General features: G+C 35.4%; 1 protein-coding gene and 1 pseudogene across 1 annotated transcript; both read left to right on the forward strand.

Moving 5' to 3' along the window:
- The first annotated feature begins 54,455 nt into the window (after positions 1-54,455).
- Positions 54,456-96,233, forward strand: LOC120118445 (annotated as a pseudogene).
- Positions 96,234-122,825: 26,592 nt separating this feature from the next.
- Positions 122,826-124,668, forward strand: LOC120118823. The gene is made up of 3 exons (XM_039138786.1): positions 122,826-123,716; positions 123,830-124,168; positions 124,354-124,668. The coding sequence occupies exons 1-3, from the start codon at positions 122,826-122,828 to the stop codon at positions 124,666-124,668; spliced, it is 1,545 nt and encodes a 514-aa protein (XP_038994717.1).
- Positions 124,669-144,179: the final 19,511 nt, after the last annotated feature.

Consider the following 144,179-nt stretch of genomic DNA (forward strand, 5'->3'; position numbering starts at 1 on the left):
TAAAACTAATATGAGATTAATTATCATGCATGTCATGCAAAACTATCCTAAATGATGAATATACTTAAGTGCTCGATATGCTTAGTCTAAATCCATGACTAGTATTCTTAACATGAGATGAATTGTAACAACACATATTAATAAATAGCATGAGATAAACACAACATAAGAATGTTCAATAACACTCCCTTTGTAGTTGAAAACGTGCGCGTGTCATCATCCCTTCTTTGAAGCGATTTGTCCTCAAATCAAATCCTTGCATAGCTTCTCGCTCCTTTTGAAGATTAAGACCCTTGATGAAGAGTTTTGATTCATCAACAATGTTCATATGGGACCTATCATTTTGCAGTAATGATTTCTTTATGAAGAAGTTTGATTTTACATTTCGTCCATCTTCTTCCTTTATTGGTGGTTTGACCTTGTGCCAAGATTTCACACTCTTTTGCATATATAATTGATCTTGTTGTACTTTGTTAGGTGTCAAAGGTACCATAATTACCTTGTGACCTTCATGCTCAAAGGAATATTTATTGTGATAACAGTCATGAATGGCCCTTTTGTCATATTGCCATGGTCTGCCAAGTAGAATGTGGCTAGCATGCATTGGGACAACGTCACAAAGTACCTCATCCTTGTACCTACCAACAGAAAAAGAAATTAGAACCTGTTTAGTGTCTTTTAACTCACCTCATTCGTTGATTTGAATTTTTTATGGCGTGGGATGCTTTGATGTAGTCAAACCAAGTTTTTCAACCATAAGAGTGATGGCTACGTTTGTGCAACATCCTCCATCTATGATCACTGTGTAAACCTTGTCAATGACATGACACCTGGTATGGAAAATATTGTTTCTTTGCGAATCCTCTTGAGATGTCTGTGATTGTAGCCATCTTTTTGAAACAAGCATCTCCCCATGGTATACAATTTCTCCTGATTCCTCATCATGGATTGCTTCGGGTTCCTCATAATATATGGGTTCTTCAGAATCTGAGACAACATCTCCATTGTCAAGTATTATCATTGTATTCTCGGTTGGGACATTGACTGGCCACGTGTCCTTTTCCAAAACACTCGAAGCATTTGATATCACTGGACCTCTTTAAAGAGTCAGTTTGCTTTCCTTTTCCCCGGCTGGATTCACCCACCGGTATGGTTTTGGTTGCCTCCACTCGCTCCTTTGTTTGTACTGGAGTTGGCTTCCGGAAAGTATTAGGCTCTTGTTTCTATTTGGGGATTGATTTACACTACTCCGATTGAGGGCTTTCCTTTTAATCCGACGTTCAATCTTCATGGCCACATATACCATTTCTTCAATATCTACATAATATTGCCGTTCAATAAGGTTAACAATATCAAGATTTAGGCCAGCTAAAAACCTTGCCATGGTTGCTTCTCGGTCTTCATCGACATTGGCTCGAATTATGGCTATCTCCATCTCTTTGAAATAATCTTCAACGTTGTGGCTGCCTTGTTTAAGATTTTGTAGCTTATGATAAAGATCTCGGTGATAGTGAGTAGGCACGAATCTTTTCCTCATAATGGCCTTCATTTCTTCCCACGTAGTGATAGGGCGTTCACCATTTTGTCTCCTCGAACTCACCAATTGATCCCACTAAACTAGGGCATAGTCCATGAATTCCATGGAAGCAAGCCGGACTTTCTTTTGCTCCGTATAGTTTTGACATTAAAAAATGTGTTCAATTTTGATTACCCAGTCAAGATAGGCATCAGGATCAGTTCGTCCTTAAAATGGAGGAATGGTTACCTTAATGTTGCTGAAGTTATTATTCTGAACATCTCTTCTTCTTGACTCTGATGTTGCGTCAACCTCCTCCTCAATTTCTTCTTCCCTTCTAGGGTGATTTACTCTCTGGTTGCCTAAAGAGGCTTCAAATTGATCGATCCATACGTTCATGCACGGGTTCCAATTCTAATCTTATCATCCTTGCCATTTCACACAAGATTGCTTGATTTTGCAAGTTAGGGGCTCCTCTTTCAGGGGTTTGTATTGGACTCCTAGACATGATTAGTGAAATAAGAAAAGAAAAGATGTGTAAAAAACCTTACCAAATAATGCTCTCACAAAGCTTCACGAGTCACTCCAAGAAACTTGAATGTCACTCAATCCACTTGTGTTTACACTCTAGGACTTTAAGGCTTTTACTTGTCCTCTTCTGATCTCACACACTCGAGCCTTTTTCCACTTATTCCTCTTTGTAAAGTTCTAAGTGACTTTACTCAAAACCATCTCAAGTAAATGTAACTTGTTGTGCGTCGGCTGCAAAGAGTTAGTATGAATGGAAAACAAAAGATAGGGTGGATAATAAAAGAAAGAACAAAAAGGTTACTTACACACATTACTTCACAATCTTTCTATCACCACAATCAATCAAATGCTTACTTGGATGTTTTGGTGATGAACTTGTTGTTGAGTGCTTTAACCTTCTTTTTCTGGTTTTTGATTGCTTGCACTTGTACTTTCGAATTATTCTCTTGCAATCCACGTGAACTTCTTTTTTTTTTGTATATTTTTTTATTGCTCGTTGCTTCTTCCACCAAAAGCTCTGATTATCGCTTGATGTAAGGCTATTCCACCTTATCGATTGATTGTGGATCTAGGAAGAAAGCAAAATAACATGCATAAGAAAACGGTAAGAAATGGATAGTTTTAATGTTGTCATCAACATCAGCACGCCTGGGTCCTTGTAACGTTGCTTGTTCTCCTTCATCATAATTATCTAAATGTCATCTTATTACAGAGGTTGTTGTCTTCTAGGAGCACCAGTGTTTTTGAGCTTGTTGTAGATCTTGACATTGATCCATCTTTTCATGAAGTGCATTAAAATCTTCACGAAACATTCGCAACATTTCACCAATTAATGCTTGCATTTGTATGTTTGGTTTACCTGCATTTTCTCTGGAAGGACTATGAGAAATTGTTAGTAATAATAATAAATAAAATCCTTACTAACACGCTCACAAAGCCTCACAATCTTCATTCCAAAGAAAAGATAAGAGATCACTCCACTCAAATCTCGTGTTTACACTTGGGAATATATCTTGCTTTTATCAATTCCCCTTCTGATCTCACTCGCTCAAATTGACTTTTACCACTCAATCTCTTTTGTTAAGTTCTTTGAAGAACTAACTCAAGATTATGGCATGCAAACCTTCAACTTGTATGTCACTGCAGTCACTTGATTACTAGATAAATGAAATTGAAGACAAAGGTAAATAAAAGAAATAATAAATGATTAGAAATGAACAAAAATGTTAGAATAATAAAGAAAAGAAAAGAGAAAGAGACTTAGAAACCAAGAACAATAGTTACAACCTTTCCCTTCTGAGACACAATAAGGTTATCTCTTTTGTAAGGTTGATAATAAGCCTCCACCATTCTTATTTTGACTTTGTAATTGATGTAAGGCTATCCAAGCTTCTTCAATGATGGAGAAGTTGGCAGCCTTGTTGTTTCCTGATCTAGGAGAGACCCAAATGCTACACTTGAATTAATAAGTAATTTGCACAATATAAAGAAAAAATTGATTAAGTAGATTTATAATTAAGAAAGGAAATGGAAATGTAAAGAAATGAAAGGGATAGAAATGTTATCAAAGATAGGTTGTGGAAGTGTTGTTGAATTGTCCTTCAAATGTAATAGGATTCGACCTCCAATGGTGATGATGGACGTGAACATTGATGATAGATGAAGGATGATTCAATGATGAAGAAATGGTAATGGAATGGTGATGATATAGGCGTGAAGGTTATGGAAGATAGTGATGATCAGATAATATCTTAAATAAGCCAAAGAGAAAACAAACCTATAGAAAGTTTAACCCTGTTCTTAATAAACTTAAATAAAGGATTGTATGAAAGGACTTGAACCCACTAGTTATAAGAACTAGGAACTCAAAGTATCAATGGAAGAGGTTGACACCACAAACTTAGAAAGTTTGCTTAATCGATATAGTTCTAAAAAGAACTTGAAGAGAGAATAATCTCACAAAGAGTTTACATTATCAAAAGGTTTGATTACAATAGAAATAGGTTGAATAGACACATTGATGTAGGTTGAATCTACATGCTTTGATTGAAGTGAGTAGATAGCCTTATTGTGTCCCGATATAGGATTGACAAGTACTGATGTCCTTGAATTATAAGTTTGGGCTGCAATAAAAATAAGAAAGAAATAATATTAATGATGGACTTAAAAAATGGATAATAATAAAAGTAATGAAAATATAAAGAAATAAAAGAGATGGTTGTGGAATTAAGTGGATAATGATGGTCTTAATGGAGGATGTTGATGGTGTTGATGTTGAAATGGAGATGATGGTGATGTTGTATCTCAAGCACGCCAAAGAGGAAACTATACTAGAAAGCACAATCCTGATCTTCACAAACTTACTTGAGGGGTGGTGATAGGGTCTTCAACCCACTAGATATAAATCTAGGAATTTAAGAATCAATATGGAAGGCATGACGCCACAAGTATATGAATTATAATTGCTTAATCGATAAAGTTCACAAAGAATTTTGAAGAGAAATTAACTCACACGATTTTGTTTAATATATGAGATGAAATGATTACAAATGAAGGAAATCCTCTCAATTTACAGGAAATGAGAGGGCTTGTCCGAATAGTCTCCTAATGATTCGGCTAGATACATGACTTTAGGAAAGTACATATTGCTTTAAAATGAAAGGAGAAGTCCCTTGGCTTGGTGATGGTTCAGTTAACCCTTCATGAAGGGCCTTGATGTTTTGGCAAAAGATGGGGAGACATCTCCATTGGCCAAATATGCATGTTGGTTCAACTTGGCGCCAAAGTCATCTCCTTGGCCGAATGATCATGTGTCTCCTCATGCTTGGCACCAAAGCTCTCATGTGCAAGGCATGTAGTGTGGCTAAATAGTCATGTAGCTTTGTATCATGTCCTTTGATGTTTTAGGCCTCCAATTGGTGTGATCTCTTCACCAACGTGCTCCTTGGTGAAAGGGCATCTTCATAGGCATCATCATTCATGAAAGGTCACAATGTTTGGAAAGGTAACATTTCATGTTTAAGCTAGTTCAGAGGTGAATGAGTTGGAGGTGAGCTAGACATAGGTGAGTTATAGCATGGTGAACATTATGACAACACTTTGTGAAAAGGTACCTCTTGAGGTGGCAACTATTCGCGAAAAGGTACGATTTCACAAATTTTGACTTATGACATATTTGAAGTGTCCTAAGTGGTGTAGCTCCCCAATTGAATTGAAGTCATCTTGTAGCTCAAATGTTCAGCTCAATCCAGTTATGAGCTCACGGTCTCCGGATAACTTTTCATCAATGGTTCCTTATGCTCTACTAAACATCACCATGTAAGTTTCCTTGTTGTTGCATGCTCCATTTAGCTCAAATTTAGCTCCCAAGTTGTGGCTGAATGTACCTACACACATAGCATAAACAATTAAGTATGTGAACTTATATAATGTGTATAAGATAGAAATGTGTACTATAGTATATAATAATAACTTATGCCTCACATAGTAATGAATAAGTTATTATCATTATAGTTATATATGTAATATATGTATATGAATATAACTATGTTATGGCATATTAAATAAACATCATTATGTATAAAGATAGAAAGTTTCTTTCCTTGAAAGGTTGGAATAACCAATTTAAACATAATGTTGAATTGGATGACATCATCCTCCCCTTCTTTTAATCAATTTGTCCTCAAATCGAAAGGCTTTCTTTTTTTAAGGTTCTTCCATCCATTAGAATCAACAAATACCTTTATAAAAAGGTTCATGTTCTTGGAATGAATGCTTGAAAAATCCATGGCCTGAAAAGAAAGAAGACTTTCATAAATAAAAATGTGATCAAACATAATTAAAGTAAATTTGTACTCCCTGTTAGATGAATGTTCAAAGTTCATGTCCATACATTTTGCCTTGAACGTTTATGTCTTTTATCATTCCAAAAGTCATGTCCCTTGGTTCCTCAAGAGATAAATGTATCGCATCATGAATGATGATGACTCTTGGAATAGTGATGTCCTTATAATCTTCATAAGTCACGCCCTTTGGATGAAGAATCACCTCCCTTTGGCTTTCATTAGACGCAACTATTGATTTATGCAAGGTTACATCCTTTAGCCTCCTAAGTTGATAAGTTGTGTTGCTTGGGACATCCTGCAAGTCAAAGGAAATTTATACATTTTCAATGTTAAAAGATCATCAATCTTGCGTCTCGACAAAAAGCATTTATATAACAAGCACTTAGATGTATAAACACTAGTTTCCTCATTGCTTGATGTCGATTTTCCTTTCCTCATGGTTTCAACACTTTGTTTCATCTTCATTTGATCAACTTGGACTTGCTTAGGCTTCAAAGGTGTAAGGAAAATGTTCTTCCCTCCATGATTGAACGAATATTGATTGGTAAAACAATCATGGATGGTCCTCTTATCATATTGCCATGGTCTTCCAAGGAGTAAATGACTAGCATGCATTGGAACAACATCGCACATATCCTCGTCCTTGTACTTTTCAATTGAAAAAAGAACCATCACCTGTTTATTGATGTTAAGTTCTCCTCGTTCATTGAGCCATTGTAGTTTGTAGGGATTAGGATACTTCAACGTTTTCAATCCCAATATCTCTACCATGATGGTACTTGCCACATTGGTACACCTTCCACCGTCTATGATCATGAAACACACCTTTTCATTCACATGTCATCGGGTATGAAAGATGTTTTCACGTTGTGCATTGTCTTCTACCACTTGTGTACTTGATGTAAGGCTATTCAAGCTTCGTCAATGATGGAGAAGTTGGCAGCCTTGTTGTTACCCGATCTATGAGAGACACCAAATACTACATTTGAATCAATAAGTAATCTGTACAAAATAAGAAAGAAATGATTAAGTAAATGGATCATTAAGAAAGGAAATGCAAATGAAAATGGAAAGAAATGAAATAGATAGAAATGTTATCAAAGATAGGCTGTGAAAGTCTTGTTGAATTGTCCTTCAATTATAAAAGAATTCGGCCACCAATGGTGATGATGCACGTGATCCTTGATGATAGATGATGGATAATTCAATGATGGAGAAATTGTAATGGAATGATGATGATATAGGGGTGAATGGTAATGAAAGATGGTGATGGTTAAATAGTATCATATAGGACTAAGAATGAACCAATTTTATAGATGAGCAAAGACCCGATTATTATAAGTCGTAATAAGGGATAGTAGTAAGGACTTGAACCCACTAGTTATAGGAACTAGAAACTCTAAGTATCAATGGAAGGAGTTTGACGCCACAAACTTAGAATAAGCTTGCTTAATCGACATAGTTCTAAAAAGAACTTAAAGAGAGAATAATCTCTTAAGAGTTTAATTTATTAAAAGGGTTGAGTTTACAAATGAATGCCAAAGCCTATTTATAGGCTTGCAAGGAGTTTGGCCGAATAGATACAAGGCTTTTCGGCAAAATACATGACTTAAAATGAAAATAAATGATGCTTGGATGAGGAGAGATGTCCTTGGTTGAATGTGATGTAAGGCATTTGTAACGATTTGTGAATCCATCATGGACAGCCCGTTTGTCAAATTGCCATGGCTTCCCCCAAATTAAATGACTCGTACTTATAGGCACCACATCACATAGAATCTCGTCTTTGTATCTTCCAATTGAGGATGGCACAAGTACTTGTTCAGCGACCTTCAATTCTTCCTCGTCATTCAACCATTGCAATTTATATGGGCTGGAATGTTTAATCATTGAAATCCCCAATTTGTTTACCATGTATGTGCTTGCAATGTTTGTACAACATCCTTCGTCAATAGCTACAAGACACACTTTACCATTTACATGGCAACGAGTTTGAAATGCATTCTCCCTTTGCTGAATGTTTTCAATTGCTTGCGAAGAGGAAAGATCAAGTAACATTGTTAGTAAAAAAATTGAAATGTGAAAAATAGGACCTTACCAAATTTCACACAACAAAATCTCACGGTAACACTCCAAAGAAATTAAAATGTCACTCAAGTTACACTCTTGTTTACACTCGGGGATATGTTCTTTGCTTTTTTTCTTATCCCCCTTCTGATCTCACCTTCTCGTTTTCCTTTTATCGCTCAATTTTCTCTTATGGGCCCTTTAAAGAACTAACTCAAGATTGAGCAAGTTTCTTAGTTTGTGCGTCGGTTTAAAAGAAATGGTTAGGGTATAGGAATAGTTATAGTAGAGGTAGGATAGAAAAGGTTAAAAAAATGATAATGCAATGGAATAAGAATATATGAAATAATAAGGAAATGAAATAGTAAGAAAGTGAAGATAGCTTACCATCTTCCTTCACAAGAAACAACAAGGATACCTCCTTCAAGTTTGATGTTGGGGCACATAATAATGTGCTTCTTTTTTAGTGTCATTTGCAACTTACTTCTTTCTTTGAATTTCTGTTTCTTTTTCTTTTTCTTTCTTTTGCACTCTGAATTTGTTATAGGAGTCTTTTTCTTTTTGTTTTTCTTCTTTCATTTTCTTTTTGTTGCTTTTGTTGCAGCACTTGATTGTCAATCTGACAAAGCTCTGATTACCGCTGGATGTAAGGCTAACCAGGCTTCTTCAATAATGGAGAAGTTGGCAACCTTGTTATTTCCTGATCTAGGAGAGACACCAAAATTCTACACTTTGAATTGATAAGTAATCTAAAAAATTAAAGAAAGAAATGATTAAGATGGAAATATAAATAAGAAATAGAAGAAGAAAGGAAATGATAAGAATTGAAATGGATAAAAATGTTATCAAAGATGGGTTACGGAAGTGTTGTTGAATTGTCCTTCAAATTTAAATGAATTTGGCCACCATTGGTGATGATGCACGTGATTCTTGATTAATGTTGATGGATAATTCAATGGTTAAGGAATTGATGATGAATATGGTAATGAGATGGTGATAGAGTTGGCGTGAAAGTGATGGATAATGGTGAATGAAATAGTATCTTATAAAACTAAGAAGGAACCAATGCTATAAAGGAGAAAAGACCCGTTTCTTATAAGTCTTATAAGGGATGGTATGAAAGGACTTTGACCCACTAGTTATAGGAACTAGAAACCAGAAGTATCAAGGAAGGGTTTGCCACAAACTTTAGAAAAACTTGCTTAATCGATATAGTTCTAAAAAGAACTTGAAGAGAGAATAATCTCACAAGAATTTTAATTTATCAAAGGGTTGTTTTTACAATGGAAATACAATAGCCTGTTTATAGTTTTCAAAGGGTTTAGACCAAATAGACACATGATGGTTCAGCCAAGGTTGAAACCCCTTTGAGAACACATGATTTTTAATGAAAATACATAATTTTAATGAAGATAAATGCTCTTGGCCGAATGGTTATGTATTGGTTCGGCCCTAAGGATGTTTGGAATGCATTTGGAAGTTATTTGGGCGCCAAAATGAAGAGGAAGGAGTCTTTGGCCAAATGCGAAGCATCCATTGGTGTTTTGGCACCTATTTGATGTCACATGGAGTGCACATGCTTGAATGATGCACATGACAGCCTACTCGAACGCACATGGGTCTTCTTGCAAGGCTTTGGTGTGGTTGCAACCATAAGATGATGTCTTGAAGTCCATGGAATGAAGATAGGTAGCAACTAGGCGTGACTTAGCTTCCAGCGTGCATCTAGGTGTCATGGTCTTCAATGAGCATCAACTTGTCATGAAAGGTCACATTTGTGAAAGGTAACCTTTCATCATTTGATCTTATTTCCATGTGTTTGAGCTGAAGATGAACTGGCCATAGATGAATTACATGAAGATGAGTCATAGGATAACTCATTGTGAAAAGGTACCTCTTGGAATGACAACTATTCACGAAAAGGTAGAAATCCGTAAAAATTGACATAGACCATATTTGAAGTACTCTGTGTTGTGGTGATGATGGTGCAACTCTCCAGCTGAAATGAAACCTCTAGCTAGCTCAAAAGTCCAGCTAAAGTCAGCTATGAGCTCAGGGGTCAGCTGGCAACTTTGTCCCAAAATGTTCTTGAGTTGGTCTGGAGTTGTCCTAATCAAGTTTCCATAGCTCTTGGACTCCAATGCTAGCTTTAAGTCATCTCCCATCATGTGGCCGAACATGCACCTACAAAAGAAAGCATAATATAAGCTAGGTATATGAATTATTATAAAGTAATAAGAATGTGCATATTATAAAGATGTTAACTATAGGTTATAATAATAACTCATGCATCATATGATAATGAATGAATATTATTATTACAACTATAGATTATATGCATGAATATCAATCAATGACGCAAACCATAGGACATAATGAATGAATGCTCATGTTATGATAATTTAAGCATAGTCTAATATGAAAATGTATGCTCATAATAATATATAGTGCATAAATGAGTAAATATAATATAAAGTAAGGTAGAACTCCCTTATATTGAGCTTGATGGATTTTCAATGATGTGAGTATGTCATGCAGAAAGTTGGTGCTAGATAGGATCACATCATCCTCCTATTCTTTTGGTCGATTTGTCCTCAAATCAAAAGGTGGCTTCTCCAAATTGTACGCCCATTCGTAGTTCATCTTTATGAAATGAATCTTATTAAAAATCACATCCTTTGAATAAGTTCCTTGAGTGTCCATGACCTGAAAAGAGAAAGGAATTTTATAAGTAAGAGAATGATTAATGATAAATAAGTGAAAGAAGTACTCCCTGTCTATGTTTGTTGGATGGTCAAGAGTCATGTCTTTTGAAGACATATTGTCTTTAATGATCATATCTCTTGGTACCCCAAAAGACATATTGTTTGGTTCTTTAAAAGTCATGTCCATTGAATGAAAAGTTATAGTTTTTGACACTTGAAAAGATAATTCTCTTAAGCTTCCATGGATCATGCCTCTTGGTTCCTCCATTTGACAAGTTATGTTCTTTGAATCATCCTTCATGCTTGATGCATCAACGTTGGGTAGGATAATCCCATGTATATGAATTGATTTCTTGCAAATTAAATCAAAGGTAAAATATGAGAAATTATAAACAAAATGAATGTAAATATCAAACCAAGGTGGATGTTTAATGGGAGTTGGTTGCTTAATGATGGAGAACTCCATTGGTTGTGGAATTCCCTTCAATATGTGCAGTGTATTTGTATTGTCAACAACTGCTACTCTTGGTAATTTAACTGACACTTCCTTTGAAATATCAAGAGACATGTTTTGTGGATCACCAAAAGTCACATATTTTAGTCATTCAAAAGCCATGATTCTAGATTCATCTCATTGAAAAGATACGTCCCTTGAATGGTCCTGCAAAACAAAAGGAAGGATAGGAGAAGAAAGGTTAGATAAAATTTGTTCTTCACTCTCCTCTCCAAATTCATTCTTCTCATTTTCAACTCCAACGTTTTCTATATCTACTCTCTTTTATTTAACTTCAAAAAGCTTTTCTTCATTTGAATCTTCCTCCAAACGTTCTCCATCAGTTGCATTGCCTTTAAGTTGTTTTTTCATTGCTTCAATTCTCATTTTCAAATGAGTTTGATCTCACTTACTCGGCTAGGAGATAATGGAGTCAAAATGAATTTTCTTTCATTTTGGATGATTGAGTACCGATTTGTGAATCCATCATGGACAGCCTATTTGTCAAATTGCCATGGCCTTCCCCAAATTAAATGACTTGTACTCATGGCACCACATCACATAAAATCTCGTATTTGTATCTTCCGATTGAGAATAGCACAAGTACTTGTTCAGCGACCTTCAATTCTTCCTCGTCGTTCAACCATTGCAATTTATATGGGATGGAATGTTTAATCGTTGAAAGCCCCAATTTTTTCACCATGTATGTGCTTGCAATGTTTGTACAACATCATCTGCCAATAGCTACAAGACACACTTTACCATTTACATGGCAACGAGTATGAAATGCATTCTCCCTTTGCTGAATGTTCTCCATTGCTTGCGAAGAGGAAAGATCAAGTAACATTGTTAGTGAAAAAAATTGAAATGTGAAAAATAGGACCTTATCAAATTTCACACAACAAAACCTCATGGTAACACTCCAAAGAAATTAAAATGTCACTCCACTCACACTTGTGTTTGCACTCGGGGATATGTTCTTGGCTTTTTTTCTGATCCCCCTTCTGATCTCACCCTCTCGTTTGCCTTTTACCGCTCAATTCTCTCTTATGGGTCCTTTAAAGAACTAACTCAAGATTGAGTAAGTTTCTTAGTTTGTACGTCGGTTTAAAAGAAATGGTTAGGGTATAGGAATGGTTATGGTAGAGGTAGGATAGAAAAGGTTAAAAAAATAATAAGGCAATGGAATAAGAATAGATGAAAGAATAAGGAAATGAAATAGTAAGAAAGTGAAGATAACTTACAACTCAAGTTGCAACACTTACTATCTTCCTTCACAAGAAACAAGAAGGATACCTCCTTCAAGTTTGTTGTTGGGGCAGATTGTAATGTGCTTCTTTTTTAGTGTAATTTGCAACTTACTTCTTTCTTTGAATTTATGTTTTTCTTTTCTTTTTCTTTCTTTTGCACTCCAAATTTGTTGTAGGAGTCTTTTTCTTTCTCTTTTTGTTTTTCTTCTTTCTTCTTTCTTTTTAATGCTTTTATTGCATCACTTGATTGTCAATCCAATAAAGCTCTGATTACCGCTTGATGTAAGGCTAACCAGGCTTCTTCAATAATGGAGAAGTTGGCAACCTTGTTGTTTCCAGATCTAGGAGAAACAAAAAAATTCTACACTTTGAATTGAAAAGTAATCTGCAAAAATTAAAGAAAGAAATGATTAAGATGGAAATATAAATAAGAAATGGAAGAAGAAAGGAAATGATAAGAATTGAAATGGATAGAAATATTATCAAAGATGAGCTGCGGAAGTGTTGTTGAATTGTCCTTCAAATGTTGATGAATTCAACCACCATTGGTGATGATGCACGTGATTCTTGATCAATGTTGATGGATAATTCAATGGTTAAGGAATTGGTGATGAATATGGTAATGGGACGGTGATAGAGTTGGCTTGAAAGTGATGGATAATGGATAAGGAAATAGTATCTTATAAAACTAAGAAGGAACCAATGCTATAAAGGAGAAAAGACTCATTTCTTATAAGTCTTATAAGGGATGGTATAAAACGAATTTGACCCACTAGTTATAGGAACTAGAAGTATCAAGGAAGGGTTTGACGCCACAAACTTTAGAAAAGCTTGCTTAATCGATATAGTTCTAAAAAGAACTTGAAGAGAGAATAGTCTCACAAGAGTTTTAATTTATCAAAGGGTTGTCTTTACAATGGAAATACAATAGCCTGTTTATAGTTTTCAAAGGGTTTAGACCGAATAGACACATGATGGTTCGGCCAAGGTTGAAACCCCTTCGAGAACACATGATTTTTAATGAAAATACATAATTTTAATGAAGATAAATGCTCTTGGCCGAATGGTTATGTGTTGGTTAGGCCCTAAGGATGTTTTGAATGCATTTGGAAGTTATTTGGGTGCCAAAATAAAGAGGAAAGAGTCTTTGGCTTAATAGGAAGCATCCCTTGGTGTTTTGGCGCCTATTTGATGTCACATGGAGTACACATGCTTGAATGATGCACATAGCAGCCTACTTGAATGCACATGGGTCTTCTTGAAAGGATTTGGTGAGGTTGCAACCATAAGATGATGTCTTGAATTCCATGGAATGAAGATAGGTAGCAACTAGGCGTGACTTAGCTTCCAACGTGCATCTAGGAGTCATGGTCTTCAGTGAGCATCAACTTGTCATGAAAGGTCACATTGTGGAAGGTAACCTTTCATCATTTGAGCTACTTTCCATGTGTTTGAGCTGAAGATGAGCTAGCCATAGATGAATTACATGAAGATGAGTCATAGGACAACTCATTGTGAAAAGGCACCTCTTGGAATGGCAACTATTCGCGAAAAAGTACGAATCCACAAAAATTGACATAGACCATATTTGAAGTACTCTGTGTGATGGTGATGATGGTGCAACTCTCCAGCTGAAATTAAACCTCTAGCTAGCTCAAAAGTCCAGTTGAAGTCAGCTATGAGCTCGGGGGTCAGCTGGAAACTTTGTCCCAAAAATGTTCTTGAGCTGGTCCGGAGTTATCCTAGTCAAGTTTCCATAGCTCTTGGACTCCAATGCTAGCTTTAAGTTAGCTCCCATCATATGGCCGAACATGCACCTACAAAAGAAAGCATAATATAAGCTAAGTATATGAATTATTATAAAGTAATAAGAATGTGCATATTATAAAGATGTGAACTAAAAGTTATAATAATAACTCATGCATCATATGATAATAAATGAATATTATTATTACAACTAAAGATTATATGCATGAATATCAATCAATGATGCAAACCATAGGACATAATGAATGAATGCTCATGTTATGATAATTCAAGCATAGTCTAATATGAAAATGTATGCTCATAATAATATATAGTGAATAAATTAGTAAATATAATATAAAGTAAGGTAGAACTCCCTTATATTGATCTTGATGGATTTTCAATGATGTGAGTATGTCACGTAAAAAGTTGGTGCTAGACAGGATCACATCAAAAGGGTTACTTACACAAGTCACTTCACAACCTTGTATCACCAAAATAAATTTTAAAGGCTTACTTGAATGGCTTGGTGATGAGAATTGTTGATGAGTGCTTCAACTTTCTTTCTTTTATTTTCTTTTATTTTCTTCTTTTTGAGTGCTGAAAATTTCTTCTTTTGGAGTGCTTCAATTTGTTTTCTAAATTTTCTTGATTTCTTTGATTTTTCACTTCACTTGCACTTCTTTTTTTGTATTTTCTTTTTGTTGTTGTTGTATGTTACTTTCTTCCACCAAAGCTCTGATTACCGCTTGATGTAAGGCATTTGTACCTTAGCAAATTGATTGTGGATCTAGGAAGGAAGCAAACAACTTGCATAAGTGAATGGCTCAAAAGAGAGGGTTAAGGTGGTAAACGTATGGGTGAAATAGGTAGGCAATTTAAATAATAAATGATGGAAGAGGAAGATGGTTGATATGGCTATGGTTATGGCGATGAAACAAAGGGATGGTAGTGAAGATAGTATCTTGAAGAAGTCTCAAAGAAGAACCAATGCTATAGAGAGCAAAGACCCAGACTTTATATTACTTCTTCAAGGGGTGGTGTTAAGGACTTTGACCCACTAGTTATAAGAACTAGGAACCATAAGTATCAAGTTGAAAATGGATTGACGCCACAAGTACAAAATACTTGATAAGTCGATAAAAGTCACCAGGACTTAAGGAAGAGAATAATCTCACTTATATTAATAAAAAAGGTCTGAATACAAATGATATATGCTTTCCTATTTATAAGAAATGGAGAGGCATGGCCGAAAGATTACAAGGGGATTCAGCCAGCCTTGTGTCTTCCTATAGAGTCATAATTTAATTACAAAATAGAGATGATGGTTCAGTTTAAATGACTAAGGGTAATAACCCTTGGTCGAATATCTCTTTTGTCCCTTCTTGTTGGCGCTAAATTGGATGAGAGATGTTGATTGGCCGAATAGGGAGAGGGCTCTTCATCTTGGCGCCTAAATGAGACCACATGCAAGGCACGTAGGGGCTGGTCATATGGCACGCACATGGGTGTTCAAGGGAACCTTGTGGTGCAACCTTGTGCATGGAATGATGGTTGTTCATGTGCTCTATCTTGGGCGTGCATGTGTTTCCTTCCAAGCTAGCTTGAATGTGGAGCTAGCTAGCAAGCATGGGCTGTTTGTGAACAAGCTTCTTAGCCGAGTCCTTGTGAGCTCTATAGTAACATTTTCAGCTACATTCAGCTACCATTGATATTAATTTTGGCAACTCAGCTCCAAATAGTCCAACTAGCTGAGTTTAGCTAGCCTTAAGCTCCTCCAGCTGAATCGAGCTTTCCTTAGTGTTCAATGAGCTACCATGTACTTTGTGAGCTATTTGTGACCTGTATATGACGTCCAAATCCTCCACCAAGCTACCTCAACGTGCATCACACTCCAATGTACCTACATGTGCAAGGAAACAAGGTAAGTCCATGATATTGAGCTGATATGAGCTAAATACTTTACTGCTATGTATGATTATGGTAATGTGAGCTATATTTGAAGGTCATGAGCTATTTATATCATCTCAAGATATGTGTAAGATAATGCAAGAAGCTTAAGAGCTAATGAATGCATATGAACTAATGAATGATTATAATGACTGCCTTGATGTATATGTGATAACCATGCTTAATATGATTATAAGGCTATCCTAACATGCTTAAATATCAATGTGCTTGCTGTGTTCATAATAATTATTGTTTAACTACATAACAAGTGTTCTTATCATGAAATGTATTATATAAGCATATAATATATAAACAATATAAATAAGATTCAGTATAAAGATGTTCAAGAGTACTCCCTTTGTAGATGAAAACGTGCTTGCATCAAAAGGGGGATTTTCTTTAACTTAATCTTTCTTTATACCATAGTTATGATAATAGCTAAGTCCATGATATTGAGTTGATATGAGCTAAATACTTTACTTCCATGTATGATTATGGTAATGTAAACTATGTTTGAAGGTCATGAGTTATTTATATCATCTCAAGATATGTGTAAGATAATGCATGAAGCTTAAGAGCTAATATGAATGCATATGAACTAATAAAATGATTATAATGATGTTGTTGATGTATATGTGATAAACCATGTTTAATATGATAAGACTATCCTAACATGCTTAAATATCAATGTGGATATGTTGTATGCATGAATATCATTTAACATGATATTCATAATAAATGATAAATGGAAACATGTAATAATATCCTAAGAAATTATATGTAATCATAGAATATATTTGAATGATATGAAGGACATGATCAACTAGGCATAGGATGGAATTATTATGATAATTTATAATAACATGTGAATGCATGGTTATGATAGAATAAAATGTATGAATGATATAATATAAGAGAGGGTAAGGAAGAACTCCCTTAGAAACAACAATGAAACACATCCATGGTGTGATCAAGTCATTAAGAAAGTTAGAGCTTGATTGGATAGTATTAAGAAGGGAAGTCTTCTTGGAGATTAGTTAAAAGTAGTATCTCCTTGTACATTAATACCATTAAAGCCTTGTGTGACAGCAAGTGTTTTCGAATCTCTTTTCTTCCAGCATATATGTTTAATGCTTTAGTTGTCTCTTTTTCATCTTTTTTGTATGACTCCATGCTTTTCTTCAAATAAATCTGGTCTTCATTCACTTGACTAGGAGAAAGTGGCGTCAAAGTGAATTTCTTACCATTATGGGTGATAGTATACCTGTTGGTAAACCCATCATGGATTGCTCGTCTGTCGAATTTCCATGGTCTTCCCAAAAGTATATGTCCATCATCCATTGATACAACATCACAAAGGACTTCATCTTGATATTTTCCAATTGAAAATAGAATGACAACTTGCTTTGTGATCCTTACTTCTCCACCGTCATTTAACCATTGAAGTTTATATGGATTCAGATGCTTAGAAGTCTTCAAGCCAATCTTTTCCACCATAAGAGTGCTTACAACGTTCGTACAACTTCCTCCATCGATGATCATGAAACAAAATTTGTTGTTTACATGACAATGAGTATGGAAGATGTTTTCTCTTTGATCATCCTCTATGATTTGAGTGCTTAAAGCCTTTTTAATGACAAGAACTTGTCTTGAAGCTGTATGGAAATCAAACAATTCTTGTGACTTGGTTAGTGAAATAAAATAAATTAAAACCTTACCAGTACACTCACAAAGCCTCACTTGATCACTCCAAAGAAAGTTCAGATTGCACTCCACTCACACTCGTGTTTACAGTCGGGGATAGGTTCTTGGCTTTTTCTTGATCTCCCTTCTGATCTCACCCTCTTGTTTTCCTTTTACCACTTAATTCTCTCTTGTGGGTCCTTTATAGAACTAACTCAAGATTGAGCAAGTTTCTTAGTTTGCGTCGGCTTTCAAAGGAAAAGGTTATGGTATAGAAATGATAAAGGTAAGATAGAATGGTAAGAAAGGATAAGGTAGTAAATGAGAAAGATGAAAGAAAAGGAAATGAAATAATAGAAACTGAAGATAACTTACAACTCAAGTTGCAACACTTACTATCTTCCTTCACAAGAAACCACAAGGATACCTCCTTCAAGTTTGATGTTGGGGCAGATTGTAATGTTCTTCTCTTTGAGTGTACTTTGCAACTTTTTCTTCTCTTACTTTTGCTTTGAGTTTTCTTCTTTTCTTTTCTTTCTTTTGCACTCCAAATTTGTTGTAAGAGTATTTTCTTTTTTTCTTTTTATTTTCTTCTTTCTTGTTGTTTTTGTTGCAACACTTGATTGTTAATCCTACTAAGCTCTAAATACCACTTGTAAGGCTATTCAAGCTTTCAATGATGAGTTGGTAGCCTGTTGTTTTCGATCTAGGAGAGACACCAAATGCTACACTTGAATCAATAATTAATCTGCCCAAAATAAGAAAGAAATGATTAAGTAAATGGATCATTAAGAAAGGAAATGGAAATTAAAAGAAAGGAAATGGATAGAAATGTTATCAAAGATAGGCTACGGAAGTCTTGTTGAATTGTCCTTCAAATATAAAAAAATTCGACCACCAATGGTGATGATGCACGTGATCCTTGATGTTAGATGGATAATTCAATGATGGAGGAATGGTAATTGAAGGATGATGATATAGGCGTGAATGGTGATGGAAGATGGTGATGGTTAAATAGTATCTTATAGGACTAAGAATGAACCATGCTATAGATGATCAAAGACCTGATTTATAATCGTTAAGGGATGGTAGCAAGGACTTGAACCCACTAGTTATAAGAACTAGGAACTCTAAGTATCAATGGAAGGGGTTTGACGCCACAAACTTGGAATAAGCTTGCTTAATCGATATAGTTCTAAAAAGAACTTAAAGAGAGAATAATCTCACAAGAGTTTAATTTATCAAAAGGGTTGAGTTTACAAATGAATACCAAATCCTATTTATAGGTTTACAAGGGGTTTGGACGAATATATACAAGGGTTTTTGGAAAAATACATGACTTAAAATGAAAATAAATGATGCTATGAGCTCGGGGGTCAGCTGGCAACATTGTCCCAAAATGTTATTGAGCTATCCCGGATCCTAGTCAAGTTTCCATAGCTCTTGGAGTCTAATGCTAGCTTTAAGTCACCTCCCATCATGTGGTCGAACATGTACCTACAAAAGAAAGCATATTATAAGCTAAGTAATATAAGATATAATCATATAAATATATGTTTCATAATAACTTCATTACATAATATCATCATCATAGCTATAAATGTAATGTATATAAAATATGATCATAACTATGGTATAAAGAAGAATAAGTTAAAGAAAATCACCCTTTGATTATTGTGAAGGTTGGAGATGCAGTCCATTTATGTTGCTGATTTGGATCACATTACTCAGGCTTTTTAACCACTAAAGCTTCATCTTCGATGGGAGCCCCAATTTCTACTTCTTCCTCGACATCAGTGGGTGCTAATTCTTCTTCTTCATGGTCAGACTCAATGTCACCATTTCCAAGTAATAACATAGTGTTTCGGTTAGGACATTGTGTAGAAACATGCCCTCTCCCAAGACATTTAAAGCACCAAATGTCCCTTGATTGTTCAGGGGTCTCTTTTCCTAGGTTATCCTTGTTGAGTTGTGGAGCACTGGATGATTCAACCTTCTCTTTGGTAGGACTACGGGTAGATTTCTTCAAGTTGTTTGGACTCCATCTTGAAGGTATAGGCATGGTAGTGCGAGATATAGATCTTCTCCGTAATTGTCTTTCTATCTTCATAGCCATTTGTACCATTTAATCGATCTCTATGTAATGGTATAACTCCAAAGTATTGGCAATTTATAGATTGAGTCCGGCAAGAAATATAGCCATAGTTGCTTCATGATCCTCCTCAATATTGACTCAGATCATTGCCACTTCCTTCTTATAATAATCCTCCACACTTCGTTGGCTTTGTTTAAGGTTCTGCAATTTCTGAAACAAGTCTCAGTGATAATGAACAGGAATGAAACGTTTACGTATGATACCTTTCATTTCAAGCCATGTTGAGATTGGTCTTTATCCATTCCTCCTTCTAGTAATAGTAAGTTGATCCTGCTATATCAAAGCATAGTCGACAAAATCCATGGCTGCCAATCTCACTTTCTTGAGTTCAGAATAGTTGTGGCAACTAAAAACATGTTCCACCTTGCTTTCCCATTCAAGATATGCTTCAGGATCAGTTTTCCCATGGAATTGAGGAATCTTGATTTTTATGTTGCTCATGTTATCATCAACATTGGCACGCCTAGGTCCTTGTAACAATACTGGTTCTTCTTCATCAAAATGGTCTAGGGCATTATTTTCTGGAAGAGGTTGTTACCTCCGAGGAGTATCATTGTTCCGAGTGTGAGGTTGATCTTGTCTTTGGTCTATCTTATCATGAAGAGCATAAAACTCTACACGAAACATTCTCATCATTTCTCTAATCAAAGCTTGCATTTGCAAGTTTGGTTGACCTGCATTTTCTTTAGGACTTTGAGACATGGTTAGTAAACAAAATTAAATAAAATTAAACCATACCAGCACACTCACAAAACCTATCAAATGCACTCAAAAGAAATGATAAGATCACTCCAATGAACAATTGTGTTTACTCTCGAGAATATATCTTGGCTTTTAACAATTCCCCTTCTGATCTCATTCTCAATTAGCCTTTTTCCACTCAATTTCTCTTGCAATGTCCTTTGAAGAACTTACTCAAAAACAAGTTAATTCTCTACTTGTGCGTCGGCTACAAAAAGGTTAGGGTAGAAAGGAATAGAAGAAATGGAAATATAGAAGAAGGATTCAAGGTATTTAAAATGAGGAAATGGTTGAAGACAAGGAAATGAAAGTATATAAAAGGAAGGTGACTTACAATTCAAGAAACAACACTTACTGTAACCTTTCTCAAAAACAATAAGGTTATCTTCTCTTAGTGTATATATGCCTCTTTGATGTACTTGCATGATAAGCACTTTCTTTGGCTTTACTTTTTTTTTTGAAATTATTTTCTTCTTTTTGTATTTGAACTCCTTTGATTGTTGTAGGATTCTTTCTTTTCTTTTTGATTTCTTTTTTTCTTTTTGATTTGCACACCAATGACACTTTTGTACTCAATCCAACTATGCTCTGAATAACGCTTGATGTAGGTTGAATCTACACGCTTTGATTGAAGTGAGTAGATAGCCTTATTGTGTCCCGATCTAGGATTGACAGGTACTGATGTCCTTGAATTATAAGTTTGGGTTGTAATAAAATAAGAAAGAATATATTAATGATGGACTTAAGAAATGGATAATAAAAAAGTAATAAAATAGAAAGAAATGACAGAGATGACTGCGGAATTAAGTGGATGATGATGGTCTTGATGGAGGAAGTTGATGGTGTTGATGTTGAAATGGAGATGGTGGTGATGTTGTATCTCAAACACTCTAAAGAGGAAACTTACTTGAAGAGAGAATAATCTGACAAAGAGTTTATATTATCAAAAGGGTTGAGTTACAATGGAAATAGCCTAGCCTATTTATAGTTTTCAAAGGGTTTAGGACGAATAGACACATGATGGATCAGCTAAGGTTGAAACCCCTTTGAAAATACATGATTTTTAATGAAAATACATGATTTTAATGAAGATACATGATTTTAATGAAGATTCATGCTCTTGCTCGAATGGTAAGATGTTAATTTGGCCCTAAGGATGTTTTGAATGCATTTGGAAGTTATTTGGGCGCCAAAATGAAGAGGAATGAGTCTTTGGCCGAATATGAAGATCCCTTGGTGTTTTGGCACCTATTTGATGTCACATGGAGTGCACATGGAAGCCTACTTGAATGCACATGGGTCTTCTTGCAATGCTTTGGTCAGGTTACAACCATAAGATGATATCTTGAAGTCCATGGACAACCTAGAGATGAACTAGCTTCAAAGGTAAGCTAGTGATGTCTTGGTAGCTAACTAGGTAAGCTATAGCTTGATGAACTCAAGCTAGCTTTGGTCTTCTCAGCTGCTCACTACTCTCCCAGCTACTTCCAGCTACCTTTAGTCCACTTTTTAACAATTTGGTCCAAAGCTCTCTTCGAGCTAAGTTCAGCTATATGCTAGCTCCTCCAGCTAAGTTGAAGCTCCTTAAGTGATGAAATGAGCTGCCATAACGTACATGTAGCTAACCAAGCTACCATAATAACCAATTTAAACATAATGTTGAATTGGATCACATCATCCTCCCCTTCTTTTAATCGATTTTTCCTCAAATCGAAAGGCTTTCTTTTTCTAAGGTCCTTCTATCCATTAGAATCAACAAGTACCTTTATAAAAAGGTTCATGTTCTTGGAATGAATGCTTGAAAAATCCATGGCTTGAAAAGAAAGAAGACTTTCATAAATAAAAATGTGATCAAACATAATTAAAGTTAATTTGTACTCCCTGTTAGATGAATGTTCAAAGTTCATGTCTATACATTTTGCCTTGAACGTTTACCTTTTATCATTCCAAAAGTCATGTCCCTTGGTTCCTCAAGAGATGTATGTATCGAATCATGAATGGTGATGTCCTTATAATATTCATATGTCACACCTTTTGGATGAAGAATCGCCTCCTTTTGCCTTTCATTAGAAACAACTATTGATTCATGCAAGGTTACATCCTTTAGCCTCCTAAGTTGATAAGTTGTGTTGCTTGGGACATCCTGCAAGTAAAAGGAAATTTATGCATTTTCAATGTTAAAAAATCATCAATCTTGCATCTCGACAATAAGCATTTATGTAACAAGCACTTATATGTATAAGCACTTGTTTTTGGACTAGTTTCCTCATTGCTTGATGTCGATTTTCCTTTTCTCATGGCCTCAACACTTTGTTTCATCTTCATTTGATCAATTTGGACTTGCTTAGGCTTCAAAGATGTAAGGATAATTATCTTCCCTCCATGCTTGAACGAATATTGATTGGTAAAATAATCATAGATGGTCCTCTTATCATATTGCCATGGTCTTCCAATGAGTAAATGGCTAGCATGCATTAGAAAATCATCGCACATAACCTCGTCCTTGTACTTTTCAATTGAAAAAAGAACAATCACCTGTTTATTGATGTTAAGTTCTCCTCGTTCATTGAGCCATTGTAGTTTGTAGAGAAGTTGACAACCTTGTTGTTTTCTGATCTAGGAGAGACGCCAAATGCTACATTTGAATCAATAAGTAATCTGCACAAAATAAGAAAGAAATGATGAAGTAAATGGATCATTAAGAAAGAAAATGGAAATGGAAATGGAAAAAAATGAAATGGATACAAATGTTATCAAAGATAGGCATGTGAAAGTCTTGTTGAATTGTCCTTCAAATATAAAAGAATTCGGCCACCAATGGTGATGATCACGTGATCCTTGATGATAGATGATGGACAATTCTATGATGGAGGAATTGTAATGGAAGGATGATGATATAGGCATGAATGGTGATGGTTAACTAGTATCTTATAGGACTAAGAATGAACCAATTCTATAGATGAGCAAAGACCTGATTATTATAAGTCGTTATAAGGGATGGTAGCAAGGACTTGAACCCACTAATTATAGGAACTAAGAACTCTAAGTATCAATGGAAGGGGTTTAATGCCATAAACTTAGAATAAGCTTGCTTAATCGATATAATTCTAAAAAGAACTTAAAGAGAGAATAATCTCTCAAGAGTTTAATTTATCAAAAGGGTTGAGTTTACAAATGAATGCCAAAGCCTATTTATAGTCTTGCAAGGGGCTTGGCCGAATAGATACAAGGCTTTTCGACAAAATACATGACTTAAAATAAAAATAAATGATGCTTGGATGAGGAGAGATATCCTAGGACGAATGTGATGTAAGGCATTTGTACCTTTATGAAAAGGTTCATATCTTTTGAAAGAATGTTTTAAAAGTTATTGATCTGAAAAGAAAGAAAACTTTCATTAGTAAAAATATGATTGAACAAAATTTAGTTTAAGAGATACTTCCTGAAAAATGTAGGTTCAAAGTTCATGTCTATTGAAGACATTTGGCTTTGAACGTTGGTTCCCTTTTGTATTCCAAAAATCATGCCCCTTTGTTCTTCCATAGATAGATGCAGTAATTCATGAAAGGTGATGACTCTTGAAATGGTGATGTCCTCATAAGTCACGCCCTTTGGATGAAAAATCATTTCCCTTTGGTTTACAATAGGCATGACTCTTGATTCTTGATGGATCACGTCATTTGGATGAAGAGTTACCATTCTTTTCTCTTCAATAGTCACACTTCTTGGCTCTTGAAAAGTCATATCTTTTAGTTCACCAAATTAATGGATTGTGTTGCTTAGATCATCCTGTAAATCAAAGGAAACTCCTGCATCGTTAAGGTTAGAAAAAGCATCATCATCTTTGCGTCTTGCCAATAGACATCTTTGTAACAAGCACTTAGATGTATAAGCACTTGTTTTTGGAATGTTTTCTTCCTGTCTTAACTTCGATTTTCCTTTCCACATGGCCTCAACACTTTGTTTCATCTTGATTTGATCAATTTGGACTTGTTTAGGCATCAAGGGTGTTAGGATGATCTTCTTTCCTCCATGGTTGAACGAATGCTGATTGGTAAAACAATCATGAATGGTTCTCCTATCATATTGCCATGGTCTTCCAAGGAGTAAATGGCTAGCATGCATAGGAACAACATCGCACATAACCTCATGCTTGTACTTACCAATTGAGAAAGGAACCATCACCTGTTTGTTGACATTAAGTTCTCCTCGTTCATTTAACAATTGTAATTTGTAGGGATTTGGATGCTTCAACGTTTTTAATCCCAATTTCTCCACCATAATAGTACTTGCCACATTGGTACAACTTCCACCGTCAATGATCATGAAACACTTTTTCATTCACATGGCAGCGTGTATGAAATATGTTTTCCCATTGTGCATTATCTTCTACCACTTGAGCACTTAGACTTCTTTTGACCACTAAGGCTTCACCTTCCACTGGGGCACCAATTTCAGCTTCTTCCTCAACTTCTATTGGTGGCGGTGGCACTTTGTCCTCTTCATGGTCTGATTCAATCTCACCATTTCTAAGTAGTAGCATGGTTTTTTGGTTGGGACATTCTATGGATACATGCCCCCCTCCCAAGACATTTAAAACAACGGATGTCTCTTGATTGTTCAGGGATTTCTTATCCTCGATTATCTTTACCGAGTTGGGAAGTATTTGATGATTCGACCTTTCCCTTGCTAGGAGTAGGAATAAACTTCTTCAAATTGTTACGACTCCATCTCGAAGGCATGATAGTGCGAGATATAGATCTTCTCCGTAATTGCCTCTCTATTTTCATAACCATTTGCACCATTTCATCAAGTTCTATGTAATGGTACAACTCTAGTGTGTTGGCAATCTCTGGATTGAGTCCGTCAAGAAATCTGGCCATGGTTGCTTCACGATCCTCCTCAATATTGACTCAGATCATTACCACTTCCATTTCCTTATAGTAATCCTCTACACTCCTTTGGCATTGCTTTAAGTTCTGTAATTTCTGAAACATGTCCCGGTGATAATGAGTAGGAATGAAACGTTTACGCATGATACCTTTCATTTCGAGCCATGTTGAGATTGGTCTCTCTCCATTTCTCCTTCGGGTACTAGTAAATTGATCCTACCATTTTAAAGCATAATCAACAAACTCCATGGCTGCCAATCTCACTTTCTTGAGTTTGGAATAGTTGTGGCAACTGATAACATGTTCCACCTTACTTTCCCATTCAAGATATGCTTCCGGATCAGTTTTTCCTTGAAATAGAGGAATCTTGATTTTTATGCTGCTCATGTTATCATCAACATTGGCACGCCTAGGTCCATGTATCATTGCTGGTTCTTTTTCATCATAATTATTTAGGACATCATCTTCTGGAAGAGGTTGTTACCTCCGAGGAGTATCATTGTTCCGAGTATATGGTTGATCTTGTCTTTGGTCTAGTTTCTCATAGAGAGCATCAAATTCTGTTCGAAACATTCTCATAATTTCTCCAATCAGTGCTTGCATTTGCAAATTGGGTTGACATGCATTTCCTTTAGGACTTTGAGACATGGTTAGTAGATAAAAAAAGTAAACCTTACCAGCACACTCACAAAGCCTTTCAAATTTCACTCCAAAGAAATGATAAGATCACTCCACTCAACACTCGTGTTTACTCTCGGGAATATAATTATGGCTTTTAACAATTCCCCTTCTGATCTCACTCTCTCAATAGCCTTTTTCCACTTAATTTCTCTTGCTAAGTCCTTTGAGGAACTTACTCAAGATTATAACAAGTTAATTCTTTCCTTGTATGCGTCGACTGCAAATAGGTTAGTGTAGAAGAAATAGAAGATATGGATAGGTAGAAGAAATCATTAAAAGGAATTAAAAGAAAGAAATGGTTGAAGACAAGGAAAATGAAAGGATAAAAAAGGAAGAGGTGACTTACAATTCAAGAAACAACACTTACTGCAACCTTTCTCAAGAAACAATAAGGTTATCTTCTCTTAGTGTAGATGGCCTCTTTGATGTACTTTGCAATAGTATAGGACTTTCCTTGGCTTGCTTTCTCTTTTTGAATTTTCTTTTTCTTTTCTTTTCTACTTTTCTTTCTTTTTGTCTTTTCTTTTCTTTTTGCACTCCAATTTTGTTGAAGGAGTCTTTTCTCTTTTGAACTTCTTTTTTTGCTTTGCACGCCAATGACACTTTTGTTGTCAATCTAACTATGCTCTGATTACCGCTTGATGTAAGGATGATCTACACGCTTTGGTGAAAAGAATAGATAGCCTTATTGTGTCCCGATTTAGGATTGACAAGTACTGATGCCCTTGAATTATAACCTTGGCTACAACATTGATATGAAAATGAATATGATTAGTAAAGGGAAAATAAATGAAATAATAGAGATAAGAAATGATAAAGATGGTTGCGGAATTGATGGTTTTGATGGATGAAGATGATGGTGTTGCTGATGAAATGGAGATGGTGTTGTTATTGTATCTCAAACACACCAAAGATGAAATAATGCTAAGGAGCACAATCCCGGTCTTCACAAACTTGTTTGAGGGGTGGTGATAGTGTCTTCAACCCACTAGATATTAATATAGGAATTTATGAATCAATATGGAAGGAATGACGCCACAAGTATAGGAATTATACTTGTTTAATCGATAAAGTTCATAAAGAACTTTGAAGAGAAATAACTCACAAGAGTAATTTTTATATAAGAGATGAGATGAGTACAAATGATGGCAAGACACTCTATTTATAGGAAATGAGAGGGCTTGGCTGAATGGTTACATGATGTTTCAGCTAGATACATGACTTTATGAAGATACATAATGCTTTAAAATGAAAGAACATGTCTATAGGCTTGGTGTTGGTTTGGCTATCCCTTTATAAAGAGACTTGATGATTCGGCTAAGGATGGAAAGGTATCTCCCTTGTTTGAATGGGCATGCTTGTTCATCTTGGCGCCATTTGCTTCTCTTTGGCTGAATGGTGATGTGCCTCCTCATGTTGGCGCCAAATGCTCTCATGTGCATAGCATGTGTTTCGGCCGAATATGTATGAAGCTTTATATCATGTCCCATGGTGATTTAAGCCTCCAATGATTACAAGGTCTTCACCAGCATGCTCTTAGATGTAAAGGCATCTTCATGGGTAGTAACATTCATGAAAGGTCACAATGTTTGAGAAAGGTAACCCTTCATGTTTGAGCTACTTATGGTGTGAATGAGCTAAAGGTGAGATGGCCATAGGTGACTTGTAGCTTGGTGAACATTATGACAACTCCTTGTGAAAAGGTACCTCTTGAGGGGGCAACTATTCGCGAAAAGGTACGATTTCACAAATTTTGACTTAGGACATATTTGAAGTGTCCTAAGTGGTGATGATGATGGTGCAGATCCCCAGCTGAAATGAGGTCATCTTGTTGCTCAAATCTTTAGCTCAATCCAGCTATGAGCTCACGGCCTCTAGACCGCTTTTCACCAATTTGCTCCTTATGCTCTCTTAATCGTTCCCATGTAAGTATCCTTGTTGTTGCATGCTTCATTTAGCTCCAATGTAGCTCCCAAGTATTAGTCGAATGTACCTACATGCATAACATAAAGAAATAAACTAAGTATATAAACTTATATAATGTATAATATAAGAATGTGAACTATAGTATATAATAACTTATATCTCATATAGTAATGATTAAGTTATTATAATAACCATAGATAATATATATATATAAATAACTATATTATAACATTTGAAATAAACATATATATGTGTAAAGTTAGAAAGTTTCTTCCCTTGTAAGGGTGGAATAGCCATGGTAAACATGATGCTGAATTGGATCATATCAGCACCTGTTTCACATAACTTATACCTTTCTCCAAAATCCAAATCAGTAGCATAATGTTCCTTAAGAAATGAAAAACCAAGGAGTTTAGAATCCAAAGTGTTAAGTAATACATATCTGCGTGAAAGAGCATCTGCTACAATATTATCTTTCCCTTTCTTGTAGCGGATAACATAGGGAAATACTTCAAGGAACTCGACCCATTTGGCATGTCTCTTGTTGAGTTTGTTTTGTCCCTTGATGTGTTTTAACGCTTCAAGATCAGTGTGTATAACAAATTCCCTTGGCAATAAGTAGTGCTTCCACGTCTCCAATGTTCGAATGAGTGCGTACATCTCCTTATCATAGATTAGATAGTTCAAGGTCGCACCATTTAGCTTTTCACTAAAGTAAGCGATTGGTTTTCCCTCTTGACTCAGAACAGCTCCAATCTCAATTTCGGAGGCGTCACATTCGACTTTAAATGTTTTCTCAAAGTTTTGCTAGGCTAATATGGGAGCCTTAGTCAAGCAATCCTTGAGTTCCTTGAATGCTTCATCTTGCTCTTTGCCCCAATAGAAGTTTGAATTCTTCTTAATAATCCCTGTTAATGGGGCGGCAATAGAATTGAAGTTTGGTACAAACCTCCTGTAAAAACTGGTTAATCCATGGAAGCTCTGAACTTGATTGATGTTAATTGGTTCTGGCCATTCTTGAATTGCCTTAATCTTTTCTATATCCACTGCTAGTCCCTGTTGTTGAAACATTTTAATATTTCGATATAACAAATTAAGTTAAATGGATTTTAAGATTTTCCAAATGATTTTCTAAGTATATTCGATATAACTATTCGAATATCAAAACATTACTCCAAATATTTCAAAAATCATTTTTAATCCTTACTTAAGTGTAAAATTAAGTTTGAATCATAAAACAATTTCAAAATAATTTTACAAAGTATTTCGAACCAATTCAAAGCCAAAAATTACAGATTGCTCAGAGGGAACCGATTCCCCCCCATAGGAGGAACCGATTCCCCCCTGAATGGTTTGGCTCTGAGATTTCCAGAATGCTCGGAGGGAACCGATTCCCCCCAAGGGGGTACCGATTCCCCCCTTGTACAACGGTCGAAATATTTGAATTTTACACTTAGGGAACCGATTCCCTATGAGGGGAACCGATTCCCCCCACGCTCCAAGCTATTTTATAAAATGTTTTCACACTAAAACGGCTATAATATCTTCTCTAATCATCCCCAACGTTCAGAAGTGATCCAAGGTGTATTTAAGCAAGCTTAGAAGCCATTGATCAAAAACAAGAAACATCAAGCAACTAGAATCAAGAGAGAATCAAAGAGAAAGCATCAAACCTCAAGTTTGAGCATTTCAAGCCTATTTTCATTCAATATTCATTTTGCTTTCAAGAACACTTTTTGTGCTCAATTGTATTCATCTTTGAGTGTTCTTTTCTTTGTTCTAGAATTGTGCAAACATCTTACCTTGTGAGGTTTTCTTGTAAGTTTGCAAATTTGTAATCTTCTCTTTGAGAAAAGAGTGTTCTCAAGAGTTGGGGTATACTCTTGAGGGAATTGTAAGGTTATCTCTTTGGCCTCAAAAGAAAGAAGGGAGCTAACTTCGACTCCGGTCTCGATTCGATGCCCGTCAACAAGCCTCCTTTCTTCAATGGAGCTAACTACGCCTATTGGAAGAATAGAATGATGTCTTCATTCAAGCAAGTGACATGGGAGCATGGAATGCCGTAGAAGAAGGATACATTAAGCCTATCACTCATCCAAGGTTGTGGAGTGAAGGAGATAAAAAATGTTCCAGCTCACTCCAAGCCATCCATATTATCTTTTGTGCTCTTGGACCAGATGAATACGGAAGAGTTTCATCGTGTACAACCGCCAAAGAAATATGGGACAAGCTCAAGTCACACATGAAGGTACCGATGAGGTAAAGAAATCAAAAATTAGTATTCTAACGCATAGCTATGAAAATTTCAGGATGAAACCAATGAAGACATCAAAGCTATGACGGATAGATTTTCAACGATTGTCAATGGTCTCAAATCATATGGAGAGATCATCTCAAATGAAAAGCTTGTGAGGAAGTTAGTCTACTCCCTCCCAAAATCATGGCAATCAAAGAAGACGGCAATCATCGAGTCTAAGGACCTATCGTCCTTAACTCTTGAAGAACTTATCGGTTCACTCCTCACTCATGAGATGATGCTTGAAGATGAGGTGGACCTTGATAAAGTTGAAGAGACACCAAAGGAGAAGGAGAAAGAAAAACATTGGAGTTGCTCTCAAATCCACAAAAGATGAGAGTGATTCTAATAATGATGATGACGAGAAATGGCATTGTTTGCCAAACGGTTCAGAAAAATGATGAGACCTTACCGAAAGAAATTCAAACGAAATGAAGGCCTCAAAGATGAACCAAAAGAGAAGGACCCGATCATTTGCTATGAATGCAAAAAGCCAGGGCATGTCAAATATGATGCCCACAATTGAAGAAGAATGGTCAATCAAAGAATAAGCACAAGGCTCATGTGGCTACATGGAGCGATGAAGAAGGTTCCGATGAAGAAGAACAAGAAAGCAAACTTGTGCTTAATGGCATTTGGGGAAGATTCTAAGGTAACCTCTAACTCATCTGATTTTGATGTTTTATCTATGATGAGCTATTAGAGGAATATAATGGGTTGGCTTCGGATTATGAGAAATATTTTTAAAATATAAAAATGATGTTTCAAAGTTGAAAAATGAAAATAAACTCATATCCAAAACCAACATGATCTTGAAAGTAAAATCAAAGATTTGCAAATCAAACTAGAAGAGTTTGAAAAGAAAATTTAGATTTGCAAAATTTACTTTCAAGGTCAATGATGATCATCAAAAGAAAATTGATGATCTTAAAACTTCTTTTGATAAAGTTGGAACAAAACGTTTTGAAAAAGGAGAAAATTCAAAATCCAACTTTGTTAGAAAAGATTTAGAAACTACAATCATAGATATCCTCAACGAACCTTAAATGGTAAAATCTTTAGAAGTATATGGGTTCCTAAAGGACTCTTACTACTAAAGATAAGATATCCTACACAATGGATACCTAAGGGAACTAGATTTTGGAAACTAATGAATATGGACCCAAAAGAATTTGGGTACCAAAATCAAAATTAATCTATGTTTGTAGGGAAGGAGCATTGCTACAAGGCATGGGAAACAAATTCAAATTCATGGTACCTTGATAGTGGATGCTCAAGAACATGACCGGAGACAAAAGCCGGTTCATAAGCTTAACGTCAAAAATGGAGGAGAAGTGACTTTTGGTGATATTCAAAGGTCACATTGAAGGTATTGGTACAATAGGTAATACCTCTTCCATACAAATTAAGAATGTTTTATATGTGAATGGATTAAAGCATAATCTATGATATTAGTCAATTATGCGATAAAGGATTCAATGTCTTATTTGAAATTAATGGTTGTAAAGTCATTGACATTGCATCTAATCGGATTATGCTTGTTGGTCATAGAATAGGAAACATTACATGGTGCATTTAGATTCTATTGATAGACTAATTTATGCCTAGTTGCTAAGGATGAACATGATAGTTGGTTATGGCATAGGAGACTAGGACATGCTAGTATGAGTGTTTTGCAACGGCTAATTCAAGGAATTTAGTTCGAGGTTGCCTAAGCTTAAATTTGTAATGATAAAATCTGTGATGCTTGTGCTAAAGGAAAACAAAACGAGTTTCTTTTAAATCTATTAATGATGTATCAACTGTAGAGTATTACAATTGATCCATTTAGATCTTTTTGGGCCAACTAGAACTACTAGCTTGGGAGAAAACAATATGCATTTGTCTTGGTAAGACTATTCTAGATACACTTGGGTTCTATTCTTAAGTACTAAGATGAAGCTTAGAAAATTTCATCACTTTTCAAATAATCCAAATGAAAAAGGTTACTCTATCACTAGTGTTAGAAGTGATCATGGAACTGAATTTGAAAATCTTGGATTTATTGAGTTTTGTAATTCTAATGGTATTAGCCACAATTTTTCAGCACCTAGAACCCCTCAACAAAATGGAGTTGTTGAGAGGAAAAATCGAACTTTAGAAGAAATGGCTAGAACCATGCTTGTGAAATAATTTGCCAAAATATTTTGGGCGGAAGCCACAAATACCTCTTGTTATGTTGTAAATCGAGTAATGATTAGGCCAATTTTAAAGAAACTCCATATGAAATTCTCAAAATAAAAGCCTAACATTAGTTATTTTCATCCTTTTGGATGTAAATGTTTTGTTTTAAACAACGGTAAAGAAAATCTTGGTAATTTGATGCTAAAAGTGATGAAGGAATTTTTCTGGGTATTCCTTAAATTCTAAAGCTTATCGTGTATTAATAAAAGAACTTTAGTTGTAGAAGAGTCTATACATGTTGTTTTCGATGATAATCCCTTTCCGAGGAAGGATTCTTTTGTTAATGATGATGTAGGTATTGTACAAGCAATGACGTTAGACATGCGTTGGAGAATCATCATCAAAGGAAGAAACAAAAGATGAGGAAACTCATGATCCCCTCGAGAATCCAACCATTGAAGAAAGGGAAGTATCTTTTCCAAGAGAGTACAACTATGTCAGGATGGTGAAATTATAGGTGATCCATTAAAGGGTAACTACTCGATCTTCTCTTAGAATATCTGTAATTATGTTGCATTTTATTTCATGCATAGAGCCTAAGAACATCAAAGAAGCATTAAAAGATGAACATTGGATTATGGCTATGCAAGAAGAATTAATCAATTTGAGAGAAGTAAAGTATGGACATTAGTTGAAAGGCCTAGTAATAAATCTACTGTAGGTACTAGATGGGTTTTAGAAATAAACTTGATGAAAGTGGTATAGTGAGGAACAAGCTAGACTTGTTGCTCAAGGCTATACTCAAGAAGAAGGCATAGACTACGATGAAACATATGCTCCCGTAGCTAGGATGGAAGCAATTAGAATGTTATTAGCATTTGTATGTTTTCATGAATTTAAATTATATCAAATGGATGTTAAAAGTGCATTTTAAATGGTTTTATAAAAGAAGAAGTGTACGTGGAACAACCTCCAGGTTTTGAAGATTCAAATTTCCGGATCATGTTTTAAAATTGACAAAAGCTCTTTATGGTTTAAAACAAGCTCCTAGAGCTTGGTATGAAGATTGTCAAATTTTTAATTGAAAAAGGTTTTTTTAAAAGGAAAGGTTGACACTACATTGTTTTTAAAGAGAAAAGGTAAAGATTTATTAGTAGTTCAAATTTATGTTGATGATATAATATTTGGTTCTACTAATGATGTTCTTTGTCAAGAATTTTCTAAGCTAATGCAAAGTGAGTTTGAGATGAGCATGATGGGGGAGCTCTCATTTTTCTTGGGACTCCAAATCAAGCAAAGAAAAGATGGCATCTTCATTAATCAAGCTAAGTACGTCAAAGATATGCTCAAGAAGTTTGGACTGGAAAATGGAAACCTCATAACACTCCAATGAGCTCTTCAACAAAGCTTGACTTAGATGAAGGAGGTAAATGTGTGGATGTTAAATTATATAGATCCATGATTGGCTCATTGCTTTATCTGACCGCAAGTAGATATTATGTTTAGTGTTTGCTTGTGTGCTAGGTTTCAATCATGTCCTAAAGAATCACATTTACTAGCTGTTAAGAGAACTTTAGATACCTTAAGGACACTCCTAGTTTAGGACTTTGGTATCCTAGAGACTCTAGCTTTAGCTTGCATGCTTTTTTCTGATGCGGATTATGGAGGATGCAAATTAGATAGGAAAAGCATCTCCGGTACTTGTCAATTCCTTGGAAATATGTTGATTTCTTGGTTTTCAAAGAAACAAAATTGTGTTGCATTATCTACCCACTGAAGCGGAATACATTTCAGCCGGTAGTTGCTGTGCACAAGTTTTTATGGATGAAACAACAACTTTTTGATCATGGAATGAAGTAGGTACCATTCCTATCAAGTGGACAATACTAGTGCTATTTGCTCACTAAAAATCCCATCCAACACTCTAGAACTAAACACATTGAAATAAGACATCACTTCATTAGAGACCATGTCACTAAGGAAGATGTAGTTCTAGAATTTGTTGATACTTTGCCCAATTAGCGGATATCTTTACAAACCCTTAGACAAGGAAGATTTTGGACACTTAGGAGAGAATTAGGTTTGACCAACCTATCTTCACTTAGTGTTTAAATAATTTTAGCACTTTTAATAAATCTTGAAAAATGCTTATAATAATAATTTTGATGCATTTGCTATTAGTTAGGGGGAGTTTGTGATTCTTAGTGAAAATTATTTTATGTTCAAAATCGATTAAAGATTCATTAATTGTTTGAAACATAATTAATTTTGATATATGAGTTGCCAATACCACTAGAAAAGATTAATTTAGCATTTTGTGCTTAAAAAAATCGGATTTAGCATTTTGGTGCAGAGGAATCGATCCCCCCTGAGGGCACCGATTCCCCTTTGAAGAGGAACCGATTCCCCCACAGGGGAATCGATACCCCCCTGGGGTTCTGTTAAAATCGAACAGAATACCCCAAAACCCCAAAACCCTCATTTTCTTTCTCTTCCGCCGTTCTTCATCTCCTACACCCTCAAATCTCCATTTTGTCTCAAATCGACGATATTAATCGGAATTTACTTCAAATATCATCTTCTAAACCTGTTGAAATCATTAAAGTCGTGCAAACACATCTAAATCCCTCATCTTCATCTTTCAAGGTAAATTTTTCTAAACTCTTTATTTCATTATTTTTGAACATAAGATTAGTTTCAATTAGTTCTAGGTTGAAATAGTGATCGGGCATTGATTATTTAGTGATTAGAAACTAGATGTTACAACTAATTTCATCAAAAACACAAGAATTTTCAAATTTTTTAATTTTCGAAATAAAAAAAATGTATTTCAAATTATTATGTTTTGATTAAATTATGTTGTTATTATGAAAACTACATATATTGTTTCTCAAACCATTTTTTTTAAAAAAGTTTCTCAAAAACTTTGCCCATTAGGATTGATTTAGAGAACCTTGAAATATTGAGGACTCAATTGAGTTTTGGGATTAATTGAGTTGCATACATTTGTTTTAAAATTGCAGGTTATTCTATCTATTCCGATTTCCTTCACCATGTCAATCCTAAACGTCCTAGGTCTTATCTAGTCGTTCTAGTATCAACCAAATCCACCTCCAAATCCTCCTTCTTTCCAATTTCTAATCCAATCTCACTGATCCTAACTTGATTCAAAATTCGTGTTTTAATCATCCTGGTCTAGAAATCACCGATTTTGGTATTATCAATATTTCGATTCTTACAAAATCCGGGAAGAACGTATTCCTTCTCGTCAAGCTATGTTAGCTATCGATTTTAAATATCTTCCCATTTTACAAGAATGGAAATTTGATAACTATTTGATCGAACCCATCGTTTACCATCAACTTGTTCGTATATTCTACTCTATGCAGTATGTGTTAAAAAAACCAAGCTGAACCGAAACCATAGGAATTGTTCCTACCTCCTAGGACAATTCTTTATATTGACCCTGCATATAGCCAAACATTTGGATTAGATAATGATGGTATTTCGAATGAAAACAAATTTAGGTTCTCGTTATAAAAGAAGAGATAGTGCGAGTGTCTTACACCTACATGAGCGTTTTCTTCATCTAATGATTTCTGGTGGTTCGACCATCCGGAGGTCGTTATTCTACTTTTAGAACTTTGGATCTTTGGTGGTTACATTGTTTCGAAAACCGTATAAAATTAACCTACCTCAGATTATTTTGCTGAAATTGTTGAAACGTAATCTTGTTCCTAACAAGAAACACTGTTCGTCTCTAGTTTACGGTTGCTTTTTTGAGTAATCTGTTTTCCAAAGCTGGGGCTTAGAGTCGGTCTAGATGTCGTTTTCATCTTAAGAAACAAATAAATCTTCTTTCCTTAACGAGAGCGGGATGGTAAAGAACAAAGAAACCGGTGAATGGGTTCGATCTTCTACTCCGGGAGCTAGTTCTTCACAAGCTCCACCCGAAGCTGACGAAGATCCCGAGCTTGAGCAATTAATGCAAGATATTGATGAAGCCGAAGATGAGCCTGATCAGCCCGAAGAGCAGCCCGAGGAGCAAGCACAACAAACGCATCAAATGCCTCTATATTTTCAATCCTTTATGGAGACATTCGATTTCCGATACGCTACCATGGACTCGCACTTTTCCTCTATAGAGTCTCATTTATCCACAATGGGAGCTCAACAATTAGAGATTCTTCGGGAGATGCGTGCAAACAATGAATCTACCAACGCTCGTATCAATGAACTAACTCATGAAATGGTGCTATGCGAGCCCGTTTTCCTCCTACCGATCCGGATGCTTGATTTTATGTTTAGCTTTAAAACTTTGAACAAAATGATATTGTTTCAACATTTTGAATTGTTTGATTTTGTGGATTGTTGGATTTGGATTTAGGGATAGTGTGAACTTATATGTTTGGTGTGTTTTATTCGTTTTGCATCATTTACATCATCAATAGCAATATGACCAATTTTACCATATCACATTATTATGAATATTGATTTATTAACTAATGGCTAACCTCTCTTTTGATTGTGAGAGCAGCTTAGTTAATTAATAAATCAATTGGCTAAATAATTTCAAAACCTTGTTTTCCAATGTCTTTTGATTTAACAAAAAGGGGGAGAAGAATATGTGTTAAATATTTTACATGATAAATTGAAGAAGTGTTAAAGTAAGGGGGAGTAATTTCAAAACTTGATTTCAAAAATCTTAAAATTTAAGTAAGGGGAATTTCAACTTGATTTCAAAAATCTTAAATTACTAAAATGTTTTGTTATATCAAAAGGGGGAGATTGTTGAAACATTTTAATATTTCGATATAACAATTAAGTTAAATGGATTTTAAGATTTTCAAATGATTTTCTAAGTATTTCGATATAACTATTCGAATATCAAAACATTACTCCAAATATTTCAAAAATCATTTTAATCCTTACTTAGTGTAAAATTAAGTTTTAATCATAAAACAATTTAAAAATAATTTTACAAAGTATTTCGAACAATTCAAAGCCAAAAATTACAGATTGCTCAGAGGGAACCGATTCCCCCCATAGGAGGAACCGATCCCCCCTGAATGGTTTGGCTCCGAGATTTCCAGAATGCTCGGAGGGAACCGATTCCCCCCAAGGGGGTACCGATTCCCCCCTTGTACAACGGTCGAAATATTTGAATTTTACACTTAGGGAACCGATTCCCTATGAGGGGAACCGATTCCCCCCACGCTCCAAGCTGTTTATTAAATGTTTTCACACTAAAACGACTATAATATCTCTAATCATCCCCAACGTTCAGAAGTGATCCAAGGTGTATTTAAGCAAGCTTAGAAGCCATTGATCAAAAACAAGAAAATCAAGCAACTAGAATCAAGAGAGAATCAAAGAGAAAGCATCAAACCTCAAGTTTGACATTTCAAGCCTATTTTCATTCAATTCATTTTGCTTTCAAGAACACTTTTTGTGCTCAATTGTATTCATCTTTGAGTGTTCTTTTCTTGTTCTAGAATTGTGCAAAACATCTTACTTGTGAGGTTTTCTTGTAAGTTTGCAAATTTGTAATCTTCTCTTTGAGAAAAGAGTGTTCTCAAGAGTTGGGTATACTCTTGAGGGAATTGTAAGGTTACTCTTGGCCTCAAAAGAAAAGAACAAATTAGTGAATTGTTGGAAAATCCTTAGTGGATAGCTAAGGTAGTGGACGTAGACTTGTTTGAGAAAGTCGAACCACTGTAAATCGCGTGCAAATACTTCAATTTCTGCAAAAGCTTCCACAAAATTTTTATTGCCAATTCACCCCCCTCTTGGCCAATTTCGTCATTCGATTAACTCAACACCTGTGAACTTACAATGAAGCCTAATAAAGTAACATGGTTAGTACAAAAGCATACTTTTTGAGGTTAGCATATAAGTGTTCTTCTCTCAAAGTGCTTAGGATAGCCCTTAAATGTTCAAAATGTTCGCTCAAGGATTTACTGTAAATCAGGATGTCATCAAAATAAACAACACAAAACTTACCGATGTAAGGTCGAAGGACATGATTCATTAGATGCATAAAGGTACTAGGAGCATTAGTTAAGCCAAAAGGAATGACTAACCACTCATACAAACCTTGTTTTATCTTGAACACAATTTTCCACTCATCTCATTCCTTCATTCTAATCTGATGGTAGCCACTCTTCAAATCGATTTTGGAGAAGATACTGGCTCCACTAAGTTTATCAAGCATATCATCCAACCGAGGTATAGGATAAATATATTTGATAGTGATCTGGTTTACAGCTCTGCAATCCCTACACATCCTCCAAGTTCCGTCTTTTTTTGGTACCAACAAAACTGGAACATCACAAGGACTTAAACTTTCTCGAATGTATCCTTTGTCTAGTAGTTCTCTGACTTGTCTTTGTAATTCCTTCGTTTCCTCAGGATTAATCCAGTAGGCTGGTCTATTAGGAATGGTAGCCCCATGAATCCATCTAGAATTTCTTCAGGAAACATATCTTCAAATTCCTGCAAAAGTTTAGAAACAAAAGAAGGCAAACCTTCAGGAGGGTTAGTAAGTAGAAAACTTTCCTTATACATAAGTATAAGTATAGCCTTCTTGGTCGATAAATGTTTCCGAACATCTCCTCTACTTGCATGGTCTCATGGTGCTTGTTGATGTGGCACGTAATCAATCTTAATTTGAGCACATTTTCATCCATGACTTTGATCATATGTGGGAGATATTCTCTTTGGTCGGATCCTTCTAGTGATGGCTGGTGGAAACAAAGTTAAGTGGAGACAAAACCAAGTGGAGACAAGCAATCATCCATGCACATGGGCTGTTTGTAGTGTATTGTTTTCTAATGCACATGGGATGTTTCATAGTGCAATGGTTTGTATGATTTGCAACAGCAAACACACGTGGATTGTCTTTATCTTAGGCTCAAGTAAGTGGGAAAAATAGTTTAATCCAAGACAAAGGCTGGTGGGGCATTTCCAGCCGAATCCACTCTATTCAAATGCACATATTCTGCCGTGAATTACTGAATGGTTGGTGAATCATTATTGTTCCCTTAAGTGCTTGAACATGCTGTCAAACGTTTGCCATATTTTAATAGCCCTTGTACTGTGTTTTGTGAGCTGGAAAAGTCTTGAAAATGCTCCATTAAACAGTCCAGCATGGTGGCAGCTTCTACATGTTCCAAAACGTGCAATAAGCAAGTTAATTAAATGATATGGTTCTGATATGAATAAGTACTTATTGTCGTGCGAAATGATTGTGAACTTTGACATACATTTTTATTATCTTCAAACAATATTAACTACACGTGAAAATACTAGATGCAAGGATAAATGCAAAACATGAACAACACGTGACTATTTATAGGTATTAAAATGGATGCATTGAGTCACACGAATGCATATGCTAATATATAAAATATGCTCAGATGAATGCAAATGCAAATATACCTAATTCATAGGCGTGAATGGTGATGGAAGATGGTGATGGTTAAATAGTATCTTATAGGACTAAGAATGAACCAATGCTATAGATGATCAAAGACCCGATTCTTATAAGTCGTTATAAGGGATGGTAGCAAGGACTCGAACCCACTAGTTATAGGAACTAGGAACTCTAAGTATCAATGGAAGGGGTTTGACGCCACAAACTTAGAATAAGCTTTCTTAATCGATATAGTTCTAAAAAGAACTTAAAGAGAGAATAATCTCACAAGAGTTTAATTTATCAAAAGGGTTGAGTTTACAAATGAATGCCAAAGCCTATTTATAGGTTTGCAAGGGCTTTGGTGTAACATCCTCAATATCAGGTTAGTGACTAGATTGAAAAATTTTAGAAATTTGTGATTAAAGTATGATAATTGAATAGTTTAATGATTTATTGGAAATATATGATGAAGGTTATTTAGTAATTATGGAATAAATTAAAGGGTAAAATAGTAAATTGACAAGTAAGATTTTTATCCTTCCTTTATAAGAAAAGGGAACCACGTGGAAAGTGAGAGATTTCTCCAGAGTTCTCTTCTTCTCCTTTCTTCTCCTTTCTTCTTCTTCACGTGGAAGCCAAGAGCGAAGGTAAGTTTAATGTTGATTTCTTGAATTTTTAAGTTGGATTTGAGTATTTGGGGGTTCTATAAGCTTAAGGAAAGCTTATATAAGTTTTAAACACCAATAAGAGAGAAATACAAAGGAATTTCTATTAAGAGTTTATAAATGAACTTTTATTATAAAAAGGTTTTTGAAGTTCTAAGGATGAATTTGACTTGTCAAGGGTCTAATTAAGAAGTTAGAAGCAATAGAATTGAATTTGAAACATGTTGAAAATTTAGTGTAATTCTTGAATTACATATGGAGAATAGGATTTTGATGTTAAAGAGGTGATTAATGAATAGAAATGAGTTTGAATATGAGTATGTAAATTAAGAATAAGAAAGGGGATGATATATGAAGTAATTAAGCTGAAAAGAGTGGATTTTCGGGCATAAATTAGAATTCTAGGCTAGTGTGCATCGATACACATTCATCATGTACCGATGCATCAAGGGTAAATTTCCAGAAATTGTTCAGTGTGTATCAATGCACAGGAAGTGCATCAATGCACCCCTTAAAAATGGAAACATCGAAGGTGATTAGTGCATCGATCTTATGCATCGATGCACATGTTAAGGGATGCATCGATACACAATAGAATGCATCGATGCACTTCAAGGGGAAATAGAAATAAACCTTTCTTTTGGTCTAAGAAATGATAGATTAGAGTATATTAATTGGATACTAATATGTATCAATGTATGATTATGTAGATATCAAACACGAACAAGTTTCGGTATGATCATCAAGTTAAGATTCGATAGAAAGAAAGAAAATCATAAAAGTGGATCGAAACTTAGTGAGGCCAAGGTGAGTGCATACTCGATAATATATGATGGTTGATGAAAATAAGACTTGCTACAAGTCTATTTCCTATAGTGTTGCGTATGAATTTATGAATAGTAACTTGTGTTTAATATGAGTGTGTGTATGCTTGTTTATATGAATTGATTTGTTCTTGTATGTGCTATGTGATTTCTTTAAAGACACTATTAAGTGATGATAAGAGAATATAAAATAAGTTAAGAAATTAAATGAGTATAAAGGATAAGTTAAGTGATAAGATCTATGTGAATATGAAAATGATCTATGTGCATATGTGATATATATGATATACAGGAACATATGTGAACAAGAGATGAAAATGATATATATGTTATATGAACACATGGGAATTGTTATAAGATAAGTGACATATGAATATGAAATTATATGAATAGTGATATGTACATGTGAATATGTGACATGATAGATTACTAATGCCCATGTTATGTGTAAAGAGAGCTAGAGGTATAGTTGGCATGCCAAGAGTCGAGGGTTCATAGGTCCTTCAGGACATACAGTGGTCATTCGGGACATTTTATAGTGGTCATTCGGGACAAATTCATAGCCCCTAGTGGGACCCCATACGAGCTGTGGTGACAGCATAGTGCACAACCTCAATAGACTCACATGTCTACAATTCTCGTTTGTATGCATGGGCTAAAATAAAGGATATAATATGAGAAAAATGATATGTGATACTATATATTTGTTTGGTAAAATGATGTGTATGTATGTGAAAGTATGATAATAAGATGATAAAGTTATGAAGTGAGGGATGATATGTGAGCATAAGGATAATTATTTTATAGATGAATATATGAAATGTGCATAGTAGGAATTAGTATATGTATATGTGGGTATGATGCTTGTATGTGATATGTTAGTAGAAATTATTCAAGCATGATTACGAGTTAGAGTTTTATTATATGTTGTATGCCTCACTAAGTCAACAACTTAGCGTGTGATTGTTTCACATGTAGGTATGAGAAACGAGAGTGGAATAGCGAGAAGCAAGACATGTCAGTATTTTCCTTACGATGATCATATCAGAAACATATTAAACATATGTATTTTGTTTATAGAGTTAGTTGGCATGTAGTTACAAGATTTTAAATTGAATATGCTCTGATAGTTTTAAAGAAACGATTTGATTGTAATTATTAATGTAAAATATTCATTTTCTTAAATGATGAAATTAAGATTTTAGTGGATTTGTAAAGAACAGAGTTTTGAAAAGTCAGTGTGACACCTGGGACTCGGATACGGGTTGAGGTGTTACATTTGGCCGAATAGATACAAGGGTTTTTGGCAAAATACATGACTTAAAATGAAAGTAAATGATGCTATGAGCTCGGGGGTCAGCTGGCAACATTGTCCCAAAATGTTCTTGAGCTATCCCGGAGTTGTCCTAGTCAAGTTTCCATAGCTCTTGGAGTCCAATGCTAGCTTTAAGTCAACTCCCATCATGTGGTCAAACATGTACCTACAAAAAAAAGCATATTATAAGCTAAGTAATATAAGATATAATCATATAAATATGTGGTTCATAATAATAACTTCATACATTACATAATATCATTATTATAGCTATAAATGTAATGTATGTAAAATATGATCATAACTATGGTATAAAGAAAGAATAAGTTAGAGAAAATCCCCCTTTGATTGTTGTGAAAGGTTGGAGATGCAAGTCCATTTATGTTGTTGATTTGGATCACATCAGTACTCAGGCTTCTTTTAACCACTAAAGCTTCACCTTCGACGGGAGCCCCAATTTCTGCTTCTTCATCGACTTTAGTGGGTGCTACTTCTTTTTCTTCATGGTCAGACTCAATGTCACCATTTCCAAGTAATAACATAGTGTTTCGGTTAGGACATTGTGTAGAAACATGCCCCCTCCCAAGACATTTAAAGCACCGAATGTCTCTTTATCGTTCAGGGGTCTCTTTTCCTCGGCTATCCTTGTTGAGTTGTGGAGTACTAGATGATTCAGCCTTCTCTTTGGCAGGACTAGGGGTAGATTTCTTCAAGTTGTTTGGAATCTATCTTGAAGGTGTAGGCATGGTAGTGTGAGATATAGATCTTCTCCGTAATTGCATTTCTATCTTCATAGCCATTTGCACCATTTCATCGATCTCTATGTAATGGTATAACTCCAAAGTATTGGCAATTTCTGGATTGAGTCCGGCGAGAAATCTAGCCATAGGTTCTTCACGATCCTCCTCAATATTGACTCAGATCATTGCCACTTCCTTATTATAATAATCCTCCACACTTCGTTGGCCTTGTTTAAGGTTCTGCTATTTCTAAAACATGTCCCGGTGATAATGAATAGGAATGAAACGTTTACGTATGATCCCTTTCATTTCAAGCCATGTTGAGATTGCTCTTTATCCATTCCTCCTTCTGGTAATAGTAAGTTGATTCCACCATATCAAAGCATAGTCGACAAACTCCATGTCTGCCAATCTCACTTTCTTGAGTTCATAATAGTTGTGGCAACTAAAAACATGTTCCACCTTGCTTTCCCATTCAAGATATGCTTTAGGATCAGTTTTCCCTTGGAATTGAGGAATCTTGATTTTTATGTTGCTCATGTTATCATCAACATTGGCACGCGTAGGTCCTTGTAACAATGTTGGTTCTTCTTCATCAAAATGGTCTAGGACATCATTTTCTGGAAGAGGTTGTTAACTCTGACGAGTATCATTGTTCCAAGTGTGAGGTTGATCTTGTCTTTGGTCTATCTTATCATAAAGAGCATCAAACTTTGCACGAAACATTCTCATCATTTCTCTAATCAAAGCTTGCATTTGCAAGTTTGGTTGACATGTATTTTCTTTAGGACTTTGAGACATGGTTAGTAAACAAAATAAAATTAAATTAAACCTTACCAGCATACTCACAAAACCTCTCAAATTCACTCAAAAGAAATGATAAGATCACTCCACTCAATAACCGTGTTTACTCTCAGGAATATATCTTGGCTTTTAACAATTCCCCTTCTGATCTCATTCTCTCAATTAGCCTTTTTCCACTCAATTTCTCTTGCAAAGTCCTTTGAATAACTTACTCAAAATTAGAACAAGTTAATTATCTACTTGTGTGCGTCGACTGCAAATAGGTTAGGGTAGAAAGGAATAGAAGAAATTGAAAGGTAGAAGAAAGGATTCAAGGTATTTAAAAGGAGGAAATGGTTGAAAACAAGGAAAATGAAAGTATATAAAAGGAAGAGGTGACTTACAATTCAAGAAACAATACTTACTGCAACCTTTCTCAAGAAACAATAAGGTTATCTTCTCTTAGTGTAGATATGCCTCTTTGATCTACTTGCAATGGTATAGTAATTTCCTTGGCTTTGTTTTTTTTTTTTTTTGAAATTCTTTTCTTCTTCTTTTTGTCTTTGAACTCCTTTGATTGTTGTAGGATTATTTTTTTTCTTTTTTATTTCTTTTTGATTTGCACACCAATGACACTTTTGTACTCAATCCAACTATTCTCTGAATACCGCTTGATGTAGGCTGAATCTACACGCTTTGATTAAAGTGAGTAGATAGCCTTATTATGTCTCGATCTAGGATTGACAGGTACTGATGTCCTTGAATTATAATTTTGGGCTACAATAAAAATAAGAAAGAAATAATATTAATGATGGACTTAAGAAATGGATAATAATAAAAGTAATGAAAATGGAAAGAAATGAAAGAGATGACTGCAGAATTAAGTGGATGATGATGGTCTTGATGAAGGATGTTGATGGTGTTAATGTTGAAATAGAGATGGTGGTGATGTTGTATCTCAAGCACTCTAAAGAGGAAACTTACTTGAAGAGAGAATAATCTCACAAAGAGTTTATATTATCAAAAGGGTTGAGTTACAATGGAAATAGCCTAGCCTATTTATAGTTTTCAAAGGGTTTAGGCCGAATAGACACATGATGGTTCAGCTAAGGTTGAAACCCCTTTGAAAATTCATGATTTTTAATGAAAATACATGATTTTAATGAAGATTCATGCTTTTGGCCGAATGGTAAGATGTTGGTTCGGCTCTAAAGACGTTTTGAATGCGTTTAGAAGTTATTTGGGTGCCACAATGAAGAGGAAGGAGTCTTTGGTCAAATAGAAAGCATCCATTGGTGTTTTGGCGCCTATTTGATGTCACATGGAGTGCACATGCTTGAATGATGCACATAAGAGCCTACTTGAATGCACATGGGTCTTCTTGCAATGCTTTGGTGAGGTTGCAACCATAAGATGATGTCTTGAAGTCCATGGGCAACCTAGAGATGAACTAGCTTCAAAAGGTAAGCTAGGTGAGTGTCTTGGTAGCTAACTAGGTAAGCTATAGCTTGATGAACTCAAGCTAGTTAGCTTTGGTCTTCTCAGCTACTCTCCTAGCTACTTCTAGCTACCTTTAGTCCACTTTTTAACAATTTGGTCCAAAGCTCTCTTCCAGCTAAGTTCAGCTACATGCTAGCTCCTCTAGCTAAGTTGAAGCTCCTTAAGTGATAAAATGAGTTTTCCTAACGTTCATGAGCTAGTGTGAGCTGCTATGCTTGACCTTTTAGCTAACCAAGCTACCATAATATGCCTTGATTTGTGTTTCACCTATAGGAATCAACAAACAAATAAAGTAAACAATGTGTGAGCTCATTTAAGGTAAAATGCATGTTGTCGTGAAGTGTTTGAGTGAAATGAGCTATGAATGATCATGTAGAAGCTAAGATAACATGCATAAAAGCTAGTGATGTAAGGCGTTTCCACCTTATCGATTGATTGTGGATCTAGGAAGGAAGCAAAACAACCTGCATAAGATAAAGGTAACAAATGGATAGATTAAGTAGTAAACGTGATGGTAAATGGTTGGTTAAGAGATGGTAGCGTAAGTTACATTTGCATGGCTGAATATTCCATTATAATTGGCTGAATGGTGCTTTGTTGATGTGGCACTCTTTAACACTTAATTTAAACATATTTTGAGCTCAATTTCTTGCATGAATTTTGGTCAAATGGTAGGTGAAGTGCTTTGGCCGAATTTCCTTCAAGAGATGTCTAGTGGAGACAAAGCCAAGTGGAGACAAGTATTATTCCATGCACATGGGTTGTTTGTAGTGCCTTGTTCTCTCACGCACATGGGTTATCCTTAAGTGCAATTGTATGAATGATTTGCAACAGTAAGCACACGTGGATTATCTTCATCTTATGCTCAAGTAAGTGGAAATATAATAATGACAAAGGCTGGTGGGTGTGATGCATTTCCAGCCGAATCCACTATGCTCATATTCTGCCATGAATTGTTGCACGATTTGGCGAGTTGATCTTGTTCCCTTAAGTGCTTGAACATGTTGCCAAACGTTTGCCATATTTTAATAGCCCTTGTGCCATGTTTTGTGAGCTGGAAAAGCCTTTAAAATGCTCCATTAAACCGTCCAGCATGGGGTAGCTTCTACAAGTTCCTACACGTGCAAGAAGCAAGTTATTTAAATGATATTAAACCCTTATAATCTATTTACTTGCTGTGTGAATGTCCTTGTGCTTAGTGAACCATGGTTGCATGTTTATTAAATGATATGGGCAACACGTGAAAGCGCAAACAGGATAAATTAATGAAATTTGTTGGACTGAATCAGAACCTTGCTGCCATACGTGTATGTGTTCTAAGAGCTAACATGCATGATATATATTAACTGCAAATGCCATTAACACATGAACCTTAAGTACTTGGATGAATGCAAGTGAACTACACAATGATATGCTTGTCGTGTGAATGTTAAACACGTGAACTTATTTTAAAACTTAGGAACTAAGATGAATGCAAATTAGCTCCATGAATGATATGTATGTTGTTTATTGAAACATGCTTGAATGCATAACACGTGAATCATCTTAAATGCTAAGATGAATGCAAAACTACTATGAGATATTAATATGCATGACATGAATTTGAGAATGAATGAAAACATGCTTGAATGCATAACAAGTGAATCATCTTAAATGCTAAGATGAATGCAAAACTACTATGAGATATTAATATGCATGACATGAATTTGAAAATGAATGAAAACATGCTTAATATGTATGCAAACTAGTATGAGATGATAACATGCTAAAAATGAGTTGATGAACTACTTAGAACATGTTGCCATGATATGCATAACTATTCTAACATGACATCAAAAGCATAAATAAGTAAATAAATAATGAAATAAGGAAGAACTCCCTTAGAATCATTTTGAAAGAACTTACATGGTGTGATCAATTCATGAAGAAAGTTGGTCTTTAGCGTGATCACATCATCCTCCCCTTCTTTAGAGCGATTCGTCCTCAAATCGAAGGGTTTTGTTATTGATTGATCGATTGGTGTATGAAGGGATGAATAAAGGTCATTATGCCTATTAGGGTATTCTTTAAATCCTTCAAGTGGGTAAGTCACGTCAACCTTAACCTTTGTACCCTTCCACATTATAAATCTTGAATAATTGGATAATGCTCGTTTATTTTCCTTGAATCGATGATCACAAGCAACAACAGTTTCATGTAAATGATTCAATGTGTTGCAAATTAGAAACAAGTTAGAACACGCAACATTATTAACAATGTGAATGAACGTACAATATTCATTAAAGTTCATGGATGGAATTTGGTTCGTTGAAACTTCCCTTTCATAAAGTTCATTGAATCTTGAATGTGAAGTGAATGTACTTCGAATGTCAAAGAGCACATGCTTTGAAATACCAAATGTTACAACCTTTGGAGCTTCAGTGGATAAATGTGATTCATCAATTTACAATGGTATGGTCTTTGTAATATCCTGCAAATCAATTGAAAGAATAGGAAGAAAATATTGGTTAGTATCAAGCAAAACTTCCTTCTCCTCACATTCTTTTCTTTCATGCTTGATGATTAGACTCTCCACTGGTTGCTGAATTTTCGTCAAGATTGATTTGTCACTCGAGATGTCAAAACTCATAATTCTTGGATCTTCAATTAGTACATCCTTTTGAGCCTCAAGAGGTACATCTTTTGAAATGTTTTCAACATCCTGCATTGATGAACAATCAAGAAGAGGAAGAAAACAAAAGTTAGTGTGAGATGAAATTTCTTTCACCTTTTCTCCTTTACGCTCTTCATTTCAACTTTTATCCTCTTTTTCTCTCACAAATATGTTGATTTTATTTCCCTCATCTTTGTCACTCTCTTTAGCTTTTTCAAAACTTTGTATGTGACATTCTTTCACTTGGTTTTGTGTTTGGGGTGACAAAATGATATTCTTGGTGTTGCGATTAGAAACATCCTCGGATGTGATTTCTCCCTTGCTTGTTACATCTTTGCTCTTATCTTGTCTCGGATTGACTTCTTCATTCGCCTCTACTTTGATTTCTTCCTTTGGTTGATGGTTGGCGACAACTTTAAACTTTGTAGCACTTCGAGTAGGACATTGACTAGGTACATGTTCTTTTCCCAAACAGCGATAGCATCTAAAATCTAGATGTAAGTTGTATTTAGTTGGAGTAGTCTCATCTATGTACTTCCTCGATTGAGAAGCTATGCCATCCTTTTCTGGTCTTTGACTCGAGCTAGAGATGAAATCCGGAAGGTGCTTTACAACATTTCTTTCTCTTGTAATAGCTCTTACTTCTTCCCTCAATAATCTTGAGAACTCACGAATCATTGTTTGCGTTTGTAAGTTAGGTACAACGTCGTAACTTTTGCTGTCACCTTTTTCTGAAATATGAGAATTGTCTCTCGAAATACGAGACATGGTTAATAATAAAAAAAAATTAAAATATACCTTACCAACACAAAACCTCACCAATACACTCCAAAGAAAAACTTGAATGTCGCTCAACACTCGTGTTTAACTCGGGATGGCTTTTACCCTTGGTGTTCACTCTTGCCTTTTACCACTCAATTCTCTTTGTAAAGTTCTAAGTGACTTTACTCAAAACTATCTCAAGGCAATGTTACTTGTTGTGCGTCGGCTGTAAAGATTTAGCAGGAATGGAAAATAAATATACAAAGGATGGCTTAGAAATAGAAAGAAAGAAAGAAAAAAAATGGTTACTTACACAAATCACTTTACAACCTTTATATCACCACAATCAACCAAGGCTTTCTTGAATGGCTTGGTGATGAAACTTGGTGATGAGTGCTTCGACCTTTCTTTGGTTGATTTAGAACTCTTCACTTGCAATTACAATTTTTTTTTTCAATTTCTTGCACTTGCACTTCTCTTGAACTCTTTTTTATTTTGTTTTTTTGTTGTTGTTGTACGTTGCTTCTTCAACCAAAAGCTCTGATTACCGGGTGATGTAAGGCATTTCCACCTTATCGATTAATTGTGGATCTAGGAAGGAAGCAAAACAACGAGCATAAGATAAAGGTAACTAATGGATAGATTAAGTGGTAAACATGTGGTTGGTTAAGAGATGGTAGCAGAAGACTTGGTTGTGGTAATGATATGGATAACGAAATATGGAATGGTGAAAATGATAGTATCTTAGAATAACCAAGAAAGAACCAGTGCTATAACGAGCAAAGACCCAGTCTTACAAATCGTTCTAAGGGGTGGTAATTTAGGACTTTGACCCACTATCTATAAAGAGATAGAAATCACAAGTATCAAGGTGAAAGGAATGATTCCACAAGCATAAGCTTGATAAGTCGGGTTTGACGCCACAAGTATCAAGGTGAATGGAATGACGCCACAAGCATAAGCTTACTAAGTCGGGTTTGACGCCACAAGTAACAAGTTACTTGATAAGTCGATAAAAGTCACAAAGGACTCAATAAGAGAAAACCCTCAAGGTTAATTTCAAATTCAATTTTAAGTTTTTACAATGCAATATGAAACCTATTTATAGGACTTGAAACATGCATGGACGTAAGTTACATTTGCATGGCCGAATGGTGCTTTGTTGATGTGGCACTCTTTAGCACTTCATTTAAACATATTTTGAGCTCAATTTCTTGCATGAATTTTGGTCAAATGGTAGGTGAAGTGCTTTGGCCGAATTTTCTTCAAGAGATGTCTAGTGGAGACAAAGCCAAGTGGAGACAAGTATTATTCCATGCACATGGGCTATTTGTAGTGCATTGTTCTCTCACGCACATGGGTTGTCCTTAAGTGCAATTATATGAATGATTTGCAACAATAAGCACACGTGGATTGTCTTCATCTTATTCTCAAGTAAGTGGAAATATAATAAGGACAAAGGCTGGTGGGTGTGATGTATTTCCAGCCGAATCCATTATGCCCATATTCTGCCATGAATTGTTGCACGATTTGGTGAGCTGATCTTGTTCCCTTAAGTTCTTGAACATGCTGCCAAACGTTTACCATATTTTAATAGCCCTTGTGCCGTGTTTTGTGAGCTGGAAAAGCCTTGAAAATGCTCCATTAAACCGTCCAGTATGGGGCAGCTTCTACAAGTTCCTACACGTGCAAGAAGCAAGTTATTTAAATGATATTAAACCCTTATAATCTATTTACTTGTTGTGTGAATGTCCTTGTTCTTAGTGAACCATGGTTGCATGTTTATTAAAAGATATGAGCAACACGTGAAAGCGCAAACAAGATAAATTAATAAAATGTGCTGGACTGAATCAGAACCTTACTGCCATATGTGTATGTGTTCTAAGAGCTAACATGCATGATATATATTAACTACAAACGCCATTAACACGTGAACCTTAAGTACTTGGATGAATGCAAGTGAACTACACAATGATATGCATGTTGTGTGAATGTTAAACACATGAACTTATTTTAAAACTTAGGAACTAAGATGATTGCAAATTAGCTAAATGAATGATATGTATGTTGTTTATTGAAACATGTTTGAATGCATAACACGTGAATCATCTTAAATGCTAAGATGCATGCAAAACTACTATGAGATATTAATATGCATGACATGAATTTGAGAATGAATGAAAACATGCTTTTGAAACATGCTTGAATGCATAACACGTGAATCATCTTAAATGCTAAGATGAATGCAAAAATACTATGAGATATTAATATGCATGACATGAATTTGAGAATGAATGAAAACATGCTTTGATACAGTTCAACCTAGCCTCACTTGGATGGATGGCGAAGTCAAGGTTGTACCTTTGATTGTTTCGATCTACGAAAGCAACAAGGATCCTGCACAAACAAGAAAGCTAAAAAATAGTTAAATGGAAGTAATGAAATGGAAAGATAAATATGGCAGCAAAAAATATATATAAGTTGGTGATATGTTTAAAGGAAATGATGAAGTATGGTAATGGAAGTAGAATAAAGGTGATGGAGATGAACATGAAAAGCAGTATCTCAAAGAAGACTCAAAGAAGAACCAATGTTAAAGAACAAAGACCCGGAGTTTATATTGCTTCTTTAAGGGATGGTAAACAAGGACTTTGACCCACTATCTATAAAGAGATAGGAACCAGAAGTATCAGGGTGATATAGATAGGGGTGACGCCACAAGCATAAGCTTGATAAGTCGATAAAGTTCACTTAAGAACTAAAGAGAGAAACTCTCACAAATATTTTATTAAACAAAGTGAATTAGTTTCTTTTACAAATGAATGGAAAGCGATTTATAGGCCTAAGAGTGCATGGTGTGAATACAAAACATTTAATGAGTGAACCTTCATGGATGAGTGTTCATACTTTAAGTAGATACAAAGCATGGCTTAGGTGAATGAATTTTGATGAATGGATGTTCATCTTTTAATAGAATACATCCTTTGGCCGAATTCATCCCACCTTGTGTGAACTTGTTGATTTGTCTTCTATGGATGAATGTTCATGAATGTATCTTGGCTGAAATTCTTCCCCCTTGTGTGAACATGACTATTTGGCTTCTTGCATGAATATGCATGAATATGCATGAATGGATGAATTTAAAAGCCTTCGAATGAATCCTTGCACCTTCTCACAAATGTTCTGATTCATTTTAATATTCTTTTCTCGTCCATGCATATCTTCATTAATTCCTCCCATGCATAAGTCCTTTGAAGGAGATGAATGGTTGCAAATCCCATATTAATTTCCAGCCTGCACTGTCTTCAGTAATCTGGGAATATCTCAATCTCCCGATATCGGATTGATGTGATTCAAAATGTGTTGGAAATATACAAGATAGGGGATTAAATGTTAAGAAGAATTCATCACCAAAATATGCTTGCAACATGTTCACAAATATAGATCAATCAACCAACTCTTCAATTGCATTAAGTCTTCTTAGGATCCAATGAACCTAGACAAAGTATGTAAACAAATAATTAGATATGAATTGAGCTATGATAATTATGAATGCATGCTTCCACCTATGTTAATAATGCAAATTAGCTAACTATGAATGCATATGCATTGAATGAGTTATATAAAGATGTGAATTAATAAGTCATGCATGAATATCATATATTATACATATAAATGACAACATATAATATTCAAGAAAAAATTAAGAATAAGATAAACATATTCACATGACATGTAATGAATAAATGAGTAAATAAATAATAAAATAAGGTAAGACTCCCTTAGAATCAACAAGGCAGAACGTCCATGAAGTGATCATGTGTTGAAGAAGTTTGGTCCTTGGCATGATCACATCATCCCCCCTTCTTTAGAGCGATTTGTCCTCAAATCGAAGGCGTTTGTCATTGATTGATCCATTGGTGTAAGAAATGATGAATGAAGATCATTATGCCTATTAGGGTATGCATGAATTTCTTTGAATCCTTCAAGTAGGTAAGGCATGCCAACTTTAGTCTTTGTACTCTTCCACATTATGAATCTTGAATAGTTGGATAATGCTCGTTTCTTTTCCTTGAATTGATGATCACAAGCAAGAACACTTCCATGTAAATGATTCAATGTGCTGCAAAATAGAAATAAGTTAGAACATGAAACATCATTAACAATGTGAATGAACGTACAGGATTCATTAAAGTTCATGAATGGAAGTTGGTTCGTTTGACACTTCCCTTTGAACATACAGGATTCATTAAATTTCATGAATGGAATTTGGTTCGTTGACACTTCCCTTTCATAAGGTTCATTCGATCTTGAGTATAAGGTGAATGTACTTTGAAGGTTAATGAACATGTTCTTTATAATTTCAAGTGACACATCTTTTGGAATTTCAAAAGAAATGATACTTGAATCATCTTGAATGTCCCTTGGAATAACCTGCAAATTCAAAGAACAAATAGAAGAAAAAAAATTATTAGTATAAAGCAAAATTTCCTTCTCCTCACATTCTTTTTCCTCGTGCTCATGTCCCTTTTGAAATTTCTCTTCTTCATACTCCTCTCGTATGCCCTCTTTGCATTCCAGATCTTTTTTAATTCCACTCTCACACTCATGTGTCTTTTCACACTCAATATTTTCAATATTCTCATTTTCTTTCTGATTTCCCTCCACTGTTATTTGTTTCTCACGTGAAACTTCTCTTTCAACTTTCTTCATGTCTTTAGTTTTCTTCCATTCTTCTATACGTGATTTGATGATAACTTGGCATTCATTGACTTGATTTGGGTATATTGAAACCAATGTGATCTTTCTCCCTTAGTGTTTGAATGAATACTTGTTGGAGAACCCATCATACAATGCTCGTTTATCAACTGCCAAGGACGTCCGAGGAGTATATGGCTTGAATTCATAGAAACAACATCACACAAGACTTCATCTTCATATCTCCCGATTGAAAATGACATAAGTACTTGCTCTATGACTTCTAACTCATCATCTTCATTTAATCCTTGCAAACAATATGGACTGGGATGTTTGAATGTTATAAGCCCCAACTTCTCTCAACCATGTATGTGCTTGCAAGATTTGCACAACTACCACCATAAATGGCTACAAGGCATACTTTATCATTCATATGAAAACGAGTATGAAATGGATTCCTCCTTTGCTGTCTGTATTCCATTCGAAAGATGGGAGAATTGTTAGTGAAAAATTAATAGTTGAATAAGATGAAAGGACCTTACTAATAATCACTCAAAAATCCTAACGATCACTCCAAAAAAATGATGAAGCTCCACTAAACGCTCGTATTTGCACTCGGGAATATAAATTGGCTTTTTCAATTCCCCTTCTGATCTCACACACTCGATTAACCTTTTTCCACTCGTTCCTCTCTTGTAAAGTTCATAAAAGAACTAACTCGAGACCTTTCAAGTGCTATGGACGTCGGCTGAAAAATTCGTTAGTGTAGAGGAAAAAAAATAGAAAGGTAGAAATATTAAATAATTAAGGGTGGTCTTATAAAAGGAAGAAAAAGAAAGAAAGGTTCAATTTTGAAATTTTGATGTCTACTTTTAAAAAATTGAAAAGTTTAGGGACTTAATTGGGAATATTTTGTGAAGAATTGTTTAGTAAATATTTGATGGAGTAAGGGGTAAATTGGTCTTTTCACATGAAAGATTTTTATTTTCCCTTTATAAGGAATTAACCACGCGTATTGAGAAGGAAAAAAGAAAGGAAAAGTCTGGAGCGTTGCAGTCTTCTTCCTCCTTCAGACGTGAACCAAGTTGTAAAAGGTAAGTTTCAGGTTGATTGATAAATTCTTAATTTTAAGCTTGGTTTATGTTCTTTAGATTATACTTAAGCTTAAGGAAAACTTAAGTTGTCTCGTGACTTCTTTATGTGAAAGAGAGCATACCTTCCACCCTCGAGCTAGTTAAGTAGAGTCATCTCGTGACTTCTTTCATTCACTCATATGCACGAGGCTGCCATTTATTAAAGATAGTTCCAGGCAATGCCACAGCAAAGAGGAGTGTCACTCTACAGCTATGCATAAGCATTTATTCACAATTTCATATATAAGGGAGTTGTTTTTTAATTTTTTAAGCACAATACTATATTTCAATGCCAAAACTAACTAGAGTTCCTTCATAAAAATTTTCCAAAATTTCTAAGTATAGAGAACATACAAATCGTTTAAAAAAAATTCACAAAGCATTAAGCCCTAGAGTGAGTTCTATCATTCTCAACAGTCATTTACATTCTAATTCTAGCCTAACAAAATCATCATCATCGGTATCCTCAAAACATTTTATCTAACTTTCCTACCATTTACTGATGCCATGGCATAATACTACGCTAATGCTATCATGTATATGACCTACCAAGAACAATACCTCCCCCAAACTTAAGGGAAACATTATCCTCAATGCTTAAAGAGAACTAAACTAAATAAAAACTAAATGCCATGCAATGAAATACAACTAAATGAAAATGAATGCAAGCGAGGTACCTCAATGTTTACGTGGTGGTGTTGCCTTGGAGGTGCTAATAGCTCCTCGTCTAGTGCGCTTGCCTAGGGGTGGTGGACTGGACTCGGAAGAACTGGAGTCATGACGCGCAATGCGTCCAGCCGTGGTCTTGGTGCGACAACCACTTCGTGGTGCAAAAATGGGACTTGGTTCTTCAACATGGATAGTAGGTGCAGAGCAGGATTAGGTTCATCAACTGGAAAATCGACTGCATCTTGATCGGGCTCATGAGATGCCTCAGCATTAAATGCAGGTAGAATTTCGTCTGGAAATCCAAGGAAATTCCGTTGACCGTGGGGAATAATTTCTTGAAACATCGATTCCACCACAATATCTCTATGCTTCACATATCCAAAGAAATTACGGATGTCACCATGTAAAGTATGTAGGTGACTCTGAGTCTGCATCACAGCTTCCTCGAGATCAAGCAATCTTGCCTCGGCATTTGATTGTGTAGTTCCTGCATATTGCTCATGAACAGGGTCATTAGACTTAGGATTTTCAATTCCCATCAGCAGTGGTAGTCTGGCCCTAGTAGTACCCGATAATCCAGGTAAAATTTCATCAAAAGCATTTTCCTTGACTTTTTTATTACAACACAAAGCAGTAATTAAGTTAGGAAACACCAAAGCACTTGCCTTTTTACCCAAACAGTCATTAACTTGCTGAACAATAATACGACCAACATCAATAGGATGGGATACCATTATCGAATGTAAAAGCATTAAGTGAGAAAGTGATATCGTCGTATTGTGGGAAGTAGGCATAAGTTTATGCTTAAGAAATGATTCCATAACTTGGCGCATGGCTGAAGACGCTCACGATTGACCGAGTATCGACTCATTTGGTGCCCATTCCACTCGGTGTTTGTAAAGCATAAGTCCTCAAGAATGTCGTCGTATGTGGTGTTGTCGGCCTCTGTTTCGAATTGGGCATGTCGGTCCAACACATCCTACAAATGATAATACTGATTAATCGTAGTGGGTGTAAAACGGATCTGCTTACCTCAGACGAAAATGGAGTGTTGGTTGGGCTTGGAAATATTTGCATAAAACTCCTTAACCAACGAGGCATTGACTGAACCCGGGTGGTATGCGAACTTCTTCCACTTGAGCGGTGTCATGATGTCCATTACGTCGGGTCCAAAGCCACCATCGGTCTCCTCGGTAAAAATGAAACACAACTCGAAGAAGATTTTGCGGTTTTTGAAGTTTTGGAACCGAGCCTTGGCCTCGTAATCCTTGAATTGTTTCCAAGCGGAAGCGTCGGTTGGAGTCGGTCTTGAACGCACCATTTTCAGTGTTGTTGAAGCAAGAAAAACGAAAAAGGACAAAGCTTTTGAAAACTTTAAAAACCTTGGAGGAGTTTCGGCTATGGAGAAAATAAAAGAGGAATAAGATGAAGAAATAAGAGAAAAAAGTAAAAGTTAAAATGAAATAGAAAAGTTAAGGATGAAAGATAAAAGAAAAAGTTAAAAATTTGAGAGGGAAATAAGGGTGATAGGACGGTTAAGAAAGGAATTAGTGGGTGGGGGGTTATGTATGTATGGGAAATGAAAAATTACCAAAATGTAATGATGATGATATGATAAAACTGTGGAGAGAGAAAAGTAAATGTCAGAATTAAAAGAAATTAAAAATAAACAAAATCAAATAATATCTTCCCCATTTAATTCTCTGTCATTTCCTCCATATGGGTAATCGCTCCTTGCACGGTTTACAGCACTGTGGTCCCTACAAATAAGATCAAAATTAATTACAAAATAAAATAAAATAATAATAAAGAAAAGTCTAAATTTTAAATTTTATTTATGCACAGACACAAATTCAATGTCGTGGCATCGAATTTTGGTTCTCCTCTGGGCACGCTTCACCATCGTGCAGACGTAACACTTCCTTTTTGTGTGGTGGTGGAACTCCATTGTAGGCTTTCAGACGCTGGACATTTACCTTGAAGATCATCCCATTGTCTATTCTCTTGATGTCAACAGCTCCATGGGGATAGACATAATGCACCTCAAATGGTCTTAACCATCGAGATTTGAGCTTTCTAGGAAAGAGTTTGAGTCTGGAGTTGTAAAGCAAGACTTGTTGGCCTGCATGAAAATGTTGTGGCATCAGTTTCTGGTCATGCCACTTCTTGGTTTTCTCCTTGTAAATCCAAGCATTCTCATATGCTTGTGCTCTAAACTCTTCCATTTCATTAAGTTCCAGCAGTCTCTGCTCCCCAGCTAGTTGAGCATCAAAATTTAATTGCTTGATGGCCCAATAAGCTTTATGTTCAAGTTCAACAGGGAGATGACAAGCTTTCTTATATACTAGCTTGAAGGGTAACATCCCCAAAGGAGTTTTGAATGTTATCCTATACGCCCAAAGTGCTTCATCCAACTTTGGCGACCAATCCTTACGCCTTGGGTTCACCACTTTCTCTAAAATCTGCTTGATCTCTCGATTGGATATTTCTGCTTGGCCATTGGTCTACAGATGATATGCCGTGGCAATCTTATGTCGAACACCATATCTCTTCAATGCCTTCACAATCAACTTGTTATCAAAGTGGGTTCCCTCATCACTTATGATAGCAGGATGTACTCCAAACCGAGTGAAAATATACTTGTGCATAAACTTGAGCACGGTCTTAGAGTCATTCCTTGATATTGTTATTGCCTCTACCCACTTTGAAACATAATCCACAGCAAGTACGACATATAATTTTCCTTCAGAAGATGGGAATGGTCCAATGAAAAAGATGCCCCACACATCAAACAACTCTATCTCCAAAATATTTTACAGTGGCATTTCATGACGTCTCGAGATGTTTCCAATCCACTGACATCGATCACACGCTTTATAAAAAGCGTGGGCATCTCGAAACAAAGTTGGCCAGTAAAAGCCGGATTGTATGACCTTAGCAGCAGTCCTTGCTCCACCAAAATGGCCTCCACATGGGGCTGAATGACAATGGTAAAAAATGTCGCGTTGTTTCTCTTCGAGTACACATCATCTAATGAGCTGATCGACACAATGCTTGAATAAATATGGCTCATCCCAAAAATAGTGCCTTGCATCATGCTTGAATTTCTTTTTAGTCTGGTTGTCTAAATCAAAAGGCAAAATTTCACTAACAAGAAAATTAACAAGGTTAGCGTACCACAGGATTGCCGCGAAATATAAAATTTTCTCATCAGGAAATTCTTCTTGAATATCTACAGTGTCATGGCATTCAGAATTGTTCTCTAGCCTAGATAAGTGATCAGCAACTTGATTTTCAGTCCCTTTTCTATCTACCACCTCTAAGTCGAATTCTTGCAAAAGTAAGATCTACCTAATTAGTCTAGGCTTGACATCTTTTTTGTTCACTAAGTATTTTATATCCGAATGATCAGTGTGAACAATGACTTTAGTGCCTATTAGGTAAGGTCTAAATTTATCAAAAGTAAATACCACGGTAAGTAATTTTTTCTCAGTGGTGGTGTAGTTCAATTGTTCTTCATTTAAAGTGCGGCTAGATTAATAAATAACATGAAAAATTTTACCTCGGTGTTTCCCCAAAATAGCTCTTACAACATAATCGCTTGCATCACACATCAGCTCAAATGGTAGTGTCCAATCGGGAGGAACTACAATGGGTGCCGAGATCAGTTGTCGTTTTAGCTCAGTAAATGCGCCGAGGCATAACTCGTCAAACACAAAGGGTTGGTTTTGTTGAAGCAATGTGCACAAGGGCTTAGAAATCTTGGAGAAGTCTTTGATAAACCTTCTATAGAATCCAGCATGTCCAAGAAAACTTCTTATACCCTTGAACGAAGTTAGTGGTGGTAACTTTTCAATCACTTCAATCTTCTCCTTATCCACCTCAATACCCTTGTGAGAAATTTTATGGCCTAATACAATGCCTTCAGTCACCATGAAGTGACATTTTTCCCAATTTAAGACCAACTTAGCCTCCTCGCATCTTTTGAGAACTTTTGCTAAATTGTCGAGGCATCGTTCAAAATTGTCCCCACAAACAGAAAAGTCATCCATGAAAATTTCCAGAAAATCCTGAACCATGTCTGAAAATATAGCTTGCATACAGCACAGAAATGTTGTCGGGGCATTACAGAGTCCGAAAGGCATCATTCTAAAGGCAAAAGTGCCATAGGGACAAGTAAATATAGTCTTTTCTTGGTCCTCTGGTGCGATGGCAATTCATTGTACCCCGAATACCCATCCAAAAAGCAATAGAATGCTTTGCCGACCAATCGATCCAACATTTGGTCGATGAAAGGTAGAGGAAAATGGTCCTTCTTTGTAGCTTTGTTAAGTTTTCGATAGTCCATGCATATCCTCCATCCGATAATAGTGCAAGTGGGTAATAGCTCATTCTCCTCATTAGTAACCACAGTTGTGCCTCCTTTCTTCGAAACACATTGGACAGGGCTCACCCATAAGCTATTCGAAATAGGGTAAATCACTCCAGTATCAAACTATTTCAGAATTTCTTTCATCACCACTTTCTTTATAACGGGGTTGAGTCTTCGTTATGGTTCGATTGAATTGTCGTGGCAATTTTCAAGCAGAATCTTGTGCATGCATATCGTATGACTAATGCCTTTCAAGTCGGCCATCATCCAACCAATTGCTTTCTTATGCTGCATTAAAACACTTAACAAACTTTGCTCTTGATTAGCAGTAAGGTTAGCGGAAATAATCACCGGTAAAGTTTTATCATTACCTAAGTAAGCATATTTCAAAATTCCCTGGCAAAGTCTTAAGCTCTAAAGTAGGTGCATGCAATAATGAAGGCTTAGGAGGAATAAATTCGTCAAAATTCAGAGGTTCAAAATTCATACATGGTCTAGCTTGTAGTAAGCTAGATTGATCCTCCAAAATTGAAAAGTTGTCGGACTCCATTAAGCTTCCATAATCCACCCAATAATCATTTTCTGCTAGCTGAATGAAATTGTTCTGGCAAAGCTCTTCATTCTATTCTCCAATCAATGAGTTCAGTGGCTAGTAAAGGTCTATTAGTATACGTCTAGTGGCTAGGAAAGGTCTTCCCAGAATAATTAGTGCCTTGGCATCAACTTCGCAGTCCAAAATTAAGAAGTCGACTGGAAACACAAACTTATCCACTCGTACTATAACATCCTCGACTCTTCCTTCAGGTTTTACATGGGATTTATTGGCAAGTTGTAAAATAACTGAGGTGGGTCTTGCATCTCCTATGCCAAGCCTTAAGAATATCGACTTCGGCATTAAGTTGACACTTGAACCAAGATCACACAGTGTCTTTCCAATGAAATTAGCTCCAATAGAATAAGGAATAATGAAGCTTCCCGGATCATTTTGCTTTGGTGGCAACTTACTCAATGAAGAACAAAATTCTGTTGACGTGGCAACAGTCTCTACTTTCCTCTTCTTTGGTATAGATTTCCTTCAGAAATTTGGCATACATCGGAATTTATTCAATAGCTTCCAAGAGAGGTACATTTATATGAAGTTGATCAAGAATGTCCACAAACTTCTTGAACTAAACTTCATCACTATGCTTCTTTAATCTTTGCGGGAAGGATGGTGGAGGTCTATCTTCCTTAACTGCAGGAATAGAATTTGTTTTTGCCTTGGCATCAGAATCTGGTGCCTTAACAGAATCCTCCTCCTTGTCATTCTTAGTAATTCTATCATCATGCAACTCAGCTTCACCACTTTCAGTAGTGGGAGTAGAATCATCATGTTATGGCCCACTAGCCTTGACTTGTTGATTGATTTGTGTCCCACTCCTAAGAGTTAACACATTGTAATGCTCCTTTCCATGCCCTTTAATGACTTCAGTGTCACTCGGCAAACGTCCTTGCTGACGCTCTTGCAATGTCATTGCAATCTGACCAACTTGACCTTCCAAAGCTCTTAGAGACGAGCTATGGCTTTGAAGTAAGGCGCCTTGACTATGAAGTAAAACTCCTTGATTCTTAATTAAAGTAGAATGGTCTTGCAGCATTGTCTTCGTAGTAGATATGAATTCTTGAATTTTAGCTTCCAAGGAACTCATGTTTGCTGAAGTTGAAGCTTCTTTGTTAGAATTATGCCATGGCATAGCATTTTGGTAACCTTGAGGCTCATTGTGATTCTGCTACCGGGTAGATTGACTAGCATTGTGGGCTCCTTGATTTCCCCATAAGAAATTGGGGTGCTGACGCCATCCAGCATTATAAGTGTTAGAGTAAGGATTGTCGTTGCCTCGATTGTAATTGCCTACAAAATTGATGGACTCATGGTTGGTCGGGCATTCGCTCTCATGATGATTGCCTTGGCATAACAGACATGCCAAGCTAGTTGCTTTCACTTCCTTCACCTCGGTGGATCGTTGTAAATTTTTTAGCATATTGGTGATAGTTAAGAGTTCAGCGGACACTAAATCTTTGGTATCTAATTCAAATGCTCAAGGTGCTCTTCTCTCACTCCTAAGTCTTGAGGAAGGAAATTGATATTCATTGTTAGTAATTCTATCCAAAATAGCAAATGCCTCAGTAGGTGATTTATCTAGCAATATCCCATTTGTCGAGGCTTCCAGTAACATCCTTGTGGGTTCATTGACTCTATTATAGAACATGACTACTTGAGTCCAGTCGTGAAAATCATGATTTGAACACTTTTGAAGTAAACTCTTGTAACGATCCCAACACTCATATATGGATTCGTCGTCGCCCTGGCGAAAAGATGCTATATCATTCCTTAACTGCGTATTCATGGTGGGTTGTACCTCAATAAGAAACTCTTACAAAGATCAACCCACGATTCCAACGAACCGGAAGATACACCACTCAACCAAGCCTTTCCTCGATCACGCAATGAATATGGAAATAGCTTTAATTTCATAACATCCTCATGCACTCCTTCTTGGCGGAAAGAATCACAAACTTCCAGAAAATTTTGAATGTACTGCTTGGCATCTTTATTTGGCATACCCCCAAACTGCCTAATAGAATTCAACATGTTGAACATGACCGGTTTCATCTCGAAATGTGCAATTTGAATTTCGAGTGCCACAATTCTAGGATTCAGATCATCCAGCATCGGATTTAAGTGATCACGAATAACACGCAGCCTACCAACTTGTTCAGCATTGTCTAATGTCGTGGCATTCTGATTTCCATCATCTTGACCAATGCCTTGGTTTCCAATCTGATACATATTCCTCGAGCGCGTTGAGCACATTCTCTTTGTCTAAAGAGTCTTTCAATCTTAGGTTATATCGGTTCCAAAGGCTCTTAAGAATTTCTTCTAGGCATACACTAAATAAACCTAAAAAATAAAACAAAAATATAAAGTAAACTATACAAAAATAAAAATGCAAAACAAAATAAAATGCTTTGGCAAAACTAAATAACCTCAGGCTGCCAATCCCCGGCAATAGCGCCAAAAACTTGTTGCGTGTTGTGAGTACTATAAAATTATACGCAAATAATGTGCAAGTATACAAAATCGCTCAAGTAATACAGTGATGAGTGAGTATCGTCTCCACATGGATTGGGTGAAATTACAACAGCCTAACCAAAGCAAAGCACTAATCTATATATGTATAGTTAGTCTTAATATATACAAATGTCACGACAAATGAAAAGTGTATGAAAACGGATATAGAGTGATGGTCTGATGGTGTAGTGAATGGAAATACAGTGGCAAGAACAGATGTTTAGTGTTGAAGATGGTGTAATGTCGAGGCAACAAGAAATGATAAAAACAGTAAATAAATAACAAATAAAATGATAAGAAGATAATCCTCACACGACAAGCTTCCAATGGAATGAATGGTAGGGATTGATTCAAGGATGCTAAACTTATCTCTTAGGTAGATTTAAGCTATCTAATCTTTACTTGCTCGACAGGGCTTTCCTAAAGTGTTCTCAAAGGAACCTAACAGAATAGGATACCAAGGCATCTGCTCTCACTCAACGATGTTGGCCAGCCTACCCTATTGATAAAGACATCCTTTTTAGTAATTGAAATCCTATCCTAGTCTCTCCCAAGATCTAAGGTATTAGGTTATAATATTCCTAGGTCGGTTCAAAGCCCCTTGAAAATACTATAACCCATTGCTTATGAGGATCTTGTTTTGCGTTTCTCTCGAATACTTACAAGTATTTTTAGCTTAAGTTTCTCTCGAACACCTAACCTTCATCTAAGAAATGGACACTCACATGCCTCTTACAAGCCTAGATGGTGAAGCATTCATAAGCAAAGCAAATAAAGAACCAAAATAAACTTAAATATACCATTAAATAAAGTTTAAGCATCCATTAAACCAACCACCACTAAATAAGTTAGTTCATGGTGGGGTTCAAAATATCCATAGAAAAATCCATAAAATATTCGTTCCAACAACCCACAAATAAAATAAATAAAATAGTAACAAAGGGAAGTGAGAAAAAGCCTTTGACGTGCGCCACCGGAGGTCTCCTCGGCCACCACGAACCACCTAAGCTCGCTAGCTCCTATCGACACCTAGCTCGCCACTCCTTGAAGCTTTATCAATTGAGGAAAACCCCAAGGAAGAAAAAGAGAAAAGAAAATAAAAATCTGATTTTTCTACTCTATGCGTGTGTCTCCTCTCCTCTATTCATTCTCTCCCTTGAGGTGTAATTTATAATAAAAAAATATCTAGGGGTAATGATGAGGTTGTTGGGTGAAAAATACCCATCATACCCCTAGAATCACACCATAAGCATGAACCTTATCCTCCAGGTGGCAGTGGTCCTCTGGCAGGCGGTCACATCAATCATTTCATGTGCAGCGCCAGCTGTATCGTTTTGTCATTTTCTGCACCGGAAATGCCAAGGCATTTCAATCTGCTTCAGCAACGTGTGATGCCGCGGCATTACTTCCCAAATAATCCTTTTGCTTGCTATTCCCTGCACACCACAGACAAACTGCACCTTTCCCACAAACAACACCATTAAGAAATAAAATAGCACTACCACCACAAATGCAACTATATACAACTACATGATCCTAAAATGACTAAAATGGGCTTTTAAACAAACAATAACTCAAGTGAAAAAGGCCTTAAAAGTAGCCTTTTTAGGAAGTTAACAGTATCGATACCATAAGGCAGAAATTTATAAATTGTTCATAGGGTATCGATACCTAAGAAGGTAGTATCGATACCATATGATCAGTATCAGTACCAGTTTTGAAATAAGGATTTTGAATGCAAAATGGGTATCGATACCTAGGCTTGGTATCGACACCAAAGCTAGGAAGTATTGATACCCTACAGGGGTACCAAATAGAAAATATAATTACGCCTTTCTTTTATTCTAAGAAATTAAGGATCGAATCATGATGTTTAGAATTCTAATATTTGTACTAAATGTATCATTGTGTAGATATCAAACGAAAGCAAGTACCAGATGATCAATGAGTTAAGATCGATTAGGAAAGAGTTATAAGTGCTCGAATTGACAAGTGAGGCCAGGTGAGTGCATATTAGATAGTATATCATGTTTAATGAAAATAAGACTTGCGATAAGTCTATTTCCTATAGTAGAATGTAAGAATTCAAGAAGGTAAGCATATGTTTGTTATGAGTGTATGTGTTGTATGTTATTGCATATGTCAAATAATTTGTGTGAACATGTTTGGTATGTATTACATGTATATGAATTATGTGAATATAAGAGAATAAAACATAACCTATATGAAAAGATATGAGCCATATGATATGACCTATATGAACATATAAGAAAGTATATAAGTTATATGTGCTACATGATATAAGTGATTTCATAAGAAATGACATGAGCTAAAAGTTATGTGATTACATGATCACAAGAGATAAGACATATTATAAGAGATATATGATATGAATGTGTGAATATGAGATAAAAATAAATGATAATGCCCATGTTATGTGTCATGAGAGCTAGAGGTATAGTTGGCATGCCAAGAGTCGAGGGTTCTACGTGGTCATTTGGGACATATATGTAATCATTTGGAACATATATACGGTACTTCAGTACACTTATTTGGTCCTTTGGGATATGTATATGGTTCTTAAGGAGTGGTCCTTCGGGATATAGTGGTCATTCGGGACATAGTGGTCCTTCGGGACATAGTGGTCCTTCGGGATAATTTCTACGTGCCCCTACTGGGAATTTATACGAGCTGTGGTGATAGTATATGTGCACAACCTCTATGTTCTCACATATCTTTAGTTATCACATGTGTACATGGGCTAATAAAGAGATAATATAAATAAACTTGGTATGATTGTTATATTTTGATTGAATACTTAGATATGAGCATGTAGGTTGCATGTATTGCATATATTATATTATCTATGTGAAATTATGTTTGTATGATATGATAGTATGAAACATGCATTCATTGTTAGTAGTTATAGTTACCTTATATGTTTTTATGCCTCACTAAGTCATAGACTTAGCGTGTAAATGTTTCACACGTAGGTTTCGAGAAGATTAAGGAGCAAAGTGGAGCAAGACATGTCACCTCTCTTTTTCGAAGATCATATCAGAAAATAAATGATTAATATGTATTTTTTTAATAAATATAATTGGCATGTAATTAAGAGATTTGAATTGTATACGCTCTGATATGTTTTGTAAACCAATTGTTTTAATTAATTTGAAAATAGTTATTCTTTTGTAAAAGTAATTGTTTGAAAAGTCAATGTGACATCTCAGAGACGTATCCAGGTCGGGTACAGGTTGGGGGTGTTACACATATTAACTCTGATGTGCATTATCTGAATATAATAATGATTATAATATACATTATCTAAATGCAATATTAACTTTGTTGTGACTCATACACTTGCTAAGGTAGGAATCATGGTGCAGCTGAGGGGCTGCATCTTGGAGCTCACGCACCCCTCTATCCTACCATATACTAATATATGATACACAACAACAAACATAAAGCTATGATAGGCATCTTAGTAGGGCTGAAGTAGGGCTATAAATGAGATGAGATAGATCGTAAGCTACTCGAGATCGACCCAGTCAAAGCTCGATAAATATACTACTCGAATGGACTCGACTTGAGCTCTATCTCAATTTGAGTTCTTAACGAGCCGAAACGAGCTATTTGATACTCTACTCAAAAATACAATATTAAGATTTTATTTTAAAAAAATAAATTATTAATAATATTAATATTTATGTGTTGTTTTTTTAAATACAATATAAGGTTTTTATGTATTTAAGGTTTAGGTTCGAGTTTAAGTTAAGGCTTTAATCGAGTTAAGTTTAAGATTTTTTTTTCTTTTCGAGCCTTTTTGAGATTTTACGAGCTTTTGTTCATGATTTCGAGTTTGAGTTGAGCTTGAAAATTTTGGCTCGCGAGTTTTCGAGTCAAGTTGAGCTTCATTCCAAAGTTTTCGAGTCGAGTCGAGCTCATCAACACTCAAGCTCGACTCAGCTCGTTTACAACCTAGGCTGAGGGGCTACATCTCGGAACTACATCAGAAACGTACACCCGACCCTTAGGTATATGAGGTGAGATCTAGAGCTGCATCATAAATGTATACCCCCACCAACTTACTCTGTTGAGTCTTAGGGCATCTCTGCCCAATTGGCAAAAGAAATGCCTTGACACTGACTGGTATATACCTGGACATACTGACAATAAAACAATCGCCCTACTACTAAAGTAACTTGGGTATCCTGGCTGTTTTTCGAGTGTCACACAAAGGTTAGTTTTATGACATCCTAGTTGTTAATGCTTCTAGCTGTTATTGTTACTGTTACTATTTTTGTTTCTAGCTAATATCTCGCTCGTTCTCTCGTCTAAAAGACTATGCGAGGGTTTCTTAATATGTTACTACTGATAATTCATACTGATATGGTTATACTCTACTTAAGAGTATTTAGTCATTCTCTGACTCTTAGAATTCTTTACTTCACGACAACGGTTTACTGGATGAGGTTCTGGTTAGCCCGATATCTTACTCGGGTTCATTTTCGGGTAGCGATACTCTATTCTCTATTACTACGCTTTCCCCCAATTCACCTTCAAATTAAAGAAATGACTGTGAGGCTAACACTCTCGGTCGTTCCTGCGATTTACAACACTATTATTTCATAATTTGATTTCTTGGTCATACCTCTTGACGGTATGCCCTGAACACTTATCTTCCATCCATAATTATTTGTTATGTGCTCACTAAAGATACTTGGACGCATTACACCTACTATGGTTACTCTGGTTGTAACCCACTCCTACGAGTTTCTCTTGGCCCCATTGGCTATTTTTATCCCTCACAGACTAAGCTTTTACTCTTACGGACTATCCCAAGCTCTTACGAACCTTAATTGGGTCGAATCTGATCATTTATGGTGGGTAGTATCGGTACTCTAGTTGTAGTATCGATACTCTAAGGTCAAGTATCGATACCCTTATGGGTTTTGGTACCAAAAATGCATTCTGCTGCGAAATTAAGGCCTTAGTATCGATATTGCTACCCAAAGTATCGATACTGCATGGATAGTATCGATACTCCCCACTGAAATCCTTAATTTTAGCTACAATTTAACCAGTATAGATACTGTTCATCGCAGTATCGATACTCGAATCTTGAAGCTGATATTTTAGGCACGTGAAAACACCCAAAATCATCCTAAATGACTTGGGTTGTTCTTAAACTGATTATGAAGTTCTAGTAAATTACTTAGGGTCTTTAAGTGTCATAAAACACTTTCTTAACACCTAAATCGTGATTTAAGGCATGAATAAAGTTTGAACCCTAAAATACTCAACTACTCAAATATTAGTAATTTCTTCAAATTTATGGAAACTTAATACTCCAAAGGATTAGAAATACACTACATTGCTGATTGGATCCTGAAATTGAGCTCATTGCTTAGCCAAAATCCTTTCTTTGGCAATGTGGATGAAAATCCCAATTTTTCTCTTGCAAACATAAAGCATAAGCTTGAATCTTTAAAACAATGTTGTTGGGGGATTTAATTAGGACGAATTTGAAATATAAAAGGGCTAAAAAATCTTATATTTACTATGGCTTGGTGAGGAAGAAGATTGAAGAGAGAAAGAGGAGAAAAATAAAGGGAAAATAAAGATGAAAAGGATATAAGGTTTTTCTCTTTAAGAAAATAGGCTAATTACACTGATGGTCCCTCTTCATCTTTCTACTATACAAAAATTCCCTTTTTATGGCTAATTGGGCTCAAGACTAACCCAAAAAAGTAAACAGCTAATGGCTTGATTGAATCATTTAAATAGTTGAGTGGTATGATTGATCAAATTAAAACATCTATGGTAAAGTGAAAAGAGGCAATAATTGGGTGGTCACTAGTGTAGTTTACCCAAAATATTATGATAACCAACAGATTCCAAGTAACTGCAACATAGCATTATAAAGACACATTTTTTTAAATAAATATTAAAATTTAAATGTGAATTATTTTCATTTTTAATATATTTTAAAGGAAAAATGTTGATTCAAAATCTTATTTATAAAACTTTTATTTTTGAATAATAACTTAAAATATAAAATTTGTCTATATTCTTTATTTATTAATTAAATTAATTTTTAATTATTTTAAAAAATTAAATCCTATTAAATTTAAAACAGAATAAAAAATTAATAATTTTTGTTTTTTTCCATTTTTAAGTGCATATTTTCTTAAAAATTATTATTATTTTTTATTTTATCATCAATATTTGATCTATTAATCAATTACTCTTAGTTAATTTTTATGAAGATATATTATGAGGCGATCATCCCAAATTTGTTTATTCATTTGTAAATGTGAAGAGTCAAACTCCTAATTTTATTTAAAAGAAAATTATTTTCAATCATAAGGAATAAATTTTGGGTAAAGTATACAAATGATCCATCAACTATTAAAAGTTACAAAATGGTCCTATGACTATATGAATTTATTTTTTGTTGAGTCCCCCGCTATTAAAAGTTACAAAATGATTACTCGGCTATTCATATGTTCCAAAGTCGTCATTTTCATTGAAAATTAACGATTGTTTGAGTTGGATGTTAATTAGTTGACTTAATAAAACAATGCCCTGTAGTCAGGGACTAATTTTTTTATCAGATCACAGTCAATAAGTTAACTTCCAACTAAGACGACTGCTAATTTTTTAACAAAAAGAGAAGAGTTTGTAACATATGAATAGTTAAGTGACCATTTTATAACTTTTAATAATTGGGGGACTCAACAAAATAATATCCTATAATTGGAGGACTATTTTATAACTTTAAATAGTCGAAGGATTATGTAAAGCAGTGCCCTATAGTTGAGGTACCATTTGTGTATTTTACCCTAAATATTTTTATGATAAAAAAATAAATAAGCTTTTTTTTATCATATTTCATTTAAACTTCCGACCCTACCCGATTCATTTGGATGTTTTCCATTTTATTTTTCTTAATTATCAATTAAAGATAGAAAAGTGAAAATAATAAAATTGTACTCGATAGCTCCAATCAAAAGTCGGTCTCCTGCTTTGTTTCTTCCTTTTTTTTCTTCTTCTTTCTTCTAGTCTAAGATTTTGACATTTCTTCTTCTTCTGCGATTGAAGGGATCTGAATTTTACTCGAGCTCGGCGTGTCAGTTGTGGCGCGCTCTTTGGAAGGACGGCTCTTTGCAGGTAACCGGGAAGGAGATGAATGAAGCACACTTTACCTTCGTTTTTCTTTCACTGATTCACAATTCCAATTATCTTCTCTTTCTTGTTCTTCCTGGATTTTGAGATTTTATTTAATTCTGAGAAAATGATTTGATCTGTTTAATTATTTGAATCACATAATTTTCCGTGTTGAAACTTCAACTTTCTTTTCAATTTATTTTACATATTCGGTGTTTTTAATCAAACTTCGCAATGCTTGGAATTTCGTTTGTTATGGTGTTCTGCGTGCTGGATCTGAACGCGTTTCTCTCGATTTTGAGGTTTCATTTATTTGTCTTATATCTCTTCTTTGGTTACTGGTAAAACAATGGAAACTAGATTGAAAAGGATATTGTGAAGTGTATGCTTTTTCTTGTAGTAATTCCTTACTGTTATTGTTAGTATAAAAAAGACAGCTAAACTGTTCTCTTTTCTTGCACTGAGCTCTAAGAACGTAGCTGCAAGTGAATAAAATGTTTGCTTTTTAAATTTTTCTCGGAGTTCCCCATTCATGTGGATTGAAGGCTTTGTTGCAATTAGTTGCTTTGATATTTTCAGGTTTTTAGCGTGGGAGAAGTGAAAGGCTCGTTCTGATGGGGATGTTTGATGGATTGCCCATTCCTCGAGATAAAGAAGTAAGTTCAGTTCACTCTTATTCTGGTCCTAATATTTTAGGGTTTATTCCGACACATGTATGTTCAATCTATTTCTATGTTTTCATGCATTTGGAAGATATTTGGGGAACCATGTTCTTATACCCATAATATTTGTCAAACACATAAACTTAAAGAAAATGAATTCAAAAAGTTTACGAGTTGGAGTTACATGGGTTGTTGCTTTACTACATTGTTTTGCTATTGCATTTAAAAGATTGCTGAAAAGCAAAATTGTGACTGGTTAACCATGAATAAATGACTGAAGTTTAACACTGATTCAAATATAATTATTTTATATACATGTAAATTTCACTTGCTTTGTTCTCCAGGAAAAATATTAATAATAATATAATATTTAATTATTCATGAAAGCATTACTCTCTTTGTATTCAAACAACCTTTTTACCTTTTTGTTGTGTCTACAGCAGTAAAAAGTAATAAAAACAACAGCAAAATGGCACCAAGATTATTGCAAAATTTGGAAACTATCTTAAGGCTGGTGGAGTTGGAATAATATTCTGATTGTTATTATGGTTTAACATAGGATGCTTACTTGGATGGTATTTCTTTTGTTGATTGGTAGGCAGCTTGGTTTGCTGTTATCAAGCACCCATTTTTGGTGAATAATTTGATAAAATTGGGGAAGAACATACTGATTCATTTCTTAGATTATCTTGCATGTTTTAGGATTTTCTCAAGGTTCTTCTTCTGATTGCTTATGATTAAATGCAGCATTTAAGGGATGAGCTTTCAGGAATAGATGAGAGTTGGACAGCTGCACGTTTTGATTCACTACCTCATGTTGTCCGTATCCTTACATCAAAAGATCGTGAAGGTGAGCTCCAGATTTTAAAGGAACAAAGCGATGTTGTTGAGGATGTTGTAGATGAAGTTGTGCATGCCTATCACGGAGGCTTCAACAAAGCAATTCAAAATTATTCCCAGGTTCTTTATTAGCTTCTTCCCAAGCTAAACTTTTCTACATTGTGCTTCTCAAGTTTATTATTTCTTGGTTTTCTACTATTTTTATTTAGTTAAATGGAAAACTAATTTGCTTCAAAAACCATTGTTGTATTTTTTCTGGGCACATTTATCTACGATAATATATTTCTCAGTAACTCTTTTTCGGGTAATGTTGGCTCCACACTCGCATAGGGAATATGGAACATTGTTCTGTAGTTTCAACTTTCAAATCATAATTATGTGACTTTTATTTTAAATATTTTCGGAAAATTACATACAAAAAATGTCATTAATCACCATAATTATATGTCATAACTCCCACCACCCCTAATTCATATTCTTTTGGTAAAACATGGTTTCTTTTAAGGATAGCAATTATGCTATGTTGAGATAGGGACTATCTCCCTTAAAGATTAAAAATAAAAAATTCTCTGTGTATGAATAACTTACTATTAGGTGTGGTGACACCGATAATATTAGCAAACCTCTCAGAAGACTGAGGAGCCCTGCTACTGTCATTTATTTTGTTAATGAACAAAATTTTGGTAATTATTGTTATGTTTCTTCTTTTTCTTTGAAGATTGTCATTGTAATGGGTTCAGTTGCAATGGTGATCATTGAGGGGTAGTGTTAAGTGGGTTTGTCCCACTTATGTTAAATATTAGGTTTCTTATGGTCTTATATCAAAGTCGGCCCCCTCCTGCTATTACTGGTTTTATGTTGGATGCTTAAGTTCTTAACAATGTCTAATCATATAAAATACTAATTATGTTGAACATACTGGTCCAATAGGTTGAACCAAGAATAGGGGGTTTAACCTGTTCGACTTCCAGTTATGTTTTTTTAACATAGATGTTGTATGCATAGTGGCCTTAATAATATATTGTTTGGTCTGCTTTTAAGGTTTATGGAGAATATTAGTGTTTGATTTTTACCTAGATTGGTAAGTACAAGTAGTTATGATGTTGACATGATTGTGGGTTCAAGAGTGGTACTCTACAAAGGAGATGTCTCGTTGTGCCATAATTTCTAGTTCAAGAGGTATTGTTTTTTATTTTGATAAGAATAGGAGGTCTCGTTAAAAAATCCCTTCTTAATTGTCCGTTCTCCCCAAAAGGGGGACAAACAATCAGCGGGAGGAGGAAAAGAGTACCTCAAGTTTTATTAATATAAGGATTTTTAATACCCAACCATTACAAAATAGTATATGGAAGTAAACCCATTACAAGGACAAAAACAACCCTCAATTAGCCCTATCCTCACATCACCCAATCCATTTTTTTGCCAATTCATCAGCTTCCCAATTTGCGCTTCTTAGGATCAAATGTTGTAATAGTACATCATTTGACAAAACCAAGGATCTAATCTCCCTAACAGTAAGCTCATAACAAGAAGGACAAGTTAAGGGATTTTTAACCCAATTTTAAGGTTTCATGTAGTCACTTTCAACAATAAGACGACCCAATGAAGCTCATTCTGACTCTAAGAAAAGTAGCAAACCCGCTCTGATTGCCTTCAGTTCAGCTAGGATTGGAGGACCCAAACCCAATGATTCTGAAAAAGACAGCAAGGTGCGTCTATCCGAATCTCGTAACAAACCACCAATGCCCCCTTTCTCCAATCTCTATTTAATGCCCCATCTACATTCATCTTGGAAAAACCTTTAAGAGGGGTATCCAACAAGTTATCTTCACTTTAACCTTCCTTGGGGCCGACAACGAATCCGCCAAACAAGGATATCCAGAAAGGGAATCCAACGAGATTCGGAAGAGAGGATACTTAGCCAAAACCAGGCTACTACTCTAAATCTTGTTAAAAATGACAATTGAATCATATCTAGAGAACCATTCTAAAAATCAATATTATTTATGACCTTCCGAACATACCACATAATTGCTCCAGGAATAAATTTCCAAGTTGTGGAACAAGTTACAAAATCTTCCATAATTGTTCAAGATGTATTGTTGCTGAGTTAGAAATGGGTAGAGTCGGACATATGATTCAGATGATTTTGTATTAGTTAAATTATCATGTCTTGTTTTTCAAATTTTGATGGAGATTTGTCTTTATTGTTATTAGTTTTTAGTTAGTAGCTTGTGAACCATATCATCTTATGTTAATTGTTTTCAGGAAAACAATATTATTTACTAGTTATTTTAGCACTAAAAAAGTTCTACTAAACTATTAACATTAGCAATCACCATCTAGATTATGCGCTTCCTTTAATGTTACTTGTAGTCTCAAATACTCTATTAATTGATAAAACTATTCTAAATAGTAAAAATAAAGTAGCATAAATTAAAATTCAATTGAAAGTACGCGTAATAAAAGTTTAACAGTCCCTCTAACCATAGATATTCTTCAAATGCTACTAAACTAAGAGAACTATTTCTTTTCTGTAGTTTCTCTTTTATGGTTCTTGTACACGAACCCAATGGTTCTCCCAATCTGATATTAGGAAGAGAAACGTTGCAATTCTTCGTTATCCTCTTGGATGATAATTTTATTTATTTGTTTTCCCCTTACATATATGATCTCTGGTTTATTTTTATGGACTCTTAGCCATTTATGTGTCACTCCTCTGGCACATAATTTTATTTATAAACTCTTAGGACTTGTCGGCAATGAGATTGCTGGTGAGAGTGGCGAGTCCCTTCGACGTTCCGAGTGTGATTACTTTAGGTTCTTATGGGAGATCATTCAAGGTGATAATTAAGTTGGGTTCAGTTTTTAAAAAGACATACGATTGGTGAAGTCGTTGGAAGGAGTTTCAGAGGATGGATGGTATGAAGGTTCATCGTCGGAAGATCTAGGCGGCGATTGGAACGAGCTGGTTGAAGTGGAAAATGAACAGTAACTCGAGGAGCCATCAAACAGAGTGGACATGTGGCTTAAAAAGGGGATGATAAATGCTATCGAGGAGGATGCTTTGGGTCAACAATCATTGCTGCCGGAGAAAGGAAATGGTGATATTAATGATCGAGGGACAAATGTCCTCGGTAATGGGAGAGACTTTATTGGTGAATATGCGGGTTTGGGTTTGAGGAAGGTGATGGATCCAAATTATGAGGAACAATCCAAATCGATTGATTCAGATGATTCCATTACTATAGTAAACATAGCCTAGTATGGATTTCCTAAGGAAAATGGTATTGGGGCCCATTCACAAGTGGATCTAGAGCCAGATAGACATGGGAATGTGGAGATAAGGGCGAATAATCCTATACCTGATGGAGGGGATGGTTTGGAACAAATCTGTGAAGTTTCAGAGAAAAGTTTGGAGCCAGGAGATGAGATGATGAATCCGCATTCTGAAGATATTATCAGAAGGCCTTCGTCCCCGACTTCGTGTTGTACCCCTACTATTATGGGATCAACTGATAGGCCGGTAAGTGTCTTTTTTGACAGAGTTTATAGTAGGTCCAATAAGAAAAGGAACAGGAAGGGTTCAGAGGTGGGCGATTCATCGGGGAAAGTTTCTAAAGAGGATGATGAGTTGAACTCCACATGGCAGGTAAGCAATATGGTGGGCATAACTTTCAGGGGGTGGGAAAAAAAGAGTGCCAAAAAAATTTAGAGTTGAATAAAACCAAGGTAATGGAGGTTGGGTTTTAATTTCCAGTCTCTGTAGTAGGTGTTAGATTCGTTTCTTCATGTCGAGATTCTCGTATATATCTTGGAATATTAGGGGTTTAGGAAGGAAGGAAGGAAAAGGTGAGATTTGTGATAAGTCTGGTAGTAAGTAGGAATCCGGGTGTTTTACTTCTGCAAGAAACAAAATTTGATCAGTGAGGCCATCTTTAGTTAGGAAATTAGGTGGGAGATCATTGAGGGGTTTTGTTGCGTCCCTTCTGAAAGAGCGACAGGTGGTATTCTCAGCCTTTGGGATGAGAGTTGGTTTGAGATGAAGGAACAATTTATATTTAGTAGGTTTATATCAGTGAAAGGGAAGTTTAAAGACAATCTTGGGGACTGTTGCTTTGTTAATGTGTATGGTCCGGCTTGGAATCATAGAAGGAGGCTTTCTTTGAAGTGTTGTTAGATTTTCTAGGACAAGTGGATTGCCAAGTTTGTGTGGGAGGGGATTTTAATGCATATTTGAACGAGGATGAGAAGGAGGGGAAGTCACAAAATTGGCACTCGATGAGGTTATTAACAAATTTTGTGTTTCAGGCAAAGCTGGTCGATTCACCTTTAGCAGGAGGTAGCTTTATGTGGTGTAACAACAGGGACTCTCCTTCCTACGTTAGATTGGTGGATTCCAGTCTCTTAGTAGCTTTTTGAAACATTGTTAAGAAATTACTTCTGAAGTCGGTATTAGACCATAATGCTATTTGATTGGAAAGCTGCAAGACTAATTAGGGGGCCAAAATCGTTCAAATTGTTCAATTATTTGATGAAATATAAGGGTTTTCAAGAAATGGTGGTGTCGTCGATCAGTGAGTTGAAGAAGGATAAAAAGAGGATGGGAATCGCGAACATGCTAAAAGAAGTTAAGAATGGGATTAAGAGCTGGTCTAATAACAACACTTGAAGCTACCGAAAATGATTTCAAAGTAGGAGAAGGCCATCTCAGAAATGAAGCTACTTGTTCAGCAAGGGTCTGATTCTGTTTCGATGGAATCAATTGTGAAAGCAAAGGAGGATCTGTGGGATTTGTACAAAAAAGGAGAGCAAATATGGTTTCAAAAATCCCGGGCAAAATGGATATCTAATGGCGATCGAAACTCCAGGTATTTCCATCAGTGTGCGTCAAATAGGGGAAGGATTAATGCGTTGAAGATCTTGAAAGTTGATGGTAGCATGGTTTCGGACTCGGAGCATATTAAATATGAAGTTTTTGGATTTTTCAAATAGGTATACAATTCGAAACATACCTTAGAGGTAGAGGAATTGGATTTGGAATTTGCGAAACTCTCCGAGGTTCAAGTTTCCTTTCTAAGGAATTTTTCGAAAGAGGAAATTTGGGAGGCAATTGCTTCGTCAGAAAGTAACAAAGTGTCGGGCCCGAATGGGTTGAACATGGGTTTTTTTAAGAGATTTTGGCCACAGTTGAAGGAAGATATAGTTAAGTTTTTTAACTTCTATTTGGGGAAGAAATGGGATAAAGGGGTGAATCATTCGTTTATTACGTTGATTTCGAAGAAGTCCAACCCGGTGAGTTTGCTTTTATAAGATTGTGTCCAAAGTATTAGCAAGAAGACTTAGGACGTGTATTGATTCCCTTATTTGCCCGATTCATTTTGCTTTTATTCCAGGTAGACAGATCCTAGACTGTTCGTTTATAGCCAATGAAGGCATTGATTATTGGAGGGAAAAGGGATTGAAAGGTGTGGCTTTCAAAATGGACTTTAGACGAGCATATGATACAGTAGACTGGTCGATTTTGCTGAAAATTATGGAATATATGGGTTTCGGGCAAAGATGGCGGTCATGGATCTACCAATGCTTATCTTCAGCCTCTATTTCAGTATTAGTTAACAGATCTCTCACGGGAGTTTTCGAGATTTCTAGTGGTCTTCACCAGGGCTGTTTGTTATCACCGTTGCTATTCAATCTCATGGGAGAGTTGCTCAGTCTCTTGCTTTTTAAGGCGGTAAAATTGGGGCTGTTTGTTATCACCGTTGCTATTCAATCTCGTGGGAGAATTGCTCAGCCTCTATTTTTGCTATCACATCTACAGTTTGCTGATGATTTGTTATTTTTTTGTAATGCGACAGAGGGTCAATTGAAGAATGCAAAGAGAGTTTTGCTTATTTTTGAAATGTGCTCGGGGCTTCAATTAAATTTAATGAAGAATAAGATCTTCGGTATTAATGTGGAAGAACCTATTATCGAAGATTGGGTAGCTTCGATTGGTTGTTCGGTAGGTTTTTTTTCGACGGATTATCTTGGGCTTCCCCTTGGTTCCAGGAAAAATTCAGCTAGTCTGTGGGAGCCGATTTGTAAGAGATTTTACCAGAAATTGGCGGGGTGGAAAGTAGCCACGTTATCTCTTGATGGCAGGGTTATTTTGGTGAAATCTATGTTAAATGCTCTGCCTATATATTATATGTCACTGTTTCGAATGCCATGCAGTGTTCGGAGGAAGCTGAATTCTTTTCTGGCCAATTTCTTATAGGGGTTTGGCTTAGAGAAACCGAATCCATTGGATTAAATGGTCGACTATGTGTAGTGCGAAGGCCTATATGGGTTTAGGCATCATTGATTTAAACCTTATGAATAGGGCTCTTCTTGGGAAATGAGCCTGGAAATTTGGGAATGAAAGGGATTCTTGGTGGGGGAAGGTTATGTGTTGCAAATATAATCTTGATAATAGGTTGATCTCTCTGAATAAAATTGTACCTTCTAACTCGTCTTGGCTTTGGAAGGGTGTGCTAAAATTTTTTGGTCAAATGATGGCTTTGGGTTATGTTTTCGTAATCACCTCCAAATTCAAGTGGGGAAGGGAGATTCCATTCTTTTTGGGCATGAGTGTTGGCTGAGCAGTGTTCCTTTGAGGGTAAGATTCCTTACGCTTTTCGCACTCTCTGTTAAGAAAGATGGAGTTCTTTCGAAGTTTGGTTTTCCCAGCTCAGGGGATGGTGTTGGGATATTCCTTTTAGGAGGAATCTGCTAGATTGGGAAGTTGATCAATGGATTGAGTTATTTTCATTGTTGGGGAATGTCAACTTTGGCTCGGGTGGGGTTGATTGCTGCTTATGGCGTGGAAATGGGGATTTCGTTCTCGGTAAGTTCTTGTATTAAATTAGTGACTCGTCTGTCCGATTGCCGTGGTTGGATTTGGTTTGGATCGGGTTAGTCCCTCCTAAAGTGGAGGCATTTTTTTGGCAAGTTCTCCATCATAAATTGGTCGTTAACACTGAGCTTATTAGACGTGGTGTGAATGGGATTGAGGATAATCTATGCCCTTTGTGTGGTCTTGAGGCTGAAACTGTTTCGCATCTCTTTTTCACTTGTAGTATAGCATGGGGTTTATGGGTTCGCTTTTTGAATTTATAGAATTTAGTTGTTGTTTTGCCTAATAACCCAAAGGATTTTCTATCCTCTTGGGTGCTTTTATGCCCGAAGTTAGTAATCTGGAATTATATCCCAGGGGCTGTTTTGTGGTCATTATGGAAATGTCGAAATCATTTGGTTTTTGAGAAGGGTAGCTTGGATCAGACTCTTTTATTCTTCCTGCCTATATATAAAGTGGCCTCGTGGTATTTGGCAAAGATTTCTAATCCCTCTGATCAGCTGGACTTGCTTGTTGGGGACCTATCTTTAGCTGATCATTGCATTTCATCAAGGAAAAATAAGTCATACTCTTCATTTGGAGCCCCCAGCCTACTGGTTTCTTTAAAGTAAATGTTGACGGGGCTATTAATAGGGACTGGAAGAGTAGTGGCATTGGAGGCCTTCTCAGGAATGTTGATGGCAAGTTGTTGGGTTCCTTCTCGCTTCCATCCGATCCTAGCCCTCCATTATTAGCGGAGCTAAAATCTATTCAAGCTGGATTATCAATGTTTTTGGATTTGGAATGGGGCGATAAGGGTCGGTTAATCTTGGAAAGTGATTCTGCTAATGTGGTGGATTGGATTAAGGATCCAGGCGGTTGTCTGGCTTTTGTTTCTTTCCTAGTTAAGGATCCAGGCGGTTGTTTGGCTTTTGTTTCTTTCCTAGTTAAGGATATTGCTAGTTGTGTTAAGGAGTGTAGTGTGATTGTTAGGCATGTTAAGAGATGCTTTAATTGGGAGGCGGATAGCCTAGCCAAAGCTGGCATTGGGTACTTTTGTTTTGTTATTGATGTTATGTATTGTGTGTCTCGGGTGAGGGGAGCTTTAGGGCTTTGGGAACCGGCTTGTAATTGCTTGGTTGTAGCTTTAGTGTACTTTGTGTCTTAGTAATAAAATTATGGGGCACTCTTTTCCTCCTTCCAATATCCGTCGGGTTACTCTTGTAACTCGATGGTTATGGAGGTGTTTTTAACGAGGCCTCTTTACTTATAAAAAAGAAGAAGATTATTGTCCCATTTGAATCTCCAAAACTTTCGGGGATGCAGTAATTATTTTAACATGTTTTAATTATGTATATTTTGAAAATTTCCGGATTCAAAATATATCATTTGTTTTGCATCCACGATATTTTGCTGGTTTGTGATGTCATGAAATTCTTTGTTACACTTTACAAAGTTTGCTTTACTTGCTGCTTCTCTAATTATGCACAAGAAATTGCTTGCGAAAATTTTGAAAATGAAGAGTAGTGTTAATTGGGAAGTTGATGGTTTAGCTAAGGCGGGTATCGGGTAATGTAGGCTGTGTTCTTTTGTTTTTGTTTTTGTTTGGTGTGTAGGTTGTCTTTTGAGGGGAGAGGTGTTGTTTAATGGGAAAGGTTGTAATCAAGGGGGTTTTTTACCCAGGTTGTAATCTATGTTTCTATTAATAAAATGTGGGCACTCTTTTCCTCCTTCCAATGTCCGTCAAGATACCTTGTAGCTTGACGATTATGAGGGGGGTTTTAACGAAGCCTTTTTCTTATAAAAAAAATGAATGCTTTATAAGACCAATGTAAGTACAGTAAATGATGCACAATATTTTGTCTAATTATGTCTTTGATCATCAATCATATGTTAGAGAGCCCTCTATAAGTCTGATATCCGTCTAGCACTACCGGTTATGCATCCTATTGCATGATAAATAATGGATGGATAAGAGTTTGAAGGACATGAATGATCCACACTTATTATATATATATGAACAGATAGGTCATTCAGAATGAATAAATAAACTTGCAAACTGGTTCTCTGATATGACATTCTTTAGGGCCATTGTCTCTCTCGTTTTCTTCTCTTTGTTGAAAATAGAGAAAGAAAGTGTGGTTTTACGTGTTTTGTTACTAACTGTTCATTTTTCTTCAGAATTTTAAGTCAAGACACTCATTCTGGATATCTAATATAGAATTAACTGTGCCCATTGATCGCGTATTTAAATATCTAGTCTCTCCTTTGATTGTCGATCCTGTGCTAGAGAGCCCTCTATCAATCTGATGTCCATCACACACTCATGGTAATGAATCTTAATTCATGATAAAATAATGGATGGGTATGAGTTAGGGATATAAATGATCCATACTATAATGTATTTGAACAAACTGGTCTTACAAAATAAATAAATAAATCTGTAATCAAAACAAATTAAGTCTGATATGAATTGATGCTTCCATTAGGTGTTATTTCTGATGTCAGTATTAGTTTCTCTTTCGTATTTCCTTCTTTGTTGAATTTAGAAGAATGATATTTTTTCCTGTTTTATCACTAACTGTTCCTTCCTCATCAGATCTTGCGGTTATTCAGTGAATCTTCTGAAACTATTGGTGCTTTAAAGGGTGATTTGACTGAGGCTAAAAACTGTCTAGGTGTACGCAATAAACAATTGCATCAGTTGTGGTATCGATCTGTTACATTGCGTCACATAATCTCCTTGTTGGATCAGATTGAGGGCATAGCTAAGGTTTGTTGATTATTATTTCTACCATTCAAATGATATTTTCTTAGTTTTTTTATATGCGTCATTTCCATTAGAATTTGGCACTTCACTTCCTTTCATGCATTCCTATGTTGCTGCTGTAAATCAAGTCATCTGAAGCATCACCTTTTTTGCCTGTTACATGGATCAGGTTCCTGCTCGTATTGAGAAGCTCATTTCTGATAACCAATTTTATGCTGCAGCTCAGTCCCTTGTTCAGTCAGCATTGATGCTTGAGAGAGAGGGCCTCCAAACGGTATTTTATAAAGCAGTGCCTATTCTTTGCTCTACTTAGATGAAGATGCCGTTTTGGTTTAGATCATGTTGTTTATACAATGTTGCCAGCAGTGTGTCCGTTTCTATTCTTTGCTTTATTTAGGTTGGCAAATGTGAATGAATGTTGCAAGCTCCTGTTGCTACTGATTCCATCATTAGATTGGCACTGATTTAAAATGCTTGAACTTCTTGTTTCAACTTCTCTGACATTTTTATCTTTTAGAGTAACTTATTGCTTTGACATAAATAGGCTGCCTGTCCATTTTAAAGATGTTATACCTCCTAAATTATTTGGGTACGTTTATCTCACAATTATTACTAAGGCCTATCCTAAGTGTTCTGTTAAATATCTGGAAAAACACACCAAAAATTTTTTCTCCTATTTTGACTTGGTTTCAGGTTCAACGCTATTGTTTTGAAATCATAGATGTTAATCTCTAATTTAAATCTGTTAGACGCTTTTAACCTTTGATTAACATGGCCTTTAATTGTTATTTGGGTTGCACATGCTGTTCCAAAGAGGTGCTAACATGATGTTCTCTCTTTGTTCCTTATCATTGTAAATCTTCTTTTGCATCTTTATTTGTGATGGCATAACATTGATAGACTATGCACAATTACAACAAAACCAAATGAAACAACGGAAACTTCTATACTATTCTTAACATGAAAAATAATCCATAGACATATAAATTGAAACCATGTAGAGAGCTTTTAGATGCCCGCTCTTAAATATTCTAACCTAATATAATTTAGGTTGGTGCTCTCCAAGATGTTCGATCTGACCTGTCAAAGTTGCGAAGTGCTCTGTTCTATAAAGTTTTGGAGGATTTGCACGCACATCTTTACAATAAGGGTGAATACAGGTATTTATCTATTAAGGGCTTTAATTTTCTGTGTCATATTCTTCTTGCAATTCATCTATTGATTTGTTCATATTGAAATTTGAATTGAAAAGAAAGTGTCTTATCCGGTTCTATATACTTTCTGCATGTTGTCTATGCTAATTAAAGGCATTTGGGAAAGTTTTCCCTTTTACAGAACTCTTGTTCATTGATTAAATTTTGCAGCTCAATTGCAACAAGCATGCACGAAAAGGATGATGAAGTGCCTACAACGACAGCTGTTGCATTTACTACAAATACTTCACATCCCGTCTCTCGAAGAACCAGGTCAGTGAGAGGTGATAATATATTTGGCAGTCAGGGACTTGTAGATGGATCATACAGGCCAGGTTCCATTGATGGAGGGTAAGTCTAGATTTTGCCTTTGTTTTAAATATCCGTCTTTATGTACTCCGACTTTTCCCTGCCTCACATTTTAAAGATGAAACAAATTTGTAATTATTTTTGTTGTCTCTGTTTTACATTCCTCTTGAAGGATGTTACGAGCTTCAAACATCATAATCATATAGTGTATTAACAACAACAACAAAAAGCACATAATGTATGCTTTAACAGTTATGATAGTAATATATGCATTGCTTTTAAGTGTTAATAATGACTCATTGATTTACTGGAATTGTTCCCTCGGAAAATTTCTTTCCTCTTTCACAATATTGTCACGTCTAGCTGAAAACAGATTTCTTTAGAATGTAGGAGAACAAACATTCCCTTCTGTTTTAGTTAGTAGAGTTTGTTGGAAGAATGATTTGAATACCAAATTTTCTTTTGAGGTCATAAAGTCATAAAAATTATGGCAACCTGAGTGAAATGTGACTTAAGTGATTTCTTCTACTAAATGTTCATATCTGAACCTGTTACCTATTTTAAAATCTTTTCTTTTACGGATCTTGTTACATAAATTTTCTCCACCATTATCAATGTTTGCTCATTGGCTTTTAAGTTTTTATCATGCACAAATCATCCAAAGTCTTTACCGGTTGGTGTTTTTATGCATGCAGAAAGTCATTAGGCTTCTTTTTTTTTAATAATAATAATAATTTTTCGGATTCTCTTTTTTACTTGCTTTAAGAAATATCATATTTCCCATCAGTTGTCTGAATTTGCATCTCACTTTTTTCTTTTTTCAGTTCATCAAATGATGGCCATGACGAGGATGGTTATTTGGAGCCACATGATAATTTTGGTGATGCAAAAGATAGCAAAGTTATATCCCATCAGATCCCACCATGGCTTTCGATTTCTACTCCTGATGAATTTGTTGTATAATTACTTCACTTAACATTACCACATCTCATGATGTTGACTTCATTAATTTCTATGGTCTTTATCATTGAAACACTGTTTTCATTTTGGTGATCTAGGAAACAATTAAAAAGAGTGATGCTCCACTTCATGTGAAGTATTTGCAGACCCTGGTGGAGTGCCTCTGCTTGCTTAACAAAGTGGCTGCGGCTGGGGCTGTAATATGGTTTGTTGCTTTGCTTATGTGGTAGAATGTTTTAATATGTGCTTTTAGATAAAATCTGAATATGGTTTGAATAACTACTCTAATCTACGGTAATTTTCCTTTATCTCATCATCTGTTAATGATTTTTCAGACGGTTTTCTAAAAAGATAAATGAACTCAAAATAATTCTGGATTTAAATTACATACTGAGCATGATGGAAAGGAGTCTTGAGGCATTTTATCGTTTGATAACGGCTTGCACTTAACAAACTAATGAGATGTATGCTGTTGGTATTGCAAGGTCAGCTAATGTTGAGGCTGACGCCTTAGCAAAGGCGGGTATTGGCTAGCTTCATTATTTTGTTTCTGTTATAATTTAGGTTTTAGATCGGCTTGTATAGGGAGCTTATATGCTTTGTTCCCTAAATATTATGTAATTTCTGGGTTTTAATGAAATTAAGGCACTCTTTTCCTCCTTCCGCTGATTAAGGAGCACTTTGTGATCCATTAATCATGAAGGGGGTTTTTATCGAGGCCTGCCATTCCTATCAAAAAAAAAAATAATGGTTTATCTATGTATCAGCCAACGATTGCGACCCTCAATTCATGAGATTATCACTTCCAAGATTAAAGCGCGTGCAGAATTCATTAATTCTTCAAGGTCTGGAATTGATAAGGCCACTCGAATTGGTAACTCCAGTATCCACTTTACAAAAGGACATGTTGAAAGCTACTGGTTACCCAAACAGAAGCGTCAGAATGGGATGTCATTGGCTGGGACTCTAGTGGCAGTGAGCCCTGTCTCGGCTGTGATGGCTGCTACAGGAAAAGCACAAGCTGGTGCCAAAGAACTTCTTGATTCAATTTTGGAGACTATTGTTCGGATATTTGGTGAGACATGGAATTTTTTGTTTATTACTCTTATTATCTTTCAATTTTGTTTACTCTTATATTAAAAAATGGAACTAAATTCTCAGCTGTAATTGATCAGAGAATCATGTTGTTGTTGGAGAGCTTATTCAGTCGAAATCTTCCCTACAAAGTGACACAAACACACAAAAGTCACTGCCAACAAATGTAAACCTTGATTCTGAAGCATCTCAAGTTACTGGAGGTTACAGTATTGGCTTTTCCTTGACAGTTTTACAGGTCTATCTTCTCTGGTGCTTCAGCAATGACAGTTCTTTTCAGTGCTGATTTTGGCATTATTACTTGAGCTTATATATCTTCATTTTTAAACATTTATCCCATTATGTGTTACAGAGTGAATGCCAACAACTAATATGCGAGATTCTTCGAGCAACCCCTGAAGCTGCATCAGCAGATGCCACACAAACTGCCAGGCTTGCAAGCAAGGTTCCTACAAATGAAAAGAGGCAAGTAGCTGGAGTCTCTTATGATAATACTCAATAGGAAAATTATATGGATCCATCAATAGTTTCCAATGTTCATCTTTATTTTGCTACTGCATTTTCGTATCTGGGTTACCCCTTTTTTGCAGTGTATGTATGTGTGTCCTTTTTCTTCCTTTCTTCCTTTTCATAGAGCCAATTGATAGGATTTACTGTTTTGTATCCTTTTGTAATCATCTCCTTGTGTGCTTGAACAAAATCCAACTGGAGTTTAGTTTTTCATTGTTTTGGATCTGGTCATTTAAATAAATAATGGATCTCTTATTCTGTTTGCATTCCTCTTGTTAGTTAGTAAGAATAGATGTTCAAAAGGCATTAATTTTACTCAATATGATTCTCCTATATTCAATAATAATCAAGTCATGGCTAATGTACAAGGGATTGGATGATACATATTGTGTTATTTATTCCCTAAAGTTGGCATATTTCTTTCCCAGAATTGCAATTGTAGATAATCCGAAAAGTCAATCTTCCTCCGGTGATTTTCTTTTTTATACAGGCTTCAGATTCTGGTGTTTATTCCTTAAGTGATTTTATCCTATATCAGTTAATTTTTGAGTTTGTGGTGCTTGCATTCAAATTGGTCTCTCCACCATGGCCAGTTATAGAATTAGAGCCCAAGTTGATTGTATTTTCATTTCTTTCCATTGTTTTTGCCCTTTATTTTTCCATTGACACGTTATGTCTGTTGTTGGTAGTGGTTTAAAGATAATGGGGAGTAAGTGGTCTTATCAGACAAGTCTTTAGTTTTCTGCGTCTTTATATTTATATTTTTCCATTATTTTTTTTCCTGGATTTTTCTGTTCTCATGTTATGTCTTTTGCTGGTAGTGGTTTAAAGGTAATAGAGAATAAATGGTCTTATCAATTAAGTCTTTAGTTCTCTGCGGCTCTATATTTAAGTTGGGTGTCTCGCCTCTCTGGATGCTTAACATTTTGTACCATTGCTGGCACTGTCTTTGGTTTTACAATTATAACTGTGATAGTTTTCCTATTAAATTCCCTTCTTTTTTAATTTTGTTTTCCTTTTTTGGAATGGACAGTTAAGAAGGGGGTTTTTAACGAGGCCTCCTATTCTTATGAAAAAAAAAAGAAGAGTAAAAGTTGATAGTGTTGGTTACAGGGACGGGTCAGAAGATGCACTCACTTTTGCTTTCCGTTTCACAGATGCTACCGTTTCAGTTCCAAACCAGGGTATGATAAAGTCGAATTATTGCAAAACTCATTGAATTGTTTTTAGTTCCTCTTCCATAATCTATATATTATTAATGAGATTTGATATTATATTAATGGGCTCTCCTCAGTGAAAGGATTTTAGTTATTATTTGGTGAAGTACCCCTATTAAATTATTAATGAGATTTATATTATATTAATGGGCTCTCCTCGATTTTTTATTATTAGTATGAATCAGTCAAGGAGCGATTTATGTCTGGCCAATTAAGTAAAATTTATGCTGATAAGCTTGACTCTTTGAGTTTAATTCCTGAGAGTAATGACTACCAAATATGTAATATATTATAAAGATGAGGGTTCACCTTCTCTTGGCTCCTTGGAGAAAAAAGATATGATATATGAAACTAAATGAATTAAACTCCATATCATTTATAGACATATTACGTAGAAGCTTGTTTTTCTTCACTGTAAACGTTGTAGAATTAGACTTCTTGCTTCTGTTTAGCTGACTTTATGTATGGAGGTGATATCATTTGAAGTCTATTTTTCTTCTGGAACAGAATTCACTTGAAGTATTTTATGTTTAGCTAGCAGGAGAGAGTATAATGAGATTTTCAATTAGCTTTTAGATGTAACTTTCACATGTTTGACTTTTTCAATTGAAGTCATTTTTTTATCCAAATTGCTTGATTCGGCGAGCAGTTGGAGAAGGAGATTTTTTTGTGCTGATTTAATATGTCTCTCCCTCCCTCCCTCCCTCCCCTCTCTCTATGTATATTCCTTTCCGGCAGCCGTTCATGATTTTTTTTTCTACAAGGTGGTGACTGGAAACTTCTATTTTCCCATTCCTTCTTGAGTTGCAAATTTTGTAGGTGTAACTTCTTTGACATGCTCAATTTGTGAATCATCTCCTCACAGACCTATATTATTTTATGCTATGTCTCCTATATAGGAGTTGATCTTGTTCTCCAAGGATTGAATAAGAAGGGTCACAATGTTCCACAAGAGGGTTATGGCTCTGCAGCTGTCTTGCCTGAGCAAGGCATTTATCTAGCTGCATCTTTGTATCGCCCTGTTCATCAGGTTTGGGACCATGAGAATCAAATATCTATGTTTTGAAACTTATTTTTGGTTACATGTTCATTGATGGGTCTGGCCTTTTGTAATCTGATGTGTGGTGCAGTTTACAGACAAGCTTGCTTCTATGCTGCCAGAAAACTATTCCCAGCTTGGGTAAGTCTCCTTTCCAGGCTTGAATGTGGTACAAATAAGTGTCATGAATGATATGAAAAGTATTTAAGTAGCTGTTAGGAAAAGAACACATCCATTTCTTACTGTGCTATTCCTTTGTCAAATCCCTTGTCAAAATGTTCAGGTTTGCAGTGAGACGTAGAAGGGAAAAATATTTAAAATCCTTAAATTTCTCTGTATATTATCAAATTTATTTGAAATTTGTAAAATATGTGGTCCAACTCTTTTGCGAGGGGGCTGTAACTTGACATTAATGTTCTTTTGTATCCTAAAATTTCTATAATTGCAGGAACGATGGATTGCTAGCATTTATGGAGAACTTTGTGAAGGACCGCCTTCTGCCAACCATGTTTGTTGACTACCGGAAAAGCGTACAACAAGCCATATCTAGCAAGTTCTATAACCATATGGCTGCCACAGTTATTAATCTTATTTTTTATATTAATCATATACTATTGGTCCTTTCGATATTTCGCATCTTAAGATGACAAACTGACTATCAAAACTATTGGTATTCTTATATTATAGTTTTTGGTAGATGATACTGTCTATCAAAACTACACATCTCATTTTATTATTAATCATACGCTATTGGTATTTTCAATATTTAGTGTCTTAAGATTGCTATTACAAGAAAGACAATATGGGGTTTGATCTAGTTTGTTGGATGTTAACGCAGGCTTGTATCACCGGTGCTAGTGAGTGAGTACACTGAAATGATGGTTTGGCACTATATAATTAAAAAATATAAATAAATCTGCATGAGATTTTAGTTAAACAAGGCAGCAATGAGATTAATGGACCGTTCACTACTGATTTACCTGCATTGGTGAAAGAAAATATACATGTCCATCTAAGTGAAATGTAGTAATTTCTAGGGGTGGATTTGTATAGGGAAATGCAAGGTTAAAAAAAAGGATTATACATCAGTTATATCAATATACGATGCTCCAGCTTTGTTTCTCCTTCAGAATCCTTAACCTTTTTTGGTGGAATTCCTTTCATGCTCATAACCTTAAAGTGATTCCTTACAGGTCCAGCTGCATTTCGGCCACGGGCAAATCCCAGTGTTTCATATAATTCATCCATTGAGAAAGGTCGACCTGTCTTACAGGGGCTTCAGGCTATTGATTTCTTAGCAAAAGAGGCAAGTTTATCTTATTTGTCTTATTTCCTGAAGAAACTATTTTTGTTCATTATTATTTTTTTTTTTTTGATAAGAATTGAAGGCCTCTTTAAAAACCTCCTTAATTAATGGAGCTTGAAGAAAACTCCTTAATCATTGGAAGGAGGAAAAGAGCGCCTTAGAATTTCATTCAACAACTTCAGTACATAAGATACATCCAGGACAACACCCCTGTGTAAAACATACAACCATACAACACCCTTAAACAACAACAGCACTAACTTAGCCTAAACCAAATAGGCTAGGTCCCCCACAACTGAAGGTGCGTCCTGATTACCAAACTAGCGAAAAAAATACAAAAAAAAGGGCCCAAACAACCCGAAGTAAAAACATAACACAATACAGCAAAAGAAACCTTCAACACTCAACCAATCCCCTGCTTACTAGCCTGTCAACCTCCAAATTACAGCTCCTATGAATCCAATTAAGAACACAGCCTTTATAAAAAATTACAGCTCCAATTTCCTCCACCAGTTCACTGAAAAATATAGGGACAGTTTGCATTTTTAAAATCCAATCCACTTCATTTTTGCAATCACTCTCTATAATTAGTTTTCCCTTTTTGGCCCAATCAGACGAATAGAAGAAATCAATTCCTTCTTTAATAGCTTTCAGTTCTGCCAAAATAGGAAGACCAGGCCCTACTACAGTAGAGAAAAAGGCTAAGGAGCATCTGTTAGAATCTCTCAAAATACCTCCAATTCCGCCTTGCATCCCATCCCCACTAACAGCCCCATCCACATTCAGTTTAAACACATCCGAAGGAGGAGGAGTCCAGCCAATAACCTTCTTAGGAGTAGAAGAAAGATGAAATTTATCAGCCCTCGAAGGATCCTCTATTAGTAGGTCAGTCTGAATCTGAATAGTAGGATGTTTAGCTAAAAACCATTTTGCCAACCTGAATCTAATAATAAAATACAGACCCAATCTGTCAACTTTCCCGTTTTCAAACACAACCAGATTTCTTGCCTTCCAAATTGACCAAAAAACAACAGCCGGGATAAACCACCAAATATTAGAATTCTGCCTAAGGTCCGACCAAGAACAAAGAAGGGACGATGGGTCTTGAGGCAGAACAGAAGAGATTTCCCATAACCTTAGAAAATTGATCCACATTTCCCTAGCAACAGAACACCATAAGAACAGGTGTTCTATGGTTTCTTCATGGGAAAGGCATAAGGGGCAAAACACATCTGCCATGGTAATCCCTCTGTTTTTTAGTTCCACTCTCACTGCTAACTTGCGATGACAAATCTGCCACAAAAAAGTTTGGACTTTAAGAGGGGCCAATCCAGCCCAGACCCACTTATTCCAATCAAAACTCCTTTCAAGACTTCCATATAGCGTCAATCTACAAGACTTGACCGAGTACAAGCCATCCCCCTTTCCCGACCAGCCCAGAAAATCATCCACAGAACTAGAAAGCTTAAAAGTGTCAATCAACGTCATTAAATCAATCCACTGGTCTAATTCCCAATCACAAAGGTTTCTTCTTAGTTGAATATTCCATATCCAAACATTATTTACAAACTCACCAAACTCAGATACTTTCCCCCATTTATTAGTCGACAAAGCAAAAATTCTGGGGAATTGATTTTTTAAAGACAAATTAGTAACCCAAACATCAGTCCAGAAAGCTATCGACCTACCGTTTCCTACTAGTAACTTTGAACTATCACTCAAACAATCTCCAATCTTATCATTTTTCGCATAGCTATTCAATATACCTCTCCATAACCAAGAATCTAAAGGTGAAGCAGCACTTGAAATTGAAAGAGACAGGCTACTAACGTTGTTTTTGCAGCAAATCAACTTTTTCCATTGGCTATTCTTTTCATTAGCAAATTTCCACACCCATTTCCCAAGCAAGACTCTATTTATCAAACTTAAATCAAATATTCCCAAACCTCCCTCTTCAAAAGGTTGACAAACCGATTTCCAGTTCACCCAGTGAATTCGTTTCCTAGCATGATCATCTCCCCCAAAGGAAGTTAGCCATCAAAGAGTTCAACTTGTGAGTCACTTTGAGAGGTATTTTGAAAATAGAAAGGTAAAAAATGGGCAAGGAGGACAACACAGATTTAACCAATACAAGTCTTCCCGCCAGCGACAATGAATTAGCTTTCCAACCTGCAAGTCTCTTGTTAAAATTCTGGATTACTGGATCCCACATACCCTCAGAATTCTTCCTTGTACCAATCGGCAATCCCAGATAAGTCATGGGAAACGACCCCACTCCACAGCCCGCTTTCGTAGCCACTCATTGATCGTGACAACATCCATATTAACACCAAACAAAGTTCTCTTAGACAGGTTTAAATGCAACCCTGACATTACACCGAACACCCTCAAAACTCTCCTAATATTTAAAATCTGCATTGGAGAATCTCTGCAGAAAAGGATTAAATCATCAGCAAACTGCAAATGTGTCAAATGGAAGGAATTTTCAACCCTACCAATGCTAAACCCTTGAAAAAGACCTAGATCAGCAGCCTTGATCAGCATTAAGTTTAAGAGTTCCCCAACTAGATTGAAAAGGAGAGGGGACAAACTGCAACCTTGTCTCATTATTTTAAATATTCAGTTAATTTCATTTAGCATTTTTCTTTGTTCATCTTTAATGTTTGTGTTCAAGTTTCTTGTCCATCTACAACTGCTCTTTTTCCTAACATAAAACTTTATTTTAACTAGGTGCTTGGTTGGGCTCAAGCAATGCCTAAATTTGCAGCTGAACTTGTGAAGTTTGTGCAAACTTTCCTTGAGCGAACCTTTGAAAGATGTCGAACTTCATACATGGAGGTATGAAGCCTTGTGCATACATTCTCTTCCTTAAGGTTTCTTTAAACATGCTTTTCATTTGTTGTTGACCTTTTTTTTTTTTGGTGTTGTCAAAACTGGTTCCATGTATAATATTTAAAATGTCATGCCATTGTGTAGACTGAGAAGCAGTGATGGACATGCTTCTTGTTGAAATTATTTGATTTAGTTGAAACTATTTCCTTATTTGTCATTGTTATTAGTGTTAATATAATGGAGAATTAATCTCTAACCATTCATTTTTGTACATTCTACTACGCATACAGAAATATACCTTTTTCGTTCATAAACACTGTTAATATTTCAGGCGGTTCTTGAGAAGCAGAGTTATATTGTCATTGGAAGGCATGATATTGATAAATTGATGCGACTTGATCCTGCTAGTGTGTGCTTACCAAATGCACTTGGTCAGTCAAATGTTGGAACTATTGTTTCTGATTTGGAAAGTATTGAGATTGAATCAGAACTAAGTGAACTCCTCTTAAATTTGCGTCCCATCAAGCAGGTACATATGCTGGGTGAAGATTAATGCCTGCTGTTTCAAAATTTCCTTTGAGCAAATAGCTGTCCAGTATTGAATTGTCCATAATTTATTATGCATTTGAGCTTGACTGGATATGAAACTTAGGTGCCATCTTTTATATCAATTTGAAAATTGTTGTTGCTTAAGTATCAATTGAAGGTAGTCATTCTTTCTTTTAACATATCTTGTGCAGGAGAATCTAATTCGTGATGACAATAAACTTGTTTGCTGCCCTGAGTGATTCATTGGAGTATGTTGCAGACTCCATTGAAAGGCAGTTCTTTCACCTGGCTTGAGTTGGTATTTGGATTTAACATGCAATATTTTTGAAGAAACATGGGGGTTAGAGATTAGTTTTCTAGGAAATAGAGAGTTATGAATAGTATTGACACTTGCAGCTTGAGATCTATTCAATGGATTCCAAAACATGGATCTCGATGTTTCTACATGTACCAATGCTTTATGATACCCCTATAAGTTTGGCAAGTAACTTCTTTTGTTCTTCTATACGATTCAAGCGTGTATTTTTAGATCCAATAGAATTGGTGATATAAGGAGATAAATATTTGTAACTGAAAATTGTATATGAGCATAAGGAATTGACATTACTAAACCTAAAGCTGTACATGCAACTGCATAGGTCTTTGCATCAAAGAAAAGTAAAATGTTATGGTGCATTAATATCCCAATATTCCCTTCTTTCTCTCTTCCTGCCATATGCAGATACAAATAATGGTATATCATTTTCCCCTATATGTTCTTGGTGAAGCAGATCCTTCTGCAAGAATGATACGATAGACAATTATGCTTTTGAAAAATTCATGTCCAATATATTTTCTGCTCTCTTACATCTTAAACTATATAATGAACATGTAGGCTTGTAAAAGCAACCCCACTAGCAGAATTAAACCATGCTGAGAGTGGCAAGCCTAGGAATAAACAAACAAGCAGTTCACCACCTAGGGATCTGGCATCATTTGCAGATGAGTACAGAAAACTAGCAATTGATTGCTTGAAAGTTATGCGCGTGGAGATGCAGCTGGAGACAATTTTCCATTTGCAGGTTTGTCCAAATAGCGCAATTTTAGATATAATCACTATGTGGTAAAAGCACCTGCAAGTAACCTAACATTGTATGGCTCCAACAGGAAATGACATATAAGGAATACCTGGAAAACCAAGATGTGGAAGAGCCTGATGATTTCATTATTTCACTCACTGCACAGGTTCTTTTCTCAATTTGTTGTTAATGTGTAACCTGTTTCAGTTTTAAGTTTTCAATGGATAATTGTATATCAGTTATGCTCTTTTACTATGTCGCCCCATCTTTTCATTTTCTTCAAGCACCCATGTCTGACATCTATGTTAATAGGAAGGACTCTTAATGCTATGTAGTATGTATCATTTCATGTTCAGCTTATCCTTAGCTGTATCTTGGGTTTGTTTGTCTCTTTTTTTTTGTTTGCTTTTTACATTTTTCTCTTTCAATTTTATGGTTTTCTTGTAACATTCCCTTTTTCTCTTTTTAAAATAAAAATATGATTGGATTTCTGTAATTTTGATGAGTTATTTTATTCTCATTAGTAGTTCCAATTTCAAAGGGTCTGCTTCTTATTTTATCTTTAATGACTTTTATAGTGAGACCATCGTTTGAATTTTTTCTTCATTTTTCTATGTAAAGATAACACGCAGGGATGAGGAAATAGCACCTTTGTTGCTGGAGTGAAGCGGAATTACATATTTGGTGGATATTAGTATTGCAGCAAATGCATCAAGGTTGGAGTTCCTCGATAAGTTAACTTTGATTCTAATTTGGTCGTCATTCAGATTCGTTTTAATCTATATATTATCTTGTTCCTCTAATCAATGGGAGAGTAGGCTTTGGCTGACATGAAATTGATCAACCTTTTTGGAGTTCAGCAGATATGTCGGAATTCAATTGCTCTAGAACAGGTTAGTATGTCTTCATTTTCTGATAGGGTGGAGTGGTGGGATGCCATTATTTTTATCTTTGGAGGTGCTTGAATTAAGATTACATTATTCCCATTTTTTTCTCAAGCTCATCCGCTTGTATCATGCAATTCAATGTCCACTGTGATTTTCTCTTCTGTTGAGTATATTCTCAACTTTTCTTATATGAACTGACGATCATTTGAGTTTTGAACCTCACAATCAAACTCAGTCCTGTTTTGTTCCTCCAAATTCGGAATGCATATGGGGATATGTTCTAAGGAGCGTGCAAATACATGAAAAACTTGGAATAATTGAACATACCTTTTGGATACATATCGTATCCAATGCATCCGAGTCCAGGTAACTTAAGTCCAGTCAAATTAATGGTTGAACCTATGTTGCTCAGTTCAGGAGTGAGTGAGAGATGGGTATTTGTAAGATTGAGTGCAGTCAAATTTTAGTAGTTTTCTGTTATATTTGGAAGCGGGATCCTGCAGTGTCTACTTTGAGGGTACAATGTGTCTGACATAAGTGAAAACTGGAAGCAACATTGGTGAAAGAGTATCACTGCATCCAACCTCAGTTGGCTGGAATCATCAATCGAGTTAACTACGGAGACAATTTTGTTGCTTTCAATAATAGTTCAAATGTTCTCTATGATTGGAATAAGGGTTCATTTTCTAAAGCGATAGAAATCATAATTGGTGTCATAAGGGGTCAGATGTCTGAGAAAGTATCATTTATTTCATCTTTTTACTTTCTTTTCAAAAGGATGCAAGTTATGCTAGTATCAGTGCATTACCCACCTTCCTGCAATTACTCTGGCTGGTTTCTCTTTGTGGTCTTATGTTTTGCCGAGAGTCGGATAAAAAAAATAAGTTTTAAAGCTTTACATTCAATTCAAGGTTTTTGAAATTCAACTGGTTCAGATGTATCCTTCTGATTTAAGTTTGCATGTATGAAAAGATCCTGATTTATCTCTGATGTCACAGGCCCTTGCCGCAATCCCTTCAATTGACGGTGAAGCTGTACAACAGGGACTCGATCATGTCCGAACCTATTTGAACTGTTAATATGCCATTTGAGGCAAGCTACCGGAACTCAGCCCCTTTTTGTGATGATGAATAAACTCTCTTTCCGTTGCATTCAAAACCTTCCTGATTACAGGCCTGCTTGCATCATCACCGAGCACAAGCACTTGTTCACTGCTGCAGAGTTAGTAGCATTGACTATTTTCTTTTTCTAGCTGAACCAAAATATTTGCAAATTAGTTAGTGGCAATTATGATTTGTTTCCACAGGTACGCTAATCTTCTAAAAGTCCAAGTACCGGAAGGGAGATACCTCCTGATGCACAGATCGAGTATCGAAGATTTTATCCCTTTAGTACTTGAAGTGGTCAATATATCTTCCGAATCAGATGATTTGCTTGTTGCTTGCGTGGATAATTCTCGTCTATCAGTACGCACGGTGTAGCCTTTTCCTTCGAAGTTATCATCCGACAAGCGCCAACTATGAGTAATTTTTTGTGAAATGCCAGAGACACGAGGTTTGTTTTAATTGCATTCATAATATATTTATTGTTGGTGTAGTCTCAATTTTGCGAACTTCGTATTACTCCACGTGCTCATTGCTTGTTTTACATCTTAAAAAGTAACAATTTCATGTTATTTTGTTATTATGAACGTCGAACACCGTATCTTTGAACCCCTGTAGGAAGTCTAGGTTTGGTCTTATGTGTGTTTTCTCAATTTTAAGCTCTTAATTTCATTAAGGATTCTATTATTAAACCAACATATGTTTAATTATATACTAGTTTTATTTTTTTTTAATTTAGTTAAAAAATCAAATTGGAATCAAAATCGGTACATTAGATGATTCCACTTGTTTTTTTAACATCGAGTAATGGTGTTTATTATTAATTCTGGTCAGTTATGATTAACTAACTCTGATCTTTAGAATTCCGAAATGGTTTGCTTAAGGCGGTCTTAGCATATAATTGTGTAAAATTTATGTAATATGAACAGTTAATGTTTTAAAGTTTATTTAGATATATCAAATTTAAGTCATTATAATAAGAAACTATTGCGAGTATAAACGAATTTTGCATTTCTCATGCGTAAGAGAGGAGAAAAGAACAGATGTTTCTTTATCATGTTAATATTTTTTTTTGCTTTTCTCATTAGATGAATTTTCATTTTAATACTTTTCATTTTCGTTTCATTATTTGACGGCGAGATATGAATTAAGATGTTAATAGAAGGATTACTTTTAAATTTTGAATAAATAAAATAAATAAAAGTATTATAGATGTTTCTTTTGAGGATGTATGACACAGGGCTCAAGCTTTCTAATTAAGTATTTTGTCTTACCATTTTAAATAATACTACAACCTTAACTTATAGTGATTTCATTATAAAAATATTAGGTAGCTTTGTATTAGCCTAGTAATAATGGATACAATACGATTATATCACATGAAAAAATATTAAATTATAAAATGAGGTTAAAGTTAGCATGAACAATTTTGAACATGATATTAACACGGAGACGTACTAAATTTTATATTTTAAAATATTGAAATTTATGCAAGTATAGAATATTTTAAATATAATGCGATAGATTATATAAATACACACGTACACGTATATTGATATGGTTAGATAGAGATGCAGATAGCCGGATTTAAATTCGATCCAGATCGGATAAAAATCGATCCGGTTTTTTTACCAAGCCAAAAAATCGGTTTATAAAAAAATCGGTTCGGATCATAACCGGTTTGGAGGGCCAGATGATGTAACCGGTGTAACCGGTTTTTAATCCGGTAAAAAATTCGGTCATCTAATTTTTTAAACCCTAGATCGGATTTTTAAACCCCAGACCGGATTTTTTTCCGGATAAAAAATCAGTTTTTTATTCGGTTTTTATTCCGGTAAAAATACGGTCGTCCAATTTTTTCCCAAATTGGTTATACTATCCGGTTTTAAAATATCCGATCCGGTTTAAAAAAACTGATTTTTTTCAAATCTAATTTCAGATATTTTTACGTAAAATCGGATATTCAGATTTTTTGTATATGGTTAGATTGTCAGCGAAAATGCATCCAATTTTGATCTGGTTGAGAAAAATTATTTGCTTAAAAGTAGACAAATCTCAATAAATACACGAATTGATTGTTCAAACGTTGACAGTGACCGTTTTATTTTTGCATGACCCAAATAGGCTTAATAAGAAAATAAATATCAGAATTGTACATTTATTTTAAATATATGTTTACACTTTTTTTCTATTTATCCATGCGACTAACGTTACTAATGTTATCACTTTAGGTGTCTCGAATCTAATGTTGTTAAATTCTACTGTTAAAGAATACATATTATGTTTTGGAAATATTGAAATTTTATTTAAAATTTAAAAATTAAAAATATTATTATGTTTAAAAAATTCAAAAAATTTTGAAAAACTTTGAAATCCTAATTTTAACTCCTAAATCCATGCTAATCGTTGCCCTATCGTCGATGAACCTCCACCCGACCTATTGATAACCCTATGAAAAGCTACCCAAACATGAGTCAATTGACGACCAATCGACGTGTGTACTCCAAAAAATCCCGATGTTGTAAATCACGACCTTACGCGATCTCGATGGCCAATCGACAGCAATGATGATGATGATGTCTGACTAGGAAGATGGCAAGAACGACGTTGGAGGCAGTGGTCGTGGCCAACAAGGACGGTGTTGGAGGGTTAGGGTTAGAGATTTAAAATTTTTAGGGAATTGGAGTTATTTTTGTAATTTAAGAAAAATTAAGGTTATTTTTTAAAAATATAATAATATTTTTATTTTTTTTAAATCACCAGGACATGACACATGTCACTTAACGAAGTTTTACTGAACATTAAGGTCGGGGCACATAAAGTGATAACATTTGTAACGTTAAACACCTGGATGAGTCAAAAATAATTTGAACACCTATTTGAGAAAAACGGTATAGTTTGAGACACTTGTTTTCTAATCAAGCCTTCAAAAATATTTGAACTTTACAAATGGTTAACATTATTAAAAAGACGGGGAGAAAAAAAATTATTTCAAAATTTTATGATAGATTTTAAAAAAATCAGTCATTCCGAGAAATGATTTTAGAGTCGTCAGCTAGGTTTTATCATCTTAAGGTGAATAGAAATTATTTGATGGACTCAGTTAATCAGTCATTTGTGATCCAATGAATAAAGCTTTAATTTAAATAACTTTCAAATAACTACCTACTTCTTATTTATATTGAAGAAAGAAGTGAAGGTTCACCTTGAAAAAAATATGAGAATTTTACATCGAAGGTCCAAATATTGTCTATGTGATTAGTCAGATCCTTTAAAGGAACTACTTATAATAACAAACTTACAAAATGGATTATTATCATGAAGCGAATTATTATTTCTGACTTTGCTTTAACCGTTACTGTAATTTAAACATGTTAAAATATGTATTTGTTTGGGTGAAAATTTCTTTTGCATGTCTGTGGAACTCTCAAAAATTTAAACATCTCATAAATGCAAAAAGATGGCATTTATGGAACAATTGTGCTCATTCTTATATATTAGGAGTTCAATGATGAAAAGAGGACGGGAAGCTTAAATTCAATTCCTACATTGATGAATACAAGTATAATTGAATTTTTTTAGTTTATATAATGTGTATCGATAAAGCCACCTATTGTTTTTTGAAGCTCGGTCTCTCCCCAACTAAGAGAAACTAAGACCTAGGATATAAAAATTTGTCACCCTTTGAGTAAATATTCAATAGTAATATTATTAGGTTTCTTGGTATATCTAGGTAATAGGTATGAGCATAAATTAAAATACTATAAATTATAAAGATAGTTATTAAACTGTTCGTCAGATAATAAGAGATATTTGAGAGCACAATTTATTCCATATGAGGTGAAGTGTATCCTAGAAGTACCCATTCATTTTGAGGGATTTCACAAAGCAACATTTATAGTTAAAATATGATAAAATATCTTATATTTAAAAAACATTTATGTACTTATCCTTAAATAATTAGTACAAGCCTATCTCGCAAATTAATTTAAAACAACAGTTGGCTAAAATAGATAAAAAAAGTTGCTAAAATGAAAGCCGAAAATGAAGCGAAGGAAATAGAGAGAGAAGCAACATATCAGAAAAATGTGAAACTTTGAAAATCAACTTCAAGCTATGATGCAGATGATACGAAAAAATCAACCCCAGAGTCCACCATCTTAGGTGTTACTTACATATATGTTTTATTTATTCTAATTAACAATGTTGAACTATATATATTTTACGTTAATGTAAACTTTGGTTTTTATTATGGAGTTCAAGTTGGTTGTTATGGATTTCAATTTGTTGTTATAGATGTCAAGTTTATTGAATAATGTTACATGTTAAAAAATTAAATTTGGGTAAAAAAAAAGTAGAAAAACATCATTGGAAAATCAATGTTAATTAGCGGCGTTTGTAATACAAACGCCACTAAATAATACTCAATACAAGCGTTTTATAAAAAAAAACACTAAATTTCTAGATCTTTGCGACGTTTATACAGCCACTATAGCCATAGTTAATAGTAGCGTTTTACATTCACAAACACCGCTATATGTCATTATCTTTACGGCGTTTTTGGGAACAAACCCACTAAGTCAGAATATTTAGCGGCACTTTTTTACAAACGCCACAAAAGAAATATATAGCTATGCTTTTCAACAACACCGCTAAATATCATAACCTTTAGCGGCTTTCTTTCCACAAACGCCGCTAAAATCATAATCTTTAATGGCGTTTGTGGTAGAAAAACGCTGCTACCTTTTGCGGTGTTAGTTTTAGCGGCGCTTTTTACGACATTTTTGTTTCACACAAAGGTTTGTAACAGCGCTTAAAAACGCCGCTATATGACTGTATTCATAGACTTTCCTCTGACCCAAAACAACCTCCATTCATCCTTAAGGGTAGACATTAAAGCTTTCTCAACACCACGGATGCGCTCTAACAATTGAGATTTCCGTTTCCATTTGAGCCAAAGACATTCTTGTTCCAATCCTCAAGTCTATACTGCAAATTCTTCAGATTAGTCCCAATCTCTTCATTTGTCTCCAAGCGGACCTTAGGATCTCCCCAAAGTCCTTGTGGTTTACCAAGAAAACAGAAACCGGAAAGGATTCACACGCGACGAGTTCTCCACCTTTTTGTTCTCAATAAAATAGGACACTGATCCGAACCCAACCTATCCAAATGGAAAACCATGGAATCTCTAAAAAGTTAGACCAACAATCATTCATTAGACAACGATTAAACCTCTGAAAAAGAGACCACGACCCAAGTAAATTCAACCCCTTGAAAGTGGACCTCCATCAAACCTGTATCAAAGACGAAAGTAGAGAAGCCTCGGCTAACACCATCCTATTAGCAGCCCCGCCACGACGTTCATTCGGCCTTAACAAAGCATTAAAATTCCTTCCAAGTAATTAGGGATGCACAGCCTGGATTAAGCTTCTCCAATAAGCTCCATAATTCATTCCGAGTGACAATATTAGGCTAGCATAGACACCGTAATGAAGAGGGGTCTATCCAACCCAGCAACTCGAACCAAAGGGTGAATGAACTGATTCGAAACACTAAGAATCGTAACTCTATCTCATCAGACCAAAGCAACCAAGTTCACCCACTAAAACCTTGAGCTCCAACCCGGAAAGAATTAGCAAACCCCAAACCACGGATAACATTATCCGCTTTCTTACCAATCACTCGTCTCTATTAACGCCACAAGCTCAGGCCTAAACTTCTGCATTATCCTTTAAAATGACGACGATACGATGTGCTAGCAACGCTCTAACTATTCCAAAACAAACAATTAAACATTGACAAAACTCCTAGAAGGTTGACCATCCTCGGCCCCGATTTCTACCTGTGAACTATTCTCCTTATCTAAGGCAAGGGGATCATCAACACGAGTCGCAACCTCCCGGACTATCTCAGCTCTACGCATCCCTTCAACTAAGGACTCTATGCGGGAATCAATCTTAGTCATTGCTGATTGGACCCACTCCGAAAAGAGGCCGCCCGGCATTTTATGTGACCCGTTCTTAACTCCCAAGCCTCTTGCCAAATCCTCACGGCCAACCTTTCGGTGGCTTACCTTTCCCATTTTTGCGCGACCCCGGATCACCTGGTGCTTCCTTTTCCCTTGTTCACAATCGAAATAGCTGCATGATTCCCATCGGAATGGCTGGTTCATGAACTGCACTTGAAAATCTTGATTATTCCTCGATCTTGAATCGTACAACCTGCTGTCAATGTATCAATGTGTCGCGAGTTCAGCACACTACTTGAAATTTCCTTAAGAGCACCTCTTTCCAACCCCGAACCTGGCTCATTAATAGTCAGAATACCACTCTTCTTAGATTACCATGCTTTGAATTTCCCTTATTCACTTCTCTCCCCCATCATTCCCTCATTTCCTTTGGATTTACTAACATTGACAGGCTCATGGTTACCGCCGGGGTCAGACCCTCCATGTTATGAGAAACCTCAACTTGTCCTTCAACCCTCACCAAATCATTGAGAACCTCAAAGCGGACTTACCTGACTGCACCTTATTCTCCTTGGAGACATTCTCCTCACCCACAATCTTCTTCGGCCTCCGTCAACGGCTCAGTGCAACCATCTAAGGACCATATATTCTTCGCGGAATCAGTAGGGTTTGACACAGATTCTGTCCGAGGAGCTTCACGAACCTGTTGTACCCCATTAACCTCATCGGATTGTTTCCCACATAAATCTGGAAGTGTCCATAAACACCACACTTAAAACAAATCTGCTGTAGGCCTTCATATTCAATCTGTTGAACAAAACCATCTCTACCGATACATGGAAGCAATGGCTTATTCAGATCAACAACTACTACCAAACGCGTAAATTTCACCCTCTCCCCCGCATTCGTATTGTAGTCAACTTTCACAACTCGACCAATCTCCACAGCAATTGCACTGAATAACGATCTTGTATAATAGCGATATGGAAGCCTCGGAAGACGGATCCAAACAACCACTTGTGACGGGTGGCCTTCAGATGTCGAAAAGCTACAACTCCAGGGCTATACCGTTAGGTAACTCCCAAACACTACCCAAGATCCCTCAGATAAAACCTTATTATAGTCATTCTCACACTCAAGTTTAACCAAATAATAATTATTGTCTAAATTGATCAACTGGAAGTTACCTCGGGGTTTCCACATCATCTTTATTCTATTCCACAACACACTATATCCAACCGTTTTCCCCAACAAGCGAACAATAACCGATAGATTCAATAAACTCATGTTTTTATCAATAGAATTGTGCACCCGGTTCGAAAAATGAATTCTAGGGTAAGAGCCACTTCTATCCACTACAACATCCCCATCTTGAAGGATCACATCATCATTTTCGAAAAAACTTCTCGTCACCTTATCTCCCTGATCACCCCTGCCACCATAGCTGCGTATGAGACCCTACTAGCCTGCACATCATTTTGAGGAGTCTGTATATCATTATTAGCAACCACATCACGAACCTCCCCCACTAGACGAGTCCATCTTTGGATCCCGTAACTCCACCGACTCCGTCTGTTGTTCAACCACCATAGGAGAGGCCATCGTGTCATCCGTAACCACCGGATGATCACCAGGTGCCCTTGCAGCCGGCCTGGAAAAATTAACCATCCAAAACTCGACACCCTATCAGTCCAAGAAAATCGAAAAATTCGGAGCAGTGACTAGAAAAAAAAAACCAAAAAAAAAAACAACTATAGTAAATTCAATATGCATAATTAGAAAACTAATTAAATGATTATAATTAATTTCAAGTTTATTTTTTCAACAAAATTGTTTTAGAAAAAAAACATTTTCCTATATCCTTTTATATTATAGGCACGTGTTTAAAGCTCAACCATTGATAGATTACGGTTGCAAAGAAATCAGAGCCCTCCATTAATGTTTGCTCACATGGAAGCATGTGACTGTTGGGATCGTCGGTGCACCCCACGACACAGCGGAAACAAAAACTCGACGGTCTCATCAGCGATTCAAGTACGTAAAACCGAAATTGGGAGGAAGGTATACGAATACTTATAGCGGATTCCTTGAAAAACAACAATGACAGCAGTGAGAAGTGGAGATCACGAACTGTTCGAATCGAAAGCCTCCACAAAAAACACGTCTCGGCCTCTACTTTATTCACCCGATTGAGAGCAAAGTTTTCTGTTTTGAGAAAACGGCTGAAGTAAGTGAGACTGCTAGACCTTACTTCCCTTTTATATATCAATTACCCTAGCATCTTAGGATTTTTTAAAGTTATTTTGAATTAATAAATAAAATATTATTTAATTAATTCAAATTAAATATACATTAAAGGCTTATAATCTGAATTATAATATGAATTATAATCTTTAATGTTTATTTAATAACTTATTTAATTATTCTGAATTATATATATATATATATATATATCAATTAAAAGAGTTGTAATCTAAATTACATTATTTTAATGTTTGATTAATATAATCGGGATAATTAAAATCGTATGTATATCAAATATACATATTTTAACTCTAGATATATTTTAATAACATACAACAAATTGTACATCTTTACTCATTTCAATCCTAGGGTGTGATCCTGTAGGTTCTTGTAACGTTAGTAGTAATTATTAGAACAATTCTAATATTACATACAATGAGTGACATCTAGCAATATATCATTGTCACCTAAGTTATTTCTTATGATTCGACATATCATCTTCGTGATTAACTTTTTTATGTATTACATCCTTTTATCCTTTATATCTAGAATAGACATAAGTCTTAGAATAGTCACACTTGTATAGCCCATCTATTGTTTCTTGACATCTAGAGTAAACTATAATTAACGAATAATTTGTGATATCACATATCAACTTATTCGAACATGGCCATGCATTTCTAGTCTCACTCAATCAAGTGTCCTGTGATATATTTTCTATAATGTAGGAAGGATAAATCATATCTTAATCATATACACCCTACTATATATATCGAGATATATTCAATAACAATCTTTATAGTGCAACCAGTTACGAAGCATGTTAACTGTATCAAAACATACAACAAAATATGTTGGGATGACATTGATATCAAGTCTGAGGATCATTATATAATCATAACCGTGAGCAATGTTATGACCGTTACATAATAATCCAAGACATATGCTCATGATGGGTCAATCCAATACATTGTTCTCTAACAATATAATCATGTATCAATTCTGACATCTCTATGTTAATGACAACTCCTTGTCATCAATCAATAACATGTTAGTCTTAATCGTATTATTATTTTTCATGCCCATAATAATACTTGACTATGGATCTTTTAATAATGTTATTATATGGACTTTATTATCTTTCAATTTATGTTAAACACAGACATATAACTGAAAATAATATTAGAAATGTCTTTATTCAATAAAATCGGTAAATAAATGTATTATTACAATCATCATACGATTGATCTTTGGACATACTCTAACAGTGACAACAACCAAATACTACTGAAATAGTATTTTGGACTTATTGTGATTTTTTTAAAATAAAATAAAGCCAATTCGAGCTTCTCATTTTAAGTCAACCAAACATACATTTTTCCAATTATAATAAAATCATTTAATCACATCGTAAATTATTTTTTCCATATTATATAAATTTTAGTATGTTAATATTAATTAAATTTTAATTATTTTTGGGATTATATAATCATTCTGTGTCTAAAACTATTAACTTTATTGTTTTTGGAGGAGAAAATTTTAGTGTATCCATAATCATCCCAATATATGAGAAGTCTGGTATATTTTTATGTTATATTCCTATATTTTTAGTTATAATCATATTTAAGATACTTTATTGAAAGAATCAACTTATTAATTAATATGTAAAGATATTCATATTGTTTTCAAAATGTTTTTTATTATATTGTATGTTATTTTTTCCAAAAATTATTAATATGTTTTTTACGAGTAAGAATTCATTTTATTTATTTTTCACATAATTTTAGTCTATAACAAAAAAGATAAAAAGAAAATGTTTTTAACTATTCCAGTGTCATTAATTATGGTTTTTGCAACAAACATGTTTTTTTTATTAAAAAAATTAGAAACAAATTGTTCAATTAAAATATTATTATAAATATGTCACTCTATCATTAAGTTAAAACGAACATCTTATGTGACATAATATAATAAATTTTTTAATCTTTAAAACTTATACAATTTATCAAATTATTACAAATTAAAAATAAATTAATAATCTTAATTCTTCACATTTAAAAATTATCATTTTAATACTTTTTTCCTTCTAGATTATTTATTTTTTCTCGAAAAAAATATATTATGCTGTATATATTTTCCCTTTTCTTTTTGCAAAGTTTCTTTATTATTGTAGAATAAATAGGCCTGTAAATGAACTGAACGTTCATCGATCCGTTCATGAGCCGTGCGACGGAAAGTTCGTTTATGTGCGTTTATTTATTAAATGAACGAACATGAACAAGATTTTGTATTCGTTTAATTAAATGAACGAACATGAACATAGGTCTCGTTCGTTCATTTACGTTCATGAACGTTCGGTTATGTTCGTTTATGTGCGTTCAGTTATGTTCGTTTATGTGCGTTCAGTTATGTTCATTTATGTGCGTTCATTTATGTTTAACCCGATATTCTTAAATCAATTTTTGTGACCAATTTGTATGTATCTTAAAAATATTAATTAATCTGATATTCTGATGACCAAGTCCATAATTAACCCAATTTTATAGCCTTACCCATAAGCGATTAAGCGGTGATACAAAAAACCCTAAATCTAAAAAGCAATATTTTCTCAACTCTTCTCCAGTCCATCACTCAGCCGTTCTTGATTCTCCACTCTCCCCACTCTCCACAATTTTCATTTCTGCAACGATTCGACAGAGCTTCAAGTCTTCAACTGCAACGATTCGACAGAGCTTCATCTCTTTCCCTTCATCTTGGCATCTTGAACGTGATTTCATAAGGTAAATAATTTGAATTTTTTTTGGTCTGTTAATTTTGGGGTGTGAATTTAGGGATTTTTTTGTGGGTTTCAACGTTTTTTGGTCTGTTAAATCAAGATTACATCTTTACTCTGTCTCATGCTTGGTGCTATGCAGTAAGACCTTGGAACAAGCTTTATTTTCATACTGAAATGCCCGAACAAGTAAGACCCTTTTGACTGGAAAACAGTCCCTTTCACAACAGAATACATGAAATAAGATACACTGTAAGAAGAGAAAATAAATGTAGTTAGCATTGATATATTCATACCAGTATACTTGTCAAGGAAAAGCTCAATCTGGGAGCCACCATTGTAGTACTTGATATGATCAAAAGCCCAAGTAGGCACATAGTTCATCCTGAATGAGACAGGTGCAGGCCTTCTCAGGGGAGCTCCCTTTGTTCCAGACGCCATAAACAACACACCCACCAACAGAATCCAGAGTGATGAACCCATACTTTTACACAAAATCAATCTAACATTTAGATAGAAACCAACACAAAAATGGAAAACGAAAATGACAGAAAGGCTTATTTCTGCAGTTAGAGATTTGCTGGTGTTGTGCAGTGTTGCAAAAGACTATTGTTGGCCTTCGTTTATGCCCCTGTGGGGAAGTTGTTTATGTTCGATGAATATGGTTTTTGTTACTGAGCCGATGTATCCATTTGGTGTTGTGTTTGCAGTATATCAGAATTGTTGTCCACTTTGTTATAACTCCATGTACATGATTGGTTTGTATTGGTGTTAGTTTGATATGGGGAGTGGATTGATGTTGAGATGAGTTGAAGATTGATGAAGTTTTGGTGTTTTGTACTGTTATGATGCCATATTTTAGTAGGTTTAGTTATTCTGGTCGCTACTGCAAGTTGGTTTCATTCCATTGTCGCTGTGTTTGATTTACATCAATTTAGTTGTACTGTTTTAGTTGATATGCTACTGTTTTAATTTGATAATAGCAAAAAAATCCTTTTATTTGCTAATGCTAACATTTACTCATTGTTGTACCACAGAAGTTTGATTCGCCACTTGAATCAACTGAATTTGAATCAAGTACCAAAACTTCAACCATGGAAAGTACACAAAATCCAGATGTTGTTTTTATTACAGCTGATAACGGAGAAGTAGATGCAGCAGCTACAGCTAGTGTAGAACATGTTGATGCAACCAACAATGAAGAACTAACTCCATTCACTAGAAGGAAGAGAAATAAGACTTCGGGAGTTTGGGAACATTTCCGGATGGTAAAGTTGCATGATGGAACTGACTTGTGTGAATGTAGCCATTGTGTAGAAAAGTTTAAGAAAATGAAATATGGAACTACCACACCATTGCATAGGCATATTGGTAATTGTCCAAATTTGAAAGTGGTTAACAGGGGTCAATTAAGTTTAAAAGTGCAGCCTGGAAAATTAGATTCTTCATATATGATTCGAAATTGGAAGTTTGACAATGCAAAGATGAGAGAGGTTATTTCCCACAGGATCATGGTTCAAGAATTACCTTTTAATTTTGTGGAGTATGGACTGTTTAATGTGGTAATGAAAGAAGCAAATCCAGGATTTAACAAGATCTCGCGTGCTTCTGTTAAACAAGATTGTATTTCCAGTTTTGAGATTGAAAAGAAAAGAGTTCAAAAATTGTTAGATTCTGTCAAGCGTGTGAGCATCACTACATATATGTGGACATCGAATCAAAAACATCCATTACATGGTAGTTACATGCCATTTTGTAGATTCTGATTTCAAGCTTCACAAACGCATATTAAGTTTTGTTGATGTGCCTCCACCGTATTCTGGAGTATGTATATATGATTCACTTTTTAAGTGTCTAAAGGAGTGGAACATTGAGACAATGGTGGTGACTTTGACAGTGGACAATGCTAAGACTAATGATGTGGTGGCTAGAAAATTGATGGAAATTTTGAATCTTCAGAAGAAACTTGATGTTGGTGGAAAATTATTCCATGTGCGATGTTGTGCACATATTCTTAATTTGTTAGTTCAGGATGGTCTTGGAGAAATTGAAGACATAATTCATAATGTTCGTGAGAGTGTGAAACATGTCAATGCCTCTCCGGGTCGATTGCATATTTTTAGTGAACTCGCCAAACAACTTTCAATGCCAAAAAAGCACTTGATTTTAGATGTTAGTACCAGGTGGAATGCTACATATGCTATGCTGTCTACTTCTTTAGAGTTCAAAGAAGTGTTTGTGAATTATGTCGATCGAGAGTCTACATACACTTCTTTACTGAGCGAGGAAGACGGGAAAAAAGTTGAAGAGGTTTGCTCATTCTTGGCACTTTTCAATGAAGCTACAAAAATCATTTCAGGTATAACTTGATTCCTTTTTATTAATTTTTTAATACAAAGAATTTACTACTATTTTTTTTAATATTATAGGTTCCAAATATCCTACATCCAATTTATTTCTTAGCGAATTGTTTGGGATAAAAGAAGCATTGGATACAGTAGTTTTAGGAGGAAGTGATTACATGGTGGCTATGGCTATGAAGATGAAGAAAAAATTTGACAAGTATTGGGGTACTTGTAACTTGTTAATTTCAATTGGTGCCATTTTAGATCCCAGGTATAAATTTAAGTTGTTTGAATTTTATTTTAATGAATTTATTTGAGTTCTAATTGATGTCATTCTCTTTATCATGCATAAAATGAAATTGCTTGAATTTTCTTTCCATACAATTTATTCACATTATGAGGCTTCGAGAGAAATGCAAATAGTTCGATGTATTTTATATGAGTTGTACCAAGAATATGTTGAGGCTCATAAAGCAGCAAACGTTGTTTCATCTACTGGTGGGAGTCAAAGTGTTAGTATTGGTGGTACTTCTAAGAGTAGTGTTAGCTCCTTATTCAGACAGTTTGGTAAAGGTATTAAAACTGGCACATCGAAATATGACCAACATATTAGAAGTGTCGATACTTTTACATTTGTCAAGTCAGAATTGGACACTTATTTGGAGGAAGGAGTTTTAATTGGTGAGCCTGATGTATATTTTGATACCTTGGGATGGTGGAAAGAGAACAATCTTAAATTTAGCATTTTGTCAAAAATAGCTGCTGATATATTGGCAATTCTGGTCACTACTATTGCTTCTGAATCTGCTTTCAGTGCTGGTGGGAGGGTTATTGATCTGTATCGATCCTCTTTAGGAACTAAGATGGTAGATATGCTTGTTTGTGGAGCTGATTGGTATCGTCAATACTATGGGTTTGAGAAAAATAAAAACAAGGTATTTTTATGTTTTAAGTTTTATTGAATTTGGTTTTACAATGACTAATATATTTTTGGTTTTTTTATTTGTTGTAGCAAAACGAAGATATCATACATGTTGAGCTTTCTTGAAAATGAGGATGAATGAATTGGTATAACCTCGCTAATTTAGTATATTTTTCATCTTTTGTTATAACTCATTTAATTTAATATAATTTTATTTGTTTGATTTTGATCAGGATGGATGATGAATTAACGACTGATCATGAATGCAAGTTGAATATGTTAAGAATATTATTAAAGTTGTTTGGATTTCAAGAAGATTGTTTTGTTGAACAAATTAACTTTAAGACTTTATTATGTTCATATAGCTTATTTATGATTTATGTATGTTATTGTCGTATTCGAACAAATTAACTCTAAAGTCATGTCAATCATTTAATATCTTTAAAAGATTGATCGAAATATCTGATATCTTCAAACATTTTGTTGAGTTAATCAATTGATGGAATTGGCCAAGAGGAGGGTGAATTGGCAATAAAAATTTTGGTGGAAGCTTTTGCAGAAAATTGAAAGAAATTGCACAACGATTTAGAGTGGTTCGACTTTCTCAACCAAAGTCTACGTCCACTACCTTAGCTATCCACACTAAGGATTTTCCACAAATTCACTAATTTGTCTTTCTTTTGAGGACAAAGAGTAACCGTACAAACCCTCAAGAATTATACCCCAAATTCTTGAGAACACACTCTCCCAAAGAGAACAATACAAATTTGCAAACTTACAAGGAAATCCTCACAAGGTATATTGTTTGCACAATTCTAGAACAAAGAAAAAGAACACTCAAGAATGAATACAATTGAGCACAATAAGTGTTCTTGAAAGCAAAATAAATATTGAATGAAAAATAGGCTTGAAATGCTCAAACTTGAGGTTTAATGCTTTCTCTTTGATTCTCTCTTGATTCTAGTTGCTTGATGTTTCTTGTTATTGATCAATGGCTTCTAAGCTTGCTTAAATACACCTTGAATCACTTCTGAACGTTGGGGATGATTAGTGGAGTCAATATAGCTGTTTAAGTGTGAAAACAATTAATTAAAAACAGTTGGGAGCGTCAGTGCATCGATGCATACCCATGGTGCATCGGTGCATCCGTGTAAAATTCAAATATTTTGATCGTTGGACCCTTAGTGCATCGGTTCACTAAGAGTGCTAAGAGTGCATCGATGCATCAAGTGCATTCGATGTTTCAAAATAGCCAGAGTGCATCGATGCATGGCTGGTGCATCGATGCATCAAATGCATTCGATGTTTTCATAAAATCCTCAGTGCATCGGTGCATGGTATGTGCATCGATGCATGAAATGCATTCGATGTTCAATTTAATTCATGGTGCATCGATGCATGGATTGGTGCATCGGTGCATCACTTTGAAAAATTGATTTTAGGCTTGATTTTGGTTCAAAATACTTTGTGAAAATTGTTTCAAAAAATATATTAAGTATAAAACACAATTTTGCCCATTTAGTAAGGTTTGAAATTGATCTTAAAAGACTTGGAGTAATAATTTGATATTCGAGTAATTAAATTGAATATACTTTTAGAAAATCATTTGTAAAATCTTAAAATTCATTTAACTTAATTTGTTATATCGAAATACAAAAATGTTTTCAACAATCTCCCCCTTTTTGATATAACAAAACATTTGTGTTATTTTTAAGATTTTATAAACAATTGAAATCAATTTCAATTTTTGAAAAATTACTCCCCCTTACTATAACACTTCTCCCTTTTAAAACATTTTAACACTTTTTAACACTTAACATATTCTCCCCCTTTTTGTTAAATCAAAAAGACTTAAAATCGATTTGAACATAGCCAATTGATTAAATATCTATATATATATAGCTTAAGCTGCTAAGATTACAATCAAAAGAGAGTTAGCCATTATTTTCATAATCAATATTCATAATAAAAATGTGAAATGGTAAATTGGTCATATTGCAACTAAAAAATAACTTATGCATATGTTGTAACAAACCAAAATATATATAAAATATCAAACAGTCATCCAACAATCAAAAAAGGATAATCCAAAATGTTTTAACAATTCAAGTTCATCCTAAAGACAATCAAAGAAAGATAAGTCTATTCATCCATTGAAGGATCGAGAGGAGGAGGAGTTGTTTTGCACGATTTAATGATTGAAGCAGGTTTGCAAGTTGAAAATCTTGAAGATTCCGACGAAAAAGCGTTGATTTTGAGCAAGAATGGAGATTTTAGAGAGAGAGGGACGAACGGCTTGGAGAGTTTTAGTTTTAGGGTTTGAGAAAATGAAGGATTTTAACTCAAAACCCGACCGATGCATCGATACATGACCATGTGCATCGATGCACATTCAAAGGGATGCATCGATGCACTAAGCACAGAAATGACAAAAATCCATTTTAAAATACTCAAAATGCTAAAATAATTAGCTCTAGTGGTATTGGTAACTCATATATAGAAAATTAATCATGTTCAATCAAACAAATTAACCCTTAAACAACTTTTGAACATAAAATAAATTTTCATCAAGAATCATAAACTCCCCCTAACTAATAGCAATGAATGCAATAAAAAATTAAGCATTTTTCATTTAGTCTTAAAAGTGCTACAATTAATCTAAACACTAAGTGAAGATTGGTTGGTCAAACCTAATTCTCTCCTAAGTGTCCAAAATCTTTCCTTGTCTAAAGGTTTTGTAAAGATATCCGCTAATTGGTGCAAAATATCAACAAATTCTAGAACTACATCTTCCTTAGTGACATGGTCTCTAATGAAGTGATGTCTTATTTCAATGTGCTTAGTTCTAGAGTGTTGGATGGGATTTTTAGTGAGACAAATAGCACTAGTATTGTCACACTTGATAGGAATGGTACCAACTTCAATTCCATAATCAAAAAGTTGTTGTTTCATCCATAAACTTGTGCACAACAACTACCAGCTGAAATGTATTCGGCTTCAGTGGTAGATAATGCAACACAATTTTGTTTCTTTGAAAACCAAGAAATCAGCATATTTCCAAGGAATTGACAAGTACAGGAGGTGCTTTTCCTATCTAATTTGCATCCTCCATAATCCGCATCAGAAAAAGCATGCAAGCTAAAGCTAGAGTCTCTAGGATACCAAAGTCCTAAACTAGGAGTTAGATAAAGTAGAGATCCAATCATTGACCTATATAATTTAACATCTACACATTTACCTCCTTCATCTAAGTCAAGCTTTGTTGAAGAGCTCATTGGAGTGTCATGAGGTTTACCATTTTCTAGTCCAAACTTCTTAAGCATGTCTTTGATGTATTTAGCTTGATTGATGAAGATGCCATCTTTTCTTTGCTTGATTTGGAGTCCCAAGAAAAATGAGAGCTCCCCCATCATGCTCATTTCGAATTCACTTTGCATTAGCTTAGAAAATTCTTGGCAAAGAACATCATTAGTAGAACCAAATATTATATCATCAACATAAATTTGAACTACTAATAAATCTTTACCTTTGTGCTTTAAAAACAATGTAGTGTCAACCTTCCCTTTTGAAAAACCTTTTTTCAATTAAAAAATTTGACAATCTTTCATACCAAGCTCTAGGAGCTTGTTTTAAACCATAAAGCGCTTTTGTCAATTTAAGAACATGATCCAGAAATTTTGAATCTTCAAAACCTGGAGGTTGTTCAACATACACTTCTTCCTTTATAAAACCATTTAAAAGTGCACTTTTAATATCCATTTGATATAATTTAAATTCATGAAAACATGCAAATGCTAATAACATTCTAATTGCTTCCATCCTAGCTACGGGAGCGTATGTTTCATCATAGTCTATGCCCTCTTCTTGAGTATACCCTTGAGCAACAAGTCTAGCCTTGTTTCTCACTATATTACCACTCTCATCAAGCTTATTCCTAATACCCATCTAGTACCTACAGTAGATTTATTACTAGGCCTTTCAACTAATGTCCATACTTTACTTCTCTCAAATTGATTTAATTCTTCTTACATAGCCATAATCCAATGTTCATCTTTTAATGATTCTTTAATATTTTTAGGCTCTATGCATGAAATAAATGCAACATAATTACAAATATTTCTAAGAGAAGATCGAGTTGTTACCCCTTTGGATGGATCACCTATAATCTCTCAATCCTTGACATAGTTGTACTCTCTTGGATAAGATACTTCCCTTTCTTCAATGGTTGGATTCTCAAGAGGATCATGAGTTACCTCATCTTTTGTTTCTTCCTTTGATGATGATTCTTCAACGTTATGTCTAACTTCATTTGTATTTATAATACCTACATCATCATTCACACAAGAATCCTTCCTCGGAAGGGGATTATAATTGAAAACAACATGTATAGACTCTTCTACAACTAAAGTTCTTTTATTAAATACTCGATAAGCTTTAGAATTTAAGGAATAACCCAGAAAAATTCCTTCATCACTTTTAGCATCAAATTTGCCAAGGTTTTCTTTACAGTTGTTTAAAACAAAACATTTACATCCAAAAGGATGAAAATAGCTAATGTTAGGCTTTTTATTTTTGAAAATTTCATATGGAGTTTTCTTTAAAATAGGCCTAATCATTACTCGATTTACAACATAACAAGCGGTATTTGTGGCTTCCGCCCAAAAATATTTTGGCAAATTACTTTCACAAAGCATGGTTCTAGCCATTTCTTCTAAAGTTCGATTTTTCCTCTCAACAACTCCATTTTGTTGAGGGGTTATAGGTGCTGAAAATGTGTGACTAATACCATTAGAATTACAAAACTCAGTAAATCCAAGATTTTCAAATTCAGTGCCATGATCACTCCTAACACTAGTTATAGAGTAACCTTTATCGTTTTGGATTACTTTTGAAAACGTGATGAATTTTTCTAATGCTTCATCTTTAGTACTTAAGAATAGAACCCAAGTATATCTAGAATAGTCATCTACCAAGACAAATGCATAATGTTTTCCACCCAAGCTAGTAGTCCTAGTTGGCCCAGAAAGATCTATATGGATCAATTGTAATACTCTACTAGTTGATACGTCATTAATGGATTTAAAAGAAACTCGCTTTTGTTTTCCTTTAGCACAAGCATCACTGATTTTATCATTATCAAATTTAAGCTTAGGCAACCCTCGAACTAAATCACCTTGAGTTAGCCGTTGCAAAACACTCATACTAGCATGTCCTAGTCTCCTATGCCATAACCAACTATCATGTTCATCCTTAGCAACTAGGCACAAATTAGTCATATCAATAGAATCTAAATGCACGATGTATATATTTCCTATTCTATGACCAATAAGCATAATCTGATTAGATGCAATGTCAATGACTTTACAACCATTAATATCAAACATGACATTGAATCCCTTATCACAAAATTGACTAATACTCAATAGATTATGCTTTAATCCAATCACATATAAAACATTCTTAATTTATATGGAAGAGGTATTACCAATAGTACCAATACCTTCAATCTGACCTTTTGAATCATCACCAAAAGTCACTTCTCCTCCATTTTTGGCATTAAGCTCAATGAACCGGTTTTTGTCTCCGGTCATGTGTCTTGAGCATCCACTATCAAGGTACCATGAATTTGGATTTGTTTCCCGTGCCTTGTAGCAATGCTCCTTTTCCTACAAACATAGATTAATTTCTAATTTTTGGTACCCAAAATCTTTTGGGTCCATATTCATTAGTTTTCAAAATCCTAGTCCCCTTAGGTATCCAGTTGTGTAGGATATCCTTATCTTTAGTAGTAATAAGCTCTTTAGGAACCCATATACTTCTAACGATTTTTCCATTAGAGGTTCTTTGGGGACCTCTATGATTGTAGCTTTTAAAACTTTTTCTAACAAAGTTGGATTTTGAATTTTCTCTATTTTCAAAACGTTTTGTTCCAACTTTATCAAAAGAAATTTTAAGATCATCAATTTTCTTTTGATGATCATCATTGACCTTTGAAAGTAAATTTTGCAAATCCAAATTTTTCTTTTCAAACTCTTCTAGTTTGATTTGCAAATCGTTGATTTTACTTTCAAGATCGTTGTTGGTTTTGGATATCAGTTTAATTTCATTTTTCAATTTTGAAACATCATTTTTATATTTTAAAAATAATTTCTCATAATCCATAGCCAACCCATTATATTCCTCTAATAACTCATCATAGGATAAATCATCAAAATCAGATGAGTTAGAGGTTGCCTTAGAATCTTCCCCGAATGCCATCAAACACAAGTTTGTTACTTCTTGTTCCTCTTCATCGGAACCTTCTTCATCGCTACATGTAGCCACATGAGCCTTGTGCTTATTCTTTGATTGACCCTTTCTCTTCAATTGTGGGCAATCATATTTGACATGCCCCAGCGTTTTGCATTCATAGCAAATGATCGGGTCCTTCTCTTTTGGTTCATTTTTGAGGCCTTCATTTCGTTTGAATTTTCTTCCTCGGTAAGGTCTCATCATTTTTCTGAACCGTTTGGCAAACAATGCCATTTCCTCGTCATCTTCATCCGAATCACTCTCATTTTTTATGGATTTGAGAGCAACTCCAATGTTTTTCTTCTTCTCCTTCTCCTTTGGTGTCTCTTCAATCTTATCAAGGTCCACCTCATCTTCAAGCATCATTTCATGAGTGAGGAGTGAATCGATTAGCTTTTCAAGAGTTAAGGATGTTAGATCCTTAGACTCGATGATTGCCTTCTTCTTTGATTGCCACGACTTTGGGAGGGAGTAGACTAACTTCCTCACAAGCTTTTCATTTGAAATGATCTCTCCATATGATTTGAGACCATTAACAATCGTTGAGAATCTATCAGTCATAGCTTTGATATCTTCATTTGGTTTCATCCTGAAATTTTCATAGCTATGCATTAGAATATTAATTTTAGATTTCTTTACCTCATCGGTACCTTCATGAGTGACTTGAATTTTGTCCCATATTTCTTTGGTGGTTGTACAAGATGAAACCCTTTCGTATTCATCTGGTCCAAGAGCACAAAATATGATATTGATGGCTTTGGAGTTGAGCTGGAACATTTTTGTCTCTCATTCACTCCATAATCTTGGGTGAGTGAGAGGCTTGAAGTATCCTTCTTCTACGACATTCCATGCTCCCATGTCACTTGCTTGAATGAAGTACATCATCCTATTTTTCCAATAAGAAAAATTAGCCCCATTGAAGAAAGGAGGCTTGTTGACGGGCATCGAATCGAGACCGGAGTCGAAGTTTGAAGTAGAGGCCATTCATGACTTTGATTATCGATGTAACTCTTCCCGAATCGACTCAAGAGGCAATTAAACCTTCAAATGAGTTAGGCTCTGATACCAATTGTTGAGTTAATCAATTGACGGAATTGGCCAAGAGGGGGTGAATTGGCAATAAACATTTCGGTGGAAGCTTTTGCAGAAAATTGAAAGAAATTGCACAGCGATTTATAGTGATTTGACTTTCTCAACCAAAGTCTACGTCCACTACCTTAGCTATCCACACTAAGGATTTTCCACAAATTCACTAATTTGTCTTTCTTTTGAGGACAAAGAGTAACCTTACAAACCCTCAAGAATTATACCCCAAATTCTTGAGAACACTCTCTCCCAAAGAGAACAATACAAATTTGCAAACTTACAAGGAAATCCTCACAAGGAAGATTGTTTGCACAATTCTAGAACAAAGAAAAGAACACTCAAGAATGAATACAATTGAGCACAATAAGTGTTCTTGAAAGCAAAATAAATATTGAATGAAAAATAGGCTTGAAATGCTCAAACTTGAGGTTTGATGCTTTCTCTTTGATTCTCTCTTGATTCGAGTTGCTTGATGTTTCTTGTTATTGATCAATAGTTTCTAAGCTTGCTTAAATACACCTTGAATCACTTCTGAACGTTGGGGATGATTAGTGGAGTCAATATAGTTGTTTAAGTGTGAAAACAATTAATTAAAAACAGTTGGGAGCATCAGTGCATCAATGCATACCCATGGTGCATCGGTGCATCCGTGTAAAATTCAAATATTTTAACCGTTGGACCCTTAGTGCATCGGTGCACTAAGAGTGCATCGATGCATCAAGTGCATTCAATGTTTCAAAATAGCCAGAGTGCATCGATGCATGGCTGGTGCATCGATGCATCAAATGCATTCGATGTTTTCATAAAATCCTCAGTGCATCGGTGCATGGTATGTGCATCGATGCATGAAATGCATTCGATGTTCAATTTAATTCATGGTGTATCGATGCATGGATTGGTGCATCGGTGCATCACTCTGAAAAATTGATTTTAGGCTTGATTTTGGTTCAAAATACTTTGTGAAAATTGTTTCAAAAAATATATTAAGTATAAAACACAATTTTACCCATTTAGTAAGGTTTGAAATTGATTTTAAAAGACTTGGAGTAATAATTTGTTATCCGAGTAATTAAATCGAATATACTTTTAGAAAATCATTTGTAAAATCTTAAAATTCATTTAACTTAATTTGTTATATCGAAATACAAAAATATTTTCAACACATTTCATCACTGCTAATCAGCTCTTACGCTATTATCACTGTAGATTTGATTGATTTGCATTGTCGACTATTTTTCATGAAAGAACAATGGAAGGTAGGGTCTCCAACGTTTATGTTCGTGTTCATTTATGTTCGTGTTCGTTTATGTTCGTTTATTTATTAAATGAACGAACATGAACAAGCTATATTCCTTAATGAACGAACATGAAAAAAAATTTGTTTGTTTATGTTCGCTTATTTATTAAATGAACGAACATGAACATACTTCCGTTCGTGTGCGTTCGGTTTGTTTACAAGCCTAAGAATAAAGATTAGGGATGGGCACTGGGCGGTGCAGGCTAGGTTTTTTGTCGTCGTACCCTAACTTCAAATTGTATTATTTTATCCCTATCCAGTCCAACTTTGATAAATTCTAATATTTTTTCGTTTTGACCATGTTCTGATTTTTAAATTAAAAATCGACTTGATTCTATCTGACTCGAATATATTAATATTTTAAAATAATATATTTATAATTATTTATTATATTTTAAATTATTAAAAAATATATTATATATAATTTTTATATTTTTAATAATTAAAGAATATATTTTAATAATATAAAAATAAAAATCCTTAAAATCTTAAATGGCTGTCCCTTTTTCCCATATATATGGGGTAAGGGGAAGGTAAGATAGTAGGTTACCCCTAACTAGGGATGACAATGGGTCGGGTCGGGTCAGGTTTTTGGGCCACCCGACCCGACCCGAGAAGAAAGGGTTTTTCACCCGTGACCCGACCCGACCCGACGAAATTAAGGTTTCACCCGACCCGACCCGACCCGAATATATGACTTAGAAACCCGACCCGAACCGACCCGAAATAATAATAAAAAAAATTTTATTCAATGAAAACAGTGACTTAATTGAAAAAAATTATATATGGAGGGACATTATTGTAATTATCCCTAAATATATAGGATAAAATTATATATATTTTTCGGGTCGGGTCGGATTTTTTTTCACCCTAAACCCGACCCGACCCGACCCGAACAGTACATTAAAAAAAAACCCGACCCGACCCGACCCGAACCCGAAATTTTTTAAAAAAAATCCGACCCGATCGGGTCGGAACCCGTCGGATTCGGGTTGAGTTGCCATCCCTACCCCTAACACCAGGTTGAGAACAGCTTCCGTAAGAGACCTCCGAATTATAAAATACCCCCGTGGGAGACCCATCGTTTTCGAATTTTTTTTACCATCCCCACTTAAAAACGACCAAGACTCAACCCAAAATTATTTGTATATAACCACTCCACCCATTCCAAACCCCGAAATTAAAAAAAAAATCTACCCTATAAGGTCATATTAAGTCGAGACCCATCGTTTTCGAATTTTTTTTACCATCCCCACTAAGGATGGTGCGATGTTCAGTGAAATTCTGACACAGCCTTTTTCTTTTTCTCTGTCATGTGATGCCATTACTTTTGCTCTATAGATTCTCACAAATTCCTCTTAAACATTAATCTCAACTCATCAGTTATTATACTGTCAATCTATTGCTGATTAAGTTTCAATTACCAATAAAATGTTTTGAGCCATAATGTTTTGTAACATAACTAGAATTATTACATTTTTCGTGGGTTTTTGGCTCAGCCGATCTTGAGAAGAAGAAACACAAGCTCAAGCGTCTCGTTCAATCTCCCAATTCATTCTTTATGGATGTTAAATGCCCAGGCTGCTTCAACATGTAGAACTATTGCAGCTGATCCGCTAACTTTGGTTTCTAATTCAACGTTCTTATGCAAAATGATTTTTTGTCCTCATTCGTTCGCACTCATATTTTAGGTTTCCCCTTTTCCCTCGATTTCTCCTCATTACCGTCTGCTTGTAACTCCGGATCGTGTAGTTTCTGTCCACTGTTCCGACCGGAACTTTCTTGTGAATCGGATTATTCTGAAGAAGCCAAGGACTCTTATTTTGTGGAATCTGTTGATCAATTCAAGTTTAGAACTTGTGATATGCATGTAGACGGTTTCGATCGAAGGAAAGATTTGTAACTCGATTTGTAATGTCTACGGTTGGAAGATTAGATTCTGAGAATTGAAGGAAATATTGTCATTGTCGAATTGCCCGCCAACTGTTTGTAGAAATGTCTGGTTTCTTAGCTTAATACATACTGCTAAGATATGTTCACGAACTTAACCTGTTCATGAATTTCAGCAGGATAGTGTAGTTTCTGTCCACTTTTCTGATTCTGGTTGAGGTATTCATTGGTTAGCGTTCTGATTAGTAAGTCATGTATGGAGGGGAAGGAAAGCGAATTAATAACTCTGTTTGTTCAGAACATTCCACCTAGCTACCATTGGAGTGGTTTGAGACATCTATTTGGCAGGCATGGAGATGTGGTTAGCACTTATTTAGCTAGGAAAAATGAAAGAGCTGGGAAGCGTTTTGGTTTCGTTAGATTTTCAAATAGAATTGATGCAGAAAGAGCAGCTCAAAGTGTAAATGGTTTATGGATCGTTGGGTTCCGTTTATTAGTTAAAGAAGCTCGGTATGGTAAGAATAGCCACAGCAGGAAATCGGATAGTCCATTATCCTCCAAAACAGCAACATCGATAGAGCAAGATAAGAATAGAATTTCTGGAGTAAACGTGGAGGAGCAAGTAAGAAGGAGCAGTTCGGCTGACGTCTTTTCTGGATTTACGGTGTTCGTGAATAACGTTAGCAAAAGGATTCACGTTCCTTCATTAAAGGGAGTTTTCCATGCTTATGGTGATGTAATAGATGTGTTCATCGCATACAAAAGTAGAAAAAGACATTCTGATGCATCTACATTTGCGTTCGTAAGGTACAGGAGCAGATCTGAAGCTATCTCAGCTGTTCGTGGAGCTGATGGTAGGGTGTTGGACGGATTTAAGATCAGAGTCTTCCATGATAAATCGCCCGAAGCTAATAGAAAGAAGGTAGATGTTGGAAGAAGGGTTAAGAAGGTATGGAAGCCAGCTTTAAGGGATAATAGGACTTTTAAAGAAGTCATTGGTGGAGTACAGGCAGAAAGTGGTGGTGAGAATTACCAGAAAGAAGATGCCCAGCATGAGGATATTCGTAGAATTTCTGATGCTGTTGTGCATATTAATGTTGTAGACAATAGTGAGGTCAGTGATTCTTCATCCTATAGTGTTGTAAGCAGGAATATTTTAATTCCCAAGAAGGAGGTATCATGGAGAGTAAACTGTTTGGTGGGTAAAATAAAAAATAGATATAATGAAAGTATTATCAAAACAGCCTTTAGAACTGAAGGCTTGGATGCGAAGGTTAGCATATGGCATGACCTGTTGGTGATTATTCAATTCAAGAATGGAAATGACCGTCAGGTGTGCTGGCTTAAAATAGATGAATGGATTAGTTTTTGGTTTGATGAACTTGAATTGTTGGAAGGATATGAAAACAAAGTTAAAGTTAAAGTATGGGTTACTTTAAAGGATGTTCCTCTTTCTGTTTGGAGTGAGAAGTTTTTTTAAGGACATTGGAAGATGCTGGGGTACGGTTCTTTCGATTGATAAGGAAACCACTGACCATGACAGGTTCAACGTAGCAAGAGTGTTGCTGCAAGTACACTCTGAATCTTCCATTCCAGAAAAAAATTCCATTTTCTTTAACGGATGCATCTACTTCATCAAAATTCAAACCGAAGTGCAGGAAGATGTTAGAGCATTCATTGATAGAACCATGGTGGGGGGTGAACCATGGTGTTGGTCGCAAGGGAAGTCCTAATGTGGAGGAGCATATTGATTCGGCTAGTCAGAGGTGGGAAAATGATTTTGGTCTTCTGGATGGCAGGTTAATGCATGCGAACGCCAACGTGGATTACAAGGCTGCTCTTGAAGAAGGGCTGCATGAAGTTCCCATCATGTCAATTATTGAGCCAGCAGAGAAGCCTACTAACGAGAGTTTCGGGCTAATGGAAATCAATAGGGTACCAGACTCTATTCGGGCGACCCAAACTATTTCGAATAGTTCAAGGCTTCTAGAGGTGCCAATAGAAGAGGTGTCCTCCTTCCTAGTGATGGAGGAGGTGTGTTCTGCTGAGACACGTGGAGTCAAAATTGAGAGTGCGCTGAGGGGGAACAATGTTCTAGTAATTCCACTTGTGGAGAATCGTTCAAGATCAATTTCAATGGGGGAGAATCGGGTTAGTCTTAAAGCATCCTCGAGATTCATTAATGCGAAAAGGAAAAAACAGTGCTTTAAGAGAAGGAATGTAAGACTGAAAATCAGAAGCAGTTCGATTCCAAATGGATCCATAGGTGGGGAGAACCCTTGTGGCGAGAAGAGCTTTTCTAATGAAGCAGTGCTTTAAGAGAAGATTGGAATCGATCGAGTTAACGGGTTAGTGTTGTTCTATTGTTGAATGCTGATTGTTTTCGAATTTGTGTGTGCCTTAATTGTGGTATCTAGTTTATTTGTTCTTTCCTGGAATGTCCGAGGATTGGGGAAATTTGAAAAGATAAGAGATGTCTATAAGGTTTTTGAATCGAATAGGGTGAATTTGATTATGCTACGGGAAACAAAGGTCTCTGAAATTAGTGGCTATTTCCAAAGAAGATTAAAGGGTAAATTTGATAGGGAATTAGCTTTTGCGCTTGCTGAAGGGGCCTCGGGTGGACTAATCTCATTGTGGGATAGAAATGTATATGATGAAAGCTGCAAAATTATTTTTAGGAGGATGATAGCACTCAAAGGGAGGTTAGTGTCAAATAACAGGGAGATAGGAGTAATTAATGTGTATGGGCCGAATGTGCAAGGGGAAATGAGAGAATTTTTTGAGCAATTGATCACTGTGATTTCTGATTGGAATATTCCTGTGATAGTGGGGGGTGATTTTAATGCAGTTAGGATGGAGTCCGAAAGATTAGAGGTTCAAGTTCAATCCACTGCGATGGAGATTTTTGAAGAATTTATTACTGCTTCTGAGTTGTTTGAGGTACCAAATCTGGGTAGTTTGTTTACATGGTTTAGGGGAGATGGGAATGTGGTAGCGAGTAGGCTTGATAGATTTTTAATATCTACCGAAATATTTAGTTTGTTTCCTCAATTGATGCAAGTTTCACTTCCCAGGAGATTATCTGACCACAAACCTATTGTTCTAAAAGAGAGTAGATTAAAGATCATTAGACCATTTAAATGGTTTAATTATTGGGCTGATGATCCTATTCTGGCCAAAACAATCAGAGAATTATGTGAATTTAATAGAGGTAAAGGTATGAATAAAATTCTGCTGCTGGTGAAGAAAGTGACCAAGGTAGGAGAGAGAGCAGTTAGAGAGAAAAACCCAGATTCTGCGGAAGAGATTGAAAAAAAATTGATTCACTAGAAGATAGATGGTTGGTTGATCCAAGTAATTTTCTAATTCAGTCGGAGATTTCTGTTTTGAAGGCAAGTCTATGGGCTGTTATGAGGAAGGAAGAATGGTTACAAAAATCTAGGCTTAGGTGGTTTAAAGAGGGTGATAAAAATACAAAATTCTTCCATCTCTCAGCAGTAACAAGGGGTAGAAAAAATCATATTACAAAGCTGAAGGTGCAGAATTCTGTTGTTAAAAATCAGGCCAAAATTCAACAAGCTTTTGTTAACTATTTTCATGATGATTATAATGAGTATAAAACAATTCCATTGAAGAGATTCGATATCCCATTTAAGAAAATTAATGCTGCCACTAGAAGGATTATGGAGAGTCTTTTTTCGGAAGAGGAGGTTTGGATTATAATAATGTTGTCCGATGGATCAAGAGCGCCAGGACCGGATGGTTTCAGTTTAGATTTTTTTAAGAGATTTTGGAAGCAAATTAAAGGCGAAGTTATGAAGTTTATGGAGGAGTTTTACTGGGCAGAGTTGAAGATTTTTCCTTTAATAAATCTTTCATTGCGCTTATTCCGAAGAAAGTAGAGGCCATTTCTCCTGATGAGTCCAGACCAATTTCATTGGTGGGTAGTTTATACAAGAATGTATCTCGTGTATTGGCGAAAAGGCTGGGTAGTTGTCTTGCTGAAGTAATTGTAGAGAACCAATTTGCGTTTATTGTTGGAAAACAGATAGCTGATTGTAGTTTGATTGCAAACAAAGTCATAGATGGGCTGTCAAAAAGAAAGAAGGAAGCAGTTTTGATTAAGGCAGATTTTAGTAAAGCCAATGATACGGTTGATTGGTGGTTTTTGAATCTGATTCTGAAGAAAATGGGCTTCGGTAGAAGATAGAGAAAATGGGTCAACTTGTGTATTTCTACTCCTTCGATTAATGTCCTTGTTAGCGGATGTCCGTCGAATAGTTTCTCAATTAAGAGAGGATTAAGATAAGGTTGTCCGCTGTCACCGATGCTTTTTAACATTGTTGGCGAGGCTCTCAATGGTATGATAAAGAAGGCAACATACATTGGCCTATGTAATGGGGTTGAAGTAGGATCCAGAGGAGCTGTTTTATCGCATATCCAATTTGCAGATGACCTGCTCTTTTTTTCGGAATCAAAAGCAGTGACGATTTTAAATTTTAATCGGGTTCTAAAAATATTCGAAGTGGCTGCTGGATTAAATCTGAATAAGGAAAAAACTAAGCTATTCGGCATCAATGTGGAAGAGAGTAGAGTAAGGAGTTGGGCTGAATCGATCCATTGTGGATGGGCAGAGCTTCCGTCCGCGTATTTGGGTCTACCATTAGGGAATCAGAAGAATTCAAAAACTATTTGGCAGCCCATTCTGAACAAAGTTAGAAATCGGCTTCAGAGTTGGAAAGGTAAATTACTATCATTTGGTGGAAGGTTAACTCTAATAAAATATGTTTTAGTTAATTTTCCTGTGTATTACATGTCTATTTTCTCAATTCCCAAGTCTATAGTTGAGACGATAAATAGACGCATAGCGGATTTTGTTTTGAATTCTTCGACCAATAGGAGGATTCACTGGATTAATCGGGACATAATTTATAGGCTGAAAACGCACGAGGGGTTGGGAATTTTTGATGTCAAAATAAGGTATCGTGCTTTACTGAATAAATGGATTTGGAGGTTTAGCGTGGAAAATGATAGCTTGTGGCGGAAGATAGTTGTAGCAAAATATAATTATGATCATGATTCGATCATTCCAAAAGCTGTAAATAATAACAAGTCCTCTTGGGTGTGGCGAAATATTGTTAATCCGCCTGGGTCTATTGAATCGGAATTCTTTTCTGAATTGAGGTGTGTTTTGGGTAATGGAAATAGGATCGATTTTTGGACAGAAAGGGTTTCATTGAAAAACGCATTTCTGAGAATTTTCGGATTATCGAAAAAAAAATGCGGAAAGATCAAAGACTTTGGGTGTTGGGTACATGGTGTATGAGAATGGAGGATTGAGCTGAGAAGAGCATTCTTTGAATGGGAAAAGCCAATTTGGAATGAATTCATGAATGTTTTGAACAGAGCTGAAAAGTCTGAACAAAGTATTGACAGGTTAGTTTCGTCTGGAGCTAGGGATGGTTGTTATAATCCGAAATCTTTTAGTATTAAAGTGGCATCCGATGTCAAGATAGAAGAACCATGTTGGAGATTGGTGTGGTTTAAATTTGCTCCACCAGAGGTAGCCGCCTTTGTGTGGAAAGCAGTTCATCAGAGACTGCCGGTTATGGTAGAGTTGGTAAAGAGAGGGGTCATCAATTGTAATGACCAGACTTGCTGTCTGTTTTGTAAAAGTGAGCCGGAAGATATTAATCTTGTTCTATGTCATTGTATTGAAGTTTGGAAAGTTTGGCAACGTTGGTGTAGCGTGTGGAAAGTAAATCTGGTGCTCCCAAAGAATGTTAAACAATTATTAGACATGGTTTTCACAAAGAATAAGTAGGAGTGTACGGGCTTTATAGCAAATTGGCTTTTTTGCCTTGATTTGGGTAATCTGGTTGTGCAGAAACAAAAACAGATTTAATGGAATTTCTTTTTCGGCATATCAAATCTTTTACAAAGCTATGCTCCAGATAGGGGTTTGGGCGAATTATTTATGGCCGATGTTGATTCCATTGGTGAATGACTTTATTCTTAATCCGGAAGCCATAGTCTGCGGTGTATGATGACTGCAAATCTGGTAACGTTCAATCTTTCGTTCTGTATTGGAATGGGTTGCAGATCGCTAAATTCTGTAAGATATTATTGATTACAGTTTTTTTCGGTTTTATATGGTGTATTTGGAGGTCAAGTATCGAAGTTTTGTTCAATAATAAGTCGCTATGCAAAAATCAGATTTATGCATCGGCCTTGGCAAATTTTGGTTTCTGCTGCACGTCATTGGCCAGATGCTCGTTTCTCGTTTCAGGATTATTCTGTTGCCCAGATGGACTTAAGCTGTTCGTTTAGTCTCGAGTATGCTTGTGTTGAATGCTTGAGTGTAGTCTATCTGTGCTGTGGTATATAAAAGATTGATGTTGAGGATCTGCCTTGAGTGTTGTTTTTGCTTTGGTTGCATTGTTTGCTATTGGTCTGTTTAGGTGGTATTTGCATACATTTCACTGATTGTTTGTTCATTGTGATGGGAGTTAGTTGCCCAGATTATAAGTATATGTATTACGGCGGCTTCTTCTTTTCTTGTCTCGCCGGTTTGTTCCTTCTACTCTTCTCTGAGGTTCTGTTGGGATATGCTTGACATTTGGTGTCGCCTTGGTGGTTACCGGTTAGTGTTGGGTTGGGTGCTGTTGTCCAGTGGCCTGTGATTAGGTGGGTGGTGTATGTTTTGGACGTTGGTGTTCTGCTGCGTTGTGAATGTGTGCTGTTGGTGCTGTTGCTGTAGCTGTAGCTGTTTTGGCTTATTAAGAGTCCATTGTTCTGCTATCTTGGTTGGGGCTTGGTTGTATTCTGTGATGGGTGGCTGATTCTATCTAGTGGGTAATCTGTGTGGTGCCTGTCTCAATCTGGAATGGTGCAGTTAATGGCGGTGATAGAAGCTACCCAGTCGTTTATGTTTTTGGTGCTGTTAGTCGACGCTATCCTGTGTCCGCTCCTGTACTTGGAAATGCAGTGTCGTTTCTGCGTTCTGATTCATGTCGGCTTATAAGTATATTGGGGAGATGGTTGTAACTGGGTATTTGGAATGGGGAGGCAGGGCCTGTGCTGCTGTTTCCATGGTTTTGGGTGTTGGCGATTTCATCGAATTTATGTAATGCATGAGGTTAACAGTTTCTGTTGTGTTCTTTCTTATACGAGCATGGATATTCTTTTTCCTTCATTTAGGTTTAAGGAAGTTTTTTAATGAGGTTGATGCTTGTGTCTGATTTACTTCATATTTCAAATTTCAAATTTAATTGACTTGTTTTTCAAAACTAAATTGATTCGAAATAAAATGAATGATTAAATTTGTTGAATTAGGCATATTTATTTAACAAAAATTACTCAATTTTTATAGTAGATGTTTGTTTATATTCAAAACTAATCTTTTATTTAAGTATGATTTCGCATTGGTTAATAAAATTTTAAGCATATACTATCTTGTAGTCACCATATAACAGTAAGAAAGATTTTGAATTAACATTTTTACTAACTTAAAAAACATATCTTAAAAATTAAAATTCAATTTTTGGGAGAGGAGAAACTTATAAAATTTTATAAGATACAAATAAATTATTAATTAAAATAAAAATATTTAAAATATATAAAAAAAATTGAAATTTTTAATAGCCCATCTCTTTTTATCCATCATTGATTAGATATTAACTTCGTGAGAGTTGAGTAAAACTTTTGGTTCGAAAGAAAATATATTTGAATCAAACATTAAATTACTTAATTTTACTTTATAAAAACTCAAACTATTATACTTCAAAATAAATTCAATTTTTTTGAGATAAATCTTAAAATTTGGGGTTATTTTATCTCAAAATTGAATCATTATTCTTAACAACAAAAGAAACAATGATTGAATGAAAAACGTAAATTATTAACAAATGTAAATTTTGCATATATAATCTTCTTGAAAAGAGAAACACTTTCTTGGGTTTGAAAAGCAATGTACTATGTTTGATTTTATGGTGTAAGTAAGCTTTAATATACAGGAAAAGTTCTATTGAAAATTTTAATATTTTTTGTAAAGCATTATTTAAAATATTATTTTTTTATCGAAAATGTTAATTTCGTTAACTAATTTTCAGTGAAACTTAAAATTAACATTTTCAGTAGAAAAAAAATAATATTTTAGGTAGCGTTTTATCGAAAATGTTAAACATTTTATGTAGCGCTTAATATTAACATTTTCAATATAAAAATAATTTTTTAGGTAGCGTTTTACCGGAAATATTAAAAAAATATTAATATTTCCAATAACGTTTTTTCTTAGCTGCATATTAACATTGTCGTACCTGAGACATCCCAAAAGTTAACCGCGCATAGGTTGTGAATTTCATTTAGAATTATTTTAAATTAGACTAAATTTATTCTAGTTATAATAATTAACATCTCCATTCGTTGTAACTATTTGTCCGAGTTCTATAAAAAATTAAAATATATAGATATATATATATATATATAGTCGTCAAATAAAGTACAAGTATTTTAGACAAAGCTTTTGTCTAATTATTTACAAGTATTTTAGACAAAGCTTTTGTCTAATTATTTATCCAAATCTCCCTCGCAGGAACAAAAACAATATACAAAAAAAAAACTGCGTACTAACGTGAATCCAAGAAGCGAAAATAATCAGCGGATTTTGTCTTGTCAGTTAAAAAACCAAGAACTCTTTTTTTTAAAAAAAACAATATAAAAGGGAGAGTGCAGTGAAGTGGAGTCTATCAACCCCATACCTCGTCAGACCGTCTTTTTGGGTCCCATCTTCCCCCTCTTCTTCAACGCTGTTTCTTCTTCAACGCTGTTTCGTCTTCTATGTTGTCCAAAAAACCATAGACAAAGACATAGAAAGAGAAAATCTTTTTTTATATAGACATTGTTGTGTTTTTAAAAAAAAAATACGACCGAGAGAGGGGGAGAGAGAGAAGCAACATAAGTGTGTGTTTTTCAGGACAAAAGTTTGAGGCTATTGGTTTTTGGATGCCATTGTCGGCAATGTTAAGTAAACTCAACATGTAAGTGGCCAAATTGATGGTAACTTTTCGGTGGAAAGTTGAAGACAATAAAAATTTCAGTTTATGTGTATTAATTGACACTAAATTATTGATTTTTGGATAATGATAAAATCATAATTTAGTCATTTTACTTTAGGATATTTACAAGATTAACCATTAAGCTTCAACTATAAATACTCTAGTTCATTTAGCTTCAAAACCATCCCCAAATCATTCTAGTTTTCTCCCAATACTAGAGAATTTAGAGAGTTTCTTGAGAGTTGTTTTCTCCTTTTTATCAAGAGAGAATTATCATTGTTTTCTCCTTGGTAGATCGAGAGAGGTTATAATTCCTATTTTCTCATAGTAAAATTCTTTTACCGTTGCCCATGGTTTTTATCCTATATTATTTAGGGGTTTTCCACATAAATTTTGTGTCTTCTTTTATCTTCATTTTTATTTTCTCAAATTATCAGTTGCGATTTTGCTCTATCCGATAGCCGTCTTCCGTAACAATTGGTATCAGAGTCAGATTAGAGTGTGTAATATCTACTTATTGTCTTTGAAGTTGCCACCATAAGGTGGATCCTCCAACATAAGAAAGTAAGAAGGTATTACCAATTCTTTGAAGGTTCCAAAAAACTATTCACGATAATGAAATAGTGGGAGCTATCTGTAATAGAAGCTATGACAACGAAATTTGATAGTGAAAAATTCAATGGGAGAAATTTCTCACTGTGGAAATTGAAGATGAAGGCTATCCTGAGGAAAGACGGTTGTCTAACAGCTATCAGTGAAAGGCCGATAGATTTCACATATGACAACAAATGGATTGAAATGAACGGGAATGCTATGAAAAACTTTCATCTAGCATTAGCAGATGAAGTATTGTCAAGCATCGATGAGAATAAGACAACTAAGGAGATATGGGATCATCTCACCAAACTGTATAAGGCCACATCGTTGCACAATAAAATTTTCCTTAAGAGAAAATTGTACACTCTCCGTATGCCAGAATCTACATCCTTAAGCTGTAAAATAGGAGAACAAGAACGTGCTGAACTTCTACTTCAAAGTCTACTGGATTCGTATGATCAACTCATCATCAACTTGACAAACAGTAATGTCAGCAGTCTAGTCTTCGATGACGTTGCAGCTGCTATTCTACAATAAGAAAATCGGCGCAAGAACAAGGAAGACAGACAAGTAAATCTCTAGTCTTCTATGACGTTGCAACTGCTATTCTACAATAAGAAAATCGGCGCAAGAACAAGGAAGACAGACAAGTAAATCTGCAACAAGTAGAAGCGTTGACAACGATGAGAGGGAGATCAACAGAGCGTTGCCAAAGTAACAGTCACAAACATGGTAGATCGAAGTCAAGGAGCAAAAAAAATTTAAAGTGCTACAATTGTGGAAAGAATGGTCACTTGAAGAAGAATTGTTGGAGTCTAAATAAAAACTCCAATCCACAAGGCAATATCGCAAACACTTCAAATGATGGAGATGTTCTATGTTATGAAGCGTCAACTACCGTGGAAGGTAGAAAGAGATTTTCAGATATATGACTCATTGATTCGGGAGCAACATATCACATGACCTCAAGAAGAGAATGGTTCCATCAGTATGAACCTATCTCAGGAGGATCTGTGTATAGTTGCAATGATCATGCCTTAGAGATCGTTGGCGTGGGAACCATCAAATTGAAGATGTATGATGGAACAATTAAAGTTGTTTGAGATGTGCGGCACGTGAAAGGCCTGAAGAAAAATTTATTATCCTACGGATTGTTGGATAATAATGCAAGCAAGATTGAAACACAGAAAGGAATCATGAAGGTGTTCTGTGGAGCACTTGTGGTGTTGAAAGGCGAAAAGATAACAGCAAACTTGTACATGATGAAGGGAGAAACTTTTCCAAAAGCAGAAGCCTCTGTTGCCTCATGTAGTTCAGATTCTGCAATGCTATGGCATCAGAAACTTGGACACATGTCAGAACAAGGAATGAAAGTCCTTGTGGAACAAAAGCTAATTATAGGCTTAACAAATGTATCACTTACTTTGTGTGAGCATTGCATAACAAGTAAGCAGCACCGGTTGAAATTCAACACATCAAATTCTAGAGGCAAAAGTGTTCTAGAATTGGTTCACTCCGACGTATGGCAAGCACCAGTTATATCCCTGTGAGGAGAAAAATATTTTGTCTCGTCTATTGATGACTACTCCAGGAGATGTTGGGTGTACCCTATTAAGAAGAAGTCAGATGTGTTTTCCACTTTCAAAAACTTTAAAGCGCGGGTGGAACTTGATTCTGGAAATAAGATCAAGTGTTTCAGAACAGATAATGGAGGAGAATACACAAGCGAAGAATTTGATGACTTTTGCAGGAAAGAAGACATCAAGAGACAGTTCACAGTGGTTAATACTCCTCAACAAAATGGAATGGAAGAACGGATGAACAAAACCTTGTTAGAAAGAACAAGAGCAATGTTGAGGGATGCAGGCCTAGAAAAATCATTCTAGGCAGAAGCAGTCAATACCGTATGTTATTTGGTGAATCGAGCTCCATCAACTGCAATAGAGCTGAAGACACCAATGGAGATGTGGACTAGTAAACCAGCTGATTATTCAAACCTCCATGTATTTGGAAGTATTGTGTACGTGATGTACAACTCCCAAGAAATTTCAAAGCTAGATCCAAAATCCAGGAAATGCAAATTCTTGGGGTATGCTGATGGTGTAAAGGGGTATCATTTGTAGGATCCCACTACCCGCAAAGTGATCATTAGCAGGGATGTTATCTTTGTAGAAGATAAGCTACAAAGAAAAGAAAAATATGGTAGCTCTGAAAAGTCAGAGACTACACATATACATGTGGAAAATGAGTTTGAACAAGGAGATTCTTCTGAAGCAGAACCAACACATGATGAACAAAAACCAGAGAGTTCTGAAGCTCTAACAACTCGTCAATCAGATCGTGTGAGAAGACGTCCCAATTGGCACTCAGATTATGTTATAGAAGGTAATATTACATACTGCCTTTTAACAGAGAACGATGAGCCATCAACATACCAAGAGGCAATAAACATCTCAGATGCTTTACTGTGGATGATGGCAATGCAAGAAGAAATCGAAGCCCTTCATAAAAATAATACATGGGACCTTGTGCCACTACCACAAGGAAGGAAGCCAATTGGTAATAAATGGGTCTTCAAAATCAAGTGAAATGATGATGATCAAGTTGAGAGATATCGTGCAAGACTGGTGGTCAAAGGATATGCTCAAAAAGAAGGTATTGATTTCAATGAAATCTTTTCTCCTATGGTTCGACTAACAACAGTTCGAGTAGTCTTGGCAATGTGTGCTACATTGAACTTACATCTAGAGCAGCTAGATGTTAAAACAACTTTTCTTCATGGAAATCTTGAAGAAGAGATTTATATACTCCAGCTTGAAGGTTTTGAAGAATACGAAAAGAAGAACTTGGTTTGCAGGTTGAACAAATCTCTGTACGGTCTAAAGCAGGCGCCGAGGTGTTGGTATAAGAGATTTGATTCCTTCATTATGTGCCTTGGATACAACAGACTTAGGGCAGACCATTGTGTTTATTTCAAGAGGTCTGATGATAACGATTTTGTTATATTAATGTTGTATGTGGATGACATGTTGGTTGTAGAACCCAACAAAGATCATATTGAAGAATTGAAGGCACAACTTACTAGGGAATTTAAAATGAAGGACTTGAGATCAACAAACAAGATTCTAGGGATGCAAATTCACCGAGATAGAAGTAATAGGAAGATTTAGCTTTCATAAAAGAACTACTTGAAGAAGATCTTATCACGATTCAACATACAAGATTGTAAGCCAATTTCTACCCCTCTTCCTATTAACTTCAAATCATCCTCCAGTATGAGTCCTAGCACTGAAGAAGAGAGGATGGAGATGTCTCGAGTGCCGTATGCATCGGCAATGAGAAGTTTAATATTCGCTATGATATGCACAAGATTAGACATTGCACGAACAGTGGGAGTGGTTAGTTGGTACATGGAGAATTCAGGCAAAGAGCATTGGAATACAGTAAATAGGATCCTGAGATACATCAAAGGGACCTCAAATGTTGCATTATTTTACGGAGGATCAAACTTACTAATCAATGGGTATGTAGATTCTTACTATGCAGGGGATTTGGATAAAAGCAAATCTACTACAGGATATGTGTTCATAGTTGCTGGTGGAGTTGTAAGCTAGGTTTTAAAATTACAGTCAGTTGTGGCTACATCTGCAACATAGGTTGAATATGTAGCAGCTACACATGCCAGTAAAGAAGCAATTTGGTTGAAGATGCTATTGTAGGAGCTTGGGCACAATCAAGAGTATGTCTCTCTGTTTTGTGACAGTCAAAGCGCCTTGCATTTAGCAAGGAATCCAACATTTCATTCAAGGACAAAGCACATACGAGTTCAATACCATTTCATTCGTGAAAAGGTGGAGGAAGGAACAGTAGATATGAAGAAGATCCATACCAAAGACAACATAGTAGATTTTATGACGAAAGCGATCAACGCTGATAAATTTACTTGGTGTCGATCCTCTTGTGGCCTATCAGAAACGTAAGCAGCATGAAGGTACAAGATAGAAAGAATGGTGTAAAGATATGATTGTTCCAATCAAATCTTCAAGTGGGAGATTGTTGAAAAGTAAACTCAACATGCAAGTGGTCAAAGTGATGGCAACTTTTCTGTGGAAAGCTGAAGACAAGAAAACTTTCGGTGCATATGCATTAATTGGCACCAAATTGTTGATTTTTGGATAATGGTAAAATCACAATTTAGTCATTGTACTTTAGGGTATTTATAAGATTAGTCCTTAAGCTTCAACTATAAATACCCTATCTCATTTATCTTCAAAACCATCCCCAAATCATTCTAGCTTTCTCTCAATACTAGAAAATTTAGAGAGTTTCTTGAGAGTTGTTTTCTCCTTTTTATCAAGAGAGAATTATCATTTTTTTCTCATTGGTAGATCGAGAGAGGTTATAATTACTATTTTCTCATAGTAAAATTCTTCTACTGTTGCCCGTGGTTTTTACCCTATATTATTTAGGGGGTTTCCACGTAAATTTTGTGTCTTCTTTTATCTTCATTTTTATTTTCTCAAATTATCAGTTGCGATTTTGTTCTATCTGATAGCCGTCTTCCGCAACAGACAACATTGTTTAAAATCTTCGTTTTGTTTAATCTATTTCTGAAAATGGGTTTTTATCAAATCTAAGTTTTAATGGTTAAACTAATTCCATTACTTCGGTTTAAGATTGACAGTAAGCTTTTTTCTGTTTCATTGTCGAACACCAAAATAGCTATCGATTTCGCCCTAAAAAATGCATCTTTTTTGTATGGTTTTGTCTAATCATTTGCAATGTTTTGCAGTTTCGTGAAGGTGAGTTTGTTTTTTTATTGATTTGGTAGACATAATTTGAATCCAAGTAAGTTCCTCAGATCTGAAAACTACTTCTTTAGATCTGTAATGTCCCCGAGTTTAAACCTCACTTACTGTTTTCATGTTTCTTTCTCATTTTTCCAATTTTCGAACATCTGATACGATTATGTTCGGACATTCCGTGGAAAATGAAGAGATGAATAACATAAGTGTGTTTATGCTGGCATTCAGACATATCTGTTAATGTGATGTTGCATGTTTCTCAAAGATTTGAAGTTTAATTTTCTGAGTATTGCTTTTAAAATGTATGAATATGGTATATGTAATTGTTTTTTTTCTTTACTGTAATAGGATTATGTTTCTTAGACTAAAACATCACTAATACAGATAACAAACTCGGTTTCGAATAAATTATTGAGTGATTGTTCTATACTTTGTTAATGATTAATTTCCTTCCTTTTGATCTAAGATTGTCTTCTCATACATAGATTGCATTTATGGGATTTAGCTAAATGATACGGAAAGTTTCATATATATGGACCTCGGAGAAGATAGCACGGTACGTGTCGCTACCGACAACAATGTCTAGAACTATGTCGTCGTCGTTGTTGGCTTTCTTTTCTGCAAATCAATCACCCTTTTTTTAATCAATATCAATCACCCTTTTTTACTCCGAGATATGCGAATCAATCACTCATTTTTTGTTTCATCCGATATTATTATTATTATTATTATTATTATTATTATTTTCTTTTCAGATCTAAGTACAACAGCCTAAAATCGGGCCCAGTTACATAACCCAAAACCCGAAGCACAGAGACAGTTCCAGACCAGGTGACAACCTGATCTGGCCCAATTTAGAATTCACCCACTGCCATGCCCACGTGAAATCACTGTAACACGCCACCAGCTACTCCTGCCACCACAATCCCGTGACCACTGTAGCCCCATACTGCCAATGCCTTAACTGCTAATTATCATGCCCTGTCACTGGCAACAAATCCAATACTCCACGCCAACCAAATGAGCAAAATCAACCAAATCAGCAAAAATATATGATTCTATTATGTAATGGGTATATAACCCGATGAACAGATCAGTGTAAATGGAGGGGTGGTTCCTTTCGAAGTTAAAAAAAATAAAAAAGCAACATTTTTTGAGTATTTTTTTCGAAAGTGGTAACAAATTTTTTCCCTTTTTTTCATACGAAACAAAGCGTAAATAAAGCCAAAAAAAGATAAATAAATGGATATACCGTTCGATCGACATGAGAAGACGGTGACAGGGACATCCGTTCGAGGATCCGAACGATCAAAATGGAGGAGGAGATTCGACGAGCAACATACCAAAGAATCGAGTCGATCAGACGGCGAACGGCGACAGATCGGAGAGAGGAAAACCAAACAGTCTTTGGTAATTTTGCAACGATCGGCGTATCTCCCGACAAAACAGAGCCCATATCCAAGACGAGGAGGTCGAGACGGATCTCCGGGTAAATTTTTGTGGCCAATGGCCATCAGAGGCTGTGGCGGCCGACAACGGTGAGTGATTGAGAACCCGCCGATTTTTCTAGAGAGAGGCCTCTCTAAATTTTTTTTAAAACTAATTCAAATGAAAAAAAATGGTATATATAGGAAACGTTTCAGGGGAAATTGCATTTAGGACCCCTAACTTTGTTGCATTTTGGCAAAAAGGTCACTGAGGGGACCATTTCTGTTATTTTCCCATTTTTCATTCATGATTTATAATTTTTGGTTTAATTATTGTTTAGTCCACCTAACTTTAGCGTGTTTTTGCATGTTAGTCACATGTAGGGACTTTTTTGTGATTTACCCACTTTTATGCATGTTTTATATTTTTAGGGTTAATTTCAGTTTGGTCCTTGCATGATTAGCGTGTTTTTGCATTTCAATCTTGTAGTGACTATTTAATTTTTTAAAAAAATATTTAGGGACTGATATTGTAATTTTACTCTTTTTATTCGAATATGTATTTTTAAAAAAGAGAATAAATTCAGTGATTGAAAATGTCTTAAAATATACGATTTTAACCAACTTTTTTGGATTTGCGAAAATGACTAACAAATTCGCAACACGAATTTATTTTTCATAACACAAGTTTCCTTTTCGCAACAAGATTTTCTAAATCACAACACGAATTTTTGATTTCGCAACTCGATTTTCGAATTCGCAACACGAATTTTAATTTCACAATAACTTTTATTTTCACAACACAAATGTTTTGGGTATATAAACTACGCAACAGCAGTAACTCATAACCTAAATCCCTAAATTGCAACTCATTTCATCTCCATCTATCACTCTCTCCGGCGACATCCGTTCCAATATCCAACGACATCCTTCCCCATCTCTAATTTTTTTTACATAATTTTATTTCTATATAATTTTTCAATGATTTCTCTGCCAAATTATCAACTATCAACTTAATAAAGGTATGTTTTTTCTCGAAGTTAGTGATGATATCTAGTTTATAGCTCGTTTGTTTAGTAAATTAATTTACAATTTGTAGAATGAAATCACCTAATGTTGATCATGTTTGGATAGATTTGTGTTTTGGAGGGTCATGGGAGAATGTTCATGGTGTTTTACAATATATGCCTTTACCCATGAATCTTCAACTAAAACTGTCATTAAAAAAGTTAACTTATGAAACTCTAATGTTATGTGTTGCAAAGAAATTGAATTTAGAGCCTCTAAGTGGATTTAGGCTATCTTATCAGAGAAAATGTAAAGTTTATTTATTAACCGACAATGAAGATGTTGAACGATTCATTGCTTACATTAGTGTTTCGCAAGATGATTTTACATTGTATGTTGTTGAACCTAGAAGTAGTGAAGTTGGGTCACTAGCGGGTAGTAATCAACTAAGTGCTTCAACCCCAGTTTATGGTGCTTACAATGTACAACGTTGTTATCAACCTCAAAATTTAATGGTTCCACCACAATTTCATCACCAAGAAAATTTTGTTTCACCACATTTACAATACCAAACACAATATCAAACACAATCTCAAAACCCACAACCTTTCCCTAATCCAAATCCCAATCAACTTTCAGCACCAAATTTCGATTTTTGTATTGACCAGTTAGACGATGATGAGCTAACAGAAAAAATTGGGAGTACTAGTCAGTATTCAAAATTTGATCTTGGTCAATACCCGAACTTTGATCTTGGTCAATACTCAGATTTTGATGATGTTTCAGAAGAAGAAACATACCCTACGTGTAATGATTTTGATATTGGTCAATACCCAAATTTTGATGATAAAACAGCCGCTGCCTCTGAAGATGTTGTTTATGATAATGAGGAGGAAGTTACGACTGTGAATGAACATGTTGAACATCCATTCTGTAATTCATACAACCCTGAAGAAGAAAAAGAAGAAGAAGCCCCCGGAGAAAAGAAAAAGAAGAAAATGCCATGGAAGTATAACTGGAATATGCCAGAATTACTTCAGATACCAGAAGAAGAGTTGGTAATGATAGCAGTTGATTGTTACACAAAAGTTATTCGTATCAAGAAAAATGATTGTTTTGATACAAAGGAATACTTGAAGATAGCTTTGTATACGAAATGTGTGGAAGATGACTATCAACTAAAAGTTAACAAATCAAGCAAAGATCGTTTCGAAACAAAGTGTATGATTAACAAAAACTGTGCGTGGCGTATGATTGTAAAGAGGTTAAAATATTGTGAAATGTTTCAAGTTAGGCTTTTTATTGATAAACATACATGTTCAAGAACCCAAATTTTTCCTCACCAAAGACAGGCAAACAAAAAGATGTTGGGTGGTTTTCTGGCTGAGTTAATATTTTTGAATGGCAGGGTATATCGGGGACATGAAATTATGACTGACATGAATGCTCGGTTCAAGATTAGTATCTCATAGTCTCAAGCTTGGAGAGCCAAATGTTATGCCTTGAATTTTTGACGGGGTCGCCAGAAGCATCGTTTGTCCAACTGTCGGCTTATTGTCACAATTTAAAGCTGAAAAATCCTGGGTCGATAACTCATATCAAAACAGATAGAGATGGACGCTTTGAGTTGCTATTTATCGCCATTGGTGTTACGGTTAGTAAATCAATATAATTTTGTTGACTCATTTTTGTTAGTTACATGCATTTCACATTTAAATGATTATATTTATTGTGTATATTATTTTGTAGATTCGTTCGTTTATTACTTGCATGCGCCTAGTTATTATAGTTGACGGAGCACATTTGAAAGGTCGATACATTGGAGTAAACTTATTAGCAGTAGCCATGGATGCTAACAATGGTATACTGCCAATAGCTTACGGGGTTGGCAAATCTGAAACCTCTGATTCATGGACATGGTTTATGGGGCATCTTAGGGATTACATAGGTTTTATTAGCAATCTGACAATCATATCCGATAGGACAAACTCAATTGACAACGCTGTTAAAAGGTGTTTCCCAGATGCTTTTCATGGACTTTGTGGTTTTTATTTGTACAGAAATCTAAAATCAAGGTCTGCTGGTATAAAAAATCACAAATGGACATACTGGAAGGCTGTAAAAGCTTATCGAGAAGTGGATTTTAATAAGCATATAAATTGTTTAAGACGTGTTTTGCCTCAATGTGCTCAAACACTAGAAGATCTCGGGTTTGAAAGATGGTCAAGAGTACATCAACTTGGAGCAAGGTATGGTTTCATGACGTCTAATAGTGCAGAATCAATCAACGCTCTAAGTCGTCATTCCCGAAAATTACCCATTACTATATTAATGGAGTTTTTTCGAGTCTCTATTCAACAGTGGTACTACAAGAAAAGAAACCATGCATGTATTATTTCTTTAAATTCGTAACTTATCATATTTAATTTAAATATTTTACTAAGTATTATTTATTTAAATTTTCAGGAACATTGGAACGTCGTGTTACACCATGGACTGAAAAAAAGATAACGAAACGTGTTGTGAAGTCAACGTCATGGAGAGTTAAACCATGTTCAAACACTTTGTTTGAAGTATTGGATAATAACTTAAATGGGCTTGTTGATCTAAATGCAAAGACGTGTAGTTGTATGAAATGACAAACATCTAGTTATCTCTGTGGCCATGTTATAAAAGTTGCTCTTCATCTAAACCAAGATGATTCAAGCGCATACGCTATGGATTGCTACACTACAGAAGTATATCGACAGACTTATGCCGAGATTGTCTACCCTATTCTACATCCTTTTGAGTGGGACATACCAGATGACTTACAAACAGTTTTGCCACCAGTCATGGACAGCAGGCTACCTGGCCGACCAAAAAATCACGATCGTATACCGTCTAAGGGTGAAGAGAAAAGGATATCAACATGTAGTCGGTGCAAGGAAAGTGGTCATACAAGGCTGACCTGTGGATCACCAGTGCCATCACAATCATCTTTTCCTCTACCAAAATATGGATCCTCAACAAAATACAAAGCTCATATGGTGCCAAGCAAAAGGAAATCAAAATCGCAATCAAAATCAAAATCCCAATCACAACCGACTTCACCTTTTGGGACTTATTAACTTAGGTGATTTTTAAATGTAAACGTTGTATTATGTGTGAATGCATACATTTTCAGTTAGACATGCATTAGTAACTTGAGTTTGAACATTGCTATGATATGTTCAGTTGTTATCACTTATCAGATTGTTGTCTGTTATCTTTTTGAAGGTGTTTTCCTTGAATTCGCAATGCGAAAATCAAATTCGCGAAGGTGTTTAATTGATTTGTTGTTTAATTTCACTCTGCATTATGTTGAAGGCAAAAAAGATCAGAAGGTACACTTTCGCAACACGAAAATCAAATTCGCAACATGAAAGACAAAATCGCAACGCGAAAGTCAAAATCGCAACGCGAAAATCAAAATCGCAACGCGAAAGTCAAAATCGTAACGCGAAAGTGTACCTTATGGTCTTTTTTGCCTTCAACATAATGCATAGTGAAATTAAATAACAACTCAATTAAACAAAAAAAAACAATTCTTATTTACACTTATCAGATTGTTGTCTGTTATCTTTTTGAAGGTGTTTTCCTTGAATTTGCAACGCGAAAATCAAAATCGCAATGCGAATTTGACTTTCGCGTTGTGAATTTGATTTTCGCGTTACGAAAGTGTACCTTCAACAAGTCTTTTTTGCCTTCAACATAATGCAGATTGAAATTTTCTTACATAACAAATCAACTTTTACAAATCAATTAAACAAGCAAACAATAATTCTTATTTACACATCTAAAAAAACAAATCAACAACACATTTAACCCCAGACAACTGGTTGTTTATGCACAAATGCATCAATTTCACGCAGCTCACTTCAGGATCAGGATTAACCTGCAGAAACCAAACATTTGCTCAAACAACACTTTCTACAGATCTAAAACCAAAAAACAGCAAATTATTGAATTGTAGGTACTTAACCAAACATTTTCAAACCAACAAAAGTATATATGTTAACAACACTTGCTCAAACTTACCAATTGTTTATGTACACTTTCAGCACACGAATGCATGTAGGCAGCGTCTCGCATATATCGCTCTAGATATAAAATGTCGAAACCACAAGCCTACTGCACCTCTATCTCTATATGTGAGAGGTAGAAAATGTTTACTTCCTGTCATCAAACGTTCCAAGCTCATGCATACGAGAGGACCACAATCCCCTCTGGCTCCCTACATTTGTTGTGGCGCGGTCTCGTCTCTGATCATTGTAACTTTGAACTTCTTTGGCTTCTTATTTCCAGAATTAGTCCAATAATCAATCGCATCCAAGTATTTAGCCAAATGAGCGTTTCATCCCTTACAAATAATATCTCTCAAATCAGACAATGGTATGTAATTCAACATGCTGTCATATACCATTGTCTTCAAGGATGTAAGCTGAAGCTCGACGAGAAGCCAATGACGTCGTTCCAAAACAGGGATAAACACCTGCAATCATAAATAATAATTCAATTGCGCACATCAAAAATTTATTTATGAACACCTTTAAAATATTCAAAAATAAATACCAACCTTATCGACCTCCCACCACGCAGGATAAAGTTTACTTTTTTCATTACCCAACACATATGAAGTGTCTCTCTGATCTATCAAGTGAGCTACGTGAAAAGACGTCGGCATAATAGTCCATCGCGTATTTTTTATTTTCTTCAATTTCCTTATTATCAGAAGACGTGACACCCATGCATCAATATGTTGTTTTATAAAAAAAGTACATATATTAGTAAGTTTCATAAATTTAAAAAAAAAATTAATCAAAATGCAATATAAGAAGAATATAAGACTTAACCCCCTTCGAAATAACTATTGTCTTCAACCTCAAATAACACACCCCACCAAGACCGATCAAGAAACAAATGCATATCATCGTCGAGTTTGCATATGTCAGCGTAACACCCCTGGCTCCGCTCATGTAGATAAAAATCAACTGCGGTCTTAGCCCAAAGGGTATTATCCAGAATTGTGTCCGGTACTGTTCTCATCTCCACTTCAGATAAAGGAATGGTACTGACCGGTAACTCATACGAAAGCCAACTCTCATCCATCATGTCAGGAACATGAGGGGGTTTATCAATATGTCGACATATTATTCCATGTGAATCGGGCTCTTGAACGGTGGAAGAGACCTCTTGAACGATGATAGGGGCCTCTTGAACGGTGGGAGGGGCCTCTTGAACGATAGGAGAGGCCTCTTGAACGATGACAGGTGAATCGGGCTTCTTCTTACGGAGTCTTGGTACTATTGGGGTGAACGGAGATGTAATGGTACGTGCATGACGTCTGATGCGTGAACCCCGTCGTACAAGAAAAACCCGACGTAAAGCATCTACCTTATCGGGCCGCTAAAAATAAATTAATACATAAATCAGTAAATAAACAAATAAATAATGTGGAAAAAAAGTTATTTACATTTTTAGTATAGTATTAAACAAACTTACCTCATTGCGTAGAGTATGAACCTCATTTTGCAACGATCCAACAATCTCACGTAGAGCGGCTACCTAATCACGTAAAGTAGATTCCTCACCACGTAAAGCACCATTGTCATCGTGTAAAACCTCTACCTCACCACATAAAGACCGTAACTCATCACGCCATGCACCATTGTCGTCACATAAAGTACCGACCTCCTTACGCAAAGCATTAACCTCATCACGTAACTCCCCTAACTCTTCCCGTGGAGGTGGAGAACAGGGAGATAAATGTTGTAGAATCTTTGCCGCTCTCCTATCATGAGGTGATGGTGGAGAAGAGGATCGATGATGTGATGGAATAGGTGATGGCTCTCGTTGTGGAGGTGATGGCTCTCGTTGTGGAGGTGATGGCTCTCGTTGTAGAGCTGTAGAAATTGCTCGATCAGGTGATGGCTCTCGAAGTGAGGGGTGCACATCATCCGTTCCATAAAAAAACGCTTACTAGCTTGCGACCAATCAGTGGCAAGCTCAACCTCTGTGGGTGTCAGCCTCTGTAATGGATAGTTGGCCTTCTAACAATATAAAAGCTCAAACAAAGTTAAACGTCTACTAGTAATAAGTTGTTTATATATGGTAGTATTTGTATTAACTTACATCATTCATCGTCGTATATGGTAGTAACTCTTCCCAATCCAATCGTTGCATCCTCATCCAGGAAATAGCCCTAAGAATATCATTTGACTTTTTGATTGCATATGTCCGCATGCTGGTAAAAGCCTCAAATATCCAAATCTACAAACAATATAATACACAAACATTAGTAATTGTTAAATAATTAATTATAATTTTGGAAATATTATATAGAAATTCTTACCTTAAAGGCCCAAATAAAGCCTGCCAAAGTGTATTTGGAACCATGGCCACGCAAACTTTTTCGGTCCTCAAAGGTAGACGACAATTTTTTCCAAGTAGCTTTCCATAGATATGAACCCACGGAAACATGTTCCATGCATTTAGGTCCTCTACCAATAATATTATGTCCTCAGAAATAGGTTGTCTGCCCTCTTTGCCTAAAAAGCCGGCATGCAAAAGTAATAAAAAGCATACTCAGACAACATCGAGGTCATCCATCCGAGTAAAACCATATTTAAGAAGTAATCTTTTCAAGTCGTCTACGTATAAACTGGGCTTCGCCTTTGCCAGCTCATGAAAAACTCGATATAACCATGATGGGCGAGCGATATGACTAGTGTACCTACCTACTTCATCGTGTCCGAAGTGTAGACCAGTGATTAAGCAAAACTCTTCCCACCCCAAAAAAGTATACGC

Source organism: Hibiscus syriacus, unplaced genomic scaffold (assembly GCF_006381635.1).
Source record: "Hibiscus syriacus cultivar Baekdansim isolate YM2019G1 unplaced genomic scaffold, ASM638163v2 tig00110328_pilon, whole genome shotgun sequence".
NCBI classification, from domain to species: Eukaryota; Viridiplantae; Streptophyta; class Magnoliopsida; order Malvales; family Malvaceae; genus Hibiscus; species Hibiscus syriacus.

Coding starts and splice junctions, on each gene's coding strand:
- LOC120118823 (XM_039138786.1), top strand. CDS start 122,826: ATGCTGATTGTTTTCGAATTTGTGTGTGCCTTAATTGTGGTATCTAGT. Junction 123,717..123,829: donor TGGTGAAGAAAGTGACCAAG/GTAGGAGAGAGA, acceptor TTTCTAATTCAG/TCGGAGATTTCTGTTTTGAA. Junction 124,169..124,353: donor GTCTTTTTTCGGAAGAGGAG/GTTTGGATTATA, acceptor CTTATTCCGAAG/AAAGTAGAGGCCATTTCTCC.